The 144,179-nt window shown below is 46.4% G+C and overlaps 1 protein-coding gene across 6 annotated transcripts; it reads right to left on the reverse strand.

Annotated features, from left to right (window-relative positions):
• Positions 1-11,161: 11,161 nt before the first annotated feature.
• STON1 (stonin 1) lies at positions 11,162-104,565 on the reverse strand. 6 transcript variants are annotated; one of them, XR_012158277.1, is made up of 5 exons: positions 104,369-104,565; positions 57,484-59,457; positions 47,761-47,963; positions 45,932-46,072; positions 11,162-11,226 (listed from the first exon to the last, which is right to left on the reverse strand). XR_012158277.1 is itself a non-coding variant. In XM_073339231.1 (5 exons), exons 3-5 carry the CDS (start codon positions 59,405-59,407, stop codon positions 45,998-46,000), a joined length of 2,202 nt encoding a protein of 733 aa, XP_073195332.1. In that variant the 5' UTR covers positions 59,408-59,457; positions 87,837-87,964; positions 104,369-104,565; the 3' UTR covers positions 45,642-45,997. The 6 variants fall into 6 exon arrangements, 5 of the variants coding, with proteins under 5 accessions (XP_073195332.1, XP_073195334.1, XP_073195336.1 ...); XM_073339231.1 differs by lacking the exon at positions 11,162-11,226 and adding an exon at positions 87,837-87,964 and having other exon boundaries at positions 45,642-46,072; XM_073339233.1 differs by lacking the exon at positions 11,162-11,226 and adding an exon at positions 87,837-87,969 and having other exon boundaries at positions 45,642-46,072.
• Between the last annotated feature and the right edge of the window lie 39,614 nt (positions 104,566-144,179).

The raw sequence follows: 144,179 nt of genomic DNA on the forward strand, positions 1-144,179 counted from the left end.
GGATGTGGCCCACAGGCTGTAGTTTGCCCACCTCTGTCCTAAACACTCATTTAAAATACCCCTAACCAACCACTTGTTGTTTTACTTCCCTTCATATTTTTGGTGTTGTCACTTGTTTGTTTGTAGTTTTGTTTGCTGTCTGTGCTGCTTTATTACTTACTTTTACTGTTTTGTGTGTGTGCAGTGTTACTCAAATTAAGAGTTGACATCCCAGAGAAATTGTATAAGCCTGAGTGAATACCTTTTACTCTCCTCTCCAGTATCAGAATATATTGTATTAATATTTGTGATGAGAGCATGACTATTTCTAGATTTCATAGATTTGTTTAGCATCTTAAAGCTGAGCTATGTGTGCAAATAATATGTCTCTGTGCCAATACATCCTGAGGTTGCATCTGACATCATATAAATGAATTCCCAGTGAAATAGTTGGTGGTACAACAGTGTGGCTCAATAGTTAATTAATTAATGTTTATAAAGCACTTTGTAGAAGAAAGCTGCTATATACATGCAGTATTATAGATTGCCAGTCTTTTTGCATATTTCAGCAGTGCAAAAATGAAGCAGGTGGGAATGATGAGTAGGTATACTCACTGTGGAGTCATTTACAAAACACATAATAAAGCAGGCACTCATAAAGTCACCCTGCTGAGTAGGAAACCCATTATGCATTACCACAGTTCGTAAATAAAGAAGCTATAAAAAACCAAAAATACCCAAATCCCTTAAATACATCATTAAGAAATGTACTTTGTTCATTTCTTTTGACAAATGTAATTCAGTTTCAATTATTTATAATACTTTTTACCAGGATAGGTGTAAATTTACTGGAGTATGTTTTGCCTAAGCAATGGAATTGTGGCAATACAAATCTGCATGACAGCAGCTGCCATTAAATCTTTGCTGAGAAGTGCCTAGACCTGAGAGCTGACTTTTTCTTTTAAGTGGATATTTATAGTAGCTGAAGATGAGCAAAATTAAAATTCAGTGAGGTTGTATTGTAGCTAGTTCAGTGTTGCCAACTCTCACACTTTTATCATGAATCTCACTATATTATTTTTCTTGAAACCCCAGCTCCTAGAATTATGTAATTGTGAGTAAATCTCATCTTTCTTTTTTTTAAAAAAGTACATTTCTAGCCTTCATGGTTGTGGAGAAAAGCTTGAAAACATGACCCAAGTGCAACCTCAATGTTCAAAAACCAGAAAGCATATAAAAACAACCTAACAAAACATATATTATTTTTTTAAACAGTTATGATTTTTTAAGCCAATCTCATTATTTTTGGGGACCTGGCTCATGATTTTTTAATGCTTCGAGTTGGCAGTACTACAAGTTTTCTTATAGTAACATGGAATATGAGAGGGAGTGAGCTATGTGCATACTAAATATTTCTTCCATGTATAGAAATTTGCTAGTGAAAAAATAATACTAATGCATTCTAGAAAAAGAGGGAGTGTTTCAGGAAAATCACTAAGGGGCAAATTTTGGAGGGCTCCTGTGAAGCAGAATGGGTGTGGGTTTGGTTTGCTGGGACAGGGGTTTTTGAGCTACACTGATCCTCCCTTTCCTCATCAGTGTGGAATAAGGGCCATGGTTGTAGTTAGTAGAGCTGCTGAGAATCAGAATTGCTGTCCCCCAAGAAATTCTGGTATTTAGACATCTGTTTCTGTCTCAAATTGGGATGGGAAGCAAAATATCAATTTTTTTCATGGAATGGAAAGCTCTGAAAATTTTTGATTTGAAACAGCTTGGTTTTGCTTCAGCTTGGTTTAACGTTCAACTGCATCAGCTTGATATGCTACAGTGCCTCACACCCTCATTCTCTTCTAAGGGCTGGGATCCCATGATGCGGTGTGGCAGTTCAACCAGAGGAGAGACCATGGCACATCACAGGAGATGCAGTCCAGCCTGGAAGCCTAACCCACAGAGAAGAATGAAGGGCTTGAGGCACTTGAACTACAAGTCTCATGAGGCACCATGGCAACTCATGCAGACACAGATTAAGTCAAACTAACCTGAAATGGAACATTTTATTTTGATTTTCCTGGGGGAAAATCAAAAAGATTCTGCAGAAACTTTATTTTCCATCAAAAAATATTGTGATGGAAAATTAGTGAGCAAACAATGGGGAATTCTGAGACTAGTAGACAGTCAGAGCACAGGAATTTATGGTAACTAATCAGAGCACAAGGGTGAGACGAGGTAGAGCCTTTTTCAGAATAATACTTGTGTGCCCCATGTTCCTTTTGTTCATGGGGCAGAGGTGTGACATTCCCCTCTGGTGTTGTCTAGACCGGTGATCTGCTAGGTCACTCCAATCCTTGACTCTGGGAGCCAGCCCTACCCTGCTCTGCTGTGAGAACCCCCACTCCTGGGCTGTTCAGGCACAGCCTCTGGCATGTAAGCTGCTCCTTGCATTGTGCAACTGAATGACACTAGCCAATACCTCCGGTTCCAAACACAACCTTAGGAACCTCCGTCTTGCAGTGTCCAGTTATACCTGCTCGATGCTGCAAGCTTATATGAGTTCATCAATTTAACAAAGAAATTGATATGCACCAGCTTGTTATCACAAGAGGAGTCTCTGTCGTGCTTCAAACCAAATGCACTGCTTCAGGTAGAATCAACAAACAGATTTATTAACTATAAATATAGATTTTAAGTGATTATAAGTCAAAACATAACAAGTCAGATTTGGTCAAATGAAATAAAAGCACAATGCATTCTAAGCTGATCTTAACACTTTCAATGCCCTTACAAACTTAGATGCTTCTCACCACAAGCTGGCTGGTTGCTCTTCAGCTGGGCTCTCTCCTTTGATCAGCATTTCAGCCGCTTGGTGTGGTGTCTGTAGATGTAGGTGGAAGAGAGAGGAAGAGCATGGCAAATGTCTCTCCCTTTTATCATGTCCTTTCTTCCTTCTTGGTTTTGCTGCCCCCGCCCCTTCACAGTCAGATGAGCATTACCTCATTGCAGTCCAAAACTGACCAGTGGAAGGGGGGTGAATCACTCAGAGACTAACAGATCCTTTTGTTGTTGCCTAGGCCAGCGTCCTTTGTTCCTGTGAGGCTGGGCTAGGTTTGTCCCACACATGCTTTGATGAGGTGTGAACTGCCTCTCTGTTCTTGGAGAGTTTTTGCCTGGGCTTGCTTTAAGCCATGAGGATACATTTTCAACCTCATAACTATATACATGAAATTATAACCTATAACCTTACTGTAACAATTACTATAACATCTCTATAACAATCATGCTCAGTGCATCATGAGCCTTCCGAAGATGCCCAATATGACAAACTTTGCATTGGATACCACACAATCATGTTATAAAGATGAACATGGGGATGAAGGGTGTTCCCCTGAGGTACAGAGCGTCACAAGAAGTGAGCTGAAAACCATAAATTTAGCTGAAATAGGGCACGATAGGTGGAAGAGCTATCTCAGTCAAAAGCTCCATAATTCCCTGTAACGCTAAGAAAGGCACACCATGAGACCCACACATTGTGAAGCAACTGAAACTGGTTGTTCCATCCTTTATCCTTCTCCCAGTTTCACAGAGCCAGGGAGCGAATGAGGCCAGAAAGCAGTGTGGAGCCATAGGGTTTCTTTGCTGGTGACCCTAATCAGTGGCAGATCTTAGGGGAAATCAGTTGATTTTCAGGGTGGAATTTTAGCTTTCCACATAGAGAGAGAGGATTTTGCTCTCCAAATAGAAGAATTAAAGGGGAATATAGAGGCCATGTAACTTGAAGGTGTACCCTGTAAACTTGGGTAGAAAGAGTATACTATCCTGGAGTAATAAACTCTGAGGCCCTTATTATCTCACAGGTAGGAATGTCTGAAGCTATTGTTTAAATACCAGCAACCTCGTATAACTGCAGAAATTATTGCCTACATTTGCATCAAGCTATCTGTTTATTAATCAAGCAGATTTACGCATTTAGCAGCTCATTTGGGAAAAAAAGTTCATTATTCTGAGATAGATAGATTAGGTTAGATTAGATTAGATTAGATGTTTATCCAAATTATTCTCAGGAACCCAGTGTCATATTTTTTTTCTTTTCCTTCCTTTTGAGATTACTTGATAGATACTTGTATATAGTGCAATTTGGCTGTATGAAGACTGAGCCCTTCCCACTGTGTAAAATTTCAGCTTGGGTTTGGTTTTTAAGGCTTAAAAATGAAGGGATTTTAATGAAAGTGCTGGCAGACACTTAATTATACAGCTAGAATAATACCTACAGCTATAAAAAGAAGACACATCCATAATAATATTGCAGCTGAAATCTCACAGACAAGACAGAAAGCAAATGCAATTTTCTACTGAAGTAACTTTGTACTGCAACGGAATATGTTTATTGACACTGACAACATGTAAAATTAAATGGCAGTTGTTTATTCAGCTGCTCTGTGTGTCCCACATCAACACAGGAAAAAGGCAAGCATGTTATTTTGCTTACAGAGCAATTTAAATGGTAAAATGAATTTTTAAAGCCTAGTATTCACTTGAAGCTGGCTAGGGCAGTGCACACACAAAGAGTCTTTTTTCTTGTCAAATCTGATTGTCTTGTTCATAGAATCAGAGAATCAGAGAAGATTAGGATTGGAAGAGACTTCAGAAGGTCATCTAGTCCAACCCCCTGCCCCCAATCCCCTGTTGTGTTAGTAGCCTGCAGGACCTCATCTTCGGTGAGCTTAAACACAAAAAGGAAGCTTACAAGAAGTGGAAACTTGGACACTAGGGAGGAGTATAAAAATATTGCTCGAGCATGCAGGCGTGTAATCAGGAAGGCCAAAGCACAATTGGAGTTGCAGCTAGCAAGGGATGTGAAGGGTAACAAGAAGAGTTGCTACAGGTATGTTAGCAGCAAGACGAAGGTAAGGGAAAGTGTGGGACCCTTACAGAATGGGGGAGCAAAACATGATTCCAATTTCCTTACCCCCATTCCCTGTTCCCATTTCCCCCTTTAGCAAAACATGATTCCAATTTCCCCACCCCCATTCCCTGTTCCCATTTCCCCCACCCACACACACCCCCACTTTGTGATTGACTGCAGACTATATAGTAAAACTTGAGTTCTGCTTTGCTATACCTTAACCAATCATTTTCCTGAAATTTAACTAACCAATCCTAACATGATTATGTAACCAATTATAGCCCACCACCTTAATTAGTTTACACCCAGCAAAATTAATTATACAGCAGACAGGAACAATCACAGAACCAGACAGAGATTATATAGAGACAAACAATAGCAAAGTAGGAACTATAATGACAAAACAATACAGAAGTGAGGATTTCACATCCCAGCTATTGATAAGTGAGTTCTTGCCAGACAGGATGCTATCAAACTAAGTTTCCTTTTACATCTTCTAGGCACTTCCCTTTCTCTGGAGGTGATAGGCATTATCAGGACAGGATTGTATTCCTAACAGCCCAATAGCACCTTCTTTCAATGTGACTAGTTTGGAATGTGAGGATGTGACCGTTCACTTCCCAGCTTATGGCTGCCTCTGTTGCTTAGCCAAAGGCCTTAATCTAAGAACAGGGCCTCAGACTGTCACAGTCAGAGAAGGACCTTACACTGGCAGACAGTGATTTTGATTCTTTCTTTTATACCTCTAACAAGCCAAATGATAAGAATACACCTAAATTCTTCGAGTACAGGCCTTTACTGACAGGCCTGAATATCTATATCCTAACAGCAACCTAGTGATAGATGATGTGGATAAAGCTGAAGTACTCAATGCTTTTTTTTTCATAGAATCATAGAATATCAGGGTTGGAAGGGACCCCAGAAGGTCATCTAGTCCAACCCCCTGCTCAAAGCAGGACCAATTCCCAGTTAAATCATCCCAGCCAGGGCTTTGTCAAGCCTGGCCTTAAAAACCTCTAAGGAAGGAGATTCTACCACCTCCCTAGGTAACGCATTCCAGTGTTTCACCACCCTCTTAGTGAAAAAGTTTTTCCTAATATCCAATCTAAACCTCCCCCACTGCAACTTGAGACCATTACTCCTCGTTCTGTCATCTGCTACCATTGAGAACAGTCTAGAGCCATCCTCTTTGGAACCCCCTTTCAGGTAGTTGAAAGCAGCTATCAAATCCCCCCTCATTCTTCTCTTCTGTAGACTAAACAGTCCCAGTTCCCTCAGCCTCTCCTCATAAGTCATGTGTTCCAGTCCCCTAATCATTTTTGTTGCCCTTCGCTGGACTCTCTCCAATTTATCCACAACCTTCTTGAAGTGTGGGGCCCAAAACTGGACACAGTACTCCAGATGAGGCCTCACCAATGTCGAATAGAGGGGAACGATCACGTCCCTCGATCTGCTCGCTATGCCCCTACTTATACATCCCAAAATGCCATTGGCCTTCTTGGCAACAAGGGCACACTGCTGACTCATATCCAGCTTCTCATCCACTGTCACCCCTAGGTCCTTTTCCGCAGAACTGCTGCCTAGCCATTCGGTCCCTAGTCTGTAGTTGTGCATTGGGTTCTTCCGTCCTAAGTGCAGGACCCTGCACTTGTCCTTATTGAACCTCATCAGATTTCTTTTGGCCCAATCCTCCAATTTGTCTAGGTCCTTCTGTATCCTATCCCTCCCCTCCAGCGTATCTACCACTCCTCCCAGTTTAGTATCATCCGCAAATTTGCTGAGAGTGCAATCCACACCATCCTCCAGATCATTTATGAAGATATTGAACAAAACCGGCCCCAGGACTGACCCTTGGGGCACTCCACTTGATACCGGCTGCCAACTAGACATGGAGCCATTGATCACTACCCGTTGAGTAGTTTTTGCCTTGGTCTTCACAGAAAAGGTCAGCCCCCAGACTGCTGCACTGAACAACACAGTATGGGGAGGAGGTGAGCAGCCCTCAGTGGTGAAGGAACAGGTTAAGGACTATTTAGAAAAGCTGGACATGCACAAGTCCATGGGTCCAGATCTAACGAATCTGAGAGAGCTGAGTGAGTTGGCTGATGTGATTGCAGAGTCATTGGCCATTATTTCTGAAAACTCATGGCAATCAGGAGAGGTCCTGGATGATTGGAAAAAGGAAAATATAGTGCCCATCTTTAAAAAGGGGAAGAAGGAGAATTCAGGAAGAAAGGAAAGAAGGTGAATACAGACCCGTCAGCCTCACCTGGGTCCCTGGAAAAATCATGGAGCAGGTCCTCAAGGAAACCATTTTGAAGCACTTGGTGGAGAAGAAGGTGATCAGGAACAGTTGACATGGATTCACCAAGGGCAAGTCATGCCTGACCAACCTGATTGCCTTCTATGATGAGATAACTGGCTCTGTGGATATGTGGAAAGCAGTGGACATGATATATCTTGACTTTAGCAAAGCTTTTGATACAGGGCGAAGGATAGCTCACTGGTTGAGCATTGGCCTGCTAAACCCAGGGTTGTGAGTTCAATCCTTGAGGAGGCCATTTAGGGATGTGGGGCAAAAATTGGGGACTGGTCCTGCTTTCAGCAGGGGGTTGGACTAGATGACCTCCTGAGGTCCCTTCAAACCCTGATATTCTATGATCTCCCACAGTATTCTTGCCAGCAAGTTAAAAAAGTATGGATTAGATTAATGGATTATAAAGTGGATAGAAAGCAGGCTAGATCGTCAGGCTCAACAGGTAGTGATTAATGGCCCGATGTCAAGTTGGCAGCCGGTATCAAGCAGAGTGCCCCGGGGTCGGTCCTGTGGCCGGTTTTGTTCAATGTCTTCATTAATGATCTCGAGGATGGTGTGGAATGCACCCTCAGCAAGTTCACGGATGACACTAAACTGGGAGGAGTGGTAGATACGCTGGGTAGGGATAGGATCCAGAGTGACCTAGACAAATTAGAGGATTGGGCCAAAAGAAATCTGATGTGGTTCAACAAGGACAAGTGCAGAGTCCTGCACTTAGGACGGAAGAATCCCATGCACTGCTACATGGGACCGACTGGCTAGGCAGCAGTTCTGCGGAAAAGAACCTGGAGATTACAGTGGATGAGAAGCTGGATATGAGTCAGCAGTGTGCCCTTGTTGCCAAGAAGGCTAACGGCATATTGGGCTGCATTACTAGGAGCATTGCCAGCATATGGAGGGAAGTGATCATTCCCCTCTATTCGGCTCTGGTGAGGCCACATCTGGAGTATTGCGTCCACTACAGAAAAGATGTGGACAAATTGGAAAGCATCCAGTGGAGGGCAACAAAACTGATTAGGGGACTTGGGCACATGACTTATGAGGAGAGGCTGAGGGAACCTGGCTTGTTTAGTCTGCAGAAGAGAAGAATGAGAGGGGATTTGATAGCACCCTTCAACTACCAGAAAGAGGGTTCCAAAGAGGATGGAGCTCGGCTGTTCTCAGTGGTGGAAGATGACAGAACAAGGAGCAATGCTCTCAAGTTGCAGCGGGGGAGGTTTAGGTTGGACATTAGGATACACTATTTCACTGGGAGGGTGGTGAAACACTGGAATGCGTTACCTAGGGAGGTGGTGGAATCTCCATCCTTAAAGATTTTTAAGGCCTGGCTTGACAAAGCTCTGGCTGGGATGATTTAGTTGGTGTTGGTCCTGCTTTGAGCAGGAGGTTGGACTAGGTGACCTCCTGAGGTCCCTTCCAACCCTGATATTCTATGAGTCTATGGAAAAGATGGAGACTATCGTCTGAAGGCTCTGCTGATGGAGGCAGCCCTCAGACCATCCTTGGAGCCGTCCTGCTCTGAATTGGCACTGATAACTTCAGTTTCGGTGTGTAGTGCACCACCAGCACTGTGCCCTTCTCAGCACCATTCTCCATCCCCGGTGCCAAGTAAGACACACAAGAAAGAGGGCACTTTCCGGCACTGAAGAGGGAAACAAGGGGAACTACTGATGTGGTGAGACCTGTGCCGGGCTACTCATCCTCCCCAGAGACATTATCAGCTCCAGTGGCTCTGGCGAGGGCACCGACCGCAATTCAGGACCCACCTCTGACTCCTGGTAACAGTTGTGGTTCCTCACGCCTGTGGGCCCCCTCAACTTCAGAGGTCTTCCGGGTTGCAAATGACTTAATGTACCTCTCGATACTGCTCATTCCCCAAGGGCCCATACCAGCCAAGGCCACTGGGGACCTTTAGCAGCACTGGCAGTAGCAGCACCTTCCAGGAGGTGCATGGCCCAGCTTCAGCAGTCCCTGACCCAGCATTGGTCACTGAGTCCCTGACACCAGTCCCTGACAGGCAGAACTGGGCACAGTGCCTCCATGGTCTCCAGCTGGAGAGTCCTCGTTGGGGTCCGAGGTGGAGTCCTTCGTGCCGTGGAAGAAGAACCAGTACCTAATTCACGTACTGGAGTTTGACACCTGCACCACAACTGCTGCTTTGCCACTGGGTTACTGACCTACACAATGGCAGTATTGGAACACATGGGGGTTTTCCCTGGCACCAGGGCCACCCTTCACAGCAGTCATACTCGGTTGTATCTGAGAGGCAGACCACAGCACTATTCCACCCAGCACCAGATACTGATTATGGCACTGATCTCGGCCCCAAGGTCACCAAAATGGGCCAGATGGAGACAGCACAGGTTGAGGAGGAAGTAACAGGCCCTCCAATAGTGCTAGCCTCCTCATCGTCATCAGAGGAGGCAATGACAAGTCCCTTGAACCCACTCCCACCAGATGATATCAGAGCTTGCCTGAAGTGGGTCACCAGAGACTTGGGACTGGAGATGAAGGAATGGGTCAATGAGGTGGTATTGGGACCAGTAAAGACATTTTGCCAGACCGCTTCCTCTCTGCGTCCTACCTTCAAAAGGATGGAGAAAAAGTACTATGTGCCATCCACTGGGTTTTTAGTACTTATATTCCCATCCCCCTCCTAGATCCCTAGTGGTATGGGCAACCAATGAGAGGGACAGGCAGGGACAGCCCAACACCACCCCAAAAAATAAGGAGGCCAGGAGACTGGATTTGTTCAGGAGGAAAGTTTATTCCACAGGCATCTTCCAGCTCCATATCTCTAACCAGCAGGCCTTGCTGGGGAGGTACAACTTTAAATTGTGGGATTCACTGGCCAAGTTCTGGGACTCCATGACACAGGAATAGAGGCAGGAGTACTCTGCCATCCTGGAGGAGGGCAAGATGGTGGCTATGGCCTCCCTTCAGACAGCGCTGGATGCAGCCAACTCGGAAGCCAGAACAATGGGGTCAGAGGTCATCATGAGGTGCTGTTTGTGGCTCCAGTCATTGGGCCTCTCCCACAAGGAGCAGCAGTCGGTCCAAGACCTCCCCTTCGAAGACAACGCTCTGTTCTCTGAACAGATGGATGCCAAGCTGCATGGCCTTAAAGATTTGAGGACCACACTCTGCTCTCTGGGCCTACCCTCGGCCTCCAGGAAGCATTTTAGGCCACAACAACCTCCCAGGTTTTCAGGGCTCCTGAAGCAGGAATTCTATCAGAGAAAAGGGAAGGACTATAACCTTCGCCAGCCCCTGCCTTCTACATCGGCCTCCCAGTCGGGCTCAAGTAGATACCCCGGAGACCTTTTGAGGGTACGCCCAAGAACGGCTTACCAGACTTTGTCCAGGATCCTTCCCCTTTTTTATTTTTGGACTGCCTGTTTCCCTTCCACACTGCATGGTCCCACATAACATCGGACTGTTGGGTGTTCAGTACTGTGACTATTGGGTACACCTTGCAGATTTCCTCCACCCCTCTTTCCCACCCCCAACCTCATCCCTCCTCAGGGACCCTTTTCATGAGCAACTTCTCATCCAAAAGGTGGAAGCCCTTGGGATCTGAAAGGGAAGGGGTTTTACTCCTGATATTTCCTCATTCTGATGGCCAAAGAGAACCTATGGCCCATCCTGGACCTGCATTCCCTCAACAAATATCTCAAGAGATTGAGGTTCTGCATGGTCTCCCTGGCCTCCATTATTCCCTCCCTGATTCCGGGAGACTGGAACGCCACCCTTGGCTTAAAGGACACTTATTTCCACATTTCTATTTCCCCTGGATACAGGAGATTTCTCTGATTTGTGGTGGGCTGATGCCACTACCAGTTCACTGTGCTTCTCTTTGGCCTGGCTGCGGCCCCAAGGGTTTTTATGTATGGCAATGGTTGCAGCTTACCTGAAATGTCGAGGTGTACAGATCTAACTGTTTCTCAATGATTGGCAGATCAAAGGCCGTTTGCAAGATTAGGTTTAGTGCAGCGTGGATATAATATGGGCCAACTGTTGGGCACTGGGTCTGTTGATAAACAAACAGAATCAACGTTAGTCCTGGTACAGAGAATCGAGTTTATACGGGCAGTGCTCGACTCTACTCATGCCTGGGCCTACTATTCTGTGCCTCAGTTACAAAACAGGATTAATGGTCACAGTTTGTACTTTTAAAATAATCACTATCACCTTACTTTGTAAGAACAATTAGCCCTATAGTCCTGGTTCTGGACTATGTCAGATCTGACCCCCGCATCACAAACCAGCTGCTTACCATCACTCAGGTATTGCCTCAAGCTGCTAGGTTACATGGCAGCATGTACTTATGTAGTTCAGCACATGAGGCTAGGCCTCAGACCCCTACGGTTGTGACTGGTATCTGTCTACTCCCTGGGCAGACACCACTTGGACTCAATTCTCATGATCCCGCCAATAGTCTTAGCATCTCTGTCTTAGTGGGTTGACCCACGCTTTGTGATGAAGGGGGTTCCTTTTGTGGCAAGATGCCAGTCAGTAACCTTGGTTTTGTATGCATCAGACCTGGTGTGGGGAGCTTACTTTGGCAGTCTCAGAACCCAGGGTCTCTGGTCTCAGGAAGAGCTCTTCCTGCACATATACATCAGGCAGCTCAGGGTGATATGCCTGGCCTACCAGGTGTCCTTTTTCCAGCTGTCAGGCAAGGTTCCCCCATGGGACTTAAACATGGTCTTGTCAAGACTCATGGGCCCCGCTTGAGCTGTTAGCGTCTTGTTCTCTACTGCTCCTCTTGTGGAAGGTTGCCTTTCTCGTGGCAATTACTTTGGCCAGAAGGGTTTCCATAAACAAGTCCCTGATTTCAGAACCCCCTTATACTGTGTTCTTTAAAGACAAGGTCCAGCTGCTCTCCCACCCGGCCTTCCTACCAAAGGTAATGTCACAGTTCCATAACATAGTTTCTCCCTGTCTTCTTTCCAAAGCCCCAGAGCACCAATGAGGAATGTCAGCTACACACGTTAGACAGGCCCTAGCTTTCTATGTCAAAAGGACTAAGCCCTTCCACCAGTCAATGCAGCTTTTTGTGGCAGTGGCGGACAGGATGAAAGGACTTCTGGTGTCATCCCAGAAGATTTCGTCCTGGATAACCACCTGCCCCCAAGCTTGCTACGAGTAGGCAAAGATTCCACCTCCAGCCATTGTGACAGCTCATTCTACCAGAGCCCAGGCTTTGTCAGCAGTGTTCCTCACACAGGTACCAATCCAGGACATCTACAGGGCTGTGACATGGTTGTCCATCCATACTTTTGCATTCCACTATGCCATCACCCAACAGGCTCATGACAATGCCAGTTTTGGGAGAACAGTGTTGCAATCAGCACATCCATAAACTCTGAGACCAGGGATACTGCCTGTGATTCACCTAGCATGGAATCGACATGAGCAAGCACTCGAAGAAGAAAAATGGTTTCTAATCTTCTGTAAATGTTGTTCTTTGAGATGTGTTGTTCATGTCCATTTTATGACTCACCCTCCTATCCCTCTATCGGAGTTACCAGCAAGAAGGAACTGAGAGGGTGCGGGGCTGGCAGCACCCCTTATACCACCGCATATGCATGGAGCTCCAAGGGGTGATAGGGCTGGTCCTACAGATACCACTAATGGAAAAATCTCCAGCAACTGTGCACATGGCACATGCACAGGTAGTATCAAATGGACATGATTTAGTTGGGGATTGGTCCTGCTTTGAGCAGGGGGTTGGACTAAATGACCTCCTGAGGTCCCTTCCAACCCTGATATTCTATGATTCTATGACATGAGCAACACATCTCAAAGAACAAAAATTAAGGAAGGTTTGTAACCCTTTTATCCTGTTCCATCTCCAAGAATATGATCCCAGCAGCCCCTCTGTACCCATCAACCCTTAAGGACTGCTACAGATAAACACAGAGAATGGGGGAATTATTGCCAAACCAAATATACCCAATTTATAGATCTTCATTTTTCTGTTATTTTAAAGCACTACAAAGTAAATGTAGAAGAGAATGGAATGGAATGGACTGGGAGGGTAAAAATCAGCATGTTTCCTGCTGCCTTTGATTGAGTTATTAGGTGTTTAATTTAGCAGATGATCTTCACATTGGACTTCTGTGGGTTTAGAAGCTAAAAAATAGCAGAGGAACTTGTTCTCATCAAGGCCAATTTACCATGACTGGAGTTGACTTCACTAATTTAAAGAGGAGTAGAGTTGAGTTTATCAGTTTAATAGTAGCCATAGTGATTCTAGCAACAGGAAGAAGTGTTTTGGCAGAGGACTATCATATCGTATTTGTTACCATCAAAACTGTCATTTTAAAACTATTTTAATGTATTTCTACTGCAAACAATCAATTAGTAATATTCAGCCATAACAAAGCCCTTGTCACACAATTCTTATTGCAGCTTTGTACAGCACAGCAATAATAAAGCCAAAGAAAAATGTTTTAAAGCAACATAATCCACAGTTACAGTTAAACACACATCTGGCAGACAAATACTATACTCAGTGCAAACTCTTAATATCAAATCATTTGTGTTCAGAAATCTTAAACTAAGATTTGTTTAACTTCTGAATGATGAAGATGAATCCTTGTCACTTTTGGCCCCTGTACTGTGGCTCTCATCTGTGGTCTTTCCATGATCAACCATGAATTGTAATAGTATTGTTATTATTGCCTAATTCTTAAATATAGTGCTTTTTCTCAGTAGAGCTCAAAATGCTTTGGATTATCCCTATTTTGCATATTAGGAAACAGAGGCACAGACAGATAAAGTGACTTGGCCAAGGTCACCCAGCAGACTAGTGGCAGAGCCAAAATGAAAACCCAGATCTCCTGAGTTGCAGGCCAATACTTTATCCATGAAACAACACTGCTCCTCCGCACCCTGTCCCCTTTGTACTAACTGTAGCCCTGGAAATAATTACTCTCTTATGAAACAGATTCCTCTGGTCCTTGATTTTCAGCCAAGCATCATGTGCAGAGTTGGTTCCAGATCTTGCCTCCTTTTGTGATCTTTTCTTAGAAGCCAATAGTTTATTTAGGTCTATGGGACATACAACATGAATTTTCACCCCACAATCTCTAACCACAAAGATCTCAAATAAAACCAAGTTTTATAGAAAGAGAAAATATCATATCAAAATAAAGTGTATGAAAAGAGTACCCTTACCTCAGTAAATCTAGACAGCTACACAAAAAACTGTTGATGATAGAGAGATAAGAATAAAATGCTTACACCTTTAATGTGTTTTATTGGTCCCTCATGGTCTGTTAAAGGCTCACTATTGCTTAGGGTTACCATACGTCTGTATTTTCCTGGACATGCCCAGCTTTTTGGTTCTTAAATCGCTATCTGGGAGGAATTTTTAAACATCTAAAAACGTCCAGGATTTTGCCATTATTATTTTTCCCCAAAGAAGAGTTGATCATTCAAGAAAGAGAGTGAATGCTGATCATTTGAGAAAGAAAGTGAATGTTGATCACTCGAGAGAGTGCCCACTTTTCCCCAGCTCCCAGCGCTTGCATTGCGAAACAGCTGTTTCATGCAACTGGGAGGGAGGGGTGAGGAGGGGGAACACGGCGTGCTCAGGGCAGGAGGCAGGGCCAGGGCAGGGATTTCGGGAAGGGGTCCAATGGGGCAGGGAGGGGGCAGAAGAGGGATGGAGTTGGAGCGGGACTGGGGGGGGGGTGTGAGCACCCACCGGCGCCGGGGAAAGTTGGCACCTAAACCTATGGTTCCAGACAGGTATGATCATTTTTCGATAGTGGTGATAGCGCAACATCGACAATTTCAGTGTCTTTTCTGAGTTCGTACCATGCACGGTAATGTTTCCTCAAGCGCTCTTTATTTGATATTTTATTTTACTACCCCCAAACACAATGCCAAAATGAAAGTGTGTAAATTCACTGCAGAACTAAAGATGAAATTCCCGTGTTTTTGACGTCATAGAGAAGAATGGGAATCTGAGTGCTTTGTATGTAGACCTGGTACTTATGTCTCTGTGAAAAATAAAGGCGCTAATGATTTACAAACTTATGTGGACTCAGACAAGCACAAAAAAGTAGTTTGAGGAGAGAGCTCATCAAGAAAATTGACAGATTATTTTGTAAAACCAGGCAGCAAATCAGAGGATGTTGTTACTGCAGCAGAGGGTGCTTTTGCATTTCACACCATAAAGCATCATAATACTGTGACGAAGCTCTGTCCTTGCCTCCGTGGGTCCCGCGTTTCCTGGCGGATTTCGCTAGCCTCAGAGGCTCACTGTGACCCTCCACGTAACCCTTCTCTCTCTAAAGACAAGGGTCACAGTCTACTGAGCCATTTTCATCATAAGCCAGTGAGGGAGGTGCAAGGAATTATCCTTCCTTGCACAGTCTCTGTTGTCTCCCAGTCTCAGTGATTAATCAGGGGACACAGCGGGGTGGGGGGGAGCCTGGGCCCACCCTCTACTCCAGGCTCCAGCCCAGGGACCCTAATAGTATCAGCTATGGTAGCTGACCTTTTAGAAACATAACATGTACAATTCCCTGAGCTATGATATAATTGGGGATCGGTCCTGCTTTGAGCAGGGGGTTGGACTAGATGACCTCCTGAGGTCCCTTCCAACCCTGATATTCTATGATTCTATGATACTTTCCCCACAGCAGCCCTCACTTCCTCAAGCTCCACTTCACCCTTACCTCAGGGCCTCCTTCCTTGTGCCTGATATGGTGTGTACTACTCAGTCTCTCCAACAGCGCAACTTCCTCCCACAGCTGCTGACATGCACACCCACCTGACTCACTGGGAGGCTTTTAACTAGTTTCAGCCAGCCCCTGATTGGCTTCAGGTGTCCCAATCAACCTAGCATTCTCCCTGCCTTCTGGAAAGTTCTTAATTGGCCCCAGGTGTCTTAATTGACCTGGAGCAGCTGTCATTTCACTTATCCTGGCACCAGGGATTTGTTTAGCCTGGAGCTAATATATCTATCTCCCAGTACTTTTCTATAGCCATCTGGCCTTGCCCCATCGCAATAGCTTTAAGTCAATGGATTGCACATCTGTCTTATTGAAGAAGACATTCCCTGATTCTGAAGTAGCATGGAAATTTTCAAGTGCTAGAACCAAGACAAAAGCAATTGTTATCTCTGTGCTTACACCACATTCTGTTGATGTTGTTCTGAAAATGTTTGAAGAAAATGACATAGCTTACTGTGGAGTTGCTGCAGATGGAAGCAATCATGGGTCAGTGAAAATATTTCCAGTAATTATTCAGTATTTTGATAGGAAGAATGGCAGTTTGCAGTCAAAACTGATTGAGGTCCAGAACACACCTAATGAGACTGCCGACACGATTGCTCATTACGTAAAAGAAACACTTGAAAAAATGGTTTGTTCGAGAAATGTATTGCATTTACAGGTGACAGCTGCAATACAATGTTTGGAGGACTCCGGCATGATGAAGATGGAAAGAATGTGTTTGCAAACTTAAAGAAGTTGTTGCAGAAGAGAACATTAATTGGTGTGGGTTGCTCAGCACACATTTTGAACAACTGTGTTCACCATGCAGCAGAAAGAATGACAGTTGACATTGAGAACATTATTTTTAAAATTTACCAGTACTTTCATATCTCCACTGTCTGAACTGAGCAGCTGAAGGAGTACTGTGAGTCTGTTGATGTTTAATACAGAAAGCTGCTTTCTCATAGCAAGACACAATGGCTGTCATTATTTCCAGGCATTACAAGGCTGATACAGATGTTTCCAGCCTTGAAGTCATTCTTTCTGTAACAGGACAAACCACCCACAGAGCTTAAGACATTTTTTGAGTATGAATTAAGTGAGATTTACCTCTGGCACATGCATTCACTCATGAGTGTATTCCAAACTTACATCCAAGAAATCGAAAGGGAAAGCAATTCTGTTGTGGAAGTGCTGAAAAGTTTGAACTCGGTTCATACTATCCTTCTTGAACGCAAGACTCACAACTTTATGTCCCTGAAAGTTAAGGGACTACTGGCACAAAAGCGCATGGAAGGAATTGATGAAGAGTGTGACAAATTCTGTGCTGAAGTAGATAATATGTACAGCCAATGCTTGGAATATTTGGAGAAGTAGCTTAGACCCCTGGAAGACTTCTCTTGTTTCAGGTGGATTATCCTGAGTGAGACACCGAATTGGAGTGATGTGGAACCTTGTATCAAGTACCTGATTGATAAGGGGGTGCAAATTGATGACGTGAAGTGTTTTGATCATGTCAGCAACCTGAAGAAGTTTATGGAAAGTTGCAACAGTGATGAAGAGTTCAGTAATTATTTGCTATCACACCAGAAGTGGACCAAATATTTTGAGAAATCCAAAAACATTGAGTGTCATTCAGAACTGTTAAAGATTGCACAGTTCTTCTTTGCTATTCCTTCTCACAATGCAAATGTAGAGTTAATTTTTTCACTGATGCAAAGCCAGTGGACAAAGGAAAGGAAAAACTTGAATGTTGAGTCGCTGAAAGGAATTCTACTGGTACAGTACAACTTCAGATAAACTTCTTGTAAAGATTTTCATGCCTTCTTAAAGAGCAATCAACCACTGCTGAGAAAAATGCGATCTGCAGAGAAGTATGTGTGGGCACATGAGGAGAAAGAAAACTGAAGAACTAGTGAAAGGAAAGGACTCACTACATATAAAGAAGTACAGTAAACTTTAAATAATTAAACTTCACTTTTGAGGCCATACCACTTTTTCTTATATATACACTCAATATGGACATGTAGCGCAAAGCATATATAACAGTATAACACCACATTAATACAACGCGAGTTGGTAGATACTGGTGCAAATACCTCCCCCCATGGAGTGTGCTCTTTTTTGAATGTTCAAATATGGTAACCCTCCTATTGCTCCCTCACTGGTAAGTTGTGGTTGAACCTGTGAGTTTCTCAGTGTGCCATGGCACAGTGAGCTCCCGTGACTTCTTCCTATCAGACTCATGCAGCCTGAAATATCCCAGAGTACATTTGACGTGATGGTGTTAAGATGTATTGCCATATTAATCATTAGGGTCGTGGGGACCCTAATGTTTGTGAAGGTGCACTTAATATTTGTGGAACTGGAGTAATCTCCCTTTCTGGGCAATTCGGGGTCCCTCTTCCATCCCAATACCCAATAGTATGTGCCATTTCATTCAATATTATGTAGAATTCCATTTCCATGTATGAGACATATGGAAATATTTGAATTTACATGACCATGTCTGAAGCCCCACACCATTAACACTAACAATATAATTAGCAGTAGTGTCTTCTTTGAACCTGCAGCTCTGCGGAAGCTGATTCTGTTAACATGTAAATAGTTCTTACTCATTGGGGCTGAGATAACATGCCACCTCTTCCCTCTTTCCCACTGACTGTGTCTTGGCCAAATTGTATTGACATCTGACTTTATCTGACCTCTCTAGGGTTTCAGTTTAAAGATATTAGGTCCTATTTTCCAGTAATTGTATTTTAATAAAAAGAAAAGGAGTACTTGTGGCACCTTAGAGACTAACAAATTTATTTGAGCATAAGCTTTCGTGAGCTACAGCTGTAGCTCCCTCCTCCCTCCAGGCCAGTTGGGTTCAGCAGAGTAGTCCTATTGGGATCCGAGAAGTGGGCGGGCAAAGCCTGCCCACTGCTAAAGGATTTCCCCCCCCACCCCCCAGCCTAAGAGGGGGATCCACAAGACCTGGACACCAAATAAATACGGGGGACAACTAATGAAATAACAGGGACAGGAGTGCGGTTAAAGGGTCAGATGAAGGGAACTGGACAGGGACATCGAGCAGAGAACCCCGGACAGCGCCCACTGCTCCTCAAAGGCGTCAAGGGAGTCAGTGGATGCTGCCCAGAGGAACTCTGCTCGGATACAGGAACGGACGGAGGATCGGAAATAGGCCCTACAGTCACAGGAGACTCCCTCGACCAACCTCCTCACCCTGGTTTTATAGATGGCCACTTTAGCCAGGGCCAGGAGGAGGTTGACCAGGAGGTCCTGTGACTTAGTGGGGCCAGAGATAGGGTGTGCACAGATAAGGAAGTGAGGGGAAAAGAGCAACCAAAATCTTAACAAAAGGTTTGCAAGAAGCCGGAATAGGGGCTGCAGCCTGGCGCACTCCAGGTATAAATGCGCCAGGGTTTCCCTCATGCTGCAAAAGGGGCAGGTGTCTGGGATTGGGGTGGACTGCACCAAGTACACGCCCGTGCTCACGGCTCCATTAAGGAGCCGCCAACTGATATCCCCGGTGGGCCTCGGGACCAGGGTGGAATATAGGCTGGCCCACCAGGGCCCCTCACCCTCTAGAGGTAGCAGGAGGTACCGCCACTTTGTGGCAGGGTGGGACGTGAGGGTGAGGATGTGAAGAGTGTGGCGCACGAGCATGTATAGATGTTTCCTTGGTGCGGTCCGGAAACAGACCAGCTGCAACTCATGCAGCCAGCTCATGGTGAAGGGGCGGGAGGGTGGGGGTCAGTCAGGTCCACAGGGCAGGGGCCCGATGAAAATTTACGGAGGGCCCAGGGTGGAGGGTGGGTGGGGCATGCAGGACCCGGTCAAGGTAAACTCGAGCAGCGGGCAGCAAACCGGCCCTCACCTCCTGAAGTACGCACCAGGGAGTACGAGGTCTGGAAAGCCCCATGCGCTGAGCGAGCATCAGGGGATCCAGCCAGCCTCCCCAGACGTAGTCCAGGAGGTCTCTGACTCTGGTGACTTCTGCCAGGACCAACCTCTGGTGCACTGAGGGGGACTCCGCCACCTGCACACTGAGCTGGGGGTTGTGTACCAGGGGCTCCGTGAGGAGATCTTCCACCACAGTGGCTACCATGGACCTGGTCATGGAGAACGGTTTCCAGGTCCGGAGGAGGTCCTGGTTAGAAGACCGGCAGCCTAGAGAGGTCTCGCGGAACACCTCTTGGATGGAGATAAAGGAGCTGCCAGTCATAACGGAACCCTCGGAAGTGGCACAGGAAGGCGTGCGCCAGTACGCTCCATGCCGGACTACCTGCACCATAAAGGAGCCTCTGCAGGGCCTGGAGGCGGAAGACATGGACCTGAGTGTGGAGACACTTCAGGCCCTGCCCTCCCTCCTCTAGGGGTAGATGGAGAACCCCTGCAGAGAGCCAGTGCAGTCCTGACCAAAAGAACTCCAGAATCGATGTCCAGAGGGTGGCCAGGACCAGGGTGTTGAGCCAGTACCAGAGCATGGACAGGACTAGTTGATTAAGCACCAGTGCTCTCCCTCGAAGGGAGAGGCACCGGAGTAGTCCTGTCCATCTCTGGAGCTGCTCTATCACCCTGCCGTCTAAATTTTGCCAGTTCTCCAGTGGAGACGGATGCGTGGCAGAAAGGTAAATGCCGAGATAGAGCAGCGGACCCGCGCTTCACCAGATGGCCTGAAGTGGGGGTGGAAGGGAGCTCCCCTGCCACCAGTCCCCTACCACCAAGCCAGAGCTCTTGACCCAGTTGACCCGGGCGGAGGAGGCTGCCGAGTAGATGGCCTGGCAAGCCTCCACCCGTGCCAAGTCACCCAGGTCCTGGACCACAAGGAGCACATCGTCAGCGTACGCCAACAGGACCAGCCGCAGCTCCTGCTACCGCAGCACCAACCCTGTCAACCTCCTGCGGAGGAGACAGAGGAAGGGCTCAATCGCCAGAGCGTACAGCTGGCCCGAAAGGGGGCACCCCTGCATACTCCTCACCCAAAGGTCCAGTTGAGCGTGACCAGACACTCTGCGGAGGCATACAGCTCCTGGAGAAAACACACAAACTGGGGTCCCAAGCCAAATGCTCTCAGAGTGCTCAGGAGTTCCGTGGTTCACCTTGTCAAATGCCTTCTCCTGATCCAGGGACAGGAGGGCGAATGACAGACCATCCCTACACCTGAGTTCCAAGAGGTCCCGGACCAGATATAGGTTGTCAAAGATGGTGCGGCCCAGGACAGTGTTAGTCTGGTCTGGGTGGATCACGTCCGCCAGCACTGACCCCAGCCGCAGCGAGATGGCTTTCACTACGACCTTCTAGTCCGTGCTGAGGAGCGAGATGGGACGCCAATTTCATAAATTGCGGAGGTTCCCCTTCTTCGGCAATAAGGCGAGCATGGCTCGCATGCACAAAAGAGGGAGGACCCCGTTCTGCAAAGACTCGGCCCAGACAGTAACTAAGTCTGGGCCGAGGACGTCCCAGAACGCGTGGTAGAACTCCACGGTCAGCCCGTCCATGCCCGGAGATTTATTGGTGGGCATGTGACAGAGGGCTTCCAAGAACTCGGCCAGAGTGAGAGGCAGCTCTAGCCGGTCTCAGTCGCCCTCGTTGACCGTCGGGAATTCATTCCAGAGCACTCTGCAAGCATTAGGATCGGTCAGAACTGGGGAGGAAAGGCCTGCGTAGAAGGCCCTGGCCCTCCTGCACATCTCCGCCAGATCCGTGAGGGGGATGCCGTCCTCTGCTAGGAGGCAGGTGACGTGCTTCTTGGCCCCCTCTTTTTCTCCAGGGCGTAAAAGAAGTGGGAGTCGCGATCCATCTCCCAAAGGAGGCAGATGCGGGATCGAGCAAAGGCACCTTGGAATCGATGGTTCTCGAGGGCCTGGAGCTCCTCCTGCTTCTCCCGGCATGCCCCGCAGAGGGATGGATCCTCAGGGCTGGCAGCCAGACTCCGCTCCAGCTCTAAGACCTCCCATTCCAACTGCCCTATAGCCGCATCCCTCCCTCGGCTGGCGCCCCAGGTGTAGTCATGGCAGAAGAGCCGGGCACGCACACCTTCCCCAGGTCCCACCACCACCGCGCCGAGGGAAAATGCATATCACTGACCCCGCCAGGCCAGCCAGAACTCCCAGAAGGACGCCACGAAGCCCACATTCTCCAACAAGCTGTTGTTAAAATGCCAATAGGCCGGCCCCAGCCTCTCTGCGCAGAGAGAGGCTGTCACGGTGGCTAAATGTTGATGGGAAAACAGGGCCGGCCAGATGCTGGAGGAGCGGGCCCGTGAAAGGTGGAAACGTGATAAGTAGATGCAGTCCAACCAGGAGTGGCGCAACTGATGGGCCTCCACCCGGATAAAGTTGAATGTCGAGATGTCGTCCGGGTGGTGGTCGCATAGGACGTCCACCAGGGAATGATGGTCGACTATCTCCCAGAGGACATCCGCGGCGGCTGGGCACTGCTCGGTTCCCAAGTGGTCCCGCTCCTCGAGGGTAGTATTAAAGTCCCCGCCCAGGACCAGGCACTCTTGAGGATCCAAGGTGCCGAGGAAGGCGGACGCCTGCTGAAAGAAATGCAACTGCCCCAGGCCTGATGTTGGGACGTGGACGTTAACAAGGTTGACCAAGAGCCCCTCCACACGGATCCGGAGGTGCAGCAGGCGGCCCGACACAGCCTCGGTGACCCCCAGCACCTCGGGCCTTAGGTCAGGGGAGAACAGGGTCACCACTCCAACCGTACAAACTGTGAGATGGCTAAAGTAGACCCTGTCCCCCAATTCCAGCCACCAGCTGTCTTCGGTAGCCGGATCCGTATGGGTCTCCTGCAGGAAAACCACAGAGTACGCCCCCCCCCCCACGAAGGAAGGGGAGCACCTGGCACCTGCAGAGACCCATCCTACAGCCCCAGGTGTTCAACGTTGTGATGGTGAGAGGTGCCATGAGGAGGGCTGGGGGGATCCTCGCTGGCAGGGACGCTCGCGGCTCTCAACGGACGGCACAACAGTCTATGACCTACCCCATAGGTGAGTAAGGAATCACAGAAGAGGCAGACCCGCTGGTAGGCCACGGTGGCCTGCTTTCCGGCCCTTTTACCCTTCCCCATGAGGGCCCTCGCGGCCCGGAGGATTTGAGGGAAGTCCCCCCATCACTGGAGAGTGAGCTGCACCCTGTTATGGGAGCCACGGACGTTCTCAAGGAACTCCCGCAGCTCCTCTCGCAGTGTATGGGGGGCCGGGGTCACTAGCCCCTGACTTTTTTCCGGAGGGACCACTGACACAGCCCCATGGCCCACCAAGATGGGCAGGCAAGGGGCGGACACCCGACGTGGCGCCCGATGGGCTGGCGCCTTGCGGCCCCCCTCAAACCCTGGCTCAATTGGGGTCAGCAGAAGGAAGATAGCACCCCTGGCGAGTCAGGAGAGGGAAATACAGAGGCCGCTCCCTGGGGGCTATCCTCTGGGAGTGAGGAGATGACGGCCCCATGGCAATGGTATCACGGGAGGTGGAGGGGACAGGGACGGGGTTGGCATCAGGGGCAGGGCAGGGATCCAGAGTAGGAGCAGGGCAGGGGTCGGGAGCAGAGTCAGGGAGAGGGGCAAAGGCAGGATCCTGGTCCCCAGTAGCCAGGCCGTTGGAAATGGCCCCTCTTGGTCAAGCTCAGGAATCTGGGGGATGGGAAGGGGTCCTCCATGATGCCGGGCTCTGGCTCCATGGCCAGCGTAGTAGCTATGGCATCAAAAGGTGGACAGCCTTCAGTGGAGTCCCCGCCCAGGAAGGAGGTTGGTTGCCCCACGCCCATGAGAGACATCCCATGAGGGCTCGGTTCCCAGCCGCATGGCACCGGCCATCACCTAAGTAGGCTCGGCAGCCATCAGCAGGGTGCCACCCATGGACGGGCAGATGAAGGAGCCCAGGGAACCCTTGGAGGCAGGAATGGAAGCAGCGGTTAGGGGGAGGGAGCATGGAGAAGGGGGGGGCCGGGGTGAGGTAGCTCAGATTGAGGCCCGCTGACAGAGGGTCGTCCTCCCCCTGGGTGACTGGGGTCAGACCGAGGACCTCAATCTCCTCATAGATGGAAGGGAGCTCACCTTCCACCACCCCGGAGTTCTCCCTGCCAGTGCCAGGAGCAACGCTTACCTCAGGGCTCACAGGGGCTCCAGATGATAACGGGGCAGGAGGGGCTCCATTTGGGGCCTTGGAGGGAAGGGACTCCAATGGAGGGATGGTACTGCCCTCCCATGCTGCCACGTCTTCCCCAGCTGGTACTGGTGGATGGAACGCACCCAAGGGCAAGGCAGAAGGCTCGGCATCGGAGCCCCATTTCTGGTCTTCCAGGGGGCTTCCGCATCGACGGAAAGGAGCGGAGCTCGAGCCTTCCACTTGCCCCGCTTCCCCTGGACTAGGGCCCAGCCCTCCATGGCATCATCAGGGGGCCGATTAACAGGGATTGGGTCAGGGGGCAGGGGCGATGGCTTGGGGACTGTGGGAGGCAGCGGCGGGGAGGTATGAGGGAGGGAAGATTACCCCTGGGGCGGGCCCTCTCCCATGATTGGCGGTATCCCTGCCGCACCCTCCTCTGGGGACCCCGCCGGATTGCAGGCAGCAGAGGCAGGGCTCTCCCGCTCATCTGGGCATGCTGGGGGAAGCACCCCTTGGGCCCAAGCGGGAGCACTGGAGGACTGAGTAGGAGGAGGGGCAGCTCCGGGCACTGGGCAGCCACGGGCACCGGCGATGACGGGGCCGGTGCCCTGCCAGGACTTCGGGGTCCCGGATGTCCCTCCTTGCTGGGCCAAGGGGCAGTCCCTCTGGACGTGCCCCATCGCCCAGCAGAGGCCCCCTCCGCCGTGGAATAATACACCCCAGTAATGGGCCCCTGTTAGGGGACCAAGAAACCCCTCAAGCACCTCTCCGCCACGTGCCGCCAGCGGCAGTTGAAGCTGCACTTGCCAGTGGAACGAGAGGACGTGACGGAGGGTGGGGTCCTTGCAGCCCAGTGAGAGAGGGCTCACGACAGAAATGGGCTTCCCCAGGGTCAAAAGGGCAGGTAATAGGGCAGCATTGGGAAGGACGGGAGGGACGAAAGTCAGGACCAGGCAGACGCCCAGGTCCTCTAGCGGCTCCAGGAGAACGAACACCCTCCACCCCCCCGGCCACTGCCAGGCCCTTCTCCACTGCCTCCTGGGCAGCGGCCTCTGATGCTAAGAAGAAGACGACCTTGCCATACATTTTGGAGGCTGCCACAATGGCCATGGGCCCCAGCACCCTCACCAACGCCTGCACATAGGTCTCCACATGGGGCAAGGTGGGCACCAGGAGGCAACGGACACCGTGCTTCTTGGTCATGGTGGGAAAGGGGCCCCGGCCGCTATAGATGGTAGCAGAGGTGGTCGGTGGGAGAGATGACGTAGCGGCAGGCGGGGTGGGCTGCCGCCACTTGGGTATATGCCCTGGGGGCCGGGGGAGGGGCACCTGCAGATTTGGTGGAGGAAGCAGTGGGTAGGGATGCCGTGGCAGTGCCTGCCATGAAGGGCCTGGCTTTCTTAGTGGGGCCCTTCCTCTTCTTCTTACCCTGGCCCTTCCTGCCAGTTGGGAGGGCTCCCCCAGAATCTGAGGGGGCGAGGGACGTGGCAGCAGCAGAAGTCACCCCTGTGCCTGCCGCTGCTGGCACCCCAGAGGGGGCAGTGGCAGGTGGTTTGGCAGCGGCGGTTGAGGTAGAGTCTTGGGGGGGTGATGGAGGGGCAGGCGAGGGAGGGGCAGCTGGGGCTGCTGGAGGGGCCCCACCTGCCATGTCCCCCGCCATAATGAGCGGGGAGGGAGGGGAAAACACCAACACCAGAGAGGAGGGGAAAGGGGAGGCAGGTCAACCACTTCTCCACACTAGGCTGCAGGCAGAGGAGAAGGGCGCCAAAAGGGGTGGGCTGGACAGGGGGGCTATCAAGGGATTGTAGGGGACAGTCACTGACTCAGGATAGGAATCCAACTCCTCTAGCTGCACTAGGGGTGGGGGATCATAACGTTAGGGGGATGCAGTGAGATAGGGGCATACTCAAACAGGAGAAGGGCACAAGCGCATGGAAGGGGGCACGGGCGCACTGAGTAAGGGGCCAATCAGGGTAGGGGTACCACGTGGGGAGGGGGGAAACAAGGCTGGAGGTAGGACAGGGAACCAAGGAGATAGCTTCAGAGGCCAGGGTGGGGCAAACAAACAAAAGCTGCAGAGGGAAAAGGGCAGGGCAGGTAACAAACTGAAGCTAGTGAGGTGCTGGGGTAAAAGGGAGGGCAAAAAGGCAGCAAGGGGCAAAATGGGGCAGGTAGCAAGGGACAAAGCTGGGGACTTGCTGAAGGGGGCCAGTCTGTGGGGGGCACGTGTGCCCACGTGCGCTTGCAAAGAGTCAGTGCAGGCTGGCTGCTGCTTCAGGCCCAAAAGGTAGTGAAAGGGCATGGCAGGCCAAGCAAGCAGCAGAGTCCCAGAGGCAGGAGCTTGAGGCAGATGGTAAGTGTCCACTGGGAGTGGTGGAGGGGGCAGCGATGACGGTGGTGGTGGAGGTTGGGGGGGGACACACAGATGGACTGGGGGGGGGACACAGATGGACTGGGGGGGGGCAGGCTCCATGCCACACCCCCTGTGTCCCCACAAACACAGACAAGACCCCCACCACAAGAGCACAGTTCAAATGTTACTCAGCCTTAAGGCCTCCTCCAGAGTGGTCTGCAGAGTCCTTGTGTGCTCCCCCAACAACAGATGGCCTCCTCCCCTCCTCCTTCAGGGTCCAGCAGCTCCCAGGTAGCAAATGCAACAGCAGCCCCAGGCAGCAGCCCAGTGGCCAGCCAGGCAGAAAGGACCCCTCACAGGTGGTGGTGGTGGTGTCCACAGCAGCAGTAGCAATAGCTTGGGTAGGGGTCCCTCACTCCCCCCCCCTGGGGAGCAAAGCAGCCCCCCCAGGGGCTGTAGTTAGAACCAGCAACCAGGTAGCAGAGAAGGGGGGTGGGGGGTGTCTGGCCCAGCCAGGGGAGCAGCTGGAGTGATGACGGCAGCAGCAAGAGCCCAAGGTCCAGCAGCAGCAGTCTCCCTCCTTCCTCCAGGCCAGTCAGGTTCAGCAGAGGAGCCTTATTGGGATCCAGGAAGTGGGCGGGCGAAGCTCGCCCACTGCTAAAGGATCCCCCCCAGCCTAAGGGGGGGGATCCACAGGATCTGGGAAACCAAATAATTACGAGGGACAACTAATGAAGAACAGGGACGGGAGTGCGGTCAAAGGGTCAAATGAAGGGAACCGGACGGGGACACCGAGCAGAGAACCCTGGACAGCGCCTACCGCTCCTCAAAGGCGTCAAGGGAGTCAGTGGACACCGCCCAGAGGAACTCTGCCTGGAGGCGTGAACGGACAGAGGATTGGAAATAGGCCCCGCAGTCGCAGGAGACTCCATCGGCCAACCTCCTCACCCTGGTTTTATAGATGGCCACTTTAGCCAGGGCCAGGAGGAGGTTGACCAAGAGGTCCCACGACTTAGTGGGGCCACGGACAGGGAGTGTATAGATAAGGAGGTGAGGAGAAAAGTGCAACCAAAATCTTAACAAAATATTCGTGAGGAGTCAGAATAGGGGCTGCAACCTGGCGCACTCTAGATAGACGTGCGCCAGGGTTTCCCTCACGCCGCAAAAGGGGCAGGTGTCCTGGATTGGGGTGAACCACGCCGAGTACACGCCCGTGCTCACAGCCCTGTGAAGGAGCCACCAACTGATATCCCCGGCAGGCCTCGGGACTAAGGTGGAATAGAGGCTGGCCCACCGGGGCTCCTCACCCTCTAGAGGTGGCACGAGGTCCCGCCATTTTGTGTCAGGGCGGGACACGAGGGTGAGGACATGAAGGGTGTGGAGCACGAGCGTGTAGAGATGTTGTTTTGGCGCGGTCTGGAACCGGACCGGCTGCAGCTCAGGTAGCCGGCTCACGGTGAAGGGGTCGGTCGGGTCCACGGGGCAGGGGCCCGATGAAAAGGTCCGGAGGGCCTGGGGTGGAGGGTGGGCGGGGCATGCCCTCTCGCAGGACCCGGTCGAGGTAAACCCGAGCAGCGGGCGGCAAAGTGGCCCTCACCTCCTGAAGTACGCGCAGGGCAGTATGAGGTCTGGAGAGCCCCATGCGCTGAGCGAGCGTCAGGGGATCCAGCCAGTCTCCCCGGTTGTAGTCCAGGAGGTCTCTGACTCTGGTGACTTCTGCCAGGACCAACCTCTGGCGCACCGAGGGGGACTCCGCCACCTGCACACGGAGCTGGGGGTTGTGTACCAGGGGCTCCGCGAGGAGATCTTCCCCCACGGAGGCCGCCACGGACCTGGTCGCTGTGAACAGTTTCCAGGTCCAGAGGAGGTCCTGGTAGAAGACCGGCAGCCTGGAGAGGTCTCACAGAAGACCCCTCGGATGGAGATAAAGGAGCTGCCGGTCATATCGGAGCCATCGGAAGCGGCGCAGGAAGGCGTGCGCCAATATGCTCCACGCTGGACTACTTGCACCATAAAGGAGCCTCTGCAGGGCCTGGAGGCGGAAGACATGGACCTGAGTGTGGAGACACTTCAGGCCCTGCCCTCCCTCCTCCAGGGGAGGATGGAGAACGCCTATAGAGAGCCAGTGCAGTCCTGACCAGAAGAACTCCAGAATCAATTTCCGGAGGTTGGCCAGGAAATCCGGGGTCAGAACCAGGGTGTTGAACCGGTACCAGAGCATGGACAGGACTAGTTGATTGAGCACCAGTGCCCGCCCTCAAAAGGCCAGACACCGGAGTAGTCCTGTCCATCTCCGGAGCCGCTCTACCATCCTGCCCTCTAAACCTCCTTCCACCACCCCGGAGGTCTCCCCGCCAGTGCCCGAAGCAACACTCGCCCCGAGGCTCACGGTGGTTGCAGATGGTAACAGGGCAGGTGGGGCTCCATCGGGGTCCTTCGAGGGAAGGGACTCTAAGGGAGGGACAGCACTGCCCTCCCGTGCTGCCACGTTTTCCCCAGCCAGCACCAGGGGATGGTGTGCACCCACAGGCAAGGCAGAGGGCTCGGCATTGGCACCCCCCATTCTGGTCTTCCGGGTGGCTTCCGCATTGGTGGAAAGGAGCGGAGCTCAAGTCTTCCGCTTGCCCGGTTTCCCCTGGACTAGGGCCCAGCCCTCCATGGCATTATCGGGGGGCTGGCTAACAGGGGTCAGGTCAGGGGCAAGGACGATGGCTCAGGGACCGTGGGAGGCAGCAGTGGGGCGGAATAAGGGAGGGAAGAGTCCCCCTGGGCGGGGGCCTCTCCCACGCTTGGCGGTATCCCTGCCGCACCCTCCTCTGGGGGCCTCGCCGAATTGCAGGCAGCAGAGGTGGGGCTCTCCTGCTAGTCTGGGTATGCTGGGAGGAGCGCCCCTTGGGCCCGAGCGGGAGTAGTGATGGACTGAGTGGGAAGAGGGGCAGCTTCGGGCGCTGGGCAGCCAGGGGCGCCGGCGATGACGGGGCCAGCGCCCTGCCGGGGCTCGGGGGTCCCGGATGCCTCTCCTTGCCGGGCAAAGGGGCAGTCCCTCCGGACGTGCCCCATCGCCTGGCAGAGGTAGCACCGGGCCTCCCCCGTGGAATAATGCACCCGGTAGCAGGCCCCCTGGTAAGGGATCAAAAAGGATCCCTCAAGCGCCTCTCCGTCATGCACCGCCGGCGGCAGATGCAGCTGCACTTGCCAGCGGAACGAGAGGACGTGACAGAGGGCGGGGTCCTTGCAGCCCAAGGGGGGAGGGCTCAAAACAGAGATGGACTTCCCCAGGGTAGAGAGGGCAGGTAACAGGGAGGCATTAGGAAGGAAGGGAGGGAGGGACAGAGGTCAGGACCAGGCAGACGCCCAGGTCGTCCAGCAGCTCGAACTGCCCCCCACCGCCAGGCCCTTCTCCACCGCCTCCTGGGCGGCGGCCTCCGATGCCAGGAAGAAGACCACCTTCCTGTACATTTTGGAGGCCGCCACAATGGCCGTGGGCCCCACCGCCCTCATCAACGCCCGCACGTACGTCTCCACGTGGGGCGAGGCGGGCACCAGGAGGCAATGGACGCCGTGATTCCTGGTCATGTTGGGAAAGGGGCCCCAGCCGCTATAGCTGGTAGCGGAGGCGGCGGGCGGGAGAGATGACGTAACGGTAGGCGGGGGGGCTGCCGCCACCTGGGCGTATGCCCTGGGGGCCAGGGGGAGGGACACCCGCAGAGCTGGTGGAAGGAGCAGCGGGGTGGGAGGCTGCAGCCGGTGTCGGGGTCGCGGCAGTGAGGGCAGTCCCTGCCATGGAGGGCCTGGACTTTTTAGCAGGGCCCTTCCCCTTCTTCCTACCCTGGCCCTTCCCACTGGCTGGGGGGACTCCCCCAGAATCTAAGGGGGGGAGGAACGTGGCAGCAACGGAGGTCACCCCGGTGCTCGCTGCTGCCGGCACCCCGGTGGGGGCGGTAACAGGTGGTTTGGCAGCGGCGGCTGAGGTAGAGGCTTGGGGGGGTGACGTAGGGGCAGGTGGGGGAGGGGTAACTAGGGCTGTTGGAGGGTCCCCCCCCGTCTTATCCCCCGCCATAATGAGCAGGGAGAGAGGGAAGGACACCAGAAAGAGAAGGGGAAGGGGGAGGCAGGTCAACCACTCCTCCCCGCTAGGATGCGGGCAGGGGAGGAGGGCGCCAAAGGGGATGGGCTGGACAGGGGGGCTTTCGAGGGCTTGTGGGGGACAGTCACCGACTCAGAGTAGAAAACCGGCTCCTCTAGCTGCACTAGAGGAGGGGGGTCATAACATTCAGGAGTGCAGTGAGATCGGGGCAAACGCAAACGGGGGAAGGGCACAAGTGCATGGGAGGGGGCATGGGCGCACTGAATAAGGGGCCAATCGGGGCAGGGCTATCACAGGGGGAGGGGGGAGAACCAGGCTGGAGGCAGGACAGGGAACCTAGGGGCTGACTTCAGAGGCAAGGGCGGGGCAAACAAACTGAAGCCAGCAAGGTGCTGGGATAGAGGGGAGGGCAGAAAGGCTGCAAGGGGAAACTTGGGCAGGGATCCAGGGACAAAGCTGGGGGCTGCTAGAGGGGGTCAGTCCAGGATGGGGCGGGGGGCATGTGCGCCCACGTGCGCTTGCGAAAAAAGTCAGTGCAGGCTGGCTGCTGCTGCAGGCCCCAAAGGTGGTGAAAGGGGCAGCAGGCCAAGCAAGCAGCGGAGTCCCAGAAGCAGGAGCTTGAGGCAGATGGTGAGTGTCCACTGGGGGTGGTGGAGGGGGCAGTGCCGACGGTGGTGGTGGTGGTGGGGAGGGGGGGACACACTGATGGATTAGGAGGCAGGCTCCACACCACACCCCCCGTGTCCCCGCAAACACAGTCAAAACCCCCACCACAAGAGCACAGTCTGAAAGTTACTCAGCTTTCTGGCCCCCTCCACAGTGATCTACAAAGTCCATGTGCGCTCCCCCAGCAGCAGATGGCCTCGTCCCCTCCTCCTTCGGGGTCCAGCAGCTCTCAGGCAGCAGCAGCAGCTCTAGGCAGCAGCCCGATGGCCAGGCAGGCAGAGAGGACCCCTCACAGGTGGTGTTGATGGTATTCACAGCAGCAGAGGGGCAACAGCTGGGGTAGGGGTCCCTCACTCCCCTCCCCCCGGGGAGCGGGCCAGCAGCCCCCCCCCAGGGGCTGTAGTTGGAACAGTAGCAACAGCACCCAAGGGTGGGTGGATGGGGGGGGGAGGCCAGCAGCTGGCCAGCAACCAGGTAAGGGGAGATGGCATCCAGCCCAGCCAGGGGAGCAGCTGGAGCAGGGGCAGTGGCAGCAGCAGTCTCCCTCCAGGTCAGTCAGATTCAGTAGAGGAGTCGAAGGCAGGGCTACTGGATGAGCAGGTTTCTGTTCCCTGACTGACCAGAGCAGGAGCTGCTCCAGGCTAGGGTGGACACCTGACTCCAATTAATCTGCAGAGACTCAGGTGAGGCCATTAAGTTAATGTGAACACCTGACTCTAATTAAGGCCCTTCCAATACTATAAAAGGGCTCACTCTAGCCTCAGGCTGAGGAGAACCAGGGGAAAGGAAATGTGACTGGAGGGTTGAGTAATGAATAGACTCTCAAGTCATCAGTAAGGGAGCCCTAAGGTAAGAGAGAAGCAGGAGAGCTGTGGGGAAGTGGCCCAGGGAAATGTAGCAACTCTGGCAGTGAAAGGTTGGCTGCCAACAACTGCTACCATTAGGATCCCTGGGCCAGAACCCAGAGTAGAAGGCAGGCCTGGGTTCCCCACAACCCATCACTACAGAAACATCTCCTGGGAGGAGAAGATAGGCCCCTGTCAGGACAGGAGGCTAAACTATTATGGAATAAGCCCATAGGGACAACAGAGACTGTGGGAGTTCTCTCACCAATCTCCTTGCTGGTTTATGATGAAAAGGGCTCAGTAGACTGTAACCCTGGCCCTAGAGAGAGAAGGGCTATGTGGAGGGTCACAGTGAACTAGAAGCATAGATCTCAGAATTTTAAAAGGACACATTTTTCCTTTCAGCAGCCTGCAAAGCCAGGGAGGTGGTTTCTTTCTTTTCTTTGCTTCCTGAGGGAGAACAGGCACACAAAGTGTTCAGCCTGCCAAGCCAGGGAGTTCAACAAGTAATTTATTTTTTTTCTAGCTTCATGGCCATGAAATAGCTATGCTAGAGTAGAGTAGGGCAGCCCTCTGCATGAGGTTGAGGTTGGGCACAGAAACCATAGAGAAACCAGTCTTCCCAAAGTGGCATGCCATGGAGAAGACAGACCCAGATGAAGCCCAGCCATCCAGCTCCATGATGGAAATGCAGGAAGGGGATGGGGGAACGGATACTTCCCAGGAGGGAAGGGTCAGCCTTCCCGCAACCATGATCCCGGTGCCAGGATGGAGGGATACCCTTAACTCGGGCTGAGTCCTAACTGAGGAAGAAAGGAATTTCTTCATAGAGGTGAGGCACTTGGAGGCGGAAGCTGAGGTGAAGCGCTGGAAGGAGGAAGCGGCAGTAAAGTGCTTGGAGGTGGAAGCAGAGGAGAGAAGAGAGGCGAAGCGCTTGGAAATGAAGCACTTGGATGTGGAAGCAGAGGAGAGAGGCAAAGCACTTGGAACTGGAACTGAAGCACTTAGAGCTTGAGAAGGCTAAGCTGGATCAATCAGGTAGCCCTAACAATCCTTCTCCAGGTACCGCTTCCCATTACAAAAAATTCCCCTCATACAAGATAGGCAATGATACAGAGGCCTTCTTAGAAAATTTTGAAAGGGCCTGCCTTGGGTACAGCATACCTACAGACCAGTATTTGGCAGAGCTGAGGCCACAACTCAGTGGACCCTTAGCAAAGGTGACAGCTGAAATGTCTAAAGAACACATGAACAAGTACCAACTTTTTAAACAAAAGGCCAGAGTTCAGATGGGACTAACACCCAAGCATGCCCGTCAGTCGTTCAGAGCCCTAAGGCAGAACCCAGATGTGGCATTTTCCTGACACGCCTACCACATTGTAAAAAAAATTGGGATGCCTGGATATCAGGAGCAAGTGTTAAATCTCTGGACGACCTGTCTCTTCTAATACAAATGGAGCAGTTCTCGGAGAGTGTTCCTGAAGAAATAGAAAGGTACATCCTAGATGGGAAGCTCAAAACCGTAACTGAGGTGGGGGAGACCGGAGCGAAATGGGTGGAGGTGGCAGAGAAGAAGAAAGCTAGTAGCAGTTGGTGCGGATACCAGAACGGGCAACCTGAGATGACACCCCCACCATCGGAGTCAGCCCAAGGTCCCACCTCGCAAGGAGGAGCCCTTCACACAGCCAGGGAAACCCCAGATACACTCTCGTCCCACAACCCCACTCTCCAGCCACCCACCTCATCCCAGCCCACAGTCAGCTGGGTGATGCTTTAAATGTAATGAGCTGGGGCATGTGAAGGCCAACTGCCCCAAGAGCACCAGCTGACTGCAACTCATAGCCCCAGGGTCCCACCAAGAGCCTTCAGGCCCAGATGCCTCACAAATACCCCCAGAGCAAAGGGAAACTGAGTATGGGTGGGAGGAAGATTACTGTGTGGAGAGACACTGGACCACAGGTGTCAGCTGTCCACCAATCCCTGGTGGACTCCACATTCATTGATCCAGAGGCCCAAGTGATGGTGCAACCTTTTAAGGCCAACTCTTAACTTGCCTACAGCCAGGTTGCCTGTCCAGTACAAGGGCTGATCAGGAATATGGATTTTTACAATCAATTATCCCATTCCATGCTGCTGTGAGAAGACTTAACCTCACATGGTTGGCTAACAAAAAGGGTGGGGATGGTCACCTGCAGCCAGGCTAAACAGGCCTGCACACCTAACTCCTTTCCTGAGCCCCCTACAGGGACCCAGGCAGAGGTGGTGAAAGCAGACCCCAGACCAAAGTCTATGGCAGCAGTTGTAGATCCAGTTCCTGAGACCCAGCCGGAACCAACCCAAGAATCGGAACTGGCAGAGCAGTCAACACCAGAGACCCATGCTTGCAACCCTACCAGAGTCAGGGGAGCTAGCCCCAAAGGGCACCACAGAGCCTGCACCTGCAGCAACACTAAACCAGTGCAAGAAGCTCAACCGGAGCCTGAAATACAACCTAGGGCACTAGTGGAAAGCAGCTCACAATCTATGGAGACAACCCCATCACCTGCATCACTTCCAGTGGGACCAAGTCCACAACCCAGCAAGGAACTAATGTATCCAGCATCAAGGGAGCAGTTGCAGGAAGTGGATAAAAGCCTCAAGGGAGCATGGAGTGACCCACTGCCTCTCAGCTCTTCCAATAGGTCCAGGTTTATTGTAGAAGGACTCCTCCTACAAGGAAACCCTTCTTGTGCCCACCAGAAAGGACTGGCATCCTCAAAGACAGTTGGTAGTTCCAACTAAGTATAGGGAAAAGCTCTTGAGGGCCCATGATTACCCTAGTGGTCATGCTGGGGTGAACAGGCCCAAAGACCACTTGGGGAAGTCATTTCACTAGAAGGGACTGGGCAAGGACGTTTCTACCTACGTCCGGTCTTGTGAGGTGTGCCAAAGGGTGGAAAAGCCCAAAGACCAGGTCAAGGCCCCTCTCCAGCCACTTCCCATAATTGAGGTTCCATTTCAGTGTGTAGCTGTGGATATTCTGGGTGCTTTCCCTAAGAAGACACCCAGAGGAAAGCTATACATACTGACCATCATGGATTTTGCCACCCGATGGCCAGAAGCAGTAGCTCTAAGCAACACGAGGGCTAAAAGTGTGAGCCAGGCATTGGCAGACATTTTTGCCAGGGTAGGTTGGCCCTCCAACATCCTTATGGATTCGGGAACTAACTTCCTGGCAGGAACCATGAAACGTCCTTGGGAAGTTCATGGGGTGCAACCACTTGGTTGCCACCCTTTACCCCCATCAAACAGCCTTGTGACGAAGTTTAATGGGACTTAGTGGGCCATGATATGCAAATTTGTAAATGAGCACTCCACTGATTGGAACCTAGTGTTGCAGCAGTTTGGGGTTTTCACCCTTTGAACTTGTTTATGGCCATGAAGTTAAGGGGCCATTACAGTTGGTGAAGCAGCAATGGGAGGAAGTTACATCTTCTCTAGGAACTAACATTTTGGATTTTGTAACCAACCTGCAAAACACCCTCAAGGACTCTCTAGCCCTTGCTCAAGGAAACCTACAGGATGCTCAACAAGAGCAAAAGGCTTGGTATGATAAACATGGCAGAGAGTATTCCTTCAATGTAGGTGACCACATCTTGGTCCTGAAAGCACTCCAGTCAAATAAGATGGAAGCATCGTGGGAGGGGCCATTTAAGGTCTGAGAGTGCCTGGGAGATGTTAATTACCTCATAGCATTCCCAGTCCCTACCATAAAACCTAAAGTATACCATGTTAATTCTCTAGACCCCTTTTATTCCAGAGAAATCAAGGTTCTCCAGTTTACAGCCCAGGAGAGAGATGACGCTGAGTGGCCTGAAGGAGTTGATGATGAAGGAAAGCCACGGTGGCATAGAAGAGGTGAGCCTTTCCATCACTCTTCGGTGTAAGCAGTGACTGGAAATCCAGGAGCTGTGCACCAGCTTTGTGCCAATGTTTTCAGCCACCCCAGGATGGACAGAACAGGCATACCACTTCATTGACAAAGGTGATGCTCACCCATTTAGAGCCCAACCCTACCAGATGGCTCCAAACCCAAACTGCAATAGAAAGAGAGATTAAGGACATGTTACAGATGGGTGTAATCCGCCCCTCTGAGAGTGCATGGGCCTTCCCATGGCTTTGGTTCCCAAACCAGATGAGGAAATCTGCTTTTGTGTGGACAACCGTAAGCTAACTCACCCAGAAAACTATCCAATGCCATGCACAGATGAGCTATTGGAGAAACTGGGACATGCCCAATTCATCTCCACCTTAGACTTAACTAAGGGGTACTGACAAGTGCCACTAGATGACTCAGCCAAGGAAAGGTCAGACTTCATCACCCATGTTAGGGCTGTATGAATTTAGTGTGCTCCCTTTTGGACTGCAAAATGCACCCTCCACCTTCCAGAGACTGGTGGATAACCACCTGGCTGGATTTGGGGAAATTGCAGTAGCTTACCTTGATGATGTGCCGATATGCCAGGTGTTCCCCCCATGAATCTGAGAACAGGTCCATGGGTCCAGATCTAATGCATCCCAGGGTGCTGAGGGAATTGGCTGATGTGATTGCAGAGCCATTCGCCGTTATCTTTGAAAACTTGTGGTGATCAGGGGAGGTCTCGGACAATTGGAAAAAGGCAAATATAGTGCCCATATTTTTTAAAAGGGAAGAAGGAAAACCCAGGGAACTACAGACCAGTCAGTCTCACCTCAGTCCCTGGAAAAATCATGGAGCAGGTCCTCAAGGAAACCATTTTCCAGCACTTGGCGGAGAGGAAGGTGATCAGGAACAGTCAACATGGATTCACCAAGGGCAAGTCATGCCTGACCAATCTGATTGCCTTCAATGATGTGAGAACTGGTTTTGTGGATATGGGGAAAGCAGTGAACATGATATATCTTGATTTTTTTAGCAAAGCTTTTGATACGGTCTCCCACAGTATTCTTGCCAGCAAGTTAAAAAAAAGTATGGATTGGATGAATGGACTGTAAGGTGGTGTGACGAGGCAAGGCCAGATGGCTATAGGAAAGTAATGAGGAACAGGTATGTTAGTTCTAGGCTAAACAAATCCCTGGTACCATGGTAACCAAATGGCAGTTGCTCCAGGTTCATCAAGACACCTGGGGCCAATTAAGATCCTCCTAGAAAGCAGTGGAGATAGCTAGGTTGATTGGGACACCTGAAGCCAATCAAAGGCCAGCTGGATCTAGTTAAAAGCTCCCAGTAAGTTAGTGAGGCACACGTGTCACGAGCTGTAGGAGGAAGCAGCTCTGCTGGAGAAACTGGGCAGTACAAAATCTAACCAGCACAAGAAAGGAGGCCCTGAGGTAAGGGTGAAGTAGATATTGAGGAAGTGGGGGCTGCTGTGGGGAGTGGCCCAGGGAATTATACTTGTCCTGTTTCAGAAAGTCAGCTACCAATAGCTACTACTATTAGGGTCCCTGGCCTGGAGTCCTGACTAGAGGGTGGGCCCAGGCTCCCCCCCCCCACCCCACTCTCCACAATTAATCACAGAGATGGTGAGACAATGGAGACCGTGTGAGGGAGGGTTGCTTCTTCTGACCTCCCTTGCTGATTTATGATGGAAAATGGCTCAGTAGGCTGTAAGCCCTTCTCTCTCTAGAAGTAAGGGTACGTGGAGGGTCACAGTGAGCCTCTGAGGCTAGCCTAAATCTGCCTGGAAGTGTGGGACCCATTGAGACAAGGTCGGAACTTTGTCACAGTGGATAGAAAGCTGGCTAGATTTTTGGGCTCAATGGGTAGTGATCAATGGCTCAATCTCTAGTTGGCAGTCAGTATCAAGTGGAGTGCCCCAGGGGTCGGTCCTGGGGCCGATTTTGTTCAACATCTTTATTAATGATCTGGATGATGAGAGAGATTCCCCCCGGCTTAGTGTCATTCGCAAATTTGCTGAGGGTGCAGAGGTAGATATGCTGGAGGGTAGGGATAGGGTCCAGAGTGACCTAGACAAATTGGAGGATTGGGCCAAAAGAAATCTGAGCTTCAACAAGGACAAGTGCAGAGTCCTGCACTTAGGACAGAATAAATCCATGCACAGCTACAGGCTGGGGACCAACTGGCTAAGCAGCTCTGCAGAAAAGGACCTGAGGATTACAGTGGATGAGAAGCTGGATATGAGTCAGCAGTGTGCCCTCGTTGCCAAGAAGGCTAACAGCATATTGGGCTGCATTAGTAAGAGCTTTGCCAGAAGATTGGGGGAAGTGATTATTCCCCTCTATTTGGCACCAGTGAGGCCACATCTGGAGTACTGCATCCAGTTTTGGTCTGCAGAAGAGAAGACTGAGGGGGGATCTGATAGCAGCCTTCAATTACCTGAAGAGGGGTTCCAAAGAAGATGGAGTTTGGCTGTTCTCAGTGGTGGCAGATGACAAAACAAGGAGCAATGGTCTCAACTTGCAGTGGGGGAGGTCTAGGCTGGATATTAGGAAACACTATTTCACTAGGAGGGTGGTGAAGCATGGAATGGGTTACCTAGGGAGATGGTGGAATCTCCATCCTTAGAGGTTTTTAAGGCCCGGGTTGACAAAGCCCTGGCTGGGATGATTTAGTTGGGGTTGGCCCTGCTTTGAGCAGGGGGTTGGACTAGATTCCCTCCTGAGATCTTTTCTAACCCTAATCTTCTATGATTCTATAACACCTCCAAGCTGTCTTCCAACACATAAGGGAGGCAGAAGTAACCATTAAGGCCCAAAAATGTCAAATAGGCCTAAACAGGGTAACATACCTTGGAGACCAGGTGGGTCAAGGAACTATCAACCCCCTACAGGCTAAAGTAAATGGTATCCAAAATTGGCCTGTCCCTAAGTCAAAGAAGCAAGTCCAATCCTTCTTGGGCTTGGCTGGGTATTAACAACGATTTGTATCACACTACAGCCAAATTGCCACCCCACTGACAGACCTAACCAGGAAAACACAGCCAAATGCAGTTCAGTGGCCTGAAAAGCATCAAAAAGCCTTTGATCAGCCTAAGGCAGCCCTTTCGTATGACCTTGTACTAAGAGCCCTAGACTTCGACCAACCTTCTGTCATAACCACAGAGGAGTCTGACCATGGTGTAGGAGCAGTTTTATTGCAGGAAGGACCAGATCAACAATTCCATCCTGTCATGTTTCTCAGCAAAACTTTCTGAGAGGAAAAGCCACTGGTCAGTCTCCGAAAAAGAATGTTACACAATGGTATATGCTCTGAAGAACCTACGCCCATACATTTGGGGACAGCGTTTCCACCTGCATGCCTCACTAAAGAGGCTTCACGCAGTCAAAGAGATTAACAAAAAACTTATTGTGGTGGAGTTTAGCTCTGCAGCACATTTCAGGAGCGTCTAACAAAGTGGCTGACGCACTCTCCTGGGAAGGTTTCCCAGAATCAGCCAGGTAAAAATGTCCTGTATTCTAGAAATGTGAAAAATACTCTAGTCCTTCATGTAATTAGTAGTAAAATTAGAGGTGCACGTATCTTATTAACTCTGTTTCCTAAACCTCCAGGAAGAAAACCCAGCTTGTGTGGACCCGACCTGAACCAGGCTGGCCAGCACTGTCTGTGATTTGGGGGGCGTGCGATAAATGAAGGGCGGGGGGTTGCTCCTTTTTATGGATACCCAGCCAGCAAGTTAGCTATAAAATCCCTCTTGGTAGCTGTTCTCTACTTGCTTTATCTGTAAAAAGTTAGTCTGACTGCATGCATAGATAAAAGGAAGTGAGTGGGCACCTGGCCAGAAGAGCCAAGGGGAAGGCTAGAACTTTTTAAAATTGAAACAAGACTCCCCTTTTGTCTGTGTGGCTCTTCTCCCGGGGAGCAGGGACTGGGCTGGACTATGCTGTAAGAGCTTGCACCAGGTATGAAAAGTCATTAAATCATACCTAGAAACTACTCATTTGAAACCCCAGATATCTAAGTAGATTAGGAAATGTCTAGGAAGACGTGATTAGGTTTCTCTTTTATTTCTTTATGGCTTATGGACTTCTCTGTGCTAACCCCCAGATGCTTTTGTTTTGCTTGTAACCACTAAGTTGGACCTCAAGAAAACCATTCTTGATGCTTAATTATTGTTTGTTTTTTTTAAATCTAGCAGTAGCCTAAGTTCCAGATGTAGTTTCTTTCTTTTTGTTTTTAATAAAATTTACCTTTTTTAAAAACAGGATTAGGATTTGTGTCCAACATGCACAAATATTTTAGTTTAATTAGCTGGTGGCAACAGCTGATTTCCTTTGTTTTCTTTCTCAGCTATTCCCCAGAGCAGGTGTGTGAAAGGTACCTTACAGGGAGGAATTCCCAAGTGTGCCTTCCTGGCTTTAATGGTTTTTTGGTGTTTTTTTTTTTTCCACTTGAGTGGTGGCTGGATCTACCTATCCAAGGTCAGAGAAGCTGTAACCTTGGGCGTTTACTACAAGCCTGGAGTGGCCAGTATTAATTTTTAGAATCTTTGTGGGCCCCCACCTTCTGCACTCAAAGTGCCAGAGTGGGGAATCAGCCTTGACGATGACAACAACATGTCATGTTTATTATTGTAATAAATTTCACAGTGCTAGTGCTGCTGGAAAAAAAAGGTAGAATGTAAAATAATGGTACAACTTGTACCAGAAAAGTGTTCCCAGAATAAATAGTTTAACCTGTTTATTTGTATTCACGCAATTTCATAGCCTGCTTTTGCACACACCTCGTTTATCATATAGCTCACAGAGATTTATAAATAGCCCACATTGCATAAACATAAATTGTATACTTGTACAGCTCTTGGAACATTGCAGCCCCAAGCTCTACCATAATGCATATAAAAGATTAATAGTAATAGCAGCTTTTTCAGAGGGAGTCATGCTGAATAAACTGCCCCAGACAGTGCTGGTGCTAGTCCATTGGGGACCACAAGTAGGAATATTCTGGGGGGGGGGCCCACATAACAATAAGTGAATAGGGGGCCTCTTGAGCTGCATAAACCCTAAGCAATTGCTTAGTCTGCTTATGCTTAGCACAAGCTTTGGCCCCAGATCACAATGTACCTGTTACGTGCACATTCTACTGAGGGTCTCCAAAACAGCAGCAGGAAGACTTCATTGAACAGACTGGCTGCCACCCTAAGGACTTAGAAACATGTCAAAAAAAAATTTTAAATTTTTAATGAGCACGTGTGCTGCTAAACTGAGTTACGGTAACTCATCTAACACTTTGATGGAGAATTACCAATGGTTATTTTCTCTGGAGTTGACTTAGGTATAGTAAAGGTATAAGGGAATGAGACAATATTTATTTGATCTCAAGATAGTTTAATATGTAGTGATTCACTGGGTTTAATTTAATTAGCACTGTGGATGCTAACTACATTTCTCAGTATTTCAGAGAATGTTCTACTAATTTCAATAATACAGCACATAGGATAGCATAACAACTATGATGAATATACAAATAGTTTCAATCTTCAGGAAATTCTCCGGGGGATAGTTCCTGTAGGATAGTGGGGAAACTGTCTAATTGGGTGTCTGATTTGCAGGTATAGACTGTTACATGTTTCTTAGGAAAATTAATCCCTGGTTTTAGTTGGCTGAATTATTTAATTGTATCATCAGAAACTTTCTTCTCTAGGAGCTAAATTCACCTTGGGAGTTCTATTCAGTTACACCATTAACACTGATGACCTCTTTGTGACAGAAGTAAAATTAGCCCCTGGTGTTTGTTTTGTTAATCCAATTCTTCAAATCTCTGAATATTCACACATTTCCACATGGTGGTACTGGTAGGCAGTAACTATTCATTCTGTGCTGTCCATATAACTTGTCAGTATTTTAGGAATTGTGTGTTCATTACGTTACATTCAAGTATCTCAGAGAATTTGTAGGAAATGTTGGATAGAAGGAGCCATGGTAGTCTTATTTTTAGCATATTATGCTAAAAGTCCAGCTACCCAGTGATCCAGTTTACCTAGCGGTATTTAAAATTTAGGCAGAATGGCCCTATACTCATTCATACAGAGTGAAATGCTATACATATTGATAAAGAAAACTGTTAATTTTAATTCTATTAAATATAAAATCACCTTGATAAAAATATCCAATAAAGGAAAAGAAAAAAAATTATAGTTTGAAATACAACTTTAATTTTAAAAAATCAATATGCTGTGTACAATGTTTTGTTACAAGATTATCAGCTTGATTTGTTTTGTACTTATATTGACTGAACAAAATGATATTTTGAATTAAGAATAATATTGATTCAAAGTTATTTATAAATGATCAAAATGATAGCTGAATATCACTAATGTCAGTAATTAGAACTGTTGGTCAGCAAAGAAAAATACAGTTAAAACAGATATATGGAAACTGGTACTGTAATTGAGTATTATGTCATATCAAGTAGGCTTAACTAAAAGGAACACTTGAAAGCATTTTTTTTTCAAATGTCATCAGCTTTGTACACTTTAGTGTTTCATAAACTAGAAACACAGCAGCTTGGCACAACAATTAATGGAATGCATTATCAAATTGCTCTCTACAGAAGGGCAATAGAAATGGCAGCTAGAGAACTATCCACAATCATTACAGGGTTTCTAAATGGATATCCAGTAACAATCAGTTTCCTCTCTTGTTCTCTTTCCTAGATGAACCACACAAGCATTGTAGGATGTTTATTTACAAGCCCCAAGAATTTTCTGCTGTGCATTTTTGTCCATAACTACTACTATTTGTTTCTCTCTATTGTTAGAGACCCAGATCCAACTCCCATTTTGTCAAAAATTTCCATTGACTTCAATGGAAGTTTGACTGAGCACATAACTACAGTATGTCAAGTGCTCATCACACATAATAATGCTGTGAGAAGAAATCCAGCTTGTTATCAGCTGCTTGAGAAAACAGAACTGGTGTACCTGTTGTAAACAAACAGATCTAAAAATTTTATTAAGCTAATGTTAGAAAAATATATATAAAATACATAGGTTGGGAAAAGAGTGTTTGTACATCTGGGTATAGTGCTTAGATTCTCCACAAATATAAAATTTGTTTTTAAAGTCATATGATACATAGAGTACATAATCAGCAATAACCCAAATTTAGGTGAATAGATTTAACAATACAGTTTAGATATTAGAATCCGAATACTTGGGTACATCACTCATGAAAAGTTGTACAGAGATTTGGTTGTGGAAAGCAAAATATATCAATGAGTGGAGACTGTCACTCAGTAATTGAGAATTAAGTTGGTTGTCCATTTAGAAAATGCAATCCATAAAGGAAAGTGTTTGTTACTTTCCTGACTGTGCTTCTCATCAGCACTCCAGCTCATCCCTCCTGGTATTGCAGATGTCCAGTGATGTGTTCTTTGTAGATGTCCCTCGACCACCTGATGGCGTCTGACACCATGAGTTGCCGCATCAGCCGAGTGTAGGGTTGACCGATTCTGCATTCTCACAGCACTTGCTCGTTACTGGGGTCCCATGCACCTAAGGCTCCGACGATCAGTGCATTTGTCTGGACTTGGTAACCCTTAGCTCTCAAGGTTTTGGCCAGAAGGACATATTTCTCTACTTTTTGAGCTCGGGCATCGTGGAAGGCTAGGGTCCTGTTCTCAAATGGCACTGTGATATCCACCATGATGATCTTCTTCCAGTCTTTGTTGGTGATGACAATGTCCGGTAGCAGTTGGCTGTTGGTTCTGGAGATGACAGAGTTTATGGCAACCTTCCCCATGGGTGATGGGATGGCTGTGGCCAGGCGATTTTGGATGGTGTTTTGTCGCAGCTGAATTACACTAAGAAAATACCCTACTCTGCATCAGTGATTTCTGCTCCAAATGTAAAACTGACCTGCAAGATCTCAAAATTCTGTTTCCACCTGGCAAAGAAGCAATAGTAATTGCTCTTTGGTAATGTTATTAAATGTTGACATTTTAAGTGAACAATGTAGTTGGATGAGTTTAAGTGCCCACAGCATTAGCTAGAGCCGAGCATAAGGCAGACATGCTGTGCTAGCTTCCCCATACAATTCTGTCAACATAATCAGTGATGACTTGTGCTTCCAGTCCTGAGAAACTGTTGAGTAAACACTGATCATCATGTATGATTATACAAGTGGTCCCTAGTGTGTATTCCCTCCAGCCCCAAGCCACATATGAACCAGGTAGCTTCAATGGACATTTTAAAACAATTAAGCCTTAAAAAATCAGAACTTTGATCATAACAAAATAAAGCCAGACCAAAAAAAAATCTGATTAAAAACCACAAAATTCCTGAAGGATATAAATCCCTAAAGCCTGGTATATAAATATAACCATCAATTTTCCTCTGTAGCCAATTCCTTTATAGATGGCAATGTAAGAAAAAGTCTTACTTTCTCTGTATGTTTACATTCCCCTCTGCCTTACAGTTCAAGGCAGTGATGCCATACAGGCTCTAGTTTCAAACCAACATCTGGAACTTGAGTCTTGAAAGACATCCACAAAAAACAAAGGGTAGTGATTAGCCACTTTTATAACTCATAAGGCCAGATGTCAACTGGTGTAAATTGGCAAAGCTGCATTGAACTTAATGGAGCTACGCTGATTTATGTCAGCTGAGGGTCAGGCCCTGTTCACTCTCCGAGGCACTGAAATAGATTAGCCTCACCTTGGCATGGGAATTTCAATCAAGACTGTCTGAGACTTTGCATTGAACAATCCTAGAGGAAACAGTGAGAGAGCAACATTTACAGCCCCTGGAGGGAGAGAATTAGGAGTTTTATTCCTGAGGAAGTTCTCTCACTCTACGTTATGTGGAAACTCTTAATGGGAAATAAGCGTATGCTTGTGCTGTTCACAAACATGGAGACGATCATATTTACAAACTACATTCAAATGTGCAACTGATCCTGCTGTACCCTACCCAGGTTTGTGCCATAAGTATTTTGGATGTTTTTATTGTTAAATATCGATATGGCAAACAGACAATTCTTTTAGAATAGTAACAGTTCTCAACATGGAGCATGAGACCGTTCACAAGTAATAGGTACTTTGCAGATAAATATATCACAATCTGTACACTAAGGGCTCAGTCCTGCAAACTTACAACTGTACAATCAGTGCTTACTCACACCAGTAATCCCATACTGGGCTGCACACTTGAATTAAGGCTAATTACATGACTAACAATTTGCAATATCAGACCCAGAAGCATTACAAAAATTGTGAACAGTGGATTTTCAACTGCTGCATTTATTATACACTAGATCAGGGATCTCAAACTCAAATCACTACGAGGGCCACATGAGAACTAGTACATTGGCCCGAGGGCCGCATCACTGAAACCTTTTCATACAATGATACAAAAGTATAGTCAAAAATGAAAAAAATGAAGAGTAATATAGTATGCTATTAAAAGTCAATGTATTAACTTTTTTAAAACTGTAATGCGAAGAGGGGTTTTAATAAAATATAAACACTCAGTAATGCACTTCACTCAAATGACAAAACACGCATTTACTTTTAGAATTACTTCAGTTAAAGCCCCCCACTCTGCCCCCAGCCCTGCCCCCACTCCATACCTTCCATGAGGCCTCTTCCCACCCTACCCCCATTCCAACCCCTTCCCCAAATCCCTGCCCCAGCCCTGCCTCTTCTCCGCCTCCTCCCCTGAGCGTGCCATGTCCCCAGTCCTCCCCCCTCCCTCCTGGAAAGTCCAAACAGCTGTTTGGCAGCAGGAAGCACTGGGAGGTAGGTGGAGGAGTGGGGACACGGTGCGCTCAGAGGGTGGGGGGGAGGAGAGGCGTGGGGGAGGGGAACTTGGCTGCCGGTGGAGTTGGCGCCTCCTAGTGGGCCACAGGAAATAATTCTGCAGGCCATATGTTTGAGACCCCTGCACTAGATCATTGCACTTTTTCTTACAATAACAAATATTTACTATGGAAATTAATTCCCACTAACATTTTCCTCCATTTTTTTCATATTTAAAGAACACGTAACCATGTATTACAAGTGCCTCGTCTCCCTTTACTGCATTAGGCAGGTGCTAGCCTTATCTGGGTCTTCTCCATCAAGCCTGATCCACTTCTTTTCAATTTCAACCTATGGTTAGAAAATATACATGTACAACATTAGCAAATGACTAGGTATTAGAAGCATGACCATGCATTACTGAAGTCAATGGGATTTTTAACATGGACTTCAGTGGGTGCAGAATCAAGCCCTAGAGGTAGAGGCCTGAAACACAGGACTCAAGATCCAATGAATTTCAAATCACCACACCCAAAATTTGTTTGGTAGGGAAATGGGAAGTTGGTTTATCAGGTCTGGTTTGGGCCCCATCTCTAAGAATCATGTGTTCAGATCAAGGATATTCTTTTATTAAATAATTACTGTGTTCAAAGCCATTAAGCCAACAAAAAAAATGCATGCAAGCTCATATGCTTCAAAAGTAAATCACACATGCTAAGGGCCTGTCAAGGTTCCTTCCCCACTCTGAACTCTATGGTACAGATGTGGGGACCTGCATGAAAGACCCCTAAGCTTATTCTTACCAGCTTAGGTTAAAAACTTCCCCAAGTTACAAACTTTGCCTTGTCCTTGAACAGTATGCTGCCTCCATCAAGCATTTTAAACAAAGAACAGGGAAAGAGACCACTTGGAGACATCTTCCCCCAAAATATCCCCCCAAGCCCTACACCCCCTTTCGTGGGGAAGGCTTGATAAGAATCCTCACCAATTGGTACAGGTGACCACAGACCCAAACTCTTGGAGCTTAAGAACAATGAAAAATCAATCAGGTTCTTAAAAGAAGAATTTTAATTAAAGAAAAGGTAAAAGAATCACATCTGTAAAATCAGGAGGGTAAATACCTTACAGAGTAATCAGATTCAAAACATAGAGAATCCCTCTAGGCAAAACCTTAAGTTACAAAAAGACACAAAAACAGGAATATACATTCCCTCCGGCACAGCTTATTTTACCAGCCATTAAACAAAAGAAAATCTAATGCATTTTCTAGCTAGATTACTTACTAACTTAACAGGAGTTGAAAGGCTTGAATTTCTGATCTGTTCCCGGCAAAAGCATCACACAGACAGACAGAACCCTTTATCCCCAACCCCCTCCAGATTTGAAAGCATCTTGTCCCCTCATTGGTCATTCTGGGTCAGGTGCCAGTGAAGTTACCTTAGCTTCTTAACCCTTTAGAGGTGAAAGAGTCTTGCCTCTGGCCAGGAGGGATTTTATAGCACTGTATACAGAAAGGTGGTTACCCTTCTCTTTATATTTATCACAGGGTCTTACCAAAATCACTGTCCATTTTGGTCAATTTCATGTTTTTAGATGTTTACATCTGAAATTTCAGTTTTTTAATTGTGAGGGTCCTGAATGAAAATGCAGGCATGGAGGGGTCGTAGGGTGAGCACGGGATTGCCACCCTCACTTCTGCACTGCCTTCAGAGCTGGGCAGCTGCAGAGCTTCCTGCAGCTGTGGAAGATAACCAGAGGTGGGTCTGATCTCCCCGCAAGAGTGGCCGTGCAGGGGAAGAGGAAGTCCTGTCCCTCCCCAGCCCATGAACTGGCAGCTGGAGCCTGGTGAATGGTAGGAGCACCTGGCTGGGGCACCCACCCTCTCCTTCCCCTCCAAAAACTACATTTCATGGGGGAGGTCTGATTTCACAGTCCATGGTGCGTTTTTCATGGCCGTGAATTTAGTAGAGCCCTACACATACTTTGTAAATGGTGTATTAGAACAAAAAGATTGCAAAAAGCAAAGAAGTGAAGAATACCTGGCAGTTGTAGCAAGTTTTCTGGTTCAAATGTTTCTGGGGCTGAACATCACACTCTATGCCCAGCGATTTTACTTCAGTCCCTGAGGCACACGCATCAAGCATGACAAACTGTACAGTTGCAAATGGATACCAGTCAGAAGGTATTTCCTGGTCTGATCCAAGTTCTAGTTTGTAAGACAGACTGTATGGATGATATGGGCCTTTGAAAGGAAAAATCACAGTTCATTATTTTCTCTCCATTTTTAATACATGGTTAATCTGTTAACTGGGTATGGTAGTGCTATCTTTTAGTAAACTGTAGTTATTACATAATGCAAGATTACTCTATCATCTGTCTAGCTATTTATAAAGTGCCTAATCACTTGGTATCTAGGCACAAGATTATACCGGTTATCATTTTCTGCCTATTTCAACACATTTCTATAGCAGTCATCATAGTTTTTTCAAATCAGTTTTCACAAAAGTCACCACATACATTGAGAGCTGGATGGACACCATAAACCTGGATTTAAATGATTACATTAGAATCTCAGCTTTCATTTTTAAAATAATTCAATTTCTATCTCGCATGGGTGTGAAGAAAAGCTTGAAAATATGACCCAAGTGTAACCATGCTGTGCTGTCTGCCAACAGTCTGAAACAATAGCCCTCAGATGGATGAATTACCCCATGTATCTCAATGGAGTGTTAAACTCTGAGGCTTGGTCTACACTTAAAATTATATCAACATAGCTATGGCGCTCAGGGGTGTGAAAAATCCACACCCCTGAGCGCCATAGCTATGCCAACCTACTGCTCAGTGAGACACAGCTAGATCGAATGCTCCCAGTTGCTGGAGGACATGGAATTCCTACAGTGGCAGAAAAACACTTTCCATTGCTGTAGTCTGCATCTATGCTAAGAGTATACAGCAACATAGCTATGGTGCTGTCACTATGCTTCTGTAGTATCTATCGGGTAGACATGGCCCAAGACCCACTGCTCTGGGCAACTTGCCAACACTGCCCTAGCAGATTATAATGTGCGTGGCAGGAGGACAAGAGTGAAGTACAGAACACCACCCATCCAAGCAGGTACACCCCAACTGCTGAGATAAATGTGTGGGGACCTGCTGCTACCCTGGCCTCTCCAAGATGTGGGGGAGCTCCAAAAATCCAAAATTGGGGGAGGAGGAATCTCATGCCACCATCCCTGACTCTTTTCAATTGCATGGGGCCCCCAGCTGCTGCATGGGGGTAGAGCCATGGTGGGGAGGGGGCATGTGTTGCAGTATGCCCCAAATTGCCTTAATCTGGCTCTGGATCCTATAAATTCAGTTTTTTAAAATAACTTGGGAGAGGCAGGGGAGTTCATTTTTCCATCCATTGGCACACAAGCACTTCAGGGTGAGCAGCTAGATTTCCAAAGACATTGAAATCAACAAGTTTGCTTTGTGAGTTCAAGCAAAATATTGGAATGAAAAGAATCTTTTACATCACAGCTTCCTCTGCAAAGTCTTCAGAGCAAACTAGGTGGTAGTGCTGCCTCTTCTTCCTCCCCAGTGCTTGTTAAAGCACGTGCAGTGTCAGTATAGAGAGGAACTGTGTACTTTAACCACAGCTTGGCTTCAGGCAGGAAAGCATTGTTACAAAAAGGACTGACCATACTTTGTGAATGGGACTGTAGGTTTAGATTTCATCCATGACAGTGAATGACATATCACCCTGCAGCATAGAAGTGCTTATTCTTTATGAATTTACATTTCTCAATGGCAACCACTAAACAGGGAGGATGAAATCAAATTTATGTGAAGGTAAAGAAAAAGATGATATGCTTAGCATTATTTGTCATGTGGATGTCATCAACACATAGAGCTTACATTCACAACATCATCAACAATTCATAGGGTAAAAATGGACCTTTGAAAGAAAGGAGTCAAAGCAATTACCTACAGTATCAATGCATTGTGAGAAGGTAAATGAAAACTGATTTACCTATCTTAATAAAATAGGAGGAGGGGAAATAAAGTGACCTTTACTTTCTAAAAGTAACCACAGTCATCAGGAAACAGAGTTTCTCTCTTGTTAGTTCTGAATATCTAGTACTTGTATTAATCAGTTCTTACAACCTTAGACTGTCATATGGAGTATAGATATACTTAAATGTAACATTTTTAAAGTATTTCAGAAATATTTCAGATATCTTGAAGCCTTACTCAAGACCTTGTTGTTAACCAACTCTTATCCCAAATCTTTTATTGAGATCAGTAAGATCATTATCTATATTTATGACACTATAATTAAATCTCAGTCAGAACTTCCACTACGAGCCCATATTTTCAGGGTGTTTAGTTTGGTGTGAACAAAATCCAGCATGAAATCTGGCATATAAAATAGGATTTTCAAAGGCACTCAGCACTGGCCTAACTCTGCACTCACTGAAGTCAATGGTAAAATTCCCAAGGAATTGAAAAGTCCACCCATAATGTCTCTAGCAAGCCGAACATCTTAAAATAATTTTTAGAAAATAACATGTATTTGACCAATTTTGATGGTCTGAAGGAGTCACATTTATCTATAAAGTATATACATGTATTTTTATTAAAACTACTTAGCTGCAAATTTCCCAAAAGAAAAATCTAGTTAAACCTACCGCTCCCTCATTTTAACTCCAGTTTGAAGTAAGAATATTAATTAAAATATTTCTTGTATATCTATTTTCCTTGCATATGCATATTAATTTTTGATACCACCATTCCTGAAGGCATTGTATGTCGGGGGGTGGGGGGGGTGGCAGGTATAACCTGGTCCTTTGGTGAATAAGGAGTTATCCTCAACTCAACTTGCCCATTCCCTCTTTAGGTGTTGTGGGGATGGGCTATTTATTGGCTGCTTGGGAGAGAAGAGGGGAAGGGGATGGGAAATGTCTTCTGGAAGATTGGGATATACCATGAAGATCATGTGACTGAGCTGAATCCCAAATTGGGGAGGTTTCCCTTTGTTCTCCTCTCCTATGTCCCGTCCCCTACTTGGGTTAATTTATTTTGCTTTTTTGCTATAAAAATAATCTGTTGAGAAAAAATCCTGACTACAGACAGCTTTTCCCCCATGCTGATTCATTCCAATACACATAGAATCATAGAAGATTAGGGCTGGAAGAGACCTCAGGAGGTCATCTAATCCAACCTCCTGCTCCAAGCAGGACCAACCCCAATTACATGGAATGCAAACACATCCTTGGGCCAAATGTTCAGAACTGCAGGTATGCAATCACACTGGTAGGGCATGTGCTCTCCTTGATTGTTTGTACCTTGTAAAATATACATTAATATTTTAAAGTGTTGTTTTATATGTAATCTTTTACTAAAAGTTATCTTTGCTCCCCTTGATATTGTGTTTGAATCCTTATTTGACTAAATGCACATGTAGCATAAACCAGGTTTAGATTATTAGATCTTGTCTAAGTGCAGAATTCTGAGGACTGCCATCCAGAAGCAGCACAAGAAATTCACTGCTAAGTCCACTCTCAAACTTTTCAGATTTCTTTTAATGAGATTTGTATCAAGGCAGATACCCATCAACCAACCAGATAATACATATAACTCTCTAATTCTTTCTTTGGTGTCTTGTTTAGGCATTCTTCCATTCATCTTGTTTGTATTTTTACTTTATAAAATACACAGCTTTAATCCTTACCAAATACCATAACAAGATATTAGTTGTATAAATAGTGCAAGGGGGAAAAAAGTCTTGTATCTATAATTGTAGGTGCTAAACAAAAATACCTAGTTCCTAAAAATTTCTCTCTCTCTCAAAAAAAAATCAGACCAACAAAATAATGGGAGGAAATTTAAAGTATTACAAAAGACATCTATAATTTATATAACATTTTATAATTAATTAATTAAGGGTCTAATTCTGCAGCACTTAATACTAAGTAGCACTTACCAACTTATCTACATGCTACTCAGTATGAAGAAGGCCTGCAATATCAAACATTTTAGGCCTGGTCTATACTTGATATATGGACAAGTAAAACTATTTTTGTTGTGTGATTTAGCAAAATAGTTATACTGATAAACTGGACACTGGTACCCCACCAGAAAAAACAATCATTTCTCCCCAGTCCATCAATATTCTCAATTCTCTCCACAAGCTTTCCACCTTACTGTCCATTCTTTCTTCTTTATCAGTTCCCTTCACCTTTGCATTCTATTATTTCCCTTCTTCCTCCTTCAGTTTCCATTCCCCCATACTCCCATCATTTTTAATCTCTTGTTTGCTATTTAGATGTTAATTCCTGCCTCTGAACTGCCCAGCTCCCAATTCCCACTTGTTAAATTTTTGAGCTTTCTCCCATGCTGCCCTTCACACTTTGGAGGATCTCCCCATAAACACCCACAAAGCTATCTCATTATCATATTTCAAAACCTTGCTTAAAACTCTCCATTGCCATGAAACCTATAAAAAACTTGACAATGGTTAGGCCACTAGTGTGCTGAGACTAATGCCTGTTACGGGGGCCCTATCAAATTCACAGTCCATTTTGGTCAACTTCATGGCCAGAGTTTTTAAATTGGTCAATTTCACATTTTCAGGTTTTACATCTGAAATTTCCGTTTTTTAACCAGGGGGGTCCTGACCCAAAATGGAGGCGTGGGCTTGCCACCCTCTGCTCTGCCTTCAGAGCTGGGAGGCTGCAGAGCTTCCTGCAACTAGGAGAGAGACCTGGAGGTGGGTCTGATCTCCACCGAAGAGCGGCTGTGCAGGGGAAGAGGAAGTCCTATCCCTACCCAGCCCAGCAAACTAGCAGCTGGAGCCCGGTGAATGGTAGCCCCAGGCTGGGGCACCCCAGCCCTGCCCTCCAATAGCTATATTTCATGGGGGAAGTCTGATTTCACATTCCGTGACATGTTTTTCACAGCCATGAATTTGGTACGGCCCTACCTATCATAGTGGCCAATATTGTCTCCTTGTTCTCTCATGTCAGTCTTTATTCATCTGTTGTCTCTTGTTTTATACTCGACTGTAAGCTCCTTGGGGCAGGAGCCATTTTTTGCTCTGTGTTTGTACAGCACCTACCACAACGGGGTCCTGGTCCATGACTAGGGCACTTAGGTGGTACAGTAATACAAATAATTAACAATAATTTTTATCCCTCCCTTTTATGTCTCTTTCCATCTTCAGTCCTTTCTCACAGCCTGACCTGAGCTGCTTCCTCATCACCCATAGCATTTGCTGATGTTGCAACTCCTTCCCTCTCCCCTTGTCAAGTGCTCAACACTCTCTAGCCCCAGTTTCATCCCTCAGTTTCCTCGGGGTCTCTCACTTGAAAGCAGGGAGGCTGCCTGAATGGCTGGAAAGGCAGAGAGGGGAGTATCTGTCATGAACCCTAGTTATTCTGGAAGATAGTCAAAAGCAAGGCAACTGAAAGAGGATGCCAGGATGGAACTATAAACTACGAGCCACAGATCAAAGACAAAAGTTAGGCACTTCTAGTAGAAAATTGCTTCTCAACCCTGTATACCTTACTAGAATCTTCTATGTGGTAGATACAAGCTACATTTTGGACCAACTGTAAAAATCAATGTAGTACTTTACTGCACTTGTACTTTTGTCATCCATACACTGATAGACCATTCTAAGCTGGTGAATAGATTCATCACACCAAGTAGTTGCTGTCTATCTGCAGAGTCTTTTCCTCAAGAGTTTATAAAACAAAAGAAAAATAAGTTAACAAATTGAAAAATTGCTCAGGAGATATTCAGTCCAGTCCTGTGACCTTTGGGCATGAAGCCCAGCCTTCTCAAAAGCACCATGTGTCATGTCTTTCCAGCCAGACACTCTTATGGCCTTTCCCTACTCAAAGGGAGTGGTAAGCTGGGCTGGAACGAACCTGATAGCCTCCCTGTACCTGAGTTTGTGGGTCAGTCTTTCTATAGTGGGTATCAGTGCCCTGTAATGGATGAAATGCCAGAACTACTCATGTGTGTGAGATCTCATCCTTTAGTGACTGCACTCTATAAAGGATACAGCCTCTAATTCTACCAAATGTGCAAGAGTATTTAATGCAATGTCATTAGTTAATATATTTTTTAAAACAATATACTAATCTGATTCTTATCTGCTGGTAACACTGTGAGAACACACATTCTCACAGTGACTTTACTGCCATAGGACCAAATCCTGTGCACCTTATCCATGCAAGGAAGCCCATTGTCTTCAATGGGATATAGCACACTAATTACAGTAACCAGAATTTTGTCCACATTTAACTTTTTTCACTGGGGGGGGATAGGGGAGGGCATATTTACTAGAAATCTATTTGTACATTGTTTTCTCAATGTCATCAGCACCTTTATTAAGAAATGGAACACATTTTTTCATTCATTCTATTCTACTCCATTTTCAATGGGTAGCACTTTGGAAGAAAAGAGCTATCCTAAACAGAAAAAGTACATTTAGAGATGAAATTTCAAACAGTAGGCAGGTGCATATGCAGTTCACATACTGGTTGAAGCAATTTAAATGTAATATTTCCCTTCTTTGTGTGTCTGTTCTATATTTCCATTACAAGAATCTCTCTCTCCCTCACACACACACACACACACACACAATATCAAACTGGGAAAATTTAACATCCTAATTATTTTAAACCATGAGCATGCTTATAAAGGGCTATAGATATAGGATATAAAAGCTAAAAATGGGAAAGAACTACATTAAAGAGTTTATCTGCTTTTTTAAAAAACAGTTTAGAATTTAAACTTTTGAGTGATGGAGGGTCTAACAGGGAAGGCTGTTGATTGGAGGTGGTGACTTTGTACTAAAGTATAAATGAAAGCTGCACTTAACAGGGTTAAAGTTTTGCTGGGCTTTTTCAAGATGTAATTTGAACTGCTAGGTGGTAAAATATAAGATATCTTGCTATTTTGATCCATTTGTTAATCTACCTTCTTGCACCCATATTTCTAGAAGGTATAATTTCTGAAAATGGTGTACATACAAGAGAATGTAATCGTTGTCATTGCCTTGCACAAAATATTCCAAAAGCCTCACATACACAATGCATATCCAAGGGGCCTTCATTCTCCAGCACTTACTAAGACAGAGCAAGATATTTTTTAGTCTTTTTTATGCCTCATGAAAATAATGCATTGTTCTATTAATCTGAAACTGTCACTAAAAATAAGGTTTTTAAAAATGAATCTTTATTCATATTTTTCTCTTTTTAAAAAATTCTATTTTTCCTGAATGAAATAAAGTTAACTGGTTTCCCCAGTGGAAAAAATGAACAATTTCTATGTGTATGATTAAAAGTAGGGCTGTCGATTAAATGCAGTTAACTCACACAATTAACTCAACAAAATTAATCGCAATTTAAAAAATTTATTGCAATTAATTGCAGTTTTAATTGCACTGTTAAACAACAGAATACCAATTGAAATGTATATAAATTTTTTTGACGTTTTCTACATTTTCAAATATATTGATTTCAGTTATAACACAGAATACAAAATGTACACAGCTCACTTTATATTATTTTTATTACAAATATTTGCCCTGTAAAAATGATAAAAGAAATAATTTATTTCAATTCACCTCATAAAAGTACCATAGTGCAATCTGATTATTGTGAAAGCGCAACTTACAAATGTAGATTATTTTTTGTTACATAACTGCACTAAAAAACAAAACAATGTAAAACTTTAGAGCCTACAAGTCCACTCAGTCCTACTTCTTGTTCAGCCAATCGCTAAAACAAACAAGTTTGTTTACATTTGCAGGAGATAATGCTGCCAATTTCTTATTTACAATGTCTCCTGAAAGTGACAACAGACGTTCGCATGGCCAGCGTTGCAAGGTATTTACATGCCAGATATGCTAAACATTTGTATGCCCCTTCATGCTTCGGCTACCATTCCAGAGGACAGGCTTCCATGCTGATGATGCTCATTAAAGAAATAATGTGTTAATTAAATTTGTGACTGAACTCCTTGGGGGAGAATTTTGTGTCTCCTGCTCTGTGTTTTACTCGCATTCTGTCATATATTTCATGTTATAACAGTCTCAGACGATGACCCAGCATGTTGTTTGTGTTAAGAACACTTTCACTGCAGATTTCACAAGACACAAAGAAGGTACCAATGCGAGATTTCTAAAGATAGCTACAGCATGCAACTCAAGATTTAAGAATCAGAAGTGCCTTCCAAAATCTGAGAGGGATGGGGTGTGCAGGATGCTTTCAGAAGTCTTAAAAGAGCAACACTCCGAAACTATAGAACCCGAATCACCAAAAAAGAAAATCAACCTTCTGCTGGTGACATCTGACTCAGATGATGAAAATGAACATGCGTTGGTCTGCACTGCTTTGGATCATTATCGAGCACAACCCATCAGCAGAATTGACACATGTCCTCTGGAATGATGGTTGAAGCATGAAGAGACACAAAAATCTTTAGTGCATCTGACACGTAAATATCTTGCAACACTGGCCACAACAGTACCATGCGAATGCCTGCTCTCACTATCAGGTGACATTGTGAACAAGAAGTGGGACCATTATCTCCTGCAAATGTAAACAAAACTGTTTGAGCAATTGGCTGAATAAGAAATAGGAATGAGTGGACTTGTAGGAATCCAATTACTTTTGGACATAACTCTATATTTGTAAGTTCAACTTTCATGATAGAGTTTGCACTACAGTACTTGTACTAAGTAAACTGAAAAATACTATTTCTTGTATTTTTACAGTGCAAATATTTATAATAAAAAATAAATATAAAGAGAGCACTGTACACTTTGTATTCTATGTTATAATTGAAATCAATATATTGAAAATGTGGAAAACATCCAAAACATTTATATAAATGGTATTCTATTATTGTTTAACAGCACGATTAATCATGCTTAACTTTTTTAATCGCACGATTAACCACAATTAATTTTTTTTAATTGCTTGACAGCCCTAATTAAAGCTTAGTTCACTTTTTTTTTTTTTTTTGCAGTGAGCATTTATTTAAGGTATGACGACCACAGAGAAGGAATATAACCGAAGGCACTGTGGTGTCAGTGTTTATATTTTTCTATGAATACAAACTTAGAATATTAGTTAGTTCACAAACGTGGTACTAGATGGCTGTGCTTTCACAAGGAAAGCAAACATGTCAATGTTGAAACTCAATAGACCTCTGGACACCAAGGGAGATTGACTACATCACCTTCTAACTACACTGACACTAAAACTTGGCAAGAAGATGCAATAAACTTAAGAGTCCGAGGTTCTAGTCCCAGCTCTGCCACTGACCAGCTCGGTGATGCTGGTCTGTTTTTGATTCCCATCCCACCTTTGTCTGTCTTGTCTCTTTAAATTGTATGATATTCATGGGCAGGAACCATTTTTTAATATGGGTTTACAGAGTGCTGAGAACAATGGGGCCCTGGTCACAGTTACGGGCTCTAGGCACTACTGTAGTACAAGTATTGAAGAAGAAGCTACCACCATCAAGATGAAATTGCACATTAGAAAAAACATTTAAGGTCAAATTCTCCTCTCATTAAAAGGCCCAGTCCATCTCCCATTGAAGACAATGGGAGTTGCATTGGGACTGGGCCCTTACACTAGTGTAAATTAGGAAAGTCAGTGAAGTTACATAAGATCAGCATGAGAGAAGAATCAGGCTCCTCCAGTAGAAGAGCTGTACCCAAAAAATACTATTTTGATAATGCAGAATATATTTACTTGAGTTTTTATCCGGAAGTCTGTCTATCTTCCACACTACAGCCCTATAGGCACTTTCATATTTTGCTGTTCCAATTGAGACCTGAATTACAGGATCAGATTCAACTTCATGTAAAGAACCAAGGCATGTTTTTCTGTTCATTTTTGCTTTTAGGGACTTCTGTCTTTGGAGATTCATGGTCCAAAGTGCTTTGATCCACTGTGCAGGAACTGGAAAGCATATCATGACATTTTCACAGTATTTCATGGAATGCAAACGTGCTGGAATCAGAGAAGTAGAAGACATGTTTATAAAAGCCTGAAGTTCTATGTATGCTCCCTGAACAACTACTGCAGCCTTTAAAGAAAATGGAAGGTCTTGCCCAATATACAGTGTCTTGAAACGCATCAGTTCTAACCTACAGGCATCCAATGGTGTAAACTTAATAATTCTAGTTTGCTCAAATTCATGTGTTTTGACACACTTATGGAAATGGTAGTCAAGAATATCAATCCATTTCTTCTCCAGGTCCTTGTCAAAATAAAATTCATCTCTTTTCTGGAGTGCTAGATCATTTAAAGTAAAAAAGCATTCAGTATTGCCATTCACAAAACACATACAATAAATGTGTGTGATGACAGCACTTTCTACAAGTTTTCCTTCTGTTTTAGTGACTTTCCCCCAAAACTTATCCACTATTTCTAGTATAATTTCTTGTTCCTCATAATTTCTCTTTTGCTTACAAATGGCAGGAAGCTTCATTAACTCTTCCTCAACTGTTGCAAGGAAGTCAGTGAAATCATTGTAATCCATGGTTCCTAACTTTAGCATCTGCTCCACCTCTGGTTCATGGACCACTTCTGCTTTGGGGTGGTATTTTCTTTTCTCTGTATAAGACACATATTCAATCTTCACGGTATGGATTTTTCCTGAAACACTACAGTTCTCTAGCTTGGGTTCTGACAGTTTACAGTATGGTTGGAGCTGGAATTCTTTAAAAGGTTTTTCAAGGCCCTTCTCATAGTACATTTGTAAAATGCCTCCAGGTAGGACTTTAAGATAAATAGGACCCCACTGCCGAGATGACATCATATTCTTCTTCTCAGGAATTCTTAGCATGAAAGGCCAACCATCTTTTTTCTGGCTCCTGAAGAGACTGTATGGAATGAAAGGAGAGAAATTATGCCATGCATGTAAGCTGGAGGCAGACAGGCTTCCCAAAGTATCAGTTTGCAAATGTTCAAGCCTTTCACAGATATAACTGAAGGAATTCTGATTGAGACTTTTCTGATCATGGCAAGTGTCTTTTTCTTTAGGACGGCAAATACTTCTGCAAAGCTTTTTATCCTTTCTTTGTGTGTCAACATTATAGGGAGACATGCTAGTTGAACACCCCTCTTTCCAAAATAGACTTGAAAAAGCACAGTCATTCTGAAAATATTGGAAGCGTTCCAATTCCAACTGATCTTCTAATTTATTGCAGCTTTCTTGGTAAGTAGGATTTATTTCACCCGGGACTCCTTGTTTAGAGACTAAAATCTTAGGTGGATTATCATTAGGTGCAGTGCTCAGTTTCTGAAAAGCTAAGGAAGAACAAGTCCCAGGTGGTGGGTGAAGGTTAATGTTTGATGACAGTTCAGGAATAGGATAAAGGATGTGAATTCCTGATTTGGGGATACAGCGACTTCCTGGATATTCTCTGGTAGGTGTAGAAAGTGGAGAGTTACGAGGAGGTCCAGGATTTAAGTAAAAGTCAGCTACAGGAGAAGAAAGTGGAGTTCTGTTTGTAGAAGTTGACCTACTTGAAGATTCATGCATATTAGCAAGATTGAGATTAAGACCATTTGCTTTACAGGTATTACTATTTTCCACTGATTTTTGAGGAGATTGAGACAGGGGTTCATCATCAAAAGTGACCCAGTTTGTTGGATATGTGGAACACATCTTGTAGGAAAAAACTTGAAACACTTATACAGGTATCACCTCTGAGTCATCTGTTGAGAAATAACACAAAACAAGAACAGACGTAATAAGAAATAAATGCAATTACTTTTGAAAAAAACTTACAACATTCAAATTTCATAAGGCCTAAATTTTCATGAGCATCCAGTTTTGGGTGCCTCAATTTCTGGATGCACAACCTGAGTCACCTTAGGCTTGATTTTTAAAGTACTGAGCAGACATTTTTAAAGTACTGCCACAGACCTCCAATTGCTGTCACAAATTGGGCACCCAAACTTAGCGGACAGCTTTGAACATTTGATACACACACACACACACACACACACACACAAACACTGTAAGTGGAGCTGACAGAAATACCTATAGGTAAGGTTGCCTAACATTTTCAATTAGAAGGTTCTGTTATCTTTGGCAAAATAACTGTTTGAGCTGAAATTTTCATGCTGGGTATCTGCCTCATGATGAATTTTTTGGGAAAGTTCAGCAAAAATGGCTCATCTGTTTCCAAGATGGAGGCTAGGAGAAAAATGCATTGCTTTGCCCATGTTAAAAAATTCTTACAACTGTTTTGCTGAGAAGCTAAGGCACCTCCATGCTCTGGGGCAGAGACTTAACATTTGTAGATGGGCATGTGTGTGCATGGAGGAAGCTTCATTAACTCTTCCTCAACTGTTGCAAGGAAGTCAGTGAAGTCATTGTAATCCATGGTTCCTAACTTTAGCATCTGCTCCACCTCTGGTTCATGCCCTATGCTCTTTTTCTGTCTCTGAAATTTCACCCAAATTTGGCTGAGTTATAAGCCTCTGAAAATATAAATTTACATATCTCAGAAGTTTGTTGTGGCTGGCAGAAAAATTCCCTGAACATTCCATCCATACTGAGTCTGATCTACCCACACAGAGTTCTGTGCCAGCCACAATTCACATGCTCCAACAAGGGGTTGAGCAGATTTGAGGCCAGTCAGACTGATGCCTCGGCAGTATGGAGGAGGAGGAAACCGTCGAACTCAAATGCATACGACTAGGTGCAGAGGGACAGGACGGAAGGGTCCTATGGAGGAAAAAAGTAATTAATGTAATTAAAGACTGTCATATTACATAATCATGGGGGGGGCATATTAAGGTTGAACAGGCAACTTGAATTCTGGCATTTCCTAACTTTTGAGTGCTACACTTTACAACCTTAAAACATTCTTAACATAGGGATGTGTGCATGGAGGGTGTGTGTGCTATGTATAATTTTATTTACAAACAAATACCTAAAAGTTATGCTCACTCCACTAGACTTTTGTGCTGGCTCTTTTTCTGATGATAGTTGTTGGTAATAGCAGTAGGAAGAAACACATCCAAAGTGTGGGGAACAAACATATTATTCTTGCCCTTTGCACCTGTGATGTTGAAAGCCAGCTTTGAAGGAAATACTACGATTTGTCCCCACTTAAGTTTAGTATCCATGCCTTTTTGTTCTTCAAGACAGTTAAGAATAAATAACTTAAGCAAAACTACAAGAAAGTAAGACTGAAGCATTCAGACCAAATTGTGGTGTTAGAAAGTATCTTCATTGTCTATGCTATGGTGAGCCAATTTTTCCCAAACCACACAAAGTTTTCTATTCTGTAAGTACTGTAAATAGATGTGGTCACCTTAGGGCTTCTTACCATCAGGATGTGCACATTGTTAGCAAGATATGACTGAAAATTCCACATATAATTTGTTCTGTGGTTGTCTGAAATGGTTCACATTAAATTTGCTTTTGTAGTAGTGGCATGAAATGAACATTTCAGAAGTATAAATACATTTCTAATATTAAAAGTATAAAATGACATTCTGTATACCATATTTTTGTGGATACTAAAATTTATTGTAAATAGAGCTAATAACAACATCCTTTATGGGGAGAGCTGGCAGAAACAGCTCTAAGAAAGGCCATCTAACATTGTCCATTTACAAGCAACTGATAACAGACCTTATATTTGCCAAACTTTAACGATCCAGGCTGAAATTTTCCATGAAGGGTGTCTAACTCAGACAAAATTATTTTTTGAAAATTTTAGCTAAAACAGCTCTGCTATTTCTCAGAGCAAAGCTAGAGAAGATTATGTTGTTTTGCCCTTTTTTAAAAAAAATCTTACTACCATTTCATTGAGAAGCTCTAGGACCTTCATGCTTTGGAATAGGGACTTGAAACTTGGCAAGAGTGGGAGTCAGCTTGATATCAGGAATGTGCGTTTTGCTGTCACCATAAAAATCCACCCTAATTTTGCTGAATACTGGCATTTCCTAACTTTTGAGTGCTAGGCCTTACAAACTTAAAACATTCTTAACTAGGGCTGTCAAGCAATTAAAAAAAATTAATCGTAATTAATCACGCAGTTAAACAATAATAGAATACCATTTATTTAAATATTTTGGATGTTTTCTACATTTTCAAATATATTGACTTCAATTACAACACAAAATACAAAGTTTACAGTGCTCACTTTATATTTTTTCTTTATTACAAATATTTCGACTGTAAACAAAAGAAATAGTATTTTTCAATTCACCTAATACAAGTACTGTAGTGCAATCTCTTTATCATAAAAGTTGAACTTACAAATGTAGAATTATGTACAAAAAAAAAGACAGGTTTCAGAGTAACAGCCGTGTTAGTCTGTCTTTGCAAAAAGAAAAGGAGTACTTGTGGCACCTTAGAGACTAACCAATTTATTTGAGCATGAGCTTTCGTGAGCTACAGCTCACTTCATCGGATGCATACCGTGGAAACTGCAGTAGACATTATATACACACAGAGACCATGAAACAATACCTCCTCCCACCCCACTGTCCTGCTGGTAATAGCTTATCTAAAGTGATCATCAAGTTGGGCCATTTCCAGCACAAATCCAGGTTTTCTCACCCTCTGCCCCCCCCTCACAAACTCACTCTCCTGCTGGTAATAGCCCATCCAAAGTGACCACTCTCTTCACAATGTGTATGATAATCAAGGTGGGCCATTTCCAGCATAAATCCAGGTTTTCTCACCCCCCCCACCCCCATACACACACAAACTCACTCTCCTGCTGGTAATAGCTCATCCAAAGTGACCACTCTCCCTACAATGTGCATGGTAATCAAGGTGGGTCATTTCCTGCACAAATCCAGGTTCTCTCACTCCCTCACCCCCTCCAAAAAACCACACACACAAACTCACTCTCCTGTTGGTAATAGCTTATCAAAAGTGACCACTCTCCCTACAATGTGCATGATAATCAAGGTGGGCCATTTCCAGCACAAATCCAGGTTTTCTTACCCCCCCACCCCCATACACACACAAACTCACTCTCCTGCTGGTAATAGCTTATCTAAAGTGATCATTAAGTTGGGCCATTTCCAGCACAAATCCAGGTTTTCTAACCCTCCGCCCCCACCCCCCCACACAAACTCACTCTCCTGCTGGTAATAGCCCATCCAAAGTGACCACTCTCTTCACAATGTGTATGATAATCAAGGTGGGCCATTTCCAGCATAAATCCAGGTTTTCTCACCCCCCCCCCACCCCCATACACACACAAACTCACTCTCCTGCTGGTAATAGCTCATCCAAACTGACCACTCTCCCTACAATGTGCATGGTAATCAAGGTGGGTCATTTCCAGCACAGATCCATGCTTTCTCACCCCCCCGGGTCCCCCGGGAACACACACACACACACATAAACTCACTCTCCTGCTGGCAATAGCTCATCCAAACTGACCACTCTCCAAGTTTAAATCCAAGTTTAACCAGAACGTCTGGGGGGGGGGTAGGAAAAAGCAAGGGGAAATAGGCTACCTTGCATAATGACTTAGCCACTCCCAGTCTCTATTTAAGCCTAAATTAATAGTATCCAATTTGCAAATGAATTCCAATTCAGCAGTTTCTCGCTGGAGTCTGGATTTGAAGTTTTTTTGTTGTAAGATAGTGACCTTCATGTCGGTGATTGCGTGACCAGAGAGATCGAAGTGTTCTCCGACTGGTTTATGAATGTTATAATTCTTGACATCTGATTTGTGTCCATTTATTCTTTTACGTAGAGACTGTCCAGTTTGACCAATGTAAATGGCAGAGGGGCATTGCTGGCACATGATGACATATATCACATTGGTGGATGTGCAGGTGAACGAGCCTCTGATAGTGTGGCTGATGTTATTAGGCCCTGTGATGGTGTCCCCTGAATAGATATGTGGGCACAGTTGGCAACGGGCTTTGTTGCAAGGATAGGTTCCTGGGCTAGTGGTTCTGTTGTGTGGTATGTGGTTGTTGGTGAGTATTTGCTTCAGGTTGCGGGGCTGTCTGTAGGCAAGGACTGGCCTGTCTCCCAAGATTTGTGAGAGTGTTGGGTCATCCCTCAGGATAGGTTGTAGATCCTTAATAATGCGTTGGAGGGGTTTTAGTTGGGGGCTGAAGGTGACGGCTAGTGGCATTCTGTTATTTTCTTTGTTAGGCCTGTCCTGTAGTAGGTGACTTCTGGGAACTCTTCTGGCTCTATCAATCTGTTTCTTCACTTCAGCAGGTGGGTATTGCAGTTGTAAGAATGCTTGATAGAGATCTTGTAGGTGTTTGTCTCTGTCTGAGGGGTTGGAGCAAATGCGGTTGTATCGCAGAGCTTGGCTGTAGACGATTGACCGTGTGGTGTGGTCAAGGTGAAAGCTGGAGGCATGTAGGTAGGAATAGCGGTCTGTAGGTTTCCGGTATAGGGTGGTGTTTATGTGACCATTGTTTATTAGCACTGTAGTGTCCAGGAAGTGGAACTCTTGTGTGGACTGGACCAGGCTGAGGTTGATGGTGGGATGGAAATTGTTGAAATCATGGTGGAATTCCTCAAGGGCTTCTTTTCCATGGGTCCAGATGATGTCATCAATATAGCGCAAGTAGAGTAGGGGCTTTAGGGGACGAGAGCTGAGGAAGCGTTGTTCTAAATCAGCCATAAAAATGTTGGCATACTGTGGGGCAATGCGGGTACCCATAGCAGTGACGCTGATGTGAAGGTATACATTGTCCCCAAATGTAAAATAGTTATGGGTAAGGACAAAGTCACAAAGTTCAGCCACCAGGTTAGCCGCGACATTATCGGGGATAGTGTTCTTGACGGCTTGTAGTCCATCTTTGTGTGGAATGTTGGTGTAGAGGGCTTCTACATCCATAGTGGCCAGGACGGTGTTATCAGGAAGATCGCCGATGGATTGAAGTTTCCTCAGGAAGTCAGTGGTGTCTCGAAGGTAGCTGGGAGTGCTGGTAGCGTAGGGCCTGAGGAGGGAGTCTACATAGCCAGACAATCCTGCTGTCAGGGTGCCAATGCCTAAGATGATGGGGCGCCCAGGATTTCCAGGTTTATGGATCTTGGGTAGTAGATAGACTATCCCAGGTCGGGGTTGTGTGTATATAATGTCTACTGCAGTTTCCACGGTATGCATCCAATGAAGTGAGCAGTAGCTCATGAAAAGCTCATGCTCAAATAAATTGGTTAGTCTCTAAGGTGCCACAAGTACTCCTTTTCTTTTTGCAAAAAAAAGACAGTTACCTTTTCTGTAACTGGTGTTCTTCGAGATGTGTTGTTCATGTCTATTCCACGTGCTCGCCGTGTGTACCAGTGCCGGAAGTTTTTCCCCTAGCAGTATCGATAGGGGAGTGCCCCAAGCGACCCCTGGAGTGGTGCCTCCATGGCGCGGTAAAAGGGGTGCTGCGCGCTCCCCCCACCCTCAGTTCCTTCTTGCCAGACAACTCTGACAGAGGGGAAGGAGGGCGGGATAGACATGAGCAACACATCTTGAAGAACATGAGTTATGGAAAAGGTAACTGTCTTTTCTTCTTCGAATGATTGCTCATGTATATTCCATAATAGATGATTCCAAGCTATATCTGTTGGAGGTGGGTAGGAGTTCACAAATTCTCGGGGCAGAGCACAGCTCTTCTGAACCCGGCGTCTTCCCTTGTCTGGTTTCAGAGTAGCGGCCGTGTTAGTATGTATTTGCAAAAAGAAAAGGAGTACTTGTGGCACCTTAGAGACTAACAAATTTTTTTGAGCATAAGCTTTCGTGAGCTACAGCTCACTTCATCGGATACATTCAGTGGAAAATACAGTGGGGAAATTTGTCTGGGAGACGATCGCATAATGTGAGGTGAACATGTGAACTGAAGACCATGTGGCAGTCCTGCAAATGTACTGAATGGGGACATGGGCTAAAAAGGCAGCTGATGGGGCTTGTGCCCTAGTCGAGTGTGCTCTCACAATCGACAGTGGAGGGATTCCTGCTAGGTGATAACAGGTTTGGATGCACGAGGTGATCCAGTTGGAGAGCCGTTGAGTGGAGATCGACCAAACCCTCATGCATTTGGCCGAGGCGATGAACAGCTGCGAAGGCTTCCTGAACGGCTTAGTCCGTTCCAGGTAAAAGGCCAGAGCCCATCTCACATCCAGCGTATGGAGGCAGCGCTCCTCACTGAATGCATGGGGCTTGGGGCAGAGGACCAGCAGGAAAATGTCCTGACCCATGTGGTAGACTGAGACCACCTTCGGAAGGAATGAAGGATGCAGTCGGAGCTGGACCTTGTCCTTATGGAACACTGTGTACGGGGGCTCAGAGGTCAGGGCCCTGAGTTCCAAGATCCATCTAGCAGATGTGATCACCACCAGGAAGGCTACCTTCCACGAGAGATGCGACCAGGAGCACGTAGCTAACGGCTCAAACGGGGGACCCATCAGCGGGCCAGCACCAAGTTCAGGTCCCACTGCAGCACTGGAGGCCTAACATATGAGAAAAGGCGATCCAACCCCTTTAAGGAATCGGCCAGTCATAGCATGGGAGAATACCATGTGCCCCTGCACCAGCGGGTGGAATGCCGATATGGCCACCAAGTGCACCTTGACAGACAAGGGCGCCAACCCTTGGGCTCTAAGGTGAAGGAGATAGTCTAAAATGAGCTGGATCAGGGCAGCCATGGGCAAAACGCCCTGCTCAGCTACCCATCAGGAAAATCGAGACCACTTTGCCAAGTAGACTCGACGCATGGAGGGTCACCTACTTTCCAAGAGAATGTGCTGAACCCCTTCTGAGCACGTTCTTTCCTCCTGGCCTAACCATTGAGCAGCCATGCTGTGAGGTGGAGTGCTGCTAGGTTGGGGTAGAGGAGGCGGCCCTGGTCCTGGGAGAGCAGGTCTGAGTGGGGCAGCAATGGCCACGGCGGGGCGACTGCCAGGCTCAAGAGGGTCCCGTACCAATGTTGCCTGGGCCACACCGGGCCAATCAGGAGGACCTGGGCCCTGTCCATCTTTATCTTTTCCAGGACCTTGCCGATCAGTGGGATCATGGAGAAGGCATAGAGAAATTGGCCTGACCAGGATAGGAGGAAGGCATCAGAGATAGCACCCATTCCCAGCCGCCCCCACCCCCCGAGCAGAACTGGGGACACCAGCGGTTCTGCCGAGACACGAACAGGTCCACCTGGGGAGTTTCCCACTCTTGGAAAAGTCTGTGCACCACCTCTGGGTGTAGAGACCACTCATGCTGAGAGGAGAAGTCTCAGCTCAGGCGATCTACCCACGAGTTCCAGGCGCCTGGTAGGTGGTAGGCTTGTAGGCAAATGTCGTGGGCTATACAGAAGTCCCACACCCTGAGGGCTTCCTGCCAGAGGAGCAGGCCATGCCTTGCCTGCTGATGTAAAACACCGAGGCCGTATTGTCTGTGAGAACTCTGACCACTCTGCCTTCCAGGTGCGAGCGGAAGGCCATGCTCGCCAGCTGGACCACCCTGAATTCCTTAACGTTTATATGCAGGGCAAGGTCCTGTGCAGACCACAGACCTTGGGTCTGAACATCCCCCACATGGGCTCCCCACCCCAGGTCCTAAGCATGCGACACCAGCTCCACCAATGGGGGCCTACCCCTGAACGGGCCCTGAGGAGGACCACCATTGTAGGGAGGCAATCACCGGCTCGGGAACAGTGAGGACCTTGTCCATCCTGTCTCTGGCCTGGGAGAAGACCAAGACCAACAGAGCTGGAGAGGCCTCATCCTGAGTCTGGTGTGGCAAACCACATATGTGCACGTTGACATGTGACCCAGGAGCTGGAGACATGCTCTGGCTGTCATCACTGATAACCTTGTGACTGTGTCAATTAGCCCTTTCAAGGTCTCGAACCTGTCTGGTGGGAGGGAGGTCCTGGCCGACATGGTGTTCAGGACTGCGCTAGGATATCAGGACTGCCAGATAAACTCTATGCGCTGTACCGGGACTAATGTGGACTTGGTGTCATTCACCAACAGGCCTAGAGTGGCGCATGTGGACAGGAGGAGCGCCACGTGATCCCGCACCTGCGAGCGGAAGCTTGACCAGCCAGTCATCCAATAAGGGAAGATCTGGACCCCACAACGTCTGAGGTAGGCTGCCACCACAGACATGCACTTTGTGAATACCCTGGGAGCAGTGGACAGGCCAAACGGGAGGATCATAAATTGGTAGTGTTTCTGCCCAACAGTGAAACGGAGGAAGCGCCTGTGCCCCTCGAATATATGGATGTGGAAGTACACGTCCTGCAGATCAAGGGCGGCGTATCAGTCCCCGGGATCCACGGAGGGGATGATGGGGGCCAGAGAGACCATGCAGAACTTGAGCTTTATCATGTACTGGTTCACGCCTCGCAGGTCCAGGATGTGCCTGAGCCCCCATTTGGCTTTTGGGATAAGGCAATAGCGGGAGTAGTACCCCTTGCATTTGAACTCCGCTGGCACCACTTCCACCGCTCCTAAGCCAAGGAGCTGCCCCACCTCCTGCTCAAGCAGGGCCCCGTGAGAGGGGTCCCCCAGGAGGGGCGGAGGGTGGTTGGGTGGGGTAGAGGTAAACTGGAGGGTGTAGCCCCAGGAAATGGTGTTGCGGACCCATCGGTCCGAGGTCAGCTGTGACCACTCTGGGAGAAAAGCACCGAACCAGTTGGAGAAGGGAAGCTTTATTGCGGGTGGATCTCTGATGTGAACTGGTAGGTTGCCCACAGGCAACCTGTCAAAACTGCCATTTCCCCGCCTGTTTGCCCTTGGAGGACCCAGGCTGCGGGGCAGACCGGGACTGCCTCTGCGGGCGTTTCATATAGTTCCCCGACTTTTTATAAGGGGGCTCATATTTAGAGTGGGTGGCCTAGCCAGAGCCGGAACATAGAGGCCAAGTGTCTTAAGCATAGTGTGGGAATCTTTTAGGCCGTGTAGTTTTATGTCCACCTGTTCTGCAAACAGGGCATTGCTGTCAAATGGGAAGTCCTGCAAGGAGTTCTGTGCCTCACTGGACAGCCCAGACAGCAGGAGCCACGACACTTTCCCCCACCATAGCTTTGAGCTCATTCCTGTCACGCTCCTGGAGGGAGTCCTTGAATTTGGGCAGAGAGCCCTATAGATTGAACTCATACCGACCCAGGAGAGCCTGATGGTTCGCCACCTGTAACTGGAAACTTGAGGACTGTCAAGGTTCCTCCCCCACTCTGAACTCTAGGGTACAGATGTGGGGACCTGCATGAAAAACCTCCTAAGCTTATCTTTACCAGCTTAGGTCAAAACTTCCCCAAGGTACAAAATATTACCCCCGTTATCCTTGGACTGGCCGCTACCACCACCAAACTAATACTGGTTACTGGGGAAGAGCTGTTTGGACGCGTCCTTCCCCCCAAAATACTTCCCAAAACCTTGCACCCCACTTCCTGGACAAGGTTTGGTAAAAAGCCTCACCAATTTGCCTAGGTGACTACAGACCCAGACCCTTGGATCTTAAGAACAATGAACAATCCTCCCAATACTTGCACCCCCCCTTTCTTGGGAAATGTTGGATAAAAAGCCTCACCAATTTGCATAGGTGACCACAGACCCAAACCCTTGGATCTGAGAACAATGGAAAAGCATTCAGTGTTTTACAAGAAGACTTTTAATAAAAAATAGAAGTAAATAGAAATAAAGAAATCCCCCCTGTAAAATCAGGATGGTAGATATCTTACAGGGTAATTAGATTCAAAAACATAGAGAACCCCTCTAGGCAAAACCTTAAGTTACAAAAAAGATACACAGACAGAAATAGTTATTCTATCCAGCACAATTCTTTTCTCAGCCATTTAAAGAAATCATAATCTAACACATACCTAGCTAGATTACTTACTAAAAGTTCTAAGACTCCATTCCTGTTCTGTCCCTGGCCAAGACGACTACAGACAGACCCAGACCCTTTGTTTCTCTCCCTCCTCCCAGCTTTTGAAAGTATCTTGTCTCCTCATTGGTCATTTTGGTCAGGTGCCAGCGAGGTTACCTTTAGCTTCTTAACCCTTTACAGGTGAGAGGAGCTTTCCCCTGGCCAGGAGGGATTTCAAAGGGGTTTACCCTTCCCTTTATATTTATGACAAGGACGAATAAAGTTTTCTCCCAAATAAATCCAGCCTGAATCTTTATTTTTTGGAATAGGGGCTGGTTGGCCCTGCCACTCCCTGTGGTTGATCGACACGACCACCAGAGAGGTAGGGGCAGGGTGGGTGTACAGATATTCATGGCAGGCACAAAGTACTTGCGTTCCGCTCTCTTAGAGATGGAGGGAAAGGAAGCCAGGCAGTTGAGGTTTTTGCCACCCCTTCGTGGAGTGGAAGGGATGCTCTGCCTGGTACCGAAGCAGATAAGAAGTTGAAGAGGGAGTCTGAGAGCTCCTCCACCTCCTCAGCCTGAAAGTTGAGGCTTGATGCCACCTTTTCAATAGTTCCTGGTGGGCTTTAGAGTCCTCCTGTGGAAAGGAGGCAGGAGGGGCCGTAATTGCCTCATCAGGGGAGAGTGAGGAGGCAGGCGCGGTACTTCGCGTGTCCACCGGCACCGACACTGAAGATGCACGTCCCACCAACTCCTTCCTTGGAGGCTGGGAAAGGGATGCTGACAGCCGTTCCGAGGCTCTGGCTAACAAGCAGGCCCCCACCGGGGGCTGCATCGGTAGCCAAGGGGCCCATTGGTACCATTGGGTGCCAGCCATGGAGCCTGGGGCCACTGCACCTGCACCTGCTGTGGCACCGGCGGAGCAGGCTGTTCAGCCTGACTGGCCTCTCCCGTTGATTGATGACTACGAAGGGAGGCCAGGCTGGCATGCAACCTGCCACTGTCCCTGGACCTGGAGGAGTGTTGGCATCAGGAATGGTGCTGACCACAAGACCGTGATCCCGATGTGGAGGAACGGTACTGTCGGTTGCAGCTGCTCCACAATCGTCTCTGGCAGGTGGATCCGTGATGGGAAGGTGCTGGTAATTGACTCCCAGGACTGCAGGAGCGGTGCCATGGTGGGGTCCTGGAACAAGATGACGAATAGGAACAGCATCAACGTTCATGTTACAACTGGCTAAGATAGCACTTTGGAGATGAGGACCTTCGGTGCTGTCTGCCTTGGTCTTGATGGTATGCACTCTTCAAGGCGGAGCAGTGCCTGGAGCCCCTGTCAGTCGGAACCCAGCCAGACAACCTGGTGGGGGTTGACAGTGACCGCCGTGGACTACGCACGGGATGGTCACTGAGCAGCGAATGGTGTTGGGAACATTCCCTCGACTGCGAATGGTACCAAGCCGGGGGCAACTGCAGAGATCCCAGAGGTGGCTTGCCTCTGGACCGTGGAGCCAGATTTGGCAGTGCCTCTGGTATCAGCATGGACTTAACGTCCTGGGCCGCTTGCAGGGGCTCCGGAGTGAAGGGCATCCGGACATCTGGAGAAGCCTGGACCTGAGTCCGAGGCCTAGAGGCCGATGGGGACCTAGAACTGCCCAATATGGGTCTAGCCTCTCCCCCGGTGCCACCGCAGAGAAGGCCTCTTCTTAGCCTTCTTGGCGTGCCCCGCGGACGGGGAGTGGTGCTGACTGGTAGATGGCGCCAGGGGGTCGCCACACACTGACACCGTGGTATCTGGTGCTGACTCGGAGCGGCGCGTCGGAGTCAGGGTCAGCGCCAACCCCATCAGGATGGCCCAGAGCTGAATGTCTCTTTCTCTCTTGGTCCGAGGCTTGAACGACCTGCAAATCTTGCAGTGATCGCTGAGATGGGTTTCACCCAAACACTGTAAACAGTCTGCGTGTGGATCACTCACAGGCATCGGCAGCCTACAGGTGTCACATGACTTAAAACCCGGGGCACGGGGCATGTCCAGCCCCGGGCGCACTAAACTAAACTAAACTAATCTAACTACTTCAACTACAGGTACTACTACACTGAACGAACAAGCGTCCTGGAGGAAAGCTGCAGACAAGCTGGAGCAGAGCAGTTCCGAAGCACCTTCATTGGTGACAAGAAGGAACTAAGGGTGGGGGGAGGGCACAGCGCCCCTTATACCATGCCACGGAGATGCCACTCCAGTGATCGCTAGGAGCACTCCCCTACGAGTACTGCTAGGGGAAAAACTTCCAGCACTGGTGCACATGGTGAGCAAGCACACCTATTGTGAAATACACATGAGCAATCACTCGAAGAATAACTGCATTCCAAAATAAAACAATGTGAAACTTTAGAGCTTACAAGTCCACTCATTCCTACTTCTTGTTCAGCCAATTACTCAGACAAACATATTTTTTCCATTTGCAGGAGATAATGCTGTCTGCTTCTTGTTTACAATGTCATCTGAAAGGGAAAACAGGCGTTCGCATGGCATTCTTGTAGCTGGCATCACAAGATATTTATGTGCCAGATGCGCTAAAGATTCATATGTCCCTTCATGCTTTATACGTCCATTCCAGAGGACATGCATCCATGCTGATGACTAGTTCTGCTCAACAACGATCCAAAGCAGTGCAGATTGATGCATGTTCATTTTCATCATCTGAGTCAGATGCCACCAGGTTGATTTTCTTTTTTGGTGGTTTGGGTTCTGTAGTTTCTGCGTTGAAGTGTTGGTCTTCTAAGACTTATGAACGCATGCTCCACACCTCCTCCCTCTCAGATTTTGAAAGGCACTTCAAATTCTTAAACCTTGGGTCAAGAAATCTTGATCAGATAAAATCAGATTTTATCAAGAAATCTGATAATGGAAGCTTCTTTGTGTTTTGTCACACTGTAGTGACAGTGTTTTTAAATCAAACAACATATGCTGGGTCATCATCCGAGACTACCATAACACAAAATATATGGCAGAATGCAGGTCAAACCATGGAGCAGGAGACATATAACTCTCCTCCAAGGACTTCAGTCACAAATTTAATTAACACTTTTTTTTTAAACAAGCATCATCAGCATGGAAGCATGTCCTCTGGAAAGGCGGTCGAAGGATGAAGAGGCATATGAATGTTTAGCATATCTGGCATGTAAATATCTTGCAGTGCCAGCTACAAAAGTGCCATGCAAATGCCTGTTCTCAATTTCAGGTGACATTGTAAATAAGAAGCGGGCAGCATTATCTCCTGTAAATGTAAACAAACTTGTTTGTTTTAGCGATTGGCTGAACAAGAAGTAGGACTGAGTGGACTTGTCAGTTCTAAAGTTTTACATTGTTTTGTTTTTGAGTGGTTATGTAACCAAAAAAAAAATCTACATTTGTAAGTTGCACTTTCATGATAAAGTGATTGCACCACAGTACTTGTATGAGGTGAACTGAAAAATACTGTTTCTTTTGTTTATCATTTTTACAGTGCAATTATTTGTAATAAAAAATAATAAAGTGAGCACTGTACACTTTGTATTCTGTGTTGTAATTGAAATCAATATATTTGAAAATGTAGAATAACATCCAAAAATACTTAATAAATTTCAATTGGTATTCTATTGTTTAACAGTGCAATTAAAACTGCGATTAATCACAATTAATTTTTAATCGCAATTAATTTTTTGTAGTTAATTGCGTGAGTTAACTGCGATTAATCGACAGCCCTATTCTTAACATAGGGTTGTATGTGTGGAGAAGGTGTGTGCTACGTATAATAAAAAAAATGCAACTTGCACCTCCTCAGTAGACATTTCATGAGGACCTCCAGAACCTTCCAAAGACCTGTCTGAAATCTCGCAAGCCTTTTTGGGATTGCACTAAAGTTCCTAAAGCATCCTCATGCAATTCTGAGGCACTTTGGAAAGTTTTCTAGGATAATGCTAATGTCTAAAACACACACCTAATTGCCAACTCTGAAAAACAACTTCGAACCTACCCCAGAAACAATGGTCTGCACTGAATATTTTAGAACATTGCATGGTAGATGCTGTCATCTCTTACATCTTTGGAAGATGAGAGACAACACACAGCGTGACTGTGGATACCACCAAAACTATGGACCATGTTGTAAATCAGTGCCCGCTTTGTTTGCCAGTGGCATCCCAGATTTACATCAAGCCACTCCCGAAGCTACCAATCAGCTCACTAATCTGGACTTGGTTATTTGAACATTGTTAATCTTCTTCTTTCATATGGCAAGAGAGGTGAAGTGGTAGAACAGTTACAGGTTGGGAGCTAAATTCTCCAAACTAACATACTAGAGGAGCTAATCAGGACTTTCCCTAAAATTGCTCCTTCTCTCAGCAGGGGGCCGCTGTTGTATGAGACACAGAAACCAAAAGCAGGGAGGACACCTGTAACATAATGTACCTCAAAAGAGCACCCTGTAACTCCCATTTCATCATTCATATGTGGTTGTGATATTTCATGCAAAGCATGCCATGTATGATATTATATGAAATGTCATGATCTGCTGAAACCCACTGCTCTGTACCAGTATGTATGTCATTAATGTGTATGAAGTTATGATATTTTTCTGTATGGTTGTTACTGAAATATGTTGTCAGTTTGAGAGTCTCTATTACAAGGGTGGTGTTCCCCACCCAGGAGGGTGTTAACCAACCATTAATCACCAGGGGAGTTGTAATCAAGGGATTTACAATTCAATGACAGTTGCACAAGACCACAACAGGGACTGCTCAATCCAGTGACTCAGCAAAACTCACCCGGACATGTCTGGGCAAGTGTCTTCTAGGCACATGAACTAAGGATATAAAATAGCGGAGAGTGGCATCATGCTTTTTCCTTTCTCCTCCCCCATCTACGCTGGAAGCAACAAGAATGCTGAGAAGATGAAGACTTCAACTGAGGAAACTGGTTGTATTGAGACCTGTGTATTAAGAACTGTAACATCCAATGGGGTAAGAAAATTGCTCAATCTAAATACTGCCTAGTGTAATAAGGTTTAATATTTAGATTGTGCACTTATCTTTTATCTTCTGTGTGAACTCTCTGACGTCTTATGCCTACCACTTATAATCACTTAAAATCTATCTTTCTGTAGTTAATAAATTTGTGTTATACTTTACTTAAAAACAGTGTATTTTTCTTAAAGTGCTTGGGAAATCTCAGCTCAAGTTAAAAGGCTAGGGCATGATCTCTCCACATTGAGGGAGGGGTGGACTGGGTAATAAACTTACACTGGTTGGGCTTCTGACCAGGGCAAGACAGTACAGCTCCAGGGTGTAAGGCTGGGGAACTGGAGGGAATTAGCTGGTGCCTTTCTCTGAGTAATTTGTGAATGGCTCTGGGAGCATTCATGCAATCTAGCTGGGTGTGGGGATCCACATGCTGTTGTGCTGAGTGATAACAGCACCTGGAGGGTTTTGCTGCTTGTCACTAGCAAAGCATTGTATCTTCAGGGAGAGGGACATGGGGCTGCAGAGAGACAGGGACAGGTTGCTGGGTCAGGGAAGACACAGGCTATGCCTGAGGTGACAGGGCTTGAATTCTGGTGGAGATAGGTGCAAAGGGGTATGGAGACAGGCTGAGGGGGTAAGGTGCGGGACAAAGACAGGCAGTTGGTGTGGCATAGTGGCAGGGGAGAAGAAATAGGTAGGTGCATGCTAAGGGACAGGGAATGAAGGGCAACCATTTGAGCACACTTCCCCTCCAAAACCTGGAATGGAACCCAGGATTCCTGAGTCTCAACATTCCTTTGGTGTCAGCAAAGAGCTGTGAATCCCACTAGCAAAATGTGTCCCATCAGCCTCTGGCGGCTGGTCCACAGTGAGATAACAGCCTCATACAACCATCTGTTACTCCATTAGTGTGCTGGGGATCTACAGGTCCAAACCCTGCGAATGACCTCTGGGTCAGTGGGGAGGAAAGACAATATAGTAGATACTTTTGACAATTTTGGCCTTAATCTCTCTGTGCATCAGCTCCTCCATTATAACACCTACTGGTGTTGTGAACATACATTCATTCATGTTTGTGAAATGCTCAGATACTATGGTAATAAGTGCCACAGAAAAGCCCATGAGAAAATTAATAATTCTGTATTCAATGCAGGGTTTGGATGGTGAGCAGTAAATAAGGCCTGAAGTCACATTTTGGCTAAAGAGAAATAATTAATAACTACTTTTGTTAGTCTCTAAGGTGCCACAAGTACTCCTTTTCTATTTATTTTGTGTGTAGATTATATTTTGCTTGTAATATGTGGGATGACTCTTAACTAAAAGAAGTGAAGATCAGATACAGGGAACTGAAGATGATGAAAACACCCAAAATACTCAAAATTATTTCAGCTTCTGACTTAACCTGTCAGACTGCAGACATGTGGGCACATAGAAGAAACATTTTAGATTAGCAAATCCAAACCCTTTTCAGGGTGGTTTATAGGCCTCGTTGTTTATAAAGAGACTCTTTTACACTTGACTTTAGGCACAAGTCCAAGAAGTAGTGTAATATTCATGCTGCTGAGCATTGATTTGGCTGGGAGTCTGGAAAAGTACAATTCATTCAATCAGTAAATAAATTAGGTTTAACTGAAATATTCCTCTGATATAAGCATTAGTATGCTTATCTGGATGATGGGATGGATTGCACCCTCAGGAAGTTCGCCGATGACACTAAGCTGCAGGGAGAGATAGAATCATAGAATATCAGGGTTGGAAGGGACCTCAGGAGGTCATTTAGTCCAACTCCCTGCTCAAAACAGGACCAATCCCCAATTTTTTGCCCCAGATACATAAATGGCCCCCTCAAGGATTGAACCCACAACCCTGGGTAGATATGCTGGAGGGTAGGGATAGGGTCCAGAGTGACCTGGACAAATTGGAGGATTGGGCTAAAAGAAATCTTATGAGGTTCAACAAGAACAAGTGCAGTGTCCTGCACTTAGATGGAAGAATCCCATGCACCGCTACAGACTGGGGACCGATTGGCTAAGCAGCAGTTCTGCAAAAAAGAACCTGGGGATTACAGTGAATGAGAATCTGGATATGAGTCAGCAGTGTGCCCTTGTTGCCAAGAAGGCTAACGGCATATTGGGCTGCATTAGTAGAAGTATTGCCAGCAGATTGAGGGAAGTGATTATTCCCCTCTATTCTGCACCGGTGAGGCCACATCTGGAGTATTGCATCCAGATTTGGGCTCCCCGCTACAGAAAGGATGTGGACAAATTGGAGAGAGTCCAGCGGAGGGCAATGAAACTGATTGGGGGGCTGGGGCACATGACTTACGAGGAGAGGCTGAGGGAACTGGGCCAGTTTAGTCTGCAGAAGAGAAGAGTGAGGGGGGATTTAATAGCAGCTTTCAACTACCTAAAGGGGGGCTTCCAAAGAGGATGGAGCTCAGCTGTTCTCAGTGGTAGCAGATGACAGAACAAGGGGCAATGGTCTCAAGTTGCAGTGGGGAAGATCTAGGTTGGATATTAGGAAACACTATTTCACTAGGAGGGTGGTGAAGCACTGGAATGGGTTACCTAGGGCGGTGGTGGAATCTCCGTCCTTACAAGTTTTTAAGGCCCGGCTTGACAAAGCCCTGGCTGGGATGATTTAGTTGGTGTTGGTCCTGCTTTGAGCAGGGAGTTGGACTAGATGACCTCCTGAGGTCTCTTCCAACCCTAATCTTCTATGATTCTATGATCATAAAATGTAATCTGTATGAGAATTCAAGCAGTAAACCAGTGTGGAAGAAAAAAACTACTAAGGTCCTTTGACCTAAATCTTCCTATTGCAGAATTACTGTATGCGCTATGGAAGAATGAGAAAAGGTCATATGAGTATACAAGTGGGTGGCCAAGAGATGCTATGACAGCAGAGGGGTTTCTAAAAGCCCCTGACTATCCAGCCAGTTCTGCTTAAAAAGACCCTAACTGCAATATTGCAATATACAACCCATGGCCTACAGTCAACTGCACTTGGCTTAAACTAGAAAAGTTGCTTATTGATGCAATATGTATGATATTGTCCTTATAAGGCATAATTGATAGGGTCTGTTGGAAAACTACCCATGCGGAAGTGTATTGTTCAAAATGCCACTGAAAACCCTATATAAGTTTGTTGAAGTATATGGAAAATAGAGCAGCTCCTGGCTAGCTGTCTCTCCCTTCACGCTTGTATTACAATAAAGGAATCTCAGGCTGTTCTCATTCAAACACAACGCGTGGTTAATTTTCCACCTCACCAGTGATACTCAGACTGAGGCTCGCGAGCCACAAGCGGCTCTTTAATGTATCTCCTGTGGCTCTTTGCAGCATGTTATTAAAACATTGGTTAATAATTAAATCACACAAGCTACGTTATTAACCAATTGTAGAATACTTGGTCAGTTATTTTATTGAGAGAATAATTATATATATATATATATATATATATATATATATATATATAGTGACAAAGTTCCTGCTCTACCTTGGTGGGTCTTGCACTTATTGGCGGATTTGCTCGCCTTGGAGCTTCACAGCAGCCCTCAGCTTGGCCTTTTTTCTGAATTCACAGTCCAGGTCAACTCCTCCTGTGTCTGATCAGGAGTTGGGAGGATTTGGGGGGAACCCGGGCCCGCCCTCCACTTCGGATTCCAGCCCAGGGCCCTGTGGAATGCAGCTGTCTAGAGTGCCTCCTGGAACAGCTGTGCGACAGCTACAACTCCCAGGACTACTTCCCCATGGCCTCCTCCCAACACCTTCTTTATCCTCACCATAGGACCTTCCTCCTGGTGTCTGATAATGCTTGTACACTTCAGTCCTTCAACAGTCCGCGTTCTCACTCTCAGCTCCTAGTGCCTCTTGCCTCCATCTCCTCACACGCACACCACAAACTGAAGTGAGCTCCTTTTTAAAACCCAGGTGCCCTGATTCGCCTGCCTTAATTGATTCTAGCAGCTTCTTGATTGGCTGCAGGTGTTCTAATCAGCCTGTCTTAATTGTCTCTAGAAGGTTCCTGATTGTTCTGGAACCTTCCCTGTTACCTTACCCAGGGAAAAGGGACCTACTTAGCCTGGGGCTAATATATCTGCCTTCTATTACTCTCCTATAGCCATCTGGCCTGACCCTGTCACTATATATATATATATATATAAATAAAATAGTGTATATATAGTTTATATATATAAAATAGTAAATTAAACAATGAATTCACACTACTATGGTTCTTTTGGGTAATGCTGATTGCTAATATGGCTCCTGAACCCCTCAGATCTGAGTATCACTGAAGTAAAGAGTTAACCTGGACTTTAATTTTTAATGTATAATTTAAAACACGAAACACATAACATTATATCCCTATATTAGATATAGTGTCCACAAAGAGTTCTCCCCCCTCCACTCCTTGTGGTTGATGAAGAAACAAGAAATAAATCTCTAATTATTATAAGGAAACAAAATACAATGAAACACCACAGGGCTTGTACAAATGCTGTTCATTCTAGAAAGGATATCCTCATTATGTCAGTACACATTCATGTCTGCATGAAAGCACAAGAATGGGAGTGTTCCTACTCATTGTACCACCTGCATGTATATTTCTATATAATTTAGGATTAGACAACAGTTACTTGGAAGCATTTTCCCTTCACAGCTATATAATCAATTTGTTTATCTGAAGTATGTGTCATATAGCCATACAAGCCATTCCTAGTCTGCAAGGATTAGAAAACCAGTTTGTTTCTAAAAAGGAAAGAGTTCAGCCAAATGAATTTGTATGTTGTGCCATAAACTTTGCAATTTCTTTTGGGCCATCTTAAAATTTAGGAATGCATCCTGGACTATGACAAACTTTGTGCTCATTTTATTGCTGAACAAACAAGAATTTAGAATGGAGTTGTTTTAGTCTCTCATTATTTTTTGAACTCTAAACCTTTTTCTTCACAAAAAATATTTGCAGTACAGTAGTTACTTTTAGTAAGATTCCTCCTCCACCTCTCAAAAGAGAGGGAGTTCCAAATGGTTGCATTGTAGTTAGGATCCATTAGAGTCTCTATTATCCACTCAAACACTGCATATAAGTTTGAAGTTTAGCAAATGGACAGAAAACCTGGGTCATTTCCTCCCCACATCATTACCATTTTTTCTACTGTTTCAGCCACTCCCCTTTAGTTGCCAGCCTTCTTCATTCACCTCTTTTCCCGTCTCCCCTCCTATCATCTTACTCCTGCAATCTCAAAATTACATGGTCTGTTTTCCACAGACAAGATGGCATCATCCCAAAATACCTTGCTACTTTTTCTTAAATCGCAGGTGGGGTAGTACTCACTCAGAGCATCACTTTTGCTCTGAAAATCAGGAGCAAAGCATCCTGGGGCACATCAACAAGTTGGAGGGTGGTGGGACTGGGCACAGAAGTTCTGCATTAGAGCTCAAAGGGAGGTTACAAGAGACAAGTAAGTTATGGGAGCAGGAGAAGATGATGAATGGGCAGAAAGGAAGTGATCGAAAGAGAAATTCTATTGAAACACTCAGGAGAGTGCAGAGACAGGTCTTGAATTGAGTAGGACAAAGCATAACCCTTTCATTTAACTATTTTGACACACAAAAGTTGTTAAACACGGACTAGCATAAGTGAAAAAAATGACAAAATATAAAATGTGACTGTAAGTACATACATATATATTACATAAAACAAACATATTTTTCCCAAACAGCACTTTGTGAACTATTCCCCTTCCCATCACTGACACTGCATCTTTTCAATGTCAGTTATTCCACATGTTAATGTTTGTATCTATTCTTCTATCCACAGTTATTGCCTTTCCACACATTTTTTCTGTCTGAACATGAAGTTACAGCTTTTTCCACCAGATTTTGTTTTAAAGCTCCAGTCTTTTTACCTGTGAAATATTTAACTTCAGTCAATAAATGTCTATGAAGAAAAACATTTTTCCACATGCATCTCTCTCTCATCTGTATTTATGCCATTCATATGCCTTTCAGCATGAATGCAGCTTTTCCTTATTACTTTTCGAGATATTGGAAATAAAAATACTACATATATACAAAATAAAAAGGAAATATTCATATATATATAGTACAGTGAAGCCTCAGAGTTATGAACAACAGAGTTATGAACTGACCAGTCAACCACATACCTCATTTGGAATTGGAAGTACTCAATCAGGCAAAAGCAGAGACCAAAAAAAAAAACAACAAATACAGCACAGTATTGTGTTAAATGTAAGCTACTAAAAAAATTAAGGGAAAGCAGCATTTTTCTTCTGCATAGTAAAGTTTCAAAGCTGTATTAAGTCAATGTTCAGTTGTAAACTTTTGGAAGAACAACCATAATGTTTTGTTCAGAGTTATGAACATTTCAGAGTTACGAACAACCGCCATTCCTGAGGTGTTAGTAACTCTGAGATTCTGCTGTAGTTCATTTGACCTCCACTTATGGAACTCTAGATCTGACCACAGCACCAAGAAAAAAAGAATTTTTTAAAAAATTAATAATATAGTAATAAAAGGGAATTCACACCCTGCATTTGTAATGGGTAGTGTTAGTGCCATTCCATTTGCAGCTTACAAAATAAGCAGTTGCAGTCTTACATTGCTGTATCCCACTGCTGTTACTTCTCTGCTGCCTTCCACATGCAGAGCTCAACAAATTAATCTTTCTTTAAAAAACAACCTAAAACGAAGTGCTTCAATTCACTCCTTTTGAGGAATTTTAAGAAACTTTTCCTTGAAAATGGCAATGAAGCAGAGCTTTAAATATACCAGTTCTCACTCTTGAAAAACTAGAATGGGATCCATGTAAATGTAACCCACAAGTTCTTAATCACAGGAAAACTGTACACAAAGACATTGACCTTATATTAGTACATATGCTGTGCAGCTCATAACATCTAAATCACAAGCATGTGTGATATTTAATGCAGAAATGTGACAGGAAATACCATTTGTAGAATACTAAAACCACACCAAAAAAAATCTGTGTTCAAATGATAAGGGTCTGTCAAGCCTAATTCCCCACTCTGGCACTTGGACTGCACAAGGTGGGAGCCTGCAAGGATTCTAAAAAATAATAAGAAAAAGAGTACTAGTGGCACCTTAGAGACTAACCAATTTATTTGAGCATATGCTTTTGTGAGCTACAGCTCACTTCATCGGATGCATTCCTCATGAAGTTGATAGATTTCCACTCCATACGGCTAAATGCAGTGCCTTGCATAATGACAGGTTTCAGAGTAGCAGCCGTGTTAGTCTGTATTCGCAAAAAGAAAAGGAGTACTCGTGGCACCTTAGAGACTAACCAATTTATTTGAGCATAAGCTGTAGCTCACGAAAGACACAAAAATCCAATTCTGTTCTTAAAAAACTTAAATTTTATTAACCAAAAGAAAAGAAAATACATCTGGGAACTCAGGTTATTGCTAGATTTTAAAAGAGGAACTACAAGGATTAAGCACCAAGAATAGCTTTCTTGAGGTCCAGCTTAAAGGTTACAAGCAATACAAAAGCACCTGGGGTTAGCACAGAGAAGTCCACAAGCCATAAATAAATAAAAGGGATAAACCTAATCACGTCTTCCTAGACATTTGCTGATCTACTTACATATCTGGGGTTTTAAATGAGTCGTATGATACTGATGATTTTTTTCATACCTGTCCCAAGCTTCTTACAGCATAGCTCTGCCCTGTCCGCCTTTCCCAGGGGGAACAACAACAGACAGACAAAAGAAGAGTCTTTTCTCCATTTTAAAAAATTCTAGCCTTCCCATTGGCTCTTTTGGCCAGGTGTCCACTCACTTCCTTTTACCTATGCGTAGCAGAGAGACGTTTTAACCATTTACAGGTAGAGCAATTAGAGAACAGCTACTAAGAGGGATATTACAGTTACTGGTTGGCTGGGTGTCCATAAAAGGGAGCTCCTCCTGCCCTTCAATAATCACAGGGTCTCACTTAAATACATTAACATAAATTTACTCACTCATTTTTAACTCACCCTAATCAACCCAAGTAAATCCTTAGTTTTATCAGATTGAATCCAACCTGTAGCATTTTCTGAATAATTGTTGTAATTTAATTTCTTGGTTTTTAATATTACTAAAAAAGAAAAGAAAAAAGGGAATGATACTTGACATCCTGGATTATCAGAGGCTGGACTTTATACAGGATGATCCTGATATCCTCTCAGTAGCTGGAAAAGTGAAAGAGGGTTTTTCAGGATAGAATAAGAAAACAAGCAGCATAAGGGTTCTCTCTCAGCAATGCATTTTAAAGGATAGACTGAAAGAACTGTTAGCCCTGGTCTACACTACGAGTTTAGGTCGAATTTAGCAGCATTAGGTCCATTTAACCCTGCACCCATCCACACTATGAAGCCATTTTTGTCGACTTACAGGGCTCTTAAAATTGATTTTTGTACTCCTCCCTGACGAGGGGATTAGCACTAAAATCAACATCGCTGGATCGAATTTGGAGTAGTGTGGACGCAATTTGACGGTATTGGCCTCCGGGAGCTATCCCAGAGTGCTCTATTGTGACGGCTCTGGACAGCACTTTCAACTTAGATGCACTAGTCAGGTAGACAGGAAAAGCCCTGGGAGCTTTTGAATTTCATTTCCTCTTTGGCCAGGATGGTGAGCTCATCAGCACAGGTGATCATGGAGTCCCAGAATCGCAAAAGAGCTCTAGCATGGACTGAACGGGAGGAACTGGATCTGATCGCTGTATGGGGAGAAGAATCCGTGCTATCAGAACTCCGTTCCAAAAGACATAATGCCAATATATATGCCAAAATCTCCAAGGGCAAATGCAAGGTGTTTACAATCCTCACAACTGCAGCAGTGATTGAAGCGGGCTCCCGCTTGCAGTGCTATAGTGTATGCGCGGGCAATCCAGGAAAAACGGCAAGAAATGATTGTCTGCTGTTGCTTTCATGAAGGAAGGGAGGGAATGGTCACTGACGACATGTACCCAAAACCACCCACGGCTACCTTGTCTGTTATCTCAATTTTTTTTAAATTAATAAAGAAAGAATGTATGGTTTCAAAACAATAGTTACTTTATTTCGAAGGAGGGGAGGGTGGTTGGCTTACAGGGAATTAAAATCAACAAAGGGGGCAGGTTTGCATCAAGGAGAAACACACACAACTGTCACACCGTAGCCTGGCAGTCATGAAACTGGTTTTCAAAGTCTCTGTGATGCGTAGCACGCTTTGCTGTGCTCTTCCAATCGGTGTCTGGCTGCTCAAAATCGGCCGCCAGGCAATTTGCCTCAACCTCCCACTCCGCCATAAATGTCTTCCCCTTACTCTCACAGATATTATGGAGCACACAGCAAGCAGCAATAACAATGGGAATGTTGGTTGCGCTGAGGTCTGACCAACAGCGCCAGTGAGCTTTTAAACGTCCAAAGGCACATTCTACCACCATTCTGCTCTTGTTCAGCCTATAGTTGAGCTCCTTACTACTGTCCAGGCTTCATGGGCCATGGGAGCAAGGGATAGGATGAAGTAGGTCCAACCGCGTGGTGCTGCCGGCTGGGAGAGCAGCCTGAGACAGACGCCTCCAGCTCGCAGGAGATCAGGATAGCAGAGTGGCAGCAGAAGCGTGGAGCGAGCAAAACACCACTGATGAGGATGGCTATCAGTCCTACTGCACTGTCTGCTGCAGAGTTGCAGCAGATCAGGATAGCAGAGTTGCAGCGGAAGCAGTGGAACCATTCACCATTGATGCAAAGGCATTGGGAGCTCAACCCAGAATTCCAATGGGCAGCAGAGACTGTGGGAACTGTGGGATAGCTACCCACAGTGCACCGCTCCGAAAGTCGACGCTAGCCACGGTACTGTGGACGCACTCCGCCGACTTACTGCGCTTAGTGGGGACGCACACAATCGACTGTATAAAACCGCTTCTGAAAAATCGACATCTAGAAACTCGACCTAATTTTGTAGTGTAGACATACCCTTAGAATCTTTCTAGAAGTAAAACTAAGCTTTGCATTTTTGTTTCATATCCAAACTTCCCCAAAACTTAATGGTATTTGGTCTTCAGTATTCTGGTTCTGGTTCCATTTCTAGTTCTTTCAGAGATTTCATTCTCAACCCCAACTTTTTAAGTTTTAGTTGGACTATAAAAATATATTCCAGTGAAGTATATTGTAAGTCCTTGTGCAGATAATGATTAATATATCATGCACATTTTCTTCCGCACTTTTCAAAACCTAATAATCCTTGGCCCTGATTGGAGGGTACACTGTGCTAAACACACAAACAATTTCAGGGTTCCACATAAGATTTTGGACCAAGTTCTGAATCTGGCTCATGAGTTGAGGTGTCACCCAGGCCAAACTTTAATTGGGGATCAGTCCTGCTTTGAGCAGGGAGTTGGACTAGATGACCTCCTGGGGTCCCTTCCAGCCCTGATATTCTATGATTCTATGATTCTCTCCCTGGCAGCCGCAGCCCTGGAGCTGGGGAAAGTCATCTCTTTCGCTGGCTGCTGCAGCCCTGCACATCCCAAATTCCCCCCACCCCTTCTTCTCACCCCACTGCCCCCTCCCACCTACCCCCTATTCCTCCCAAGGCCACCACCTCACCTTACATATGCATCTTCTCCAGGGTCCAGGCACCTAATTAGTGGAGCCACGCCTGCGCAGCTCCACTAGTTAGGTGGGTGGCCCTCCATCCTCTCATGTGCAGCCACCCAGGCGTGCACCTTAGAGGGAACTATCCGTGGACCACCTGAATGGAGCTCGCGGACCACAGTGTGAGAACCTCTGCCCTAATGTTTTCTAGCTATTGTACTGTCTAGGCACAATACGGGAGATTTAGAATGGAATTTTCACCTTCGCTCTGGATATTTAAGCACCAGGTTTTAAAGATGTATTCTTGGTATCGTAGTTTTGTTTATAAGAAAAATTGAACAGGGCTTAAAGGACTCCCTCTTCAAAAAATGCTTCTCAATTTACATGTATTTTTCTTAGATTTTATTCCTAAAAAGAAAGACAATTGCATTGTGTTTTGCTTGTGACTAGAGGGTTGCACTCTTTGCCTCCTTGCTCTAGATACAAATAGATTATTCCCTAGTGGAAACTTACAGAATGTACATCTAAACAAAAGGCAGAGGCAGCTGGAAAGAGAGAAATTTCTTTTTTTTACCTGCATTTGTACTATTTACAGATTATTTCCCCTCCCCAATATTACTTGTTTCACTATATTTAGAAAAAAAGAGTAATTGTTGCAATATCAGAAAAGATACTGAGACAACAGAGTCATGTGAATTTGTAGTATATACTGCATTTTCTCCTGGTTATTAGCCGGTTTTCAGGAACTGTCATGCTTGCAGCTAATCTCTTTAATTTGGAATTTTTGACTATTGGCACCAAGAGCCATGAGAATTAAAAGCTTTCAATTTTCAGACTGCGTTCATACTAATGCACTAAAGGAAAAAAACCTAGGCAGAGTCCCCCCCATCACATAAAACTGTCTTTATAATTCTTCTTTGTCCCACCTCAAAAGGAAAGCTTGCCCAGTAATATGACTGCAACTTTCATATGAAAGATGTGCATGGGAATGATCTAAATTCTCATTGCTAGAATTTGTCTACACTGGAAAAATCAATAGCAACATTACAGACATTGCAGCTGCACTGGTGGCAGCAATGAAAGCATGGACTATATCATAAAAATCTCCTAAAGTCTCTCACCTAGTCCAAATGATCTAGAAAGATCACAGCAGTTTACATTAGTCTGGGAGCAGCCTTTCAGGACCTAACTAGCACCTTTCAGGACTAACAGCTAGGCTGCTTTGTGAACTTTCCTCTACTGCACTTCCTCACTCGAAAATCACTGCTGGAAGGGCAATTTTCATGAGGACCTCCTGACTTTCTCCCTGGACCAGCAGTGCCAGGAATTTTAGGTTCTTATAAGGTCCATTGGCACCACAGTCAATGTGAATGCAATCCAATTTGATAACTCTTCTGGATACACACCAAAATTTATCTTTCTTCTTGGAATAAGGACAGGATAAGGGTTGGACAGGATTTTTAATTATCATGGTATAAAAGTTATAAGGAGGAAGGGGATTATGACTCTGTAGGTAGGCAACAGTGGATAGAAGCAGATCAGCATGATTACTGTACAGTTTAAATATTGGAAGGAGCACCCAGTGCTAGGATGAGTGCCTCTGACATTTCTCATTTAGAAACCTAAATAAATAAGTAAACAAACATTGGCCTAAGGAAAACTTTGCTTCTAGTACATTTTTCAAAGAACTAATCTAAAACTGTTAAGGCTATAAACCGTCATGAAATTCACATGGAATTGAAAATATACAAGAATATCTCAAAAGGTAATACGTAGACATTGGTAGTCTACGGCCAGATTCCCATCTATAATATCTATCCTGTTCTTTCTAGCTGCTGCTGAAGTAGGCCTCTCATTCTCAGAAGAAACATCACCTCTTTTAGTTTACAACAGAAAGAGATGAGACACTCCCTTTTGGCTTACATCAAAGCTTACTGTGTTCAAAACAATTGCCATATTTGCTATGGAATAGTCACACAAAACACAGCCTGGTCTGTTTTGAAAAAATATATTTTCCTGTTTCTGAATCCAATCTATTAGGCTTCCCCTAACGCTCAGATCTGAAGTAATTTCAAAATTTACTTAAAAGGAAAATAAACCCACCAGACTTGATTGGAAAAGCAAAGATACTCTGAGGCATCTCATCAATAATAAGCAAGAATGTAGACTGGAGAATCTATGTATGAAATATGGTTTAATCTGGTCTCCTTTTATGCCATATGATCAATGAGACACTTTAATAAACTGATGCTATGGCATGCATTAGAATATGACAGACCTTGCCCCAGAAGATTTTTTGCGGAGTTTAACATCAGAAACAAAATTTACAGAAATATCTAATATTTAAAGAATATTACATAGGCAGCCACTGTTAAGCACTACATTTTGAGGCATTAGGATGGAGAAGTGCTGGTAGATGCTGAGTCTTTCAAAAACCCTCCTCTACTTCTGCAACCCATATCCCACGTCTGAGCTGCAAGAGGCTGGAAGATGAACTTCCACTCCTCGTAAAGGGGAAAGCTCACTCTATTGATGTGGAAGAAACTAAAAAGTTATTTGTCTAGGACCCCAGTTCACATCTGTTCACTGTCCATAGTCCAGTTTTAGGCATGTTATAAAATTCATATAAAGCAATTAAAAAAGGGCCTATACCCATAGATCATACAAGAAAAGAAAACACAGACCTGTTTGCTATCGTCTGAACGCCAAACAAAATTTCTCAACTCAGTCTTTGCAAGTCCATCTCTCCCAAAGAAAAGCCTATGTAAACAGGTAGGTCATGCAGCCTATTCTGAAGGTTGCAAAAGTGGGGCTGTTCTGGTCAAAAAAAAGAAGGAAAAAAAATCTCTTGGTAAGAAAAATATACATAAGGCTAATACCATGACAACAGTTCTCAAACTATGGAGCAGGCCTCCCAAGGGAGGCATGGGAATGGATCAAGAGAGGTGTGAGCTTTATGCTTTTTTGGGTTGTTGGTTTTTTTTTTTTGAAGAGCCCTAGCTGTCAGTCCCAGCTGGGGCTCATGAAGAAGGGCCATGCACACCCAGGAGGTGGGGGATAAAGGGGATAGCTGAAGCCCCTCCACCTGCCATCCTCACCCCCCCAATCCCTCACCGGGAGGCAGCCCAGGCTCAGGCTCTCCTTCCTTTTCCCACTTCCCCCGTCCCGCACCTGGAGGCAGCAAAGCTTCAGCTGTCAGCTCCGGGGGGCAGCTGGAGCACAGAAGGGTGGCAATGGGATGCTAAGTCTGCTGTGAAAAGTGCCATTGATTAATATCACTTTTCACATTGCAACCCTTACTTCTATGCTGCTGCTTGCATGTAGCTGTCTTCAGAGCTGGCACCCAGCCAGCAGCTGCTTCTCTCCATTTGCCTTCAGAGCTCAGTGGCGGTATATGTACTTGTGGGGGAAGAGGGGGCGTAAACGACTACAGACACAAAGAAGGGGGGGCCTGATCAAATAAGTTTGAGAACCACTGCCATATAATAATATGTATATCATTAAAACTAACTAGGAGAATGAATTACAAATGACTAGCTGATGGTACATAGCTGTACTCTTAATACAAGACCAAATATTTTTCTCTCTCTCTGCTGCAAGTTCTTGACCAGTGGTACTGAATCCCAAAATGCTACAACAGGCATCCTCTCTATGGAGAGGAAATATTGAAGATATTTCTCCCAACCAGATCATGAAATTATATTATTCTTTTCTTTTACCACAGTGAATAACTGTTGGACTGTCTATTTTAAACATAAGTGCTATATCTTCTGATATCCCTCTTTAGGACCCCTTGACTAAATTGTACATCTCTGGACTTGAGGTTTATAACTCAGAAGCAAATGAGGCAGGATGTATCCATGGTATCTAGGGCTGTCAAACGATAAAAAAAATTAATCGTGATTAATCACGCAATTAAAAAAATTAATCGCAAATAATCACACTGTTGAACAATAATAGAATGCCATTTATTTAAATATTTTTGGGTGTTTTCCATATTTTAAAATACATTGATTTCAGTTATAACACAGAATACAAAGTATACAGTGCTCACTTTATATTTATTTTTGATTACAAGTACTTACACTGTAAAAAACAAAAGAAACAGTATTTTTCAATTCACCTAATACAAGTACTGTAGTGCTATCTCTTTATCATGAAAGTTGAACTTACAAATGTGGAATTATGTACAAAAAATAACTGCATTCAAAAATAAAACCATGTAAAACTTTAGAGCCTACAAGTCGTCTCAGTCCTATTTCTTGTTCAGCCAATTGCTCAGATAAACAAATTTGTTTACATTTGCTGCCCGCTTCTCGTTCACAATGTGATGATGTCACCTGGTACGAAATACCACCTGGGACACTGCCAGCACCCAGGAGACATAGGGTGACAGTGAGCTGAGCGGACTTCTTGCGGGCTGACCTGCATAGCTACACAGCAGCAGCTCATTGCCTTTTGGCAGCAGACGGTGCAGTATGACTGGTAGCCATCGTCACCGTACTCCTGGGTGATCTTTTAGCCAACCTCAGTGAGGTCGGTCAGGGGCGCCTGGGCAGACATGGGAGTGACTCAGCCAGGTCATTTCCCTTTTTAAGTTTCGTCTCATGGAGATTCAGTCCTGCCAGCATTCGTACTGCACCGTCTTCTGGTGAGCAGCCAGGAGATGACGATGGCCAGGAGTCATACTGCACCATCTTCTGCCGAGCACCCAGGAAATGACGATGGCTAGTCGTACTGCACCATCTGCTGCCAGCAAGATGTATAAAGATAGATGAAGTGGATCAAAACAAGAAACAGAACAGATTTGATTTGTATTCATTTTCTCCTCCCTCCTTCCATGAAATCAATGGCCTGCTAAACCCAGGGTTTTGAGTTCTATCCTTGGGGGGGCCATTCTGTTTCTCCTTGATGCAAAGCCATCCCCTTTGTTGATTTTAATTCCCTGTAAGCCAACCCTGTAAGCCATGTTGTCAGTCGCCCCTCCTTCCATCAGAGCAACGGCAGACAATAGTTTTGTGCCTTTTTTCAGCACAGACGCCATAGCACTGGGAACATGAAGCCCACTCAGATCACCACGGCAATTATGAGCACTATAAACATCACGCACATTATCCAGCAGGATATGCAGAACCATAACCTGCAAGAAAAGTGAAACCAGGCGAGGAGGAGGTGACTGCAGCACGGTGACGAGAGTGATGAGGACATGGACATAGACTTCTCACAAAGTACGGGCCCCTGCAATGTGCACATCATGGTGTCAATTAGGCAGGTTCATGGCGTGGAATGCCGATTCTGGGCCTGGGAAACAAGCACAGACTGGTGGGACTGCATAGTGTTGTGGGTCTGGGATGATTCCCAGTGGCTGCGAAACTTTCGCATGCATAAGGGCACTTTCATGGAACTTTGTGACTTGCTTTCCCCTGCCCTAAAGTGCAAGAATACCAAGATGAGAGCAGCCCTCACAGTTGAGAAGCGAGTGATGATAGCCCTCTGGAAGCTTGCAATGCCAGACAGCTACCACTCAGTCGGGAATCAATTTGGAGTGGGCAAATCTACTGTGGGGGCTGCTGTGATGCAAATAGCCAACGGAATCACTGAGCTGCTGCTATCAAGGGAAGTGACTCTGGGAAATGTGCAGGTCATAGTGGATGGCTTTGCTGCAATGGGATTCCCTAACTGTGGTGGGGCCATAGACGGAACCCATATCCCTATCTTGGCACCGGAGCACCAAGGCAGTGAGTACATAAACCAAAAGGGGTACTTTTCAATGGTGCTTCAAGCACTGGTGGATCACTAGGGACGTTTCACCATCAACAACGTGGGATGGCCGGGAAAGATACATGACGCTCGCATCTTCAGGAACTCTGGTCTGTTTCAACAGCTACAGCAAGGGACTTACTTTCCAGACCAGAAAATAACCACTGGGGATGTTGAAATGCCTATAGTTATCATTGGGGACTCAGCCTACCCCTTAATGCCATGGCTCATAAAGCCATACTCAGGCAGCCTGGACAGTAGTCAGGAGCTGTTCAACTATAGGCTGAGCAAGTACAGAATGGTGGTAGAATGTGCATTTGGGCATTTAAAAGCGCGTTGGCGCAATTTACTGAGTCTCTTAGACCTCAGCGAAACCAATATTCCTATTGTTATTACTGCTTGCTGTGTGCTCCACAATATCTGTGAGAGTAAGGGGGAGACGTTTATGGCGGGGTGGGAAGTTGCGGCAAATCGCCTGGCCATTGATTACGCGCAGCCAGACACTAGGGTGGTTAGAAGAGTACAGGAGGGCATGGTGCGCATCAGAGAAGCTTTGAAAACCAGTTTCATGACTGGGCAGGCTACCGTGTGACAGTTCTGTTTGTTACTCCTTGATGGAAACCTCCACCCCCCCCCCACCCCAGGTTCACTCTACTTTCCTGTAAGCTAAGCACCCTCCCCTCTCACTTCGATCACCGCTTGCAGAGGCAATAAAGTCATTGTTGCTTCACATTCATGCATTCTTTATTTATTCATCACACAAACAGGGGGATAACTGCCAAGGTAGCCCGGGAGGGGTGGTGGAGCAGGGAAGCACTGGGTGGGGTGGTGGAGGAGGGAAGGACAAGGCCACACAGCACTTTAAACTTTAAAACTTATTGAATGCCAGCCTTCTGTTGCTTCGGCAATCCCCTGGGGTGGAGTGGCTGGGTGGCCGGAGGCACCCCCACCGTGTTCTTGGGCATCTGGGTGAGGAGGCTATGGAACTTGGGGAGGAGGGTGCTTGGTTACACAGGGGCTGTAGTGGCGGTCTGTGGTCCTGCTGCCTTTCCTGCAGCTCAACCGTACGCTGCGTTCAAGCATTAGTTTGAACCTCCAGCAGCCTGAGCACTGACTCCTGCCTTCTTTCAGCAAGCTGATGCCACCTACTATCTTCAGCCTGCCACCTCTCCTTGCGGTCATATTGTGTTTTCCTGCACTCTGAGATTGTCTACCTCCAAGTATTTTGCTGTGCTCTGTCAGTGTGGGAGGACAGCATGAAGTCAGAGAACATTTAATCGAGGGTGCGTTTTTTTCGCCTTCTAATCTTCGCTAGCCTCTGGGAAGGAGAAACATATTCAGCTGGTGGAGGGAAAAAAAAGGGAGAGTGGTAGTTAAAAAGACACATTTTATAGAACAATGGTAAACCTTTCTTTCACGGTAAACCTTGCTGTTAACATTCATAGCACATGTGCTTTCATTACAAGGTTGCACTTTGCTTCTTATTGAGGGTATGCCGGTTTGGTGTGAGAGATCACACACGCAGGGCCTGGTAGCAGAATTCGGCTTGCAGACAGCCATGGTAAGCCACAGTCTTTTGGCTTCTTTAACCTTCATAACATGTGGGAATAGTTTCAAACAGCAGCGCCCTCATTTCCTATATGAAGTGGCTGTGGGGTTGGCCATTTAAAATGGGTTGGCAATTGAAAAGGAGGGGTTGCGGTTTCCGGGTTAATGTGCAGCAGAAACCCATCTAACACCCCACACACACACACACAATTCTCTGGGATAATGGCTTCACCCCTCCCCCCACCGTGTGGCTAACAGCGGGGAAGATTTCTGTTCAGCCACAGGCAAACAGCCCAGTAGGAACGGCCACCTCTGAACGTCCGCTTACTAAAACCACCCTATTTCAACCAGGTGACCCTGAATGATATCACTCTCCTGAGGGTAACACAGAGAGATAAAGAATGGATGTTGTTTGAATGCCAGCAAACACCGGGACCATACTCTGCAATGCTTTGTTCTGCAATGATTCCTGACTATGTGCTGCTGGCCTGGCGTGGTGAAGTGTCCTACCATGGAGGACAGAGTAAGGCTGCCCTCCGCAGAAATCTTTTGCAAAGGCTTTGGAATTACATCCAGGAGAGCTTTATGGAGATGATTCTGGAGGATTTCCACTCCATCCCCAAACACGTTAACAGATTTTTCCAATAGCTGTACTGGCCGCGAATGCCAGGGCAAATTAATTATTAAACACGCTTGTTTTTAAACCATGTATAATATTTACAAAGGTACACTTACCAGAGGTCCCTTCTCCGCCTTCAGGGTCTGGGAGCCCACCTTGGGTGGGTTCGGGGGGTACTGGCTCCAGGTCCAGGGTGATAAACAGATCCTGGCTGTTGGGGAGACTGGTTTCTCCGCTTCCTTGCTGTGAGCTATCATCTTCCTCGCCCCCAAAACCCGCTTCCATGTTGCCTCCCACTCCTTGGCCAGAGTCAAAGCACAGGGTTGGGGTAGTGGTGACTGCACCCCCTCGAATGGCATGCAGCTCATCATAGAAGCGGCATGTCTGGGGCTCTGAACCAGAGTGGCCACTTGCCTCTCTGGTTTTTTGATAGACTTCCCTGAGCTCCTTAATTTTCAAGCAGCACTGCTGCGGGTCCCTGTTATAGCCTCTGTCCTTCATGCCACTGGAGATTTTTTCAAATATTTTGGCATTTTGTCTTTTTGAATGGAGTTTTGCCAGCACGGATTCTTCTCCCCATACAGCGATCAGATCCCGTACCTCCTGTTCTGTCCATGCTGGAGCTCTTCAGCGATTCTGGGACTGCATGGTTTCCTATGCTGATGGGCTCTGCATGGTGACCTGTGCAGGTGAGCTCACCACGCTGCCCAAACAGGAAATGAGATTCAAAAGTTCGCGGGCCTTTTCTTGTCTACCTGGCCAGTGCATCTGAGTTGAGAGCGCTGTCCAGAGTGGTCACAATGGAGCACTCTGGGATAGCACCCAGAGGCCAATACCATTGAATTGCGTCCACAGTACCCCAAATTCGACCCGGCAAGGCCGATTTCAGTGCTAATCCTCTTGTCAGGGGTGCAGTAAAGAAATCGATTTTAAGAGCCCTTTAAGTCGAAAAAGAGGGCTTTGTCATGTGGACAGGTGCGGGGTTAAATCGAGGTAACGCTGCTAAATTCGACCTAAACTCGTAGTGTAGACCTGGCCTAAGACTCATTGTTTTACTTCTGTTTAGTATGTAGTCAAATAAAACATCTAAATTGTCTTTAATTCACCTTTTCATACAAATGTATGTTTCTCTCATTTATACAATACACCTCTCCGCTGGATCTGCCTTTTTCTATAAATAAAAATCTTCAGTTAAAAAACACAGCTGGGGGAAAAAGCACACATAATGAGGATGAAGTTACTATTCTTCTCAGCATGGAAAAGAATTTCTGAGTATTCTTTAAAGTGCTTTCATTCTACAGTTTTCACTGAGTTTAGTTAATCAGTCCTAGTTTGCATCTTTTCAAACACACTACTCCTCAGCATTACCATAGTTACTGCAAAACTTACACTTTATGGCCAGATTTCAGGAAGTCAATAGACAGAGAAGAGTTTTGCATGAACTGTTCGTTGACACCAGGTGATGTTTTACTTTACTTTAAAGAACCTCGATGCACTTTGGCCACTATCGGAAGACAGGATACTGGGCTAGATGGACCTTTGGTCTGACCCAGTATGGCCATTCTTAACATTCTTCCTGTAGAGAAAAGCTGTTTTTATTTACAATATTGTTCTATTTAGGCCATTAAGCTAATGTAATGCTTTTGAACCTAACGAACTAATTTTAAACTTAGTTTAGAAAACGTTACCACTGTGAATGTAGTTTTGCCATAAGAGGACTCTGTTCATCTTATTGTTAAAAAGGACACTAGCAGATAGTTTAGCCCACAAAATTAGTTGTTTCTTTGAGAGGGTGTGGGAGAATTTTATAATACCAAGCAGTAAAAATTAGTCATGTGGGCCTTCTTTGTTTTTGTTTTTAACCTCAACAGACTATTTTATAGATTCCAAGGCCAGAAGGAGGAGAAGTACATATGCTGGAGGGTAGGGATAGGATACAGAGAGATCTACACAAATTAGAGGATTTGGCCAAAAGAAATCTGATGAAGTTCAACAAGGACAAGTGCAGAGTCCTGCACTTAGGACGGAAGAATCCAATGCACCGCTACAGACTAGGGACTGAATGGCTCGGCAGCAGTTCTGCAGAAAAGGACCTAGGGGTTACAGTGGACGAGAAGCTGGATATGAGTCAGCAGTGTGCCCTTGTTGCCAAGAAGGCCAATGGCATTTTGGAATGTATAAGTAGGGGCATTGCCAGCAGATTCAGGGATGTGATCATTCCCCTCTATTCGACATTGGTGAGGTCTCATCTGGAGTACTGTGTCCAGTTTTGGGCCCCACACTACAAGAAGGATGTGGAAAAATTGGAAAGAGTCCAGCGGAGGGCAACAAAAATGATTAGGGGACTGGAACACATGACTTATGAGGAGAGGCTGAGGGAACTGGGACTGTTTAGTCTACAGAAGAGAAGAATGAGGGGGGATTTGATAGCTGCTTTCAACTACCTGAAAGGGGGCTCCAAAGAGGATGGCTCTAGACTGTTCTCAGTGGTAGCAGATGACAGAACAAGGAGTAATGATCTCAAGTTGCAGTGGGGGAGGTTAAGGTTGGATAGTAGGAAAAACTTTTTCACTAGGAGGGTGGTGAAACACTGGAATGCATTACCTAGGGAGGTGGTGGAATCTCCTTCCTTAGAAGTTTTTAAGGTCAGGCTTGACAAAGCCCTGGCTGGGATGATTTAATTGGGGATTGGTCCTGCTTTGAGCAGGGGGTTGGACTAGATGACCTCCTGAGGTCCCTTCCAACCCTGATATTCTATGATTCTAAGGGACCACTGTGATCATCAGCTCTGACATCCTATATAATACAGGCTACAAAACTTCTCCAAATTAATTCCCAGAGCATATCTTTTAGAAAAACATCCAATCTTGATTTTAAAATTGTCAGTGATGGAGAATCCACCATGACCCTTGATAAGTTATTCCAAAGGTTAATTATTGTTAAAAATTTACACCCTATTTCTAGTCTGATTTTGTCTAGCTTCAGCTTTCAGCCATGGGATCATGTTATACCTTTCTCTGTTAGACTGAAAAGCCCATTATTAAACATTTGTTCCCCATGGGTATAGACTAATCAAGTCACCCCTTAACCTTCTCTTTGTTAAGATAAATAGATTGAGCTCCCAGTCTATCGCTATAAGGCATATTTTCTAATCCTTTAATCATTCTCATCACTCTTCTCTGAACTCTCTCCAATTTATCAACATCCTTCTTAAGCTGTGGGCACCAGGATACAGTATACCAGCAGTATAACCTCTCTACTGCTACTCAAGATAGCCCTTTTGGCAACAGTCACACTGCAAGCTTATGTACATCCGCTTATCCACCGTGACCCCCAAATCTTTTTCAGAGCCATTACTTCCCAGGATACAGCGCCCCATCCTCTAAATAAGGCCTACATTCCTTGTTCCTGGATGTTTACATTTAGCCATATTAAAATGCATATTGTTTGCTGATGCACAGATTACTAAGCAATCCAGAATGCTTTGTATCAGTTACTTGTCCTCTTCAATCCTTATCACTCCCCTAATTTTTTCTCATCTGCAAACTTTAACAGTGATGATTTTATGTTTTCTTCCAGGTCATTAATAAAAATGTTAAATAGCCTACGGCAGAGGTTCTCAAACTGTGGTCCACAAGCTCCATTCAGGTGGTCCACGGATAGTTCCCTCTAAGGTGCGTGCCTGGGCAGCCACGCACAAGAGAATGAAGGGCCACCTACGTAATTAGTGGAGCTGCGCAGGTGTGGCTCCACTAATTAGGTGCTTGGACCCTGGAGAAGACATACATGTAAGGTGAGGTGGTGGCCTCGGGAGGAATAGGGGGTAGGTGGGAGCGGGCAGTGGGGAATTTGGGACGTGCAGGGTTGCAGCAGCCAGAGAAAGAGGCAACTTTCCCCAGCTCCAGGGCTGCGGCTGCCAGGGAGAGCTGGCCCTCCTTCCCAGCCTCAGCTCTGTGGCAGGAGAGATACCCCCCTTCTTCCCAGCCCGGGGGCTGCCATGGCAGGGAAGAGACCCCCCTTCTTCCCAGCCCCAGCTCAGGGGCTGCCACAGTGGGGAGAGAGGGCACATCCATTGCATTAGAAAGGCAAGACTACTGATATTAAAATATGAGTTGTGTGCTTTTATTTGTAGAACAAAAAAACTTTAATTTATATTAAGGATGCTTTTTATAGAGAGCTTTTATCCAAAGCACTTTACAATGGCTAGCTAATAGTACAAATAACATTTGGAAAGATCATTAACTGGTCCGCCGAGACCCTCAGCAATTTTCAAGTGGTCTGCAAAAAAAAAGTTTGAGAACCACTGGCCTAGGGCCAAGAACCTATCCCTGCAGGACCCCTCCAAAAACACACCCATTGGATAATGGATTTCAGAGTGGTAGCCGCGTTAGTCTGCATCAGCAAAAACAATGAGGAGTCCTTGTGACACCTTAGAGACTAACAAATTTATTTGGGCATAAGATGCAGTGAGTTCTAGCCCACAAACGCTGATGCCCAAATAAATGTGTTAGTCTCTAAGGTGCCACAAGGACTCCTCGTTGTTTTTTCCATTGGATAATGATTCCCCATTTATAATTACATTTTGAGACCGAGCAATTAGCCAGCTTTTAATCCATGTAATGTGTGCCATGTTAATTTTATATCTAATTTTTTAATCAAGAAGTCATGCAGTCCCAATTCAAATGTCTTACATAAATATAAGTATATTTCATCAACACTATTACCTTTATCTACCAAACTTGTAATATCACAAATATATATATATATAAATATAATATATATATATAAAAAATATATCAGCTGAGTTTTCCATAAACCTATGTTGACTGGCATTAATTTTATTACCCTCCTTTAATTCTTTATTAATCAAGTCCCATATCAGCCATTCCATTGTCTTTACAATTAAACATTCTTCTAGAAGAGGGAAGGCAAACTAGGGCCTTCAATCCGGCCCACGGGATTGCCAGACCCCAGTGCAGCGGGACTAAGGCAGGCTCCCTGCCTGCCCTGGCCCCGCGCCGCTCCCAGAAGTGGCCGGCACCACATCCCTGTGGCCCCTGGGGAAGGGGGGCAGAGGGCTCCCTATGCTGCCCTCCTCTGCTGGCACTGCCCCCCGCAGCTTCCATTGGCCGGGAACAGGGAACTGCGGCCAATGGGAGCTTCGGGGGTGGTACCCGCAGGTGAGGGCAGTGCACAGCAGAGTCGCCTGCCCCACCCCGCGCCAAGGAGCCACTGCCGGACATGCTGGCCACTTCCAGGAGTGGCGCGGGACCAGGGCAGGCAGGGAGCCTGCCTTAGCCCCACTGCACGTTGCTGCCACCCTGGAGCCGCTCGACGTAAGTGGAGCCAGGTCGGATCCGCACTCCAAACTCCTCCTGCAGCCTGCACCACAACCCCCTGCCCTGAGTCCCCTAACCCCCTGCCTTGAGCCCTCTGCCGCACCCCTCCTGCAACCCAACTCCTGCCCTGAGCCCCCTCCCACACTCCACACCCCATCCTGCACCCTAACCCCCTGCTGCACCCTGCACCCCAACCCCCTTCCCTGAGCCCCTTCCTGCACACCACACCCATCCCACACCTCACACTCCCTCACACACCCCAACCCCTTACCCCAGCCCTACATTTATGGCCCTGCATACGATTTCCACACCCAGATGCAGCCCTCAGGCCAAAAAGTTTGCCCACCCCTGTTCTAGAAGAATATTAAGGACCCAAACACTTAAACACCAGTGTAGTGCATGAGAACCAGTAATTGATAATTGTGGAGGGGGAGGGGGGGACAACAACTATAAAACTGGCCTTTCAGCTGGTATTTGTACTGTCCAAGCTGAGTGATGTGCAAAAGGTTACAAACAGAATAAATGACGAAAAGGATGTTTTTAAATGCTTCCATCTTTAATAATCTACAGCAAGCTGTTATTAATAACAAAGGTAAGAAAACTATTTATAATATGGCTCTGAATTGGACAGTGTTCCTGTAGTAATGTAATATGCTACTTTCTCATGCTATACAATAGTCAGTTTTTGAACCAGCATTTCAAACTATGCCACATTTTAGCAGCCAAGAGGAAAATGTAAAGTGCTAATATATTTTTACTGGCTAATACACTATTTCATGTTTGTGCAGCTCTTTCAGTGTGAAAAGCATTGTATGTGGGCTATAATTAATATTTTCAACAGATCAATGCTCTCTCCTAAACTACACAGGAACACCACAAGTGCCTTCCTTAAAGCCTTTAAAACAGTTATCACAGGGTATACCAGTGTGAGAGGAAATCTGCACAATTATATTGTTACATGTTTAATTAGATAAATGTATAGCACAATATTTTTACATTTACTGACAATGGCTTCTTCATAGCCTTCACTCAGACCAAATTTTTGATGAGTGCACTGTCAGTAACTATCAAAACTGGTCCCTGGAAGAGCCTAATTTGGATTCACATCCAGATGTATAATTTGCTGTTTTAGTTGGGGTGGAGATGTGTATGTTTTTAAGATACATGTTTGCTGCACTGACTGGCTTAAAGGCGGTAGGGAGAGTGATATTTATACCTATCAAGAAAACTTTAAAAACTGTGGGTGACTGATAGTGTTGCTCTTATACCCTTGAAGTGCTTTGAAACCCCTAAATAGAAAATACTATTGAAGTAGAAAGAATTATTTGGAGCAATAAAATCTCATTTCTCAACTATATGAAGCAAGGGGAAGTTCATTGTGGAGTTTTGCTCTTTAACTTGCTTAATTAAGTAAGTCTGCCACTAGGCTTATATTCATACGGGCTGCAAGTTCAATGTCTAAATACGGATTTAGAAGCCTAGATTTCGGCAGGCCTGCCTGAAAGTTCAGTCCATTAAGATTGCAACAAGCCAAAAAACTCAGAGTCACAGAAATTCTGTGTTCTTGTTATTGGGGGCGGGAAGGGGAGGGGAGTTCATATGTGTATGTTAATTAAGGGCAGAATATCTGCCTTAACTTGGAATTTCCTGTTGGCTTGATTTATAATCCTAATATTGCTCCAGTGTAACTTCTGGCCATACTCTATGATGGCCAAACTATTTTTATGCTCTCAACCACAGCTATTTATACAGTATAATATTAAGTGCTCATTTCCATCAGGGTATTCATGCAAATATTCAAAGAAGTAGTTTGATTTTATGTTGTCACATGAAGGTCACAAAATGTTTTGTTGCTGTATACATACTTTCAATGCTGTAGACAATCAAAAGTTTATTCTTATCCAAAAACCTACTTTTTCCCTCCCTTAAATTGTAATAATTTTATAAGAGGCTCAGCCTCCAGATGGGGAAAGAAGGCTCTTTCCCTTAGTTTCCTCTGATGTAAGATATGTCTTCACTACCAACGTTAAAGCAGAGTGCTGCTGCGGCAGCGCTTTAACATGGCTGTGTACTCGCGGCACCATAAAAAAAAAATAAACCCATAAAAAAACCACCCCCACAAGGGGAGTAGCTACCAGCTCTGGGAGCACAGCTTCCAGCACTGGTGCACTGTCTACACTACCACTTTACAGCGCTGAAACTTGTATTGCTCGGGGGGGTGTTTTTTCACCCCCGAGCAATACAAGTTAAAGTGGCAGTGTAGACAAGGCCTAAGCAGAGCTCCAAGGTTCAATACTAGCAGGCTTAATAGGGCTAAAAGTAAACGGAGCTGTTGTTTGTAGCAATGAAACAAGTTTCCAGCAGCCTTTGACCTTCAGAATCTTACTATCTCCTGTTTGTTGGAAGAGCAAGCCACCATCAGTTTTCCAACAAAGGGACGATAACGCCACTTACTCAGTGTCTAAATATAGACTTAGGAATTTAATTCTAGGCATTCATATTTGAAAGATTGTATCTAATATTTTTTCCAACAAGTTTAGGAAACTAGTCTTTTATTTCCCACAAATATCAGAACACTATATATACATACATAAGCAGAAAGAATATCCCATCTTAAGCATACATACATAAGCAAAATGAGCATTCCACCTTAAACCAGTAAAACTAACTCTCTGGACCTGATTCTGCAAGGTGCTCAGCACCCAAAGTCTCATTGACTTCCACAGGAGTTGAAGATGCTTGGCACTGAATGTAATCAGGACTTTTTTCTTTACCTTTCTGTAATAAAAGTGGTAGAACAAAATCTCTTAAAAATAAGGTTTTTAAAACTAAACTAAATAAACCCTCATGCCAGAACTACTGGCTACATTTTAGCCACTGTGAAAATTTCACTAATAATGGAAAATGTTGACAATTTTAACTACAGCCAGTAGCACGAACACTACTGTGCTAAACCTTGTTTCTCTCAAGGCAAGCTGAAAAAAGTTAAACATTTAGTGAATACTGAACAGGCAAGAAAGAAACCAAGGAATTTGATCAATCATTCTCCAAGTATGTTAGTGGGAAGTCTAGGCTCCCACATTACTTTGCTTTCATAATATTCTCCAGGAAGCAGCCTCCTTGAACAGTGGAAGACAAATTCCCTGCTGATGTAACTCCACTGACTTCAGTGGAGTTATCCCAGCAGAAAATTTGGCCCTGGAATTTTTAATTTGAAGTCCAGAAGCTGGCCTCACATAAACTGCAGTATTTGTTTGTTCCCCACAAGTTTGGCACTCTGGTGTAGTTCTTATAAAACAGCACAAAAATAAAGAATTTGGAAAATTTATGCCAGAGCTAGCAATATGGCAGATAAGCAACTGGTTAACATATTTTAAACTTTGGACCACAATTAAGTTCACCATCATTTAAAATAGGAGAGGTTTAAGAGTGACATCCTTTGGCAAATGTAAAGACGGGACAGGCAGAAAGCTCTGCCAAGGGCATCAATGAGGGGGGACAGGGAAAGGCAGAACCCCCTCCCCCGAGTTTCATACAGAAGGTATGCGAGCTCCCAGGTGGAGCTCTTAACTACAGTACAGCATTAGAGCTAGCCTACACTGGCCATGTTAAAGCGCTGCCGTGGCAGCACTTTAATGTGGCTTGTGTAGTCGTGGCAGAGCTCTCCCAGCGCTCTAAAAAAACACCTCCACGAGGGGCGTGGCTCCCTGCGCTGGTGCACTGTCTACACTGATGCTTTACAGCACTGAAACTTGCTGCACTCAGGGGGGTGTTTTTTCACCCCCATAAGCGAGAAAGTTGCAGTGCTGTAAAGTGCCAGGGTAGACAAGTCCTTAGTGTGAAATGTAAGTTCTGCAGAGGAGAGATGCCCCTGAGGCAGGGAGTCAGTATTGTGTTTACAAACAGAGACAGGGTGATTAAGGTAAGAAAGGGCTGGTGATTAAGGATATGGAAGTTTAGCCTGTAAAAGAGGCTCAGATATTTAAGTATGGCGTGTATAGTTATTGACCACACATGTTATCACATGTTCACTGTGATGTTTACATCTGAGTGGAGGCACTGATAGCAACACAAGTTTTAGTTGATTAAGGACTAGAAGATTTGACCCTCCAACTTTCCTTCTAAAGGAAGAGCTCCCCAGATCTCCTCTGCCTGTTTATTTTCTTTTCCAGCCTGCAGTGGCCCTGATATACCTCAGAAGTCTCAGTTTTTTTCTCAGCTTTAAAATATAAAATGTTCTTGGTGTTTGGTTTTAAATATTCTCCTGTGAGAGCTGCAACCCCCTGTAGTGTTGTGTTTAAGAGGCTTCTGGAAAGAAACTAGCTTTTAAACAGAAGTAAAAGCAGCGTTTCCAACTCTCATGATTTTGTCATGAGTCTCATGATAATTGTAAAGCCCCAGCTCCTGGAGTCAAGTGGATATGTGATGATTTCAGCCTTCATTCTTAAAAAAAAATGAAGTTTCTAGTCCTCCACAGTGGCTGTGGAGAAAGTTTCAAAATGTGACTCCAGTGCACCTTAAAGGCTCAAAAAGTAGAAGGCAAATAAAAAGAACTCCAAATCTGTTATTTTCACATAATCTCACGATTTTAAAACCAATCTCATGATTCTGGTGAGCCTGATTCATGATTTTTGAACATTTGGGATTGGCAATACTGTGAAAGTGACTTGAAAGTGTCAGTTTCACTCCTGTTTAAGGTTAGTTTCTAGTCTGTTATTTGTCATAAGGTGACACCTCTAGAGCCCCAGGCAGGTGCAGTATAAACTCATGGGGGACTTGCCCTAGTAAGATGTTTCCAAAGTTAAATGATCTATTCCAAATTTGTTGAACTGCAAAAAAGTGATAGAAACTAATCTAGATTTTTCTGTTTCAATTTTGCTTCAATTGTTATATTCAAGAGTTAGTAACAAAGAATATACCTAAAACATTTAAACCTAATCAGTGTTACTTAAGTGACTTGACACAAGATGTGAGAACATGTGTTAGTATTAGACCTGAGTGGGTCTAATATTCATTAAATCCTCTTTTTTATATAGGAATTAGATACAGTGCTCTTATCAGGTAACCCCCCTTTTTATATAAGAATTAGATACAGTGCTTCTCTAAGGTAATTTCTAAGTTATCTGCAAAAAAAAAAAAAAACCTAGAGTTGTCAGATGCCTAAGGAGGCCTTGGAATCACGGTTAAAGTTGCCCTCTCCCTCCAACCAAAATCCGAAATGGCGCCCCTGAGCTCTGACTTTGGGAACAGCAGCATTCAGAAAGAAACTGTCTGGCATTTTCCACACAACCAGGGAGGAGGATAGTAGTTAGTGCTGTTCCTGTTAGTACACAAGCTACACTACACTTCTCAACAGCTGCTGCGAGAGTTTGCACTTTGCATGAAGTTCAACTTGCTGCAAATGACAATTTTCAACTTTGTGAACAGAAGCACACGACTTGCCTGACTAGCCTGCAATTATTCAGCGAACGCAAGAAGCCTAATCATAATCAACTAGTCCGAGCCAGCAGCGGAGGGGACCTTTCCCACTCCTAGGGTCCTAAAGCTCCAGCTCCCGCCCGAGCCCCACCGCCTCCTTCCCACCCTGGCAAAGGGCGTGGAGTCCAGTGGGAAGCCCACGCAGGAAGGGTGGCCCAGGGCCAGGGCCAGGGCCCGGGCCCGGGCCCGGCAGTGATCAGCTCAGCTGCCGCGCACAGCAGCTCAGCCCTGGCCGCAGTCTCTCCCCAGCCCTGCTGGCCACGGCACAAAGTAACTCACGCCGGAGGTCTCCCGAGTGCCCCAGGGGGCGAACAGCCCAAACTCGCAAGGGGACTGACGGCTCCCATCTCCCCCTGCCCGCTCCGGCTGCAGTCGGACCCCATGCCGGACAGCTGCTCCCTGCCTCAGGCCGGAGTCAGTACCCCCTGCCCGGCGGGGCGTTGCTGCCTCTGTTGCGCCGGGACCCCCTTACCCGTGTGCACTGCGCGGCGCCCGGGATCGCAGCCTTAGCTAACGTCGGCCACCGCCCGGGAGGACACGCTCTAGACTGGCGGAGGAGGAGGGAGTGGGGGCCGGCGCACAATGCAGGAGGCCGGAGCTTCCTCTGCTCTCAGCCCTGATGCAGGGAGGGCCCTAGGCGCCGCGGCTGCAGCCCCACAGGCCGGGCTATAGGCCAAGCTCGGAGCCTGGATCGCAGCCGGGGAATCTGAGCGTCTAAGATGGAGCCAGCCTACGGAAGAAGACGCAATGATCATAGGCACGCAGCGTTTTTACACATTTAATTTGCTCAGGAGGTAAAGTAAGCCGATACAGGCTGGTACAGCGTACTGGTAAAAAGTGGCCGCCAGTACTGGCTTGTACCCAGCTGCCTTTAGAGCGCTGCCCCTTTTGCGCCCCCTGTCAGCTACTCTGCTAGGTCCCTACAATCTTAGGACTTCAGTAAAGTACTAAAACAGTGCTGCTGTTCAGGTGAGACTATGTCAAGGTCTGTTCGGCCCATCTCTGGCTAATATTCTGATGGAAGTTAAAGAGGTTATTGCAGGTTTTATAGACTAAATTGGTGTAATGATTAATATCCCCTCTCTGTAAAATAGATCAAAACAGCATCCACTTGAAAATCGTATTTTCTGACAATTTTTTATTTCTACCATACCAAGTAACACCTACTATTGGTGTAACAGAGAAGTTAGCCAAAAAAGACTTTTTTCACTTTACTTTGTTCTTTTGAAAGCACTTTGTGTATTCACTTTCATTGGTTTGTTGATTATTTTCACTTTCTGTCACTTTCATGATGACATCACTCTTACTCTTTGTTCTGGGATGCCTTTAGGTATGTGATTTTTTTGCCCTGCCCTCGAAGAGGGTGTTTTTCAGGAACACAACAGCAGATCTGCTGCTGTTTCTGAGCTTGGAACAAGATGGTAGCTTCCCAGGATTCCTGACTCCTGAGAGCAACAGAAGCTGATGGGATGACCAGAATAAGACCCTGTTCCCCAGACTCTTTGATGGGACTGGGGATCGATGGCAGCCTGAAGGGTCAGGGAGCTCTAATCTTCCCTCCCTAAATAGAGTGACTGTAATCTGGTGTGACCACGCCTCAGTGGGTCAACCACTGAGAATACCAGATTCAGGAAAAACTGCTACCCAAAACTGGTGGTTATTCTTCCATAAGATATACCAAACCAGGAACAAAAGTAAACTTCTGTCTCATCACACTGGTTGTCAAGAAATCAGAAATGCAGTCTCCTTAGGTATCCCAGACCTGGTTTCACCTCCCGGACACTAGACTTAATGATGAGTGGTTATTTAAAACCAATTTCATCAACTAAAGTGTTCTTCTGATCCCAGAGGACCAGCCACATACCCAGGTCAATATATAACTCGGATCTTACACAATAATCACACTGTTGCCAATCCTTTAGTATCTAATATCTAAAGGTTTATTTATAAGAAAAAAGAGAGGTGAGAGTTAAAATTGGTTAAAGGAATCAAATACATACAATAATTGCAAAGTTTGTGGATCAAGCTTGAAGCAGTGATGGCATAAACTGCTGGCTCATTAAGTCTATGGTTGCTTCCGAATGATTGGAAGGACCTCAGTTCCTTGATTAGAATGTTTCCATAAATCCATAGTCCAGGGATTAGAGAAGGAAAGAGGCAAAATGGAGATGTTTCCAGGGCCTTTTATACTTTCTGTCATATGGTGGGTGTGCTCTCAGTTCAGTCAGTGGAAAAGTACAGGCACAAGATGGAGTCCAGTGTCACCTGAGCTGGTCACATGCCCTTGCATGCTTCAGTGAGTCATAGCAGGAGCCATTCCCCATATTCTGACTGCAACATCCACAGGAAAGTCCGTTAGGTGGGGATAAGCTTCTTCCATGGCCCATTGTGTTTGTTGATGTGTCATCAACTTGAATAGTCCATTCACAACATGCTGACTAGAGTGGATGTAAACTACCTTGTGAGTGTTACCCAGGAGCAAACACATTTGAAATACAGGTATATAGTCAATATTCATAACTTTAGATATGAAAATGATACATGCACACTAATAATCATATTCAGCAAATGATAACTTTTCCATTGACACCTTGCATGACATACCTTGCAACAATTTGTTGCAATTGTATAGCAGTGGTAGCAACAATGATATACGTGGTCATATTTTAATCAATAATATCACACCTGGGGATTATGGGGTTTGGTACGTCTTTCACTAGATCCCTTCATGGACCAGGGAGCAATGGGAACCGCAGTGAAAGTGGGACACAACAGCCCAGTTGTGGTTCCCTCTCTGTCAGCATCTCTTATCAGGCCTGACATACTCACTAAATCTCATGTACAGGTGTCATAATATTTATTTAAAAGGTGACATGTACTATATTGTTTGAAATGTAATAATACACTGGTCAATAATGTCACTGTGAAATGTGTGTAACAAGTTGCTAGGAGAAATTTTGGATACTGTCAGTTATTGTGTCCTGGAGACCGTAAACAGACAAAACTGACAAAACAGGTTGTTTCTTTACACAGGGGAAAGAAAATATGGTGGCAGATGCCTTGCTCAGGAAAGAGGGCTCTGATCTGCTACCTCCAGGTCAGCCTGTGGCTAACCCTCCTGCAGCTTTGTAAGGGGGTGGGTGGGAGGTGTGACCCTAAGGGCATCCCAATGCCAGAGGACAAGGGGCTCACTGATATCCGGTAATGAGTTTCAGCTGGTGTGACCAATTCAGCGTACCCAACTCACTATGGTTATAATCTATATCTAAAAGGTGTCATGTAAGATATCATTAGAAAACTAACAGCTTACTGATCATCGATACTCTTGCATGATATATGCACAGAGTGCATACAAAAACTTATGAATAGGCACTAGAATTATATTGTTAAAAATTGTTTGTTTGGCAAGCAATGCATAAGCAGTCTGGCCTAGGCAAAGGAAGGTGTATTTGATTCTCTGACCAGCAGGATCTTCAGGCAAAGACAATGAAGGTCGATTTTTACACAATAGGTAAACTAAGCTAACAAGTTGGGGAGGAGACAGGCGAGAAGCTTGGTCGGGGTTTTACTTTTCAAAAAATATATTGCAAATGTTTACTGATCAATAAAGATGTGGGGGCTGAATCTCAACTGATAAGCAATTGAATCAACTGATTGTATAAAATATTACTGTATTATAAAGTATATTGTGTGAGGTCTTTTATGAAAGCCTGTGACACACTGGTGATTAATATCATTGTGAATTGTATGTATTATTACTGCGCAAGGAATTGTGGGTACTCATTCGTATGAGGCTTTACAATCTGTGATCAAACAAAGGGGGAAACATGCATTCCCCAGACATCAACCTGTCTCCAGTGAAATTAAACAAGGTGTGACGAGAAACAATTGAAGCTCCATTTACACAGAAATCAGCAGGGGGGTGGAAAAGCCACAGGAAGTGAAAAACAGCATGAGGTCATCTTGCCTTTTGAAACCAAGAAATTAAACTTTGGAAGATATAAGCAAGGACAGAAGCCACCTTTGGCATCTATCACTAGACAGACACAAGGGAACAGAGCTCTTGCAAGCTGAGAAAGATGGGTCCTTCAGCCAAAGGGGGTTGAAGTCTCTGGGAACCAAACATAGGTAAGAAACCTGCTTAGGCAAAGATCTTTCTCCTAGACAGACAAGGGAAGCCAGACCCTTGTACTTCTGTGAAAGGTTCTGACTGAGAGAAAGTCAGCCATGGATGGGAAGAAGGAAGATTGGTAAGAGAAACTGTCTTGAACAAAGTCTGTACCTTGCTAGATTAAGTTTTAGACTTTTAGATGCGTGTTTTCACTATTATTTGTTTGTAACCCTTTCTAACTTTATTCCTTTTATTTGGCATCATTTAACCTATGTCCTATTATTAATACATTTGTTTTAGTTTTAATATAAACCAACTCAGTGGTGTTTGAAGGGAAGGGTGTATTTACTCCACTTGAGTTAATAAGGTGTGATTTTTTTTTTGGTCTTTTTAAAGGCACAATAAACCTTATTGTTTCTCTGAACTATCCAGGAGAGGGCTGGATGTTGCAGAGCACAATTTTAGAAAAATTCAAGACTGGGAGTATGTTGGTGTCACCTTTCTGGTTGTAACCACAGCTGGTGGAAGCCACAGTGGAGCTGTAGACTATCTGCTGGGGTCAGAGCTGATGAACAAGGGCTGTTTAAAACATAGACACTCAGGGTGTAGGCTGGTTGGGAGCATCCCAGGTTGGGAACTACAGAAGCAAAGCATTGTGAGACACCCCGGGCTGCAGGGCAAGTAGTGACACAACTCTTACTGGTCTGGATTGCATCCCAACACCCATGTCAGAGGGGAAGAAGAATGGGAGAGAGCCCTTCACTCTTCAGGACATCTCTGTATGTCATAGAATCATAGAATATCAGGATTAGAAGGGACCTCAGGAGGTCATCTAGTCCAACCCCCTGCTCAAAGCAGGACCGATCCCCGACTAAACCATCCCAGCCAGGGCTTTGTCCAGCCTGACCTTAAAAACTTCTAGGGAAGGAGATTCCACCACCTCCCTAGGTAACGCATTCCAGTGTTTCACCACCCTCCGAGTGAAAAAGTTTTTCCTAATATCCAATCTAAACCTCCCCCCCTGCAACCTGAGACCATTCTTCCTTGTTCTGTCATCTGCTACCACTGAGAACAGTCTAGAGCCATCCTCTTTGGAACCCCCTTTCAGGTAGTTGAAAGCAGCTATCAAATCCCCCCTCATTCTTCTCTTCTGAAGACTAAACATCCCAGTTCCCTCAGCCTCTCCTCATAAGTCATGTGTTCCAGTCCCCTAATCATATTTGTTGCCCTCCGCTGGACTCTTTCCAATTTTTCCACATCCTTCTTGTAGTGTGGGGCCCAAAACTGGACACAGTACTCCAGATGAGGCCTCACCAATGTCGAATAGAGGGGAACGATCACGTCCCTCGATCTGCTGGCAATGCCCCTACTTAAACATCCCAAAATGCCATTGGCCTTCTTGGCAACAAGGGCACACTGTTTACTCATATCCAACTTCTTGTCCACTGTAACCCCTAGGTCCTTTTCTGCAGAACTGCTGCCGAGCCATTCAGTCCCTAGTCTGTAGCGGTGCATTGGATTCTTCCGTCCTAAGTGCAGGACTCTGCACTTGTCCTTGTTAAACCTCATCTGATTTCTTTTGGCCCAATCCTCCAATTTGTCTAGGTCCCTCTGTATCCTATCCCTACGCTCCAGCATATCTACCACTCCTCCCAGTTTAGTATCATCCGCAAATTTGCTGAGAGTGCAATCCACACCATCCTCCAGATCATTTATGAAGATATTAAACAAAACCGGCCCCAGGACTGACCCCTGGGGCACTCCACTTGATACCGGCTGCCAACTAGACATGGAGCCATTGATCACTACCCGTTGAGCCCGACAATCTAGCCAACTTTCTATCCACCTTATAGTCCATTCATCAAGGCCATACTTCTTTAACTTGCTGGCAAGAATACTGTGGGAGACCGTGTCAAAAGCTTTGCTAAAGTCAAGGAACAACACGTCCACTGCTTTCCCTTCATCCACAGAGCCAGTGATCTCGTCATAGAAGGCAATTAGATTAGTCAGGCATGACTTGCCCTTGGTGAATCCATGCTGACTGTTCCTGATCACTTTCCTCTCCTCTAAGTGCTTCAGAATTGATTCCTTGAGGACCTGCTCCATGATTTTTCCAGGGACTGAGGTGAGGCTGACTGGCCTGTAGTTCCCAGGATCCTCCTTCTTCCCTTTTTTAAAGATGGGCACTACATTAGCCTTTTTCTAGTCATCTGGGACCTCCCCCGATCGCCATGAGTTTTCAAAGATAATGGCCAATGGCTCTGCAATCACATCCACCAACTCCTTTAGCACTCTCGGATGCAACGCATCCGGCCGCATGGACTTGTGCACATCCAGCTTTTCTAAATAGTCCTGAACCACTTCTTTCTCCACAGAGGGCTGGTCACCTCCTCCCCATGCTGTGCTGCCCAGTGCAGTAGTCTGGGAGCTGAACTTGTTCGTGAAGACAGAGGCAAAAAAAGCATTGAGTACATTAGCTTTTTCCACATCCTCTGTCACGAGGTTGCCTCCCTCATTCAGTAAGGGGCCCACACTTTCCTTGGCTTTCTTCTTGTTGTTAACATACCTGAAGAAACCCTTCTCGTTACTCTTAACATCTCTTGCTATCTGCAACTCCAGGTGTGATTTGGCCTTCCTGATTTCACTCCTGCAAGCCCGAGCAATATTTTTATACTCATCCCTGGTCATTTGTCCAATCTTCCACTTCTTGTAAGCTTCTTTTTTGTATTTAAGAGCAGCAAGGATTTCACTGTTAAGCCAAGCTGGTCGCCTGCCATATTTACTATTCTTTCGACACATCGGGATGGTTTGTCCCTGTAACTTCAATAAGGATTCTTTAAAATACAGCCAGCTCTCCTGGACACCTTTCCCCCTCATGTTATTCTCCCAGGGGATCTTGCCCATCAGTTCCCTGAGGGAGTTAAAGTCTGCTTTTCTGAAGTCCAGGGTCTGTATTCTGCTGCTCTCCTTTCTTCCTTGTTTTAGGATCCTGAACTGTCCTAAGGAGAAGTTTAGAATCTGGGGAAGCCTTAGGTCAGTGCCCCTGTGGAAGAGAATGGCAGGCAGAAACATTCATGGAGGAGGTGCAGAAGAGGTGGGCACAAGCAGGTCTGGAGAGAGTCCAGCAGAGGGCAATGAAAATGATCAGGGGGCTGGGGCACATGACTTAAAAGGAGAGGCTGAGGGAACTGGGCTTGTTTAGTCTGCAGAAGAGGAGAGTGAGGGGGGATTTGATAGCAGCCTTCAGTTACCTGAAAGGGGGTTCCAAAGAGGATGGACCTTGGCAGTTCTCAGTGGTGGCTGACAACAGAACAAGGAGCAATGGTCTTAAGTTGCAGTGGGGGAGGTCTCGGTTGGACATTAGGAAACGCTACTTCACTAGGAGGGTGGTGAAGCACTGGAATGGGTTACCTAGGGAGGTGGTGGAATCTCCATCCTTAGAGGTTTTTAAGACCCGGCTTGACAAAGCCCTGGCTAGGATGATTTAGCTGGTGTTGGCCCTGCTTTGAGCAGGGGGTTGGATTAGATGACCTCCTGAAGTCTCTTCCAACCCTAATCTTCTATGATTCTATGGCAGTGCTGCTTCCCCCAACTATCTGAAAAAAACAGAAGATTCTGATCAACAGCAACAGAGAAGAAATCTTTATTAAACCTTTTATAAATTGGAGGAGATGCTACTTAAAGGGTGCTCTATTGCCAACTGGAAATTTGGGGGATTAGTCCATTTTACAAAAGTCAAGCTCAGTGTCCCTTTATTAGGGTATTATTTTCATCTTTGAAACCAGTGATCAAAGTGACCTCATCTGCATTATAGGGTGGGCCTATCTCCTGCAGTTTTAGGACATTTTCTTGTTAGTTCATTCAGTACTTGAGATAGGATGGGATTAGACCGTATTTATCCACAGGCAAGATACCACATATAATGGAGAAAGCAGTTAATCTCTGGAAATAAACATACTTTCTAGTGTTACTCAGCACTGCCCCACAGGTCAAGTCTTTTGTAGGTGCAAGATAATTTCTTTCTTACACTGTATGCATCCCAGAGATTCCTTTAAACAATTTTCTCCGTTCCTGAGAGCCAAACAACAGAACTGGATCTGCTGAAAAGTAAAACCAGCAGAGCCATTAATCTGTAGTTACAGCCTAATCTTGTTTCATTTCCTGTATTTTCTCCAGTTTACAATAAGTGTACAAACCACTGAACCATCAAGTTTCTAAATCTTTATGGTTTTAAATAAGTCTTTTGGTGAAATTACAATTCTATTCTAGTTAAGTCTCCAGCGTTTAACTAATTTCTCCAGAGGATATAGGCCCCTTTTCAGTGGGGGGAAAATCATTTATTTATTCTAGCATGCATAACTTTTTTTAATTTAAACAGAGGAGTTACTTTTAGACTTGTTTGTTAGAAGAACAATACCAGTGCCTTTCTCTACCCATTTTTCTTTTTAAAGATGATGTAGCTTTTGCAGTATAATGCTTCATCTCTATTTTTGTATGTTGTTGTAGTGAGGCCTTAGTGGAAATCCTGGGAGGTGAGCCGGTGCAAGCCCACCAATGTCTAAAGGCCCCTTCCCCAGCCATGCAGGAGGGACCACTGGACCAGGGAATCAACTGAAAATGGGGGACAACTAATGAATAACAGGATCAGGAGTGAAGGTCACTGGTCCAAAACTAGGGATCCAGAGGGGGACACCAAGCAGAGAACCCTGGACAGTGCCCACTTCTCCTCAAAGATGTCTAGGGAGCCAAAGTGTAGAAGAAGCGGGAGCCGCGATCCATCTCCCAAAGAAGATGGATGAGGGATCGAACGAACACAAGGTTCTCCAGGGCCCAGAGCTCCTCCGGCTTCTCCTGGCATGCTCCGCAGAGGGATGGATCCCTGGTGCTGGTGGCCAGACACTTCTCCAGCTTCAAGACCTCCCGCTCCAACTTCCCTATCACCGCATCCCTCCACCAACTGGCACCCCAGGTATAGTCTTGGCAGAAGAGCTGGGTACACACCTTCCCCACATCCCATCACTGCCGTACCGAGGGAAAGGCATGCCGCTGCCCCCACCAGGCCAGCTAGAACTCCTGGGAGGATGCCATGAAGCCCACATCCTCCAGCAAGCTATTAAAGTGCCAATAGGCCAGCCCCGGCTTCTCCAAGCTGAGAACAGGGCCAGCTGAACAGTGGAGGAGTGGGCCCATTCCAGATGGAAAAGTGATAAATAAATGCAGTCCAACTGGGAGTGGCGTGAAGGTGGTATTGTCGTCTGGGTGGTGGTCGTGCCACACGTCCACCGGAGAGTGATGGTTGATGTTCTCCCTGAGGACAACCATGGTGGCCTGGCTGCCCTCGAGCCCTGAGCGATCCCGGCCCACGAAAACTGCCCCCGGTACACGAAAACTGTAAATCCCGAAATCACGAAAATCCCGGTACACGAAAACTGCCCCCGGGGGTTGTCCAAGGACAGGGGAAATGAGACAATCCTGGGGGCAGCAGCAATATAGGGAGTGGAGGGGAAGGAGGTGGGTGACGCATCGGTGGGAGCAGGGCTGGGGTCAGGGGAGGAACAGGGGCAAAGTTGGTAGCGGGATCCCCGGTAGTCATGTCACTGGCGTGCAGCACCTCTCGACCGGGTTCAGAGGCTGAAGGGGCAAGGATGGGAAGGAGGCCCTCACCCACGCTGGGCCCAGGCACTTCAACAGGCTCTGCACCCTCAACCACGGTGTAGGGCATGGTGGTGTCAGTGGCAGGGCCCCCCCACCCGGGAGGGAAGGCTGCCACCCCAACTCAGAAAGGGCCGGGGAGGCCCAGCCACTCAGCACCGACCATCGCCACCAGAGACTCGGTGGCCTAGGGCAGGGTGCCATCTGTGGCTGGGCAGATGGATGAACTGAGGGGTGCCCCAAGATCGAGAGCAGGGGCAGCAGTCTGGGGCAAGGGGGAAAGAGGAGGAGGGGATGGTGTTACCAAGATCAAGGCCCACTGGCAAAGGGTTGTCCTCCCCCTGGGTGACTGGGGTCAGACCCAGGGCCTTGAAATCCTCAAAGATGGAGGTGAAGTCTCCCCCCAGCACCCCAGAGTCCTCTCCACCTTGCAACCAAGGCAGCAATCACCTCGGCACTGATGGGGAGGCACAGTTGACAAGGGTCCTAGGGGGTGCCATCTGAGGCCTCCTTGGGGAGAGACTCCAAGAGGGGGGCCTTCCTTTTACCATGCTTGCCCTGCACGAGCACCCAGCCCTCCAAGGTGGAGGCAGAGGGCCAGCCAGCAGGGGCAGGGCCAGGGGACAAAGGCAATGGTGTCATGGGGTGGCAAGGGGGCTGGCCCTGCTGGGCTGCCCATGATTGAGGCGGGGCCCATCCGCTCATCTGGGCACACTATGGGGGCTACCCCCAGGGCCCGAGCGATGGCAGAAGGAGGAGGGGCGACTACAGGAGCCAGCTCACCAGCGATGGCACGGCTGGTGCCCTCCTGGGTCTCAGGGGTCCCAGACACCCCCTCCAGGCCAGGGGGCAGTTCCTCTGGACATGACCTATTGCCCAGCAGAGGTAACACCAGGCCTCCCCCAAGGAGTAGTGCAACCAGTAATGGGCCCCCTGGTGGGGCACCAAAAAGGACCCCCTTGAACGCCACCCCATCACACACCGCCAGCGGCAGTTGGACTTAGACCTGGACCTGCCTGCAGAAGGACTGGATGTGACAGAGGGCGGGGTGCTTGCAGCCAAGTGGGAGAGGGCTGATGATGGAAATGGGCTTCCCCAGCGTGGACAGGAAGGGTAAAAGGGCAGCATAGGGCAGGATGGAAGTAAAAACCACCCCTATGCCCAGGGGTTCAATAGGTACATAGATGCCCCCCACCGCCAGGCCCTTCTCCACCGCCTCCTGGGTGGTGGCTTCCGATGCCAGGAAGAAGATGACCTTCCCGTACATCTTAGAGGCCATCACCATGGCTGTGGGCCCCACCACCCACGCCAACGCCCATACGTAGGTATCCACGTGGGGCGAGGTGGGCACCTGGAGGCACCGGATGCGATGCTTCCTGGTCAGGATGGGAAAGGGACCCCTGACAGTGGTAGGGGCAGATGATGTGGTGGCGCACACAGGGGCTGTGGCTACCTGGGCGTATGCTCTGGGGGATGTTAGAGAGCTTATTCCTTCACTCTCCTACTTCCCTGGTCCTTCTCGCATGAACAGAGAGCAACAATACCCGAAGTCCGAAGGTGCAAACAATTCGATGTTTATTGGGGTGAACTTCCAGCAAGCTTAAATACAAGTTCCTTTTTCCTTATTTTCGAATCCCAACTTATTTCCTGTTTGCCCCTAATTTATATAGTAATATTCTTAGCTATACCTTAACCAATCATTCTACTGAAATTTAACTAACCAATCCTAACATATTGTAACATGATTAGCTAACCAATTATATCCCACCACCTTAATTAGTTTACACCCAGCAAAATTAATTATACAGCAGACAGAAACAATCACAGAACCAGACAGAGATTATACAGACAAACAATAGCAAAGTGGGAACTATAATGACAAAACAATACAGAAATGAGGATTTCACATCCCAGCTATTGATAAGTGAGTTCTTGCCAGACAGGATGCTATCAAACTAAGTTTCCTTTCACATTTTCTAGGCACTTCCCTTTCTCTGGAGGTGATAGGAATACAATCTTGTCCTGATAGTGCCTGACAGCCCAATAGCACCTTATTTCAATGTGACTAGTTTGGAATGTGAGGATGTGACTTTTTGCTTCCTAGCTTATGGCTGCCTCTGCTGCTTAGCCAAAGGCCTTAGCCTAAGAACAGGGCCTCAAACTGTCACAGTAAGAGAATGCCCTTACACCAGCAGACAGTGATTTTGACTCTTTCTTTTATACCTCTAGAACTAGCCAAGTGATAAGAATACCCCTAAATTCTTAAAGTACAGGCCTTTGCAGACAGGCCTGAATATCTATATCCTAACAGGGGCCAAGGGTGGAACACCCCCAAAGCCAGTGGAGGGAACAGCAGGGGAAGGGCAGGTCACAGCAGATGATGGGGCCGTGGAGGGGTGGGCGGCCCCAACCACAGTGGACTGTGCCTTCCAGGTGGGGCCCTTGCCCTTTTTAATCCCCTGGCCCTTTTTCCCCAGCCAAGAGGGCTCCCCCTGAAGTGGAGGGGGTAGTGGCCATGGCAGTGGCCATAGCAGTGGTGGAGTCCGGACCAGTGATTGAGAGGTTGGCCGCTGAGAGAGACAGGGAAGTTGGCGGAGGCCCAGAGTCAGCGAGAGGGGCTTCACCGATAGTTTCCCCCGCCATCATAGCAATGGGCAGGAGGCAACACCAGAGGGAGAGGGGAAGGGAGGCAAAAGGGAAAGCCCTACCACTCCTTCCCGCATGGCTGAGAGCAGGGGAGGAGGGTGTCAATGGAATAGCCAGGGAGAAGGGAAAAGGCCAACCACTCTTCCCTGCTAGGCTGCAGGCTGGGGTGCCAATGGGGCGGGAGTGTGGGAGGGGGCCGAGAGAGGAAGGGAAAGGGGGCGCAAGTACTGGCATGGAGTAGGGATACTGGCTCCTCTGGCTGCACTGGGGAGGGGAGGGACTACAACATCATTGGTAGGGCTGTGAACAGTGTGGGGGCAACTTAAAAGGGGCACAAGCACTTAGGGAGGGGGCATGGGTGCACAGGTGAGATGGGCAGAGCTGGAGGGGGCAAAGAAAGGTAGGTGGGAAAGGGGAGCAGGCTGGGAACGGGCCAGGGGCAGGGCAGGCAAATCACAGGAGGGAACTGCAAGTATGAGGGCAGGGCAGGCCAGGCAACCAAACCAAAACCCAGAGTTCAGGGCGGGATAGGTGAGGCAGCAAACACTGAAGGGCAGGGCAGGCAAACTTGCAAAGCTGGAGGGCTGGGGCAGGGCAAGCAAACTAACACAAAGAAAAACTCCCAGGAGGTCAAGGCAGCAAGGGGCAGGCAGGGCTAGCTGCAAGGGGCAAACTACCACAGGGAGGCTAGGGGGCACAGCAAAGTGGGAACCCCCACCAGCCAAACGCAGCAAGGGAGGGGAGGATAAGTCCGGGGGGGGGTCACATGCACCCACGTACATCTGTGGAACTCAGTCTATTATGCTTGCTTGTAAACAGTCCCAGATGGATACAAGGCCGAAGCAGACAGTCGCATTGAGGGGTGAAGAGCAGGTCCGGGTGGTAAGTGGGGTGGAGGGGGAGCAGATGGGCGAGGGGGAGGGCTCCACGCCTCTCCCCCTTGGTCACCACAACAGCAACAGGAGTTACCACCATCCCAGGAACGAAGATGTTAAAAGTCACTCAGGTCGTGAACAAACTCCCTCCACAATGTCCCACAGCAGGGATCCTTCTCTTCCTCCTCCTCGATGTTAGCAGCAGGCTCCGACACAGCAGCAGCCAGCCAGGGGAGACCCAGGGGTGGTGGTGGTGGCGCAGTCAGGCACTCTCCTCCAGAGGCGGGCAGGCTGGCAGGGAGTTCCAGCCAGCAGCAGCAGCCCAGGGGGAGATTTCCAGCCAACAGAACAGCACAGGGAGGGAGCTCCAGCCAGCAGCAGCAGCACCCTCAGAGGATTGGCCAGTCACTGTAGTGGGGTGGATTGGCCACCCACAGACTTGGAGGGAGAGAAGTCCCTCATTGAACCTTGGTGGGTAGAGCCACACCAAGCTCAACCGTCCCGCCAGAAGTTAGTGGGTGGGACATGAAGTACAAAAGGCAGGCTAGAGAACTTGGGAGGCAGCTGCCAAAGGTGCCAGACATCTCCTGTGAGCTTTCGAGTTGGGGGGCTGCTGCAGACCCCAAGGGAGCCGAGGACTGGCCAGGACCATTTACAGACCCAAGCACAGAGGAGCTGTAAGCGCTGACAGAGGCCTTCTTCCCCGACGATCAAGACAACCCTCTACAGAGCCAGGTACACCATGAAGGGAAGTTGAGAAGTGGCCCGGGGTAGCCGACACATCTTGCTGCAATGCTGACAGTGAGTGAGTCAGACAGTTGCAGTCAGGATCCCCGCTGACCCAGTGGCAGACTGCTCTGCCATTGCTAGGACCCTGGGCCAGGATGTCGTGGAGTTGGTGGGCCTGTTCCCCCTGCCACCCCAATCTGTTGATGGCAGTCTCCCCCTGTCTTAGGCAAGAAGCCTGTGCTTGTTGGCCCTCTGCCAGAGCTAGGAGGCCTGACTGCTGCTCAGCTTGAGTGCAGGCCTGAGCCCTCAGACTCTCTATTGCTGCGCCCTGATCAAGGGCCTGGGCTAACTGACTGGTTGCTGCCCATCCTGAGTACAGGCCTGAACCAGGGACTCTTTGCTGCCCTGCCCGGCTGGAGCTCATAACTGACTGGCTGCTGATCACAGGCCTGAGCTCATGTCTCCCATCACCCCACTGATTCCCCAGGTCAGGAGACCCTCCCCCAGAGACTTAGTGGGGTGGATTGACCACCCACAGACCCGGAGGGGAGGAGCCACTTACCTCAATGGACTACAGTTGTATAAATTTAGAATAATAGGTAGATGCAGAGGCTAATGAAAATCCTTGGTCAATTTTTCAAACAAAATAGGTTCCCTTTTTATGTTCCTCTCAAACTTCCTTTATACTGGTATAGAGGGAAGTTTAAATTTATTTATCATATTTATTTCAATGTAAATAAAAAGTGAGGAAGCTATCCCTGGGTAAGGTGATATGGAGTTTGTGAAGTGTAGAAAGGAAGGAAGAAAAAATGCTTAGTAACCTTTCCATAACTGTTGTTCTTCGAGATGTTGCTTATGTGCATTCCAATGCAGATGTGAGGGTGTCGTGTGCACGGTTCCTGGAAGTTTTTCCCCTAGTGGTATCCATCTGATCGACTGTGGTGCCCTCTGGAGTGGTGCCCCCATGGAGTGGTATATAGGCATCTGCTGTTCCACTGCCCCCTCAGTTCCTTCTTGCCAGAAACCCCAACAGAGGGGTTGGCAAGCGGGTTTTGGAACAGATATGACACATCTCTAAGAACAACAGTTACAGAAAGGTTAGTAACTGTTTTTCTTCTTCAAGTGCTTGCTCACAGGGGTGGCAGGTTTGTATAATTTTTGGTGGTGCCCAGGATGGGTCCAAGTCCCGCCCACCCCCACCTGCCTTGTAAGCCGATACATACTTTTTAAAATAATGTAAAAATGTGAGAGCTCTGAAAATGAGGGGTTTGGGGTGTGGGAGGGGCTTGGGCAGAGGGTTGGGGTGCGGGGATGAGGCCTGCAGGGTGGTGCTGGGGATTAGGGGCTCACAATGCAGGAGGGGGCTCAGGGCTGGGGCAGAGTGTTGGAGTGTGGGGGAGATGAGGGCTCTGGCTAGGGGTGCGGGCTCTGGGGTGGGGCAGGGCTGGAGATGAGGAGTTTGGGGTGCAGGCAGCTGGGGCCAGAGAGGAGGACTCCTCCCAGCCCTCTCCCTGCTGGCAGCAGTGAGCTCTGGGAGTGGGGAGCCCCCCCACTCTCTCCTGGCAGCACACTCACCTCGCACCACTGTGACTGCACGTGCTCCTAGGGCCCCTCTTAAGTCCAGGAAACCCCTTCACCTCCCCTGTAGTGGATGCGGGGGGGGACTGCCATCACATGTGCACCTCCTCCCCTGTTGCTGCCCCTCACTGGGGGTGGGGAATGGGGCTGCCCCTTGCCCGGAATGGGGCAGGAACGGTGACTCCTGGCGGACGGGGGGGAGGGCCCTGTACTGGTGGAGGGTGCTGCCGGAAAAGGGAAGGGTCCATCCATTTGAGGCAGAAGAGTTGGGTCAGGGTCAGCCTGCCCTGGCACTAATGGTTGCGGGGCTAGGGGGGGTTTGCTAGGACTCTGCAGCAGCAGTTGATGTTGGGAGCTGGCAGAGAGGAGTGCAGCGCAGAGCTGCAGGGGCAGCCATCTGTTGCCCAGGGCGCAGGCAGGGATGCTCAGGGGAGGCATGCAGGGGTGGCAGGTGAGGCTGGGGGAGAGACTCAGCCCCCAAACATTGGTGGAGCCAGGCCCTGAATATTGCTGGAGCACAGGCACCACAGACCTATGTAACTTGCTGCCCCTGCTTGCTCATGTCCATTCCAATATTGGTGATTCCCAAGCAATCAGCTAAATGGTGGGATCAGAGTTTTGCTGAGACGCAGCCTGGAGGACCACTTGACCAAAGGTTACATCACTTCTAGCTTGTTGTGTGATGGCATAGTGTGTGGTGGCTGTGTGGATAGATGACCAGATCACCACCCTGCAGATGTCCAGGATTGTGACTTGAGCCATGAATGCCACTGATAAGGCTTGCAATCTCGTGGAGTGCACTGTCAAGCAAGGCGGTGAGACCTTTGCCACGTAACAGCACTTGGTCATAGCTGATGCAGGATGTGATTCAAGAAGAGATCCTCTGGGCCAAGTCAAAGTTTCCTTTCATCCTGTCTGCGATAGCAATGAAGAGTTGAGTGGTATTCTGAAATGACTTGGTCCTTTTGATGTAGAAACCCAGTGTCTGTTTAACGTCCAGAGAGTGGAGTCTCTGTTCCTGCTTATTAGCATGAGGCTTTGGATAGAAGACCAGAAGAAAAATGTCCTGGCTATTGTGAAAATGTGAGACCACCTTAAGAAAGAAGGATGAATGTGGTCGAAGTCGTACCTCGTCCTTGAAGGCCATATATGGCAGTTCAGAGGTGTGGGCCCAGATCTCTTTTTGCTGAAGTAATAGCTACCAGGAAGACTGTCTTCCAGGACAGATAGTGCAAAGGACACCTTACTATTGGCTTGAAACGGGGCCCTATCAGCCTTGACAAAACCAAGTTAAGGTCCCATGGAGATAGGATGCACCTATGGGTAGAGATGCTCTAAGCCCTTCAAGAACTGGGCGCAAATTGGGCTTGAGAATGCTTTCCACCCACTGGTGAATGGCTGGTTGGCAGAGATTGCAGGTAAGTGAACTCTAATGGATGATACCGCAAGACCTTTCTTCTTCAAGTAAAGCAGATAATCTAGGATAAAGGGGCAGTGGGGCTTCCATAGGTGAGACCCCTTTCTGTATTGACCATCATGCAAACCTTTCTCACTTCGCCAAATAGGCAGTGCTAATTGACTGCTTTCTGTTGCCCATAAGGACAGCTTCCACTGGTGCAGAGCACCCCCGATTAACCTCACTCAGCCACAGAGCTTCCAAGACATCAAGTGGAGGAACTTCAGGTTTGGGTAGAGCATGCGGCCACGTTCCTGAGAGATCAAGTCCGGCACCACTGGAAGGCTGATTGACGTGTCTATCGAAAGTTCCTTGCAAGGTTGTGAACCAATATTGGTGTGGCCACACCAGAGCTATAAGGATCATCCGGGCTTTGTCCTTCCTGACCTTGAGCAATACCTTGTGTTTAAGAGGCCTGGGAGGAAAGGCATAAAGAAGTCTTCTTCCCCAGGGAAGGAGGAAGGCGTCCGAGAGTGAGCCCTGGCTGTACCCCAGGTACAAGCAAAATGGGGGAAGGGGGCATTTCCTGTTCAGCCTGGTTGAAAACAGGTCCCCACTTCCAGAAAACAGCATTCAAGATGTCCAGTCAAATGGACCACTTGTGCTGATTGGCTAAGGATCTGCTTAGGTGATCTGCCAGCTTGTTCTGAGAGCCTGGTAGATGAAAGGTGTCATAAATATAAAGGGAAGGGTAAACCCCTTTAAAATCCCTCCTGGCCAGAGGAAAAATCCTCTCACCTGTAAAGGGTTAAGAAGCTAAAGGTAACCTCACTGGCACCTGACCAAAATGACCAATGAGGAGACAAGATACTTTCAAAAGCTGGGAGGAGGGAGAAAAACAAGGGGTCTGTGTCTGTCTGTGTGATGCTTTTGCTGGAGACAGAACAGGAATGGAGTCTTAGAACTTAGTAAGTAATCTAGCTAGGTATGTGTTAGATTATGATTTCTTTAAATGGCTGAGAAAATAGCTGTGCTGAATAGAATGACTATTTCTGTCTGTGTGTCTTTTTTGTAACTTAAGGTTTTGCCTAGAGGGATTCTCTATGTTTGAATGTAGTTACCCTGTAAGGTATCTACCATCCTGATTTTACAGAGGTGATTCCTTTTTTACTTCTATTAAAAGTCTTCTTGTAAGAAAACTGAATGCTTTTTCATTGTTCTAAGATCCAAGGGTTTGGGTCTGTGGTTACCTATGCAAATTGGTGAGGATCTTTATGAAACCTTCCCCAGGAAGTGGGGTGCAAGGATTGGGAGGATTTTGGGGAGAAAGACGTGTCCAAACTACATTTTTTCAGGAACCCAGATAAAGTTTGGTGGTGGCAGTGGAAGGCCAAGGGCAAAGGGTAAAATTAGTTTGTACCTTGGGGAAGTTTTAACCTAAGCTGGTAAAAGTAAGCTTAGGAGGTTTTCATGCAGGTCCCCACATCTGTACCCTAGAGTTCAGAGTGGGGAAGGAACCTTGACAAAAGGCCTCCAGGTGAATGGAGTGGGCTATACAGTAATCCCATAATCTCAACCCTTCCTGGCACAGGGGGGAGGAATGAGCTCCCCTTGTTTGTTTATGTAGAACGTTGTTGTATTGTCCGTAAGTACTGATACGCACTTGCTCTGTAGGATGGATTGAAATGCTTGGTAGGCTAGGTGCTCTGCTCTGTGTTCTCTGACATCAATATGTAGGGTTAACTCCTCTGGTGCCTATGGTCCCTGCATTCTGATGGGTCCCAAGTGAGCGCCCCATCCCATGTCCAAAGTGTCGGTGACCAGCGTCGTCGAAGGGGCGGCCTTGCAAAGGGAACGCTGGTGCACACTGTGTCTTGGTCCAGCCACCACTGGAGAGCAAAAATCACTACTGGTGGAAGTGTTACCAACTTGTCCAGTGAGTGACATCCTGGAATATATACGAACATCACCCATGACTGGAAAGGCTGCAGTCTGCACTGCACATGCTGCACCACGTAGGTACAAGGGGTCATGTGCCCCAGGAGGTTCAAGCAGCTCCTTGCTGTGATGATGGGGAATTCCCTCAGGCCATTTAAAATCACTTTGATGGCCCTGAAATGGCTTTCTGGAATGGAGGCCCTGGCCTGGTTTGAGCCGAGGACTGCTGCTATGAATTCTATCCTCTGAATTGGTGATAAAGTTGACTTTTGTTCATTTATCAGGAGCCCCAATCTCCAGAAAGTGGACTGTACAAGATTCATGTGCCCCTCCGCCAAGTCTCTGAACTCAGCCAGTTGTCCAGGTACAGGTAAATCTGCATTCTTCACCTCCTGAGGAAGGCCGCCACCACTGCCATGCATTTTGTGAAGACTCGTGGAGCTGCAGACAGGCTGAAGGCTAGCAACATGAACTGATAATGTTCATGGCCTACTACAAACCAAAGGTATTTCCTGTGCCCTCAGAAAATGGCTATATGAAAGTACGCGTCCTTCAAGTCGAGGGCAGCATACCAGTCCCCTGGATCTAGGGAAGGGATAATTGAGGCTAGGGAGACCATTCAGAACTTCAGCTTTGTCATGAACTTGTTGAGGTGCCACAGGTCTAGAATTGGTCTGAGAAGCCTGTTGGCCTTTGGGATCAGGAAGTAGCATTAGTAAAATCCTTTGCCTCTTAACTCCACAGGAACCTCCTCCACAGCTCCCACCCTGAGGAGCAACTGCACCTCCTACGCCAGAAGTCTCTTGTGAGAAGGGTCCCTGAAGAGGGACTGGAAATGGGGGTTGGGAAGGAAGGAAGGAAAGAAATGAACTGTAGGGTATATTCCCACTTCTACCATGCGGAGCACCCAGCTATCCAAAGTGATGTTGATCCAGGCCCGGTAAAAGTGGAACAAATGGTCCAGAAACTTAGGGGCAAGATCCAGGTTCTGCTCTGGTGGTGCTGTCCTTGGCCATACCCTCAAAAGGTCTGCTTAGAACCTGTTGGATGTTTTGCGGGCACAGACATAGAGGTCAATGAGGTGTATGCCTCTTCCTAAAGCCCTTGTTCCTTCGTCGGCCGAAGTCCTATCTTTGCTGGTGTTGCAGTGGGTAAAACTAGCTCATAGGCTGTGGCTTGTAATGTTTGCACTCTGGAGTGTGAAAGCCCAACAACTTAGAGTGGCTCTGGAATCTTTTAGGCTATGAAGCCAGGCGTCCAAGAGGAGGGAATTTCCCTCAAATGGCACGTCCTGTATTGTTCGCTGGACCTCATGGGGCAGACTGGAGGCAAGACCTCCATCTCATCACTACAGCTGTGGCCGTGGCACAGGCTGCTGTATCTGCAGCATCCAAGGCCACCTGGAGAGATGCCTTGGCTACAGCCTTGTCCTCCTGTTAGGGCCGCGAACTTGGATCTGGTCTCTGATGGCAAGAGTGGACCAGGAATTAAAGTCTTAGCACCTTAGAAGTGTCTCCTCAACTGGAGGCCTCCCATGGAATATACTTTCCTCCCCAACATGTCCAGTTTCCCAGCCTCTTTCACCTTAGGTGAGGGTCCTTGCTGCCCTTGTCTTTCCTGCTCGTTCGCAGCAGCCACGACCAGGGATCCTGGCAGGGGGTGGGTGTACAAATACTCATACCCCTTCAGGGGCACATAAGAATGGCCATATTGGGTCAGACCAAAGGTCCATCCAGCCCAGTATCGTGTCTGCTGACAGTCGCTAATGCCAGGTGCCACAGAGGGAGGGAACCTAACAGGTAATGATCAAATATATAATTGTATAAGTAGGGGCATAGCGAGCAGATCGAGGGACGTGATCGTTCCCCTCTATTCGACATTGGTGAGGCCTCATCTGGAGTACTGTGTCCAGTTTTGGGCCCCACACTTCAAGAAGGATGTGGATAAATTGGAGAGAGTCCAGCGAAGGGCAACGAAAATGATTAGGGGACTGGAACACATGAGTTATGAGGAGAGGCTGAGGGAGCTGGGATTGTTTAGCCTGCAGAAGAGAAGAATGAGGGGGGATTTGATAGCTGCTTTCAACTACCTGAAAGGGGGTTCCAAAGAGGATGGCTCTAGACTGTTCTCAATGTAGCAGATGACAGAACGAGGAGTAATGGTCTCAAGTTGCAGTGGGGGAGGTTTAGATTGGATATTAGGAAAAACTTTTTCACTAAGAGGGTGGTGAAACACTGGAATGCGTTACCTAGGGAGGTGGTAGAATCTCCTTCCTTAGAGGTTTTTAAGGTCAGGCTTGACAAAGCCCTGGCTGGGATGATTTAACTGGGAATTGGTCCTGCTTTGAGCAGGGGGTTGGACTAGATGACCTTCTGGGGTCCCTTCCAACCCTGATATTCTATGATTCTATGAAATGATCTCTATCCTGCCATCCATCTCCAACCTCTGACAAACAGAGGCTAGGGACACCATTCCTTAGCCATCCATAGCTATTAATGGACTTAACCTCCATGAATTTATCTAGTTCTCTTTTAAACCCTATTATAGTCCTAGCCTTCACAACCTCTTCAAGCAAGGACTTCCACAGGTTGACTGTGCGCTGTGTGAAGAACTTCCTTTTATTTATCTTAAACCTGCTGCCCATTAATTTCATTTGGTGGCCCCTAGTTCTTATATTATGGGAACAAGTAAATAACTTTTCCTTTTTCACTTTCTCCACACCACTCATGATTTTATATACCTCCAGCAAATCCCCCCTTAGTCTCTTCTTTTTCCAAGATGAAAAGTCCTAGTCTCTTTAATCTTTCTTCATATGGGACCTGTTCCAAATGCCTAATCTTTTTAGTTGCCCTTCTCTGAACCTTTTCTAATGCTGGTATATCTTTTTTTTTTTTTTTTTTTTAAGATAAGGAGACCGCTTCTGTACGCAGCGTTCAAGATGTGGGCGTACCATGGATTTATATAAGGGCAATAAGATATTCTCCATCTTATTCTCTATCTCTTTTTTAATTATTCCTAACATCCTGTTTCCTTTTTTTGACTGCCGCTGCACGCTGTGTGGACGTCTTCAGAGAACTATCCACGATGACTCTAAGGTCTTTCTCCTGATTAGTTGTAGCTAAATTAGCCCCGTTCATATTGTATGTATACTTGGGGTTATTTTTTCCAGTGTGCATTACTTTGCATTAAATTTCATTTGCCATTTTGTTGCTCAATCACTTAGTTTTGTGAGATCTTTTTGAAGTTCTTCACAGTCTGCTTTGGTCTTAACTATCTTGAGCAGTTTAGTGTCATCTGCAAACTTTGCCACCTCACTGTTTACCCCTTTCTCCAGATCATTTATGAATAAGTTGAATAGGATTGGTCCTAGGACTGACGCTTAGGGAACACCACTAGTTACCCCCAGAGGTGAAAGTAAGCCAGTACACCCTGGTACCGCGTACCAGCAAGAGCCCGTGCACCATACCAGGGTGGATCGGCTTCCCCAGGCGCAATTTAAAGGGCCTTGGGCTCCCAGCAGCGGCTGGAGCCCCCGGCCCTTTAAATTGCTGCCAGAGCCCCACTGCCGGAGCTCTGGGGAAGCGGCGGTGGGGCTCCGGGGACAATTGAAAGGGCCCAGGGCTCTGGCTGCCGCTACTGCCCAGGGCCCCCAGCTGCTGCTGTTACCCCGGGGAGGGGGAAGGAAGCACTTGAAGGTACAGAGTGGGCCGGGGCTGGCTCTGACCTCCTCCAGCCCCGCCCCTTCCTCCTGAGGCCCCTCCCCTTCCGGGGGCCACAGCCAGCCCCAGCCCAGACCCGTACTGGTAAGTCCCTAGACTTACTTTCACCCCTGGTTACCCCTCTCCATTCTGAAAATTTACCATTTATTCCTACCCTTTGTTCCCTGTCTTTTTAACCACTTTTCAATCCATGAAAGGATCTTCCCTCTTATCCCATGACAACTTAATTTACTTAAGAGCCTTTGGTGAGGGACCTTGTCAAAGGTTTCTGGAAATCTGAGTACACTATGTCCACTGGATCCCCCTTCTCCATATGTTTGTTGACTCCCTCAAAGAACTCTAATAGATGGTCTCCCTTTACAGAAACCATGTTGACTTTTGTCCAACAATTTATGTTCTTCTATGTGTCTGACAATTTTATTCTTTACTATTGTTTCAACTAATTTGCCCGGTACTTACCCATCTGTAATTGCCGGGATCCCCTCGAGAGCCCTCCTTAAATATTGGTGTTACATTAGCCATCTTCCAGTCATTGGGTACAGAAGCTGATTTAAAGGACAGGTTACAAACCATAGTTAAGCGTTCCGCAATTTCACATTTGAGTTCTTCCAGAACTCTTGGGTGAATGCCATCTGGTCCTGATGACTTGTTACAGTTAAGTTTATCAATTAATTCCAAAACCTCCTCTAATGACACTTCAATCTGTGACAATTCCTTAGATTTGTCACCTACAAAGGACGGCTCAGGTTTGGGAATCTCCCTAACATCCTCAGCCGTGAAGACTGAAGCAAAGTACTTCCCCTCCACCTCCTTCATCATGGGGTGGAGGGATGCAGGGGTTTGGCACAAGGTCCTAATGGACTGTAAGATGGCCTCATTCAATGGTAGGGCAACTCTTGCCAGTCCTGAGGGTATCAATATGTCCGCCAGGGCTGACTCCCCTATCTCTTCCACTTGGATGCCCAGATTCTGTGCCACCCAATGCAAGAGCTCCTGATGAGTCTTGTAATTGTCCTGCATGGGCAGTATGGCCATACCCATCTCTGCCTTAACAGAAAAAGAGGATGAGGAGGCTTGGACTGCCCCTGGGCCCTGCTCATCCTCCATTGCTGGTGGTTCCCTCTTGGGGGTATCTTGGGCTGCCTCCAACTTCTGCCCCCCTCTCCAAAGGGAAAGGTGGGGGAACTCATGCCTCTGAGGGTGCCAAGAGGGATCACCCTGTGTGGGAGCCTTGAAACAGTTGCACCTCCCAGGGAGTCCACATTGGCCACTGGAGTGGCATTTGCCATTGGGCTGGAGGCCATGCTGGCTGGACTAGCCCTTGAGTCGGAGGTACAGGACACCTAATCATAGAATCATAGAATATCAGGGCTGGAAGGGACCTCAGGCGGTCATCTAGTCCAACCCCCTGCTCAAAGCAGGACCAATCCCCAATTAAATCATCCCAGCCAGGGCTTTGTCAAGCCTGACCTTAAAAATTTCGAAGGAAGGAGATTCTACCACCTCCCTAGGTAACACATTCCAGTGTTTCACCACCCTCCTAGTGAAAAAGTTTTTCCTAATATCCAACCTAAACCTCCCCCACTGCAACTTGAGACCATTACTCCTTGTCCTGTCCTCTTCTACCACTGAGAATAGTCTAGAACCATGCTCTCTGGAACCACTTCTCAGGTAGTTGAAAGCAGCTATCAAATCCCACCTCATTCTTCTCTTCTGCAGACTAAACAATCCCAGTTCCCTCAGCCTCTCCTCATAAGTCATGTGTTCCAGACCCCTAATCATTTTTGTTGCCCTTCGCTGGACTCTCTCCAATTTATCCATATCCTTCTTGTAGTGTGGGGCCCAAAACTGGACACAGTACTCCAGATGAGGCCTCACCAATGTCCAATAGAGAGGGACGATCACATCCCTTGATCTGCTCGCTATGCCCCTACTTATACATCCCAAAATGCCATTGGCCTTCTTGGCAACAAAGGCACATTGCTGACTCATATCCAGCTTCTCGTCCACTGTCACCCCTAGGTCCTTTTCTGCAGAACTGCTGCTTAGCCAGTAGGTCTCAGGCCTGTAGTGGTGCATGGGATTCTTCCATCCTAAGTGCCGGACTCCACACGTGCCCTTGTTGAACCTCATCAGATTTCTTTTGGCCCAATCCTCCAATTTGTCTAGGTCCCTCTGTATCCTATCCCTGCCCTCCAGCGTATCTACCACTCCTCCTAGTTTAGTATCATCCGCAAATTTGCTGAGAGTGCAATCCACAGCATCCTCCAGATCATTTATGAAGATATTGAACAAAACTGGCCCCAGGACCGACCCCTGGGGCACTCCACTTGACACCAGCTGCCAACTAGACATGGAGCATTGATCACTACCCGTTGAGCCCAACAATCTAGCCAACTTTCTACCCACCTTATAGTGCATTCATCCAGCCCATACTTCTTTAACTTGCTGACAAGAATACTGCGGGAGACCGTGTCAAAAGCTTTGCTAAAGTCAAGAAACAATACATCCACTGCTTTCCCTTCATCCACAGAACCAGTAATCTCATCATAGAAGGCGATTAGATTAGTCAGGCATGACCTTCCCTTGGTGAATCCATGCTGACTGTTCCTGATCACTTTCCTCTCATGTAAGTGCTTCAGGATTGATTCTTTGAGGACCTGCTCCATGATTTTTCCGGGGACCGAGGTGAGGTTGACTGGCCTGTAGTTCCCAGGATCCTCCTTCTTCCCTTTTTTAAAGATTGGCACTACATTAGCCTTTTTCCAGTCATCCGGGACTTCCCCCGTTCACCACGAGTTTTCAAAGATAATGGCCAATGGCTCTGCAATCACAGCCGCCAATTCCTTTAGCACTCTCGGATGCAACGTGTCCGGCCCCATGAACTTGTGCACGTCCAGCTTTTCTAAATAGTCCCTAACCACCTCTTTCTCCACAGAGGGCTGGCCATCTACTCCCCATGCTGTGATGCCCAGCGCAGCAGTCTGGGAGCTGACCTTGTTCGTGAAGACAGAGGCAAAAAAAGCATTGAGTACATTAGCTTTTTCCACATCCTCTGTCACTAGGTTGCCTCCCTCATTCAGTAAGGGGCCCACACTTTCCTTGGCTTTCTTCTTGTTGCCAACATACCTGAAGAAACCCTTCTTGTTACTCTTGACAACTCTTGCTAGCTGCAGCTCCAGGTGTGATTTGGCCCTCCTGATTTCATTCCTACATGCCCGAGCAATATTTTTATACTCTTCCCTGGTCATATGTCCTACTTCCACTTCTTGTAAGCTTCTTTTTTATGTTTAAGATCCGCTAGGATTTCACTGTTAAGCCAAGCTGGTCGCCTGCCATATTTACTATTCTTTCGACACATCGAGATGGTTTGTCCCTGTAACCTCAACAGGGATTCCTTGAAATACAGCCAGCTCTCCTGGACTCCTTTCCCCTTCATGTTAGTCCCCCAGGGAATCCTACCCATCCGTTCCCTGAGGGAGTCGAAGTCTGTTTTCCTGAAGTCCAGGGTCCGTAACCTGCTGCTTACCTTTCTTCCCTGTGTCAGGATCCTGAACTCAACCAACTCATGGTCACTGCCTCCCAAATTCCCATCCACTTTTGCTTCCCCCACTAATTCTTCCCGGTTTGTGAGCAGCAGGTCAAGAAAAGCTCCCCCCCCCCCGCCCCAGTTGGCTCCTCTGGCACTTGCACCAGGAAATTGTCCCCTACATTTTCCAAAAACTTCCTGGATTGTCTATGCAATATCTGCCTAATGCTTGCTACTCCATGAGGTAAATTAATCCGCCAGTGATTCAGAGCCCAAGGACCCACTCCTGGGTAACCATGGAGGTGCAGTACCCGTCGGAACTAGTGGTACCGCAATGGTGATCTGCTCCTTGCCTGCAAGTGGTGCCTGGCCCATGATCAGTGCCGGGGGGGATGAGTAAGGACATGGGGTCAAGCCCCAAGAGGAGTGTGAGACAGAGGGTGGTGTCTCACCATCATTGCTGTCTTGCCCAGAACTGGCAGTTGCTTCCGTGGGACAGGGTCCTGTGGTGCTGGGGTGTTCCCTGGTGGACCACGGTTCAGGGAAGGTGGCAGTGCTGGAGGAGTCAGGAGCTTCCTCACAGCCTCATATGCCTCTGGCGTTGATTGGTACAGCCAGGGCTGTGTCCCCTCCCTGGCTCACCATAGGTGGGGAGTCCATATGCACCAGACTCAATGGACCCCTTCCCATGGAATTTATTGGTCTAAGTCCATCTGAGAATGGTCCTGCATGGATCTCCCTCTCCCTGTAGCCTTTTTCAATGGGAATCACCCCACAATGGTCTGTTTTCTTCGGTACCAGGGATGGGGAGTGGTGCCGTCCAACTGGTACTGACTTCTTGGTAGCGGAGAAGTGTGCCAGTACTGGGTAGTCAGTGCTGCGGAACTCAGGCTGCACTGATCCTTTCTAAAGGAGGCCAGGTGCTCCTGTTGGAGGAGGTATTTGTTGCCGGGTCAGGCAGGTGCTCCGATGAGGGGCAAAGTGCTGCCTTCACAAGGAGAAATTCGAGTCTACTATCTCTCTCTTTCTTAGTCCTGGGTTTAAAGTTCTTACAAATCTGGCACCACTCCTGAACATGGCCCTCTCCCAGGCACATGAGGTAGCTGTCATTCAGGTCACTTACAGGAATGGGTTTGTGGCACACTACATGCTGTTTGAAGCCCTGGGACCGAGGTATGTCCCAGAGCCCTGGGTGGGCTAGCCCCGCAAGGCAGGAGCTTACAAGTACCTTAAGCTATTGAATTACTTGCTAACTTACTCTAATTGAGCTATTTACACTCTATTTACAAAAAGAAAAGGAGTACTTGTGGCACCTCAGAGACTAACCAATTTATTTGAGCATAAGCTTTCGAGAGCTACAGCTCACTTCATCGGATGCATACTGTGGAAAATACAGAAGATGTTTTTATACACACAAACCATGAAAAAAATGGGTGTTTATCACTACAAAAGGTTTTCTCTCCCCCCACCCCACTCTGCTGCTGGTTATAGCTTATCTAAAGTGATCACTCTCCTTACAATGTGTATCATAATCAAGGTGGGCCATTTCCAGCACATATCCAGGGTTTAACAAGAACGTCTGAGGAACAGTGTGGGGGGGGGAATAAACAAGGGGAAATAGGTTACTTTTTATAATGAATCAACCATTCCCAGTCTCTATTCAAGTCTAAGTTAATTGTATCCAATTTGAAAATTAATTCCAATTCAGCAGTCTCTCGTTGAGGAGAGTGATCACTTTAGATAAGCTATTACCAGCAGGAGGGTGGGGTAGCGGGAGAGAAAACCTTTTGTAGTTATAAACACCCATTTTTTCATGGTTTGTGTGTATAAAAACATCTTCTGTATTTTCCACATGATGAAGTGGGCTGTAGCTCACGTGGGCTTTCCGGTGGGCTTTCCCATGAAGCTGGGCTTTCCGATGAAGTGAGCTGTAGCTCACGAAAGCCTATGCTCAAATAAATTGGTTAGTCTCTAAGGTGCCACAAGTACTCCTTTTCTTTTTGCGAATACAGACTAACACGGCTGTTACTCTGAAACCTGTCATTATGCAAGGCACTGCATTTAGTCATAAGGAGTGGAAATCTATCAACTGCATGAAAAAACTTGTACAGATACAGACAGACATCATCTTCCTTTCCAAATGCAAACAGATGGACATCATACCAAAAGGACTGAAGGTAAAAAATCCATTACAATCTACATACCACACAGACTATGCTGACAGCTTGTGCCACACGCTCTCAAAGAAACTGCGGAACCACCTGATCAACATCCTCTACAGCAAACAGGGAAAGATAAAGAATGAGCTCTCAAAAATGGATACTCTCATAAAAAACCAACCTTCCACACAAACTTCCTAGTGGCTGGACTTTACTAAAACTAGACAAGCCATTTACAACACACACTTTGCTTCTCTACAAAAGAAAAAGGACACTAAACTTTCTAAACTACTACATGCCACAAGGGGCCACAGCAATGGTTACCTCAACCCACCCAGCAAAATTGTTAATCTATCCAACTATACTCTTAGCCCAGCAGAAGCATCTGTCCTATCTCGGGGCCTCTCCTTCTGCCCCTCCACCCCCATAAACATGATACAGTTTTGTGGTGACCGAGAATCCTATTTTCGATGTCTCCGACTCAAGGAATATTTCCAACACACCTCTGAACAACATACTAACCCCCAGAGACCTCCCTACCAACACTATAAAAAGAAGGATTCTAGGTGGACTCCTCCTGAAGGTCGAGACAGCAGACTGGACTTCTACATAGAGTGCTTCCACTGACGTGCACGGGCTGAAATTGTGGAAAAGCAACATCACTTGCCCCACAACCTCAGCCGTGCAGAACACAATGCCATCCACAGCCTCAGAAACAACTCTGACATCATAATCAAAAAGGCTGACAAAGGATGGGCTGTTGTCATCATGAATAGGTCGGAATATGAACAAGAGGCTGCTCGGCAGCTCTCCAACACCACTTTCTACAAGCCATTACCCTCTGATCCCACTGAGAGTTACCAAAAGAAACTACAGCATTTGCTCAAGAAACTCCCTGAGAAAGCACAAGATCAAATCCACAGAGACATACCCCTGGAACCCCGACCTGGGATATTCTATCTACTACCCAAGATCCATAAACCTGGAAGTCCTGGGTGCCCCATCATCTCAGGCATTGGCACCCTGACAGCAGGATTGTCTGGCTATGTAGACTCCCTCCTCAGGCCCTACACTACCAGCACTCCCAGCTACCTTCGAGACACCACTGACTTCCTGAGGAAACTACAATCCATCGGTGATCTTCCTGATAACACCATCCTGGCCACTATGGATTAGAAGCCCTCTACAGCAACTTTCCACACAAAGATGGACTACAAGCCATCAAGAACACTATCCCCGATAATGTCACAGCTAACCTGGTGGCTGAACTTTGACTTTGTCCTCACCCATAACTATTTCACATTTGGGGACAATGTATACCTTCAAATCAGCGGCACTGCTATGGGTACCCGCATGGCCCCACAGTATGCCAACATTTTTATGGCTGACTTAGAACAACGCTTCCTCAGCTCTCGTCCCCTAACGCCCCTACACTACTTGCGCTATATTGATGACATCGTCATCATCTGGACCCATGGAAAAGAAGCCCTTGAGGAATTCCACCATGATTTCAACAATTTCCATCCCACCATCAACCTCAGCCTGGTCCAGTCCACACAAGAGTTCCACTTCCTGGACACTACGGTGCTAATAAACGATGATCACATAAACACCACCCTATACCGGAAACCTACTGACTGCTATTCCTACCTACATGCCTCCAGCTTTCACCCTGACCACACCACACGATCCATCTTCTACAGCCAAGCTCTGCGATACAACCGCATTTGCTCCAACCCCTCAGACAGAGACAAACACCTACAAGATCTCTATCAAGCATTCTTAAAACTACAATACCCACCTGTGGAAGTGAAGAAACAGATTGATAGAGCCAGAAGAGTTCCCAGAAGTCACCTACTACAGGACAGGCCTAACAAAGAAAATAACAGAATGCCACTAGCCGTCACCTTCAGCCCCCAACTAAAACCCCTCCAGTGCATTATCAAGGATCTACAACCTATCCTGAAGGATGACCCAACACTCTCACAAATCTTGGGAGACAGGCCAGTCCTTGCCTACAGACAGCCCCCCAACCTGAAGCGAATACTCACCAGCAATCACATGCCACACAACAGAACCACTAATCCAGGAACCTATCCTTGCAACAAAGCCCTTTACCAACTGTGCCCACATATCTATTCAGGGGACACCATCACAGGGCCTAATCACATCAGCCACGCTATCAGAGGCTCGTTCACCTGCACATCTACCAATGTGATATATGCCATCATGTGCCAGCAATGCCCATCTGAAATGTACATTGGGCAAACTGGACAGTCTCTACATAAAAGAATAAATGGACACAAATCAGATGTCAAGAATTATAACATTCATAAACCAGTTGGAGAACATTTCAATCTCTCTGGTCATTCGATTTCTGATCTCAAAGTGACTATCCTTCAACAAAAAAACTTCAAAAACAGACTCCAACGAGAGACTGCTGAATTGGAATTAATTTGCAAATTGGATACAATTAACTTAGGTTACTTTTTATAATGAATCAACCGTTCCCAGTCTGTATTCAAGCCTATTTCCCCTTGTTTATTCCTTTCCCCCCTCTCCCCCACTGTTCCTCAGACGTTCTTGTTAAACCCTGGATTTGTGCTGGAAATGGCCCACCTTGATTATCATACACATTGTAAGGAGAGTGATCACTTTAGATAAGCTATTACCAGCAGCAGAGTGGGGTGGGGGGAGAGAAAACCTTTTGTAGTTATAAACACCCATTTTTTCATGGTCTGTGTATATAAAAACATCTTCTGTATTTTCCACAGTATGCATCCTATGAAGTGAGCTGTAGCTCACAAAAGTTTATGTTCAAATAAATTGGTTAGTCTCTAAGGTGCCACAAGTACTCCTTTTCTTTTTGTGGATACAGACTAACACAGCTGTTACTCTGAACTCTATTTACAGTGAACAGAAAAGAAAAAACACTAAGGAGTATTGCCTGGTAGGTAAGAGACTAATAGAATTCCAGAGACCATCATGGACCTAAAGAAGGAATTGAGGAGGTGGCAGGTGCCTATGTACCATGCCATGAGGGCACCACAGTCAATCCGACAGATACCACTAGGGGAAAAACTTCTGGCGACGGTGCACATGACATGTGGACACCTACATTGAAATGGGTATGAGCAAGCACTTGAAAAAGAAAGAAGTTGAACATTGCAGGAACATGATTTCAGTGGATATTGTGGCAATAGTATATCCTCTTGCATGCTGAAAGGACTGGGTAAGTTGATCAGAAAATAGAACATAGAAAAATAGGAATGACTGTAGTGAATTAGACAAGTGCTTCTGTGACACCCTGGCACCCTCATATTCACCACTGTCCTATAATTAGGATATGTTTTGCACAAAGTATGCCTTGCGAGGTATCATTCTAAATTCTTGATCTGCTGGACATTAATATCTCATTGGATTGTATGTGTTATCATTCTAGGTGAAGTTTGGCTATGTATGTGTTACTGAACCATGTTGTGAGGTTGAAAACACCCACAAGCAGCCTTTCAGGTACAACCATATAAAGGCCAAACAATGTTAATGGCTTATTGAGGAAATGCACACAAGCACAAGGATTACCCCAGGAACTGTGTACAATAGAAACCTCTCAGAGATAGCACTACACAACAGGAACTGTTTGACCCATGTCATAGTGAAAGAGCTTTCCAGCTAGTGGGAAGAAGATATAAAAGGGGTAAATGACATCATGATGGTACCTCACTCTCCCTACAAAACACCCAGAAACACCCGAGGAACAAAGACTGAACTGGGGGAAGTGATGGTCCCAGGCTAAGGGGATTTCTAGCCTACATATGAAAACCTGGGAAACCCAAGCTGTAAAGCAAAGGTAGCTTGTGCCTTAAGAATCTGCCAGCCTGTTTATCACTCAGGGTGAGAATTTGCTAAGTCATATCCTACCTATCTAGTATGTTAAACTCAGTTTGCTTATTTACTAGGTAAACTGCTTTGATCTATTTGCTATCACTTATAAATCATTTAAAATCTATCATTTTGTAGTTAATACACTTACTTTATGTTTTAATCCAAACCATTGTGCGTTTGACTAAGGGGAAAATCTCCACTTGGTTACCACAAGTGTTCGTGCTCCTCTTCACATTGAGGGAGAGGTGGACCAGGTGTTTAAACCCATATATTGGCCAGATTTGACCAGGGCAGGACAGGACTGCTCTGGGGTCCGAGGCTGGTGGCTGGAAAGCCTGCATGTAACTGCAGCTGGGTGTGTCCCTACCTGTGTGAATGCTGGTGAAAGTGCAGGCTTGGAGGGCTTTGCAGCTTGTCACAGCAGCACAGTGTGAGAGGGAGCCCAGCTAGTGGGTCAGAGGTTCCAGGTGGCACCTGGGGGAAACCCATCACAGCTTCACCAAGTTCAGTGACCAGCTGAATAGTGACCAATATCAGATGTTTCAGAGAAACATACAAGATATTCTCCTGTGGGCATGTTGTCCACATTAGATGTTTCTTCCTCACCCCCATCAGTGAGCAACTACTTTTATTCACTGAAGTATGAAGGTGTATAAGTCATACAAATTGTTTTTTAATCCTAATGTAAGTGTGTATGGTTTTTATTTTTCATATAAATGTCAAATCCTCTTGAATTCTGCTAAGCTCTTGGTTTCCATGATATCTTATAGCAATGAGTTTCATAGTTGATAGTGAAAAGTGTAAAAGTAAATTTTTAAAAAAAAGTCTATTTTAAATTTGCCACCTTTCAGTTTCATTTGGCATCCTCTTTCTCCTTGTATTTTAAGAAAAGTAAAAAGGAGCATCCAGTTTGTAAACCACTGACCTATCCTTGCCTATTCATCTCCTCAGTAAACTAAACAATCAGTCTTCAATGTCGCTTCATCTGGACGATTTTCCAGGCCTCTAATCTAATCTATTATGTATCCTAACATTTTGAGATACATGTATTAAAAAAAGAGAGAGCCCCTGATCATTGTTGTCTGTCTTTTAGTCAAGTAGCCACTGTTCATTTAGAACTGAGTAAGATTTATTAGTTCAAATTATTTCTTACTTTGAAATATATAAAGTACAATAACTCCTCGCTTAATGCTGTAGTTACGTTCCTGAAAAAAGAGACTTTAGGTGAAAGGATGTTAAGCGAATCCAATTTCCCCATAAGAATTAATGTAAATAGGGGGGTTAGGTTCCAGGGAAATTTTTTTCACCAGACAAACTATATATATATATATATATATATATAAATAAAAAATATTATATACACACACACACAATAAGTTTTAAACAAACAATTTAATACTGTACACAGCAATGATGACTGTGAAGCTTTGTTGAGGTGGTGAAGTTAGAGGGTGGGATATTTCCCAGGGAATACCTTACTGCTAAATGATGAACTAGCATTCGGCTGAGCCCTCAAAGGCTAACACATTGTTAATGTAGCCTCACACTCTACAAGGCAGCACAAATGGAGGGAGGGGAGACAGCATGGCAGAGAGAGACACATACCCTGTGTGAGAGCGAGAGATGCGCATTGCCCCTTAAGTACGCTGACCCCGCTCTAAGTACATTGCCTTTTTAAGTAGGTCAGGAAGTTGAGGCAGCAGCTGCGGCCAGCAAACTCCCTCCATCCTGAGCCCTGTCGTGTCTCCCCCTCCCCCCCCAACCCCCCCGCTCACCCCTGGCTCTATGGACAAGGACAATGCATGATATAACTAACTGAATTTGCAATGTCTCTAAAGGTATAAATTTAAGATTATGCTTTTTCTAGGAATGAAATTTCAATATAAACAGATTAGTACACAGGCTTGGGCATAATTGCAGAAGATAATGGGAAGAAAAATATTTACCATCAGGCACATACATCAACTTGCCTTTTTTCCCCAAAAGGCTAGATGAAGGGAAAGCAGTGGATGTATTGTTTCTTGACTTTAGCAAAGCTTTTGAGACGGTCTCCCACAGTATTCTTGTCAGCAAGTTAAAGAATGGATGAATGCACTATAAGGTGGGTAGAAAGTTGGCTAGATTGTTGGGCTCAACAGGTAGGGATCAATGGCTCCATGTCTAGTTGGCAGCCAGTGTCAAGTGGAGTACCCCAGGGGTCGGTCCTGAGGCCGGTTTTGTTCAATATCTTCATAAATGATCTGGAGGATGGTGTGGATTGCACTCTCAGCAAATTTGCAGATGATACTAAACTGGGAGGAGTGGTAGATACGCTGGAGGGGAGGGATAGGATACAGAGGGACCTAGACAAATTGGAGGATTGGCCCAAAAGAAATCTGATGAGGTTCAATAAGGATAAATGCAGGCTCCTGCACTTAGGACGGAAGAACCCAATGCACAGCTACAGACTAGGGACCGAATGGCTAGGCAGCAGTTCTGCAAGAAAGGACCTAGGGGTGACAGTGGACGAGAAGCTGGATATGAGTCAGCAATGTGCCCTTGTTGCCAAGAAGGCCAATGGCATTTTGGGATGTATAAGTAGGGGCATAGCGAGCAGATCAAGGGATGTGATCGTCCCCCTCTATTCGACATTGGTGAGGCCTCATCTGGAGTACTGTGTCCAGTTTTGGGCCCCACACTACAAGAGGGATGTGGATAAATTGGAGAGAGTCCAGCGAAGGGCAACAAAAATGATTAGGGGTCTGGAACACATTATTTATGAGGCGAGGCTGAGGGAACTGGGATTGTTTAGTCTGCAGAAGAGAAGAATGAGGTGGGATTTGATAGCTGCTTTCAACTACCTGAGAGGTGGTTCCAGAGAGCATGGTTCTAGACTATTCTCAGTGGTAGAAGAGGACAGGACAAGGAGTAATGGTCTCAAGTTGCAGTGGGGGAGGTTTAGGTTGGATATTAGGAAAAACTTTTTCACTAGGAGGGTGGTGAAACACTGGAATGCGTTACCTAGGGAGGTGGTAGAATCTCCTTCCTTAGAAGTTTTTAAGGTCAGGCTTGACAAAGCCCTGGCTAGGATGATTTAATTGGGGATTGGTCCTGCTTTGAGCAGGGGGTTGGACTAGATGACCTCCTGAGGTCCCTTTCAACCCTGATATTCTATGATTCTATGTCTTTCCTCCCACCATACAATGGCTTTTTCCTCAAAATATTATTTCTAATTTTGCAAAGTAGAAAATGCTTTTGATTGTTTCCCATTTCAAATTATTTTGTCAGTAGAAAATGTACCTACTGCCAATTCTAGGGCTCCAGACTCAGGCCATGAAACAGCAAAATTGGTAAGAGAACACCCTTATTGTGCCATTCACTGTGAAATCACATAATAATGAAGCTGCCAGCATTTGTCCCTAACTGCCAAGCCCCCATGCCCCAACCCCACTCCCCAGTAGAAGCCCTGGGATGGGGGGAGCCCCAGAGGCTCCCCTGACCTCATCCCTGGCAGAAGCCATGGGGTGGCAGGGGAAGCCCCCGCACCTGGCCCCGCTATCCAGCAGAAGCGCCAGGTGGGCAGAGCAGGAGAAGCCCCAGTGCCCCAACCCTGGTCCCCTGAAGAAGTGTGGGGGGTGGCGGTGGAAGCCCCAGCACCCAGACCGCTGCTGCGGCCCTAGGACTGGAAGAGCTCTCACTCCCCACTGTGGCCCCAGGGCCAAGCAGCGGGGACAGAGCTTCTCTGACCTTGGGGCCGCAGTGTGTGTAGGGGGGTGGAATGGGGGAATTCTGGGTGGAACAGAGGCAGGCCTGGGGAAGGGGCAGAAAGGGGTGAGGCCGTGGGTAGCAGGGGCAGAACTGCATGTGGAAGGGGTGGCACAGGGCCCCCCACTTGCTCTGGCACAGGGCCCCAGGAAACCTTAATCCATCTGTGCCTAACTGCTCTCATTATGGAATTCTATAGCATCTCAATGGAGAAGGACAGTTCCTCTGAGTCAATTTTCACAAACACACAAGTGTCCTGGCCTAAAAAACAAGTTTTATACTTCCCATTTCAGCAGAAAAGTCAAGAAACTAAAAATTCTTGCTAGTTCGATGATGTCTCCTCTCATACACTTTTCATGTATTTTTGTAAATCCTCCTGTCTGCTGGTCAGCTTCCACACAAACCAGTTCTCAGGGTTTTCCACCTAACATCTTCAAAACTCCCATCTCCTAATCAAGGTCAGCATTTGTCTAAGAGTGTATCAAATTTTTCCTCAATTGAGGCAGATATAAGCCTGCACTTTTGTCATAAACATACAGCTAAGGATAGCCTAGAATTCCTGCTTAATCTGTAAGGGGTTAAGAAGTTCAAATAGCCTGGTTGGCACCTGACCAACAGGACCAATGGGGAAAGAAGATACTTTCAAATCTTGGGAGGGGGGAAGGTTTTGTTTGTGCTCTTTGTTTTGTGTGGGGGTTCTCTCTTGGGACTGAGAGGGGCCAGACAGAAATCCATCTTCTCCAACCCATCCCAATCCAAGTCTCCAATATTGCAACCAGTATAGGTAAGCCAGGTAAGGCGGATTAGTTTCTCTTTTGTTTTGCTTTTGAATTTTCCCTGTGCTAAGAGGGAGGTTTATTCCTGTTTTCTGTAACTTTAAGGTTTTGCCTAGAGGGGAATCCTCTGTGTTTTAAATCTGAATACCCTGTAAAGTATTTTCCATCTTGATTTTACAGAGATGATTTTTACTTTTTTTTTTAAATGAAATCCTTCTTTTAAGAACCTGACTGATTTTTTTCCATTGTTCCAAGACCCAGGGGTTTGGATCTCTGATCATTTTGTAACCAATTGGTTAGGATATTATTCTCAAGCCTCCCCAGGAAAGGGGGTGTAAGGGCTTGGGGGGATTGCTGGCAGAAGAGGAACTCCAAGTGTTCCTTTTCCCTGGTTCTTTATTAAATCACTTGGTAGTGGCAGCATTACTTAAACCCAAGGTAAAAGGAAGAATTTGTGCCTGGGGAGTTTTTAACCTAAGCTGGTAGAAATAAGCTTAAGGGGTCTTTCACGTGGGTCCCCATGTCTGTGCCCTAGAGTTCAGAGTGAGGAGGAAACCCTGACAACTTTATATGTGCAGAGGCTCTGAATGCTGCTTCATGCTGATAAACATCAGAAAGGAAGGTGATGAGAACAGGGAGAAACTAATGGTGATACAAACCACTCGTTGTGGGTAAGCTGCTACTAAGTTCTTTGGTTTCCATTTGATATATCAATAATAGAGAGTATGATTATCAAATAAGTAGTATAAAGTAAGCAGATTTCTCCAAAATAGTAATACTACAAGCAGATAGCAGAAACTCCAGTGAAACTGCATACTGTCCTCGCCTCTTCAGTCCCAATAAGATTATGTCGTCCCTAGGGTGACCAGACAGCAAGTGTGAAAAATCAGGACAAGGAGGTGGGAGTAATAGGAGCCTATATAAGAAAAAGACCCAAAAATCAGGACTCTCCCTATCAAATTGGGACATCTGGTCACCCTCGTTGTTTCTTACCATTCCCCCAAATATTTCTGTAGAGTTACAGCATACTGTTTAACAACTATAGACTGAAGCAGAAAAAAACAAAAATTATTTAGAGTTCCTCAAAAGAAAATCTCAATTTATTTTAGTGAACAGTTTATGCAGAACATTTAAAAATCAAATAAAATAAGATTATTTCTATAGTAAATAGATTTTGAGCACCATTTAACCAAATGCACTGAATGATACTTGGGCATCTGTAGCGCATAACATTATAGGCATCTGTTAAAATTGTTCTCTAAAGATTTAGGTATGCTAAAATTACAATTTCAATTTATATTACTACTTTCATTCATTAATCTTAAAATGTTTTGCAGTGTATTAAGCACCATTTTCATAAAATGGTACGCATACTATATGGCAAACAAAAAAAATAGTGAAGCTCATCACTTAGAATACGGATAGAACTATGAAGAGTTTAAACACAACTGTTTTGCACATAATTTCCTCAGCTGAGGGCAAACACTGATTTCTAGGTATATATTTAACTGTTTTCCCCACATCTTTTCCCTTTTATTTTAAAGCTCTCAAATACTTTAACTGGGGCAAATTTCCAAACAGAGAGATAACATCTGTCTTAACTGTGAACTCAGATCAAAGTAAAGATCAGTCCCCAGCAAAATCATGAAGCAGGTCCTCAAGGAATCCATTTTGAAGCACTTGGAGGAGAAGAAGGTGATCAGAAACAGTCAACATGGATTCACCAAAGGCAAGTTATGCCTGACCAACCTAATTGCCTTCTATGATGAGATAAGTGGCAGAAAGAGGTGGACGTGATAGATCTTGACTTTAGTAAAGCTTTTGATAAGTCTCCCACAGTATCCTTGCCAGCAAGTTAAAAAAATATGGATTGGATGAATGGACTATAAGATGGATAGAAAGCTGGCTAGATTTTCTGGCTCAACGCGTAGTGATCAACGGCTCGATGTCTAGTTGGCAGCCGGTATCAAGCGGAGTGCGCCAGGGGTTGGTCTTGGGGCCGGTTTTGTTCAACATCTTCATTAATGATCTGGATGATGGGATTAATTGCACCCTCAGCAAGTTCGCAGATGACACTAAACTGGGGGAAGAGATAGATACACTGGAGGGTACAGATAGGGTCCAGAGTGACCTAGACAAATTGAAGGATTGGGCCAAAAGAAATCTGATGAGGTTCAACAAGGGCAAGTGCGGAGTCCGGCACTTAGGATGGAAGAATCCCATGCACCACTACAGGCCTGAGACCTACTGGCTAAGCAGCAGTTCTGCAGAAAAGGACCTGGGGATTACAGTGGATATGAGTCAGCAGTGTGCCCTTGTTGCCAAGAAGACTAACAGCATATTGGGCTGTATTAATAGGAGCATTGCCAGCAGATCAAGGGAAGTGATTATTCCCCTCTATTCGGCACTGGTGAGGCCACATCTGGAGTACTGCATCCAGTTTTGATCCCCCCTCCCCACTACAGAAGGGATGTGGACAAATTGGAGAGAGTCCAGTGGAGGGCAATGAAAATTATTAGAGGGCTGGGGCACATGACTTACAAGGAGAGGCTGAGGAAACTGGGGTTATTTAGTCTGCAGAAGAGAAGAGTGAGGGGGAATTTGATTGGAACCCCTCTTCAAGGAGTTGAAGGCTGCTAAGAGGACGGAGCTCAGCTGTTCTCAGTGGTGGCAGATGACAGAACAAGGAGTAATGGTCTCAAGTTGCAGTGCGGGAGGTCTAGGTTGGATATTAGGAAACACTATTTCACAAGGAGGTGGTAAAGCACTGGAATGGGTTACCTAGGGAGGTGGTGGAATCTCCATCCTTAAAGGTTTCTAAGGCCCAGCTTGACAAAGCCCTGGCTGGGATGATTTATTGGGTGTTGGTCCTGCTTTGAACAGGGGATTGGACTAGATGACCTTCTGAGGTCTCTTCGAACCCTAATATTCTATGATAAGAAACAAAGCAAACACAGGTTCAACACTTTTTTCTCTCACCCCAAGATCTAATTAACACAGTTTTCATTTACAGCTATTTCAATTAAAATTCCAAGTTTAGTGCACTCATTGTACATCTGAGAGTCAGACAGTATAAACTGCATACAAAAAGCAAGCATGATAGGAGAAAAATGCATTCATCGTGTTCTCCTAGTTAGAGATTCAGAGTTTGTTGATACAGCTGGCCTCATAGGCTTTTGATCTTCCTAGCTTGGCCTGTAATATAAAAAGGGAATTTGTTCTTTTTGCATTTACTTGAACTGAAAAAAATTTCAGACTTCTCAAGCTAAAAGAACCAACAACCTATTTTGGTGAAATGACTGTATTTTTATGGTTGAATACTTGTTAAATTACAGATATCCTATCTAATATAGGGCACTACAAATACAGCATACAATGTGAGAGTTTCTGAACAAAACAGGAGGATGGGTTTTAGGTTCAGCAGATACTTCAAAATTGTAGCTATTGGTTGTAGAGAAAGCTGCAGTTAAAGATATATTAAAGTTCCCATTTCTGGTCTACATTTATCACATGCTTATAACTTTTCAAAAAGTTCTTTTCTGGCTG

Source organism: Lepidochelys kempii, chromosome 3, assembly GCF_965140265.1.
Source record: "Lepidochelys kempii isolate rLepKem1 chromosome 3, rLepKem1.hap2, whole genome shotgun sequence".
NCBI classification, from domain to species: Eukaryota; Metazoa; Chordata; order Testudines; family Cheloniidae; genus Lepidochelys; species Lepidochelys kempii.

What these genes read in the sequence shown, in the direction of transcription:
- STON1 (XM_073339230.1), bottom strand. Translation starts at nt 59,407, where the DNA reads ATGTGTTCCACATATCCAACAAACTGGGTCACTTTTGATGATGAACCC. An exon ending in ACTTCCGGATAAAAACTCAA is followed by an intron (nt 47,964 to 57,483) that starts GTAAATATATTC and finishes TTCCTTTCAAAG; the next exon opens with GCCCATATCATCCATACAGT. An exon ending in AAACTTGCTACAACTGCCAG is followed by an intron (nt 46,073 to 47,760) that starts GTATTCTTCACT and finishes TTCTAACCATAG; the next exon opens with GTTGAAATTGAAAAGAAGTG.